The 134,061-nt window shown below is 50.9% G+C and overlaps 12 protein-coding genes across 23 annotated transcripts in view; 4 read left to right on the top strand and 8 right to left on the bottom strand.

The window, feature by feature from the left end:
* Positions 1-8,151, bottom strand: part of NEDD8 (NEDD8 ubiquitin like modifier) — a 9,954-nt gene extending 1,803 nt beyond the window's left edge. Inside the window, exon 1 of the mRNA XM_068547443.1 lies at positions 8,032-8,151. Within this exon, the coding sequence (XP_068403544.1) occupies positions 8,032-8,049 (18 nt within the window). The 5' untranslated portion in view covers positions 8,050-8,151. The remainder of the gene's footprint in view (positions 1-8,031) is intronic.
* Positions 8,152-8,486: 335 nt separating this feature from the next.
* Positions 8,487-16,612, top strand: GMPR2 (guanosine monophosphate reductase 2). Of its 4 annotated transcripts, XM_068547187.1 has the most exons (11): positions 8,487-8,658; positions 9,041-9,161; positions 9,303-9,422; positions 11,536-11,619; positions 11,768-11,941; positions 12,769-12,850; positions 12,942-13,048; positions 13,234-13,276; positions 13,959-14,118; positions 14,295-14,454; positions 16,268-16,612. In XM_068547187.1, the coding sequence occupies exons 2-11, from the start codon at positions 9,075-9,077 to the stop codon at positions 16,271-16,273; spliced, it is 1,023 nt and encodes a 340-aa protein (XP_068403288.1). In that variant the 5' UTR covers positions 8,487-8,658; positions 9,041-9,074; the 3' UTR covers positions 16,274-16,612. The 4 variants fall into 4 exon arrangements, with proteins under 4 accessions (XP_068403288.1, XP_068403260.1, XP_068403279.1 ...); XM_068547159.1 differs by having other exon boundaries at positions 14,295-16,612; XM_068547178.1 differs by lacking the exon at positions 8,487-8,658 and adding an exon at positions 8,683-8,774 and having other exon boundaries at positions 14,295-16,612.
* TINF2 (TERF1 interacting nuclear factor 2) lies at positions 12,272-18,134 on the bottom strand. 5 transcript variants are annotated; one of them, XM_068547137.1, is made up of 10 exons: positions 17,596-18,131; positions 17,349-17,453; positions 17,127-17,228; positions 16,940-17,047; positions 16,738-16,834; positions 16,108-16,570; positions 15,955-16,022; positions 15,756-15,847; positions 13,572-13,661; positions 13,218-13,301 (listed from the first exon to the last, which is right to left on the bottom strand). In XM_068547137.1, the coding sequence occupies exons 1-9, from the start codon at positions 17,785-17,787 to the stop codon at positions 13,605-13,607; spliced, it is 1,284 nt and encodes a 427-aa protein (XP_068403238.1). In that variant the 5' UTR covers positions 17,788-18,131; the 3' UTR covers positions 13,218-13,301; positions 13,572-13,604. The 5 variants fall into 5 exon arrangements, with proteins under 5 accessions (XP_068403218.1, XP_068403245.1, XP_068403238.1 ...); XM_068547117.1 differs by lacking the exon at positions 13,572-13,661 and having other exon boundaries at positions 12,272-13,301; positions 17,596-18,130; XM_068547144.1 differs by lacking the exon at positions 13,572-13,661 and having other exon boundaries at positions 12,272-13,301; positions 17,832-18,130.
* A 9,974-nt stretch (positions 18,135-28,108) lies between these two features.
* On the bottom strand, positions 28,109-41,930 carry TGM1 (transglutaminase 1). The gene is made up of 15 exons (XM_068547071.1): positions 41,912-41,930; positions 40,936-41,241; positions 40,599-40,787; positions 39,348-39,596; positions 38,834-38,952; positions 38,619-38,726; positions 38,013-38,187; positions 37,481-37,619; positions 37,250-37,353; positions 34,730-34,818; positions 34,065-34,218; positions 33,676-33,957; positions 33,375-33,535; positions 32,905-33,041; positions 28,109-28,455 (listed from the first exon to the last, which is right to left on the bottom strand). Exons 1-15 carry the CDS (start codon positions 41,928-41,930, stop codon positions 28,242-28,244), a joined length of 2,445 nt encoding a protein of 814 aa, XP_068403172.1. The 3' UTR covers positions 28,109-28,241.
* Positions 41,931-44,431: 2,501 nt separating this feature from the next.
* Positions 44,432-50,364, bottom strand: RABGGTA (Rab geranylgeranyltransferase subunit alpha). 2 transcript variants are annotated; one of them, XM_068547085.1, is made up of 17 exons: positions 50,277-50,364; positions 49,908-49,962; positions 49,599-49,709; positions 49,092-49,216; positions 48,712-48,899; positions 48,249-48,452; positions 47,853-47,936; positions 47,682-47,764; positions 47,491-47,592; positions 47,283-47,388; positions 47,138-47,189; positions 46,878-46,966; positions 46,641-46,729; positions 46,432-46,548; positions 45,679-45,792; positions 45,325-45,412; positions 44,432-44,657 (listed from the first exon to the last, which is right to left on the bottom strand). In XM_068547085.1, the coding sequence occupies exons 2-17, from the start codon at positions 49,908-49,910 to the stop codon at positions 44,509-44,511; spliced, it is 1,704 nt and encodes a 567-aa protein (XP_068403186.1). In that variant the 5' UTR covers positions 49,911-49,962; positions 50,277-50,364; the 3' UTR covers positions 44,432-44,508. The 2 variants fall into 2 exon arrangements, with proteins under 2 accessions (XP_068403186.1, XP_068403196.1); XM_068547095.1 differs by lacking the exon at positions 50,277-50,364 and adding an exon at positions 50,111-50,221.
* A 16,619-nt stretch (positions 50,365-66,983) lies between these two features.
* On the bottom strand, positions 66,984-74,975 carry DHRS1 (dehydrogenase/reductase 1). 2 transcript variants are annotated; one of them, XM_068547035.1, is made up of 9 exons: positions 74,665-74,975; positions 74,019-74,192; positions 72,301-72,444; positions 72,078-72,157; positions 69,046-69,178; positions 68,585-68,731; positions 67,976-68,040; positions 67,562-67,642; positions 66,984-67,373 (listed from the first exon to the last, which is right to left on the bottom strand). In XM_068547035.1, the coding sequence occupies exons 2-8, from the start codon at positions 74,166-74,168 to the stop codon at positions 67,597-67,599; spliced, it is 765 nt and encodes a 254-aa protein (XP_068403136.1). In that variant the 5' UTR covers positions 74,169-74,192; positions 74,665-74,975; the 3' UTR covers positions 66,984-67,373; positions 67,562-67,596. The 2 variants fall into 2 exon arrangements, with proteins under 2 accessions (XP_068403136.1, XP_068403129.1); XM_068547028.1 differs by having other exon boundaries at positions 67,976-68,045; positions 74,665-74,974.
* A 27-nt stretch (positions 74,976-75,002) lies between these two features.
* Positions 75,003-81,507, top strand: NOP9 (NOP9 nucleolar protein). The gene is made up of 10 exons (XM_068546990.1): positions 75,003-75,338; positions 75,548-75,997; positions 77,061-77,171; positions 77,756-77,897; positions 78,646-78,838; positions 79,477-79,617; positions 80,028-80,153; positions 80,319-80,555; positions 80,769-80,874; positions 81,224-81,507. The coding sequence occupies exons 1-10, from the start codon at positions 75,092-75,094 to the stop codon at positions 81,379-81,381; spliced, it is 1,911 nt and encodes a 636-aa protein (XP_068403091.1). The 5' UTR covers positions 75,003-75,091; the 3' UTR covers positions 81,382-81,507.
* Positions 81,498-84,325, bottom strand: CIDEB (cell death inducing DFFA like effector b). 2 transcript variants are annotated; one of them, XM_068547045.1, is made up of 5 exons: positions 84,157-84,325; positions 83,697-83,844; positions 82,632-82,781; positions 82,203-82,393; positions 81,498-82,054 (listed from the first exon to the last, which is right to left on the bottom strand). In XM_068547045.1, the coding sequence occupies exons 1-5, from the start codon at positions 84,195-84,197 to the stop codon at positions 81,922-81,924; spliced, it is 663 nt and encodes a 220-aa protein (XP_068403146.1). In that variant the 5' UTR covers positions 84,198-84,325; the 3' UTR covers positions 81,498-81,921. The 2 variants fall into 2 exon arrangements, with proteins under 2 accessions (XP_068403146.1, XP_068403156.1); XM_068547055.1 differs by having other exon boundaries at positions 83,697-83,841.
* Positions 83,808-87,834, top strand: LTB4R2 (leukotriene B4 receptor 2). Of its 2 annotated transcripts, none has more exons than XM_068547004.1 (2): positions 83,808-83,883; positions 86,747-87,834. In XM_068547004.1, the coding sequence occupies exon 2, from the start codon at positions 86,767-86,769 to the stop codon at positions 87,832-87,834; it is 1,068 nt and encodes a 355-aa protein (XP_068403105.1). In that variant the 5' UTR covers positions 83,808-83,883; positions 86,747-86,766. The 2 variants fall into 2 exon arrangements, with proteins under 2 accessions (XP_068403105.1, XP_068403114.1); XM_068547013.1 differs by lacking the exon at positions 83,808-83,883 and adding an exon at positions 84,476-84,505.
* Positions 87,835-91,990: 4,156 nt separating this feature from the next.
* On the top strand, positions 91,991-93,080 carry LTB4R (leukotriene B4 receptor). Its single transcript, XM_068534701.1, is given in 5 exon segments — positions 91,991-92,021; positions 92,024-92,353; positions 92,356-92,796; positions 92,799-92,860; positions 92,862-93,080. Coding segments are annotated over 5 exon segments (1,083 nt in total).
* A 2,165-nt stretch (positions 93,081-95,245) lies between these two features.
* On the bottom strand, positions 95,246-110,721 carry ADCY4 (adenylate cyclase 4). The gene is made up of 26 exons (XM_068534691.1): positions 110,704-110,721; positions 110,207-110,411; positions 108,325-108,522; positions 108,050-108,211; positions 107,273-107,422; positions 106,680-106,828; positions 106,492-106,603; positions 105,634-105,761; positions 105,340-105,498; positions 104,953-105,085; positions 104,582-104,755; positions 102,025-102,068; positions 101,803-101,889; positions 101,555-101,624; positions 101,133-101,230; positions 100,377-100,461; positions 100,131-100,268; positions 99,372-99,482; positions 98,908-99,092; positions 98,624-98,708; positions 97,992-98,150; positions 96,567-96,713; positions 96,169-96,276; positions 95,937-96,051; positions 95,492-95,616; positions 95,246-95,407 (listed from the first exon to the last, which is right to left on the bottom strand). Exons 2-26 carry the CDS (start codon positions 110,363-110,365, stop codon positions 95,255-95,257), a joined length of 3,234 nt encoding a protein of 1,077 aa, XP_068390792.1. The 5' UTR covers positions 110,366-110,411; positions 110,704-110,721; the 3' UTR covers positions 95,246-95,254.
* A 1,187-nt stretch (positions 110,722-111,908) lies between these two features.
* On the bottom strand, positions 111,909-115,736 carry RIPK3 (receptor interacting serine/threonine kinase 3). Its single transcript, XM_068536837.1, is given in 12 exon segments — positions 111,909-111,989; positions 111,992-112,134; positions 112,684-112,744; positions 112,888-113,247; positions 113,483-113,568; positions 113,679-113,756; positions 113,759-113,845; positions 114,048-114,094; positions 114,220-114,365; positions 114,866-115,173; positions 115,321-115,463; positions 115,717-115,736. Coding segments are annotated over 12 exon segments (1,560 nt in total).
* Between the last annotated feature and the right edge of the window lie 18,325 nt (positions 115,737-134,061).

Here is a 134,061-nt window from a genome sequence, read left to right as displayed (position 1 = left end):
ACCAGGGATTGAACCCAGGTCCCCTGCATTGTGAGTGCAGTCTTAACCACCGCACCACCAGGGAAGTCCCTGACCAACTTTTTAAGTAATACTAGAATTCAACATTCTATTCTCCCGTATCTTCTCCAGACTTCCACCTAAATCCTAAATTGCAGCTCTGGTCTTCTTGACTTCTTCTATAGGCAAAGGGCTGCTGATATCCAAACACAATAATTATACTCATTGTACACTTATTTATTTTTTTAAATTTTATTTATTTATTTATTTATTTATTTTTTGGCTGCCTTGGGTCTTCATTGCTGCGCACGGGCTTTCTCTAGTTGCGGCGAGTGGGGGCTACTCTTGGTTGCGGTGCGTGGGCTTCTCATTGCGGTGACTTCTCTTGTTGCAGAGCACGGGCTCTAGGTGTGCAGGCTTCAGTAGCTGTGGCACGTGGGCTCAGTAGTTGTGGCACACGGGCTTCATTGTTCCGCGGCATGTGGGATCTTCCCGGACCAGGGCTCGAACCCGTGTCCCCTGCACTGGCAGGCGGATTCTTAACCACTGCGCCACCAGGGAAGTCCCTCATTGTACACTTACAAATGTGCTTCAGCCAATCTAATCTCCTATCCATCCTTGCTCTTCAAACTCCATCTGCACCAGTCTACAGTAATCCATAATTTAGGGGCATTTTCCTTGCTTCTACTGTTTTTCTTGTTGCCATGCCCTCTTCTGCTCTTTTGCAAACCTTCAAGGGACACTTTAAGATTGATGACTTGTCCCCAATACACTTTAATAGCCATTGCAGCTAGTTGTTTAAGTGTCAAACTCTCCAATTTATACTCCAGCTCCCTCAAGGACAGAGACTGTTCAATCTTCCTAATTTAAGCACAAAGCACAGTGTTTGACATAGAAGCAGTCAATAAATATTTGTGGAATGGCTAAATACACCGATGATCATGTTATGATCACAGCTAACATTTACTGAACACTTTCCAAGAGTTAGAAACTATGCTGAGTGTCTTACATGCGTCAATACATTTAATCCTTGCAAGTACTTATGAGATATGTACTATTACTATCACCATTTATAGTTGAGGAAAATGGGGTTTGGACAGGTTAAAAAGCATGCCTATGAAGTCAAAAGGAGAATATGAATCCAAACACAAACTCTCTGGCCCCAGAACCTGAGCTTTCAGCTCTGTACTCAGTACTGCCCAAGTCTGGCTGATCTAGTATTGAGACCCAATGTACACTCCTGTGGGGGACTTACAAAATAGCATATGGTTCCTACTTATGGTATTCACAAAGACCAGCATGAAGAAAGTACTTAGGATCTAATTTCTCAACCATGAGAATGATTCACTACTAAGGATATTTCAAAAAATGCAAGAGTAACTCCTTTGGATTGACCTGTTTGGATGCAAAAGAATAAATTACAACAGTAATTTTCAAGTTTCCACCCCAACTCAAGCTGGTCTGTTTGAAAATTTTCAGTAGTCTATGGTAAAATGAGAAAAATAATGACAACAATGAGATTTTCATGAAACTAAATATTTTCAGGTGTTAAAATGTCCTTTTATGAAACGACAGTGACAATATATGGTATTTTTTTAGGCTCCTTCCTGACAAAATGAAAAGTATGCAATTCCATGTTGTCCACAAATTATCTCAATTTATGGATCATAATACTTTAAATGCAAAGACTCTTTAACCAGACACTTCTATTTCTAGATAACTAACCTAAAGGAAAAACTTGAAATTTGAGTACGTATTCAGCGGAACATGTGAGGTTTACTGCAACACCTTTCATTAAAGAAAAACACTAGAAACAGCCTAATGCCTATTAATAGGAAAGCTATTAAACTATGGTACACCCATAGAATGATACATTTATTATGCAACAGTTTATACACTAACATGGAAAGATCTAGAGAATGTATGATTATGTATCATTTTCTATATGTAAATATATACATACATACATGCATAGAAGAAAGGATTAAAAGTATACCTATCTCCTAAAATTATGATTATCCTTGAGAAGGGGAGTAGGACTGAGGAGACCAAAGCTAACTCTCCCTTTATCTGTACTATCTAATACAATATCTAATAAAAATATATTCCTTTATCACATGAATATTAATAAATATTCATTCTGATTTAATAATAACAATTTTTAAAGAGTACAAAAGACTCTAACAGAAAGCCTAGAACTGCTCTCCCAAGAGTCAGATGCTTGGGCTTTATGACATTTGAAAAAAATTATTGGTTTATAAAATCTAAAACTCTAGCACTGGTCCTTTGTTTCTGAGATCGACTATAGAAGCCTATGAATGTATCCAGAGAGCAATCTGGCATATGGTGTCCCAGCAATAACACTTCTGGGAAAATAATTCTCTGTCCAAAAACATACCTATGACAATGAATTGCAACTTTTTGAAACTGAAAAACTAGAAACACAATCCAAATATCACACAATTGAGGGTTAAATAAATTATGGTACAAACACAGGGGGAAAATCACACAGTTCTCAAACAATGTTTTGACTAACAGTATAATTCTTATTTTGTAACTAAATAAATAAACACACACATACATGTATTTATATGCTTTCAAAAAAGTTTGGAAGGATATAGACATCAGTGCTTTTATTTTGAGTTGTGAGATTATGGGTGATTTAAATTACTTTCTTTGTGCTTTTTTGTATTTTCCATTTTTTAATACCATAAATACATTGGGATGAGAAAAAAATTTAAAACAATGTCCTTGATGAGAGTATAAGGAAACCATTCTGTAAAGCAGCACTGTCCACTAGAGACAGAAACTTAGTGAAAGCCACATATACAATATTAAATATTCTAGTAGCCACATTTTTAAAAGGTGAAATTAATTTTAATAGTCTGAAACCCAATATATTCAAATTATTAATATATTTTACATTCTTTTTTTCTAACCAAATCTTCAAAATTCTGTGTGCATTTCATACTGACAGCACACCTCAATTCAGATGGTAAGTTATCATCTGAAATACTTGATCTGTATTTAAATTTCACAATTTACAGTTGAAAAAGTACATTTACATTCCCAACTTGTTCCAAACAAGTTAAAAGGTTTTCCAACTACTGAATAAAGTTTCAGTTCCTATATTAAATTAATTAAAATTAAATACAAATAAAATAATTAAATTCCTCAGTCTCACTAGCCACATTTCCAGTGGTCAATAGTGCACGTGGGCTAATGGCCACTGTACTGGACACTGCTCAAGCATCCCAGCTAATGTAGGAAGCAACAATAAAATCAGAATATCCCCATTTTGTAACCTCCAATGAAATAATGGATCTAGGCAATGACTAACATCGCAGAAAGCAAAACAACCTGACAGAAGTATGTGTCACAATACCACCTATGAATTATTCTCACACATGAACAGACAAAAAGGACTAATCAAGCCTCTAGATCTTATTACCAATTGACAGGAAATACAGAGGAAAGAGGAATATATTAAAAGACAGCATGGGAGGTAATCAGCAAAATCCAAACTATAGGAAACTCTATGGGACCAACCACCTAGATTATTCAACAAGAAAAAAATGGGGGAAATGGGGAATTACAGGTTTAAAGAGGCCTAAAATACTTATCAACCAACTACAATGTATGAATCTTAGTTGGATCCAGATTCAAACAAATTGTAAAAAACAAATGAGACAATGATAGTGTGAAATCACTGTTGATTTTTTAGGTGTAATAATTATGGTTATGTTAGTAAAAAAAAGTTCTTTTTTACAGATAAATACCGAAATATATACAAATAATATACGCTACGCTATCTGGGACTTGCTCCTTAAAACATAAGGTAAGGAAAGTTGGTGAGTATAAATAAAATAAGATTGGCCATGAGATGATTGTTTTTGAAGCTTTGTATGGGGTGCATTATTCCTTCTCTCTGCTGTTGTATATGTTTGAAATTGTCATAATTAAAATCATTTAAAACTGAACAATTTTAAAAGATATTCTTGATTTCAATTTTAAAAGATATTTTAAAAGACCACGTCATACTGGATTTCTTCCCTCAAATCTGGTCATTGTGACCTGGGAATACATTCAATGCTATTCAATTAGTCTATGATGAACCTAAGGCTGACATTCTGCTATAAGCACTGTAGGGGATATAAAAGAAATTAAGTGACCCAGCCCTTGCCAATAAATCTTTTTCAAGTGAAGATTTACAACCAAGAGACACTGAGACATACAATTAATAGAACAAACCAATATACAAGAAATGCCATACTGAATGTTATCGTCCAAAATACAAGGGGCAGTGACAAAGTGCTGTGGTGAGGGAAAATCAACAGTGATTAATTTAAACCTGACTGAGATACCATTTCACACCCACTAAAATAGCTATAATAAAGATGGGTGCAGAGCAGCTGGAATGCTCACTCACTGCAGGTAGGGATGTAAAATGGTGCCATATTTTGGAGAACTGTTTGGCAGCATCTGTTAAAGTTATACATGACCCAGTAATTCCATTCCTAGGTATTTATCCAAAGGAAATGAAAACATAAGTCCACAAAAAGACAATGTTCATATCATCATTTCTGGCTATTACAAGCCTTCTTCATAATAGCCAGAAACTGGAAATAACCCAAACGTCCATCAACAGGAGAACGGATAAACAAATTGTGATATACTCATCTAATGTAGTATTACTCAGTAATGAGACAGACCTACAGACACAACAACAGACATAATGCTGAGTGAAAGAAGCCAGACACAAAAATTATATATTCTATAATTCCATTATATGAAATTCTAAAACAAGCAAAACTAACCTATGGAACTTTCAGAGGGCAGGGGTGAAAATGTTCTAGATCTGTGGCTACATGGGGGTATACTGTTGTTAAAAACTCCTTGAACTTAACCCTTAAGAGCTTTGCGTTTTATTTTATGTTTAAAAAAGCATAAATGAGAAAACTGGGGCTTAGATAGTAAAGACAGGTGCCCAAAGTAATTTGCTAAGAGGAATCAATGCAGGATCTGAGGTTAGGGAATAATATGATGAAAAAGAAGGTTAAAGAAGACCTGTACACTATGATTTTGTACACCATATTTTGGTATAGACTCTAAACTTTATTATTATTTTTAAAAAATACATATACTTAATTTTTTTTAAAGAATTTTTTGATGTGGACCATTTTTTAAAGTCTTTATTGAATTTGTTACAATATTGTTTCTGTTTTATGTTTTGGGATCGAACCCACACCCCCTACACTGGAAGGTGAAGTCTTAACCATTGGACCACCAGGGAAGTCCCTAGACTCTAAACTTTAGAGGGGAATGGCAGTAGGAAAATCTTGCTGGAGGTATCCCAACAAGAGGTATTTCTCTGGAGGTATCACAGAGAAATAAAGATATAAGTTAATGAGACCCCAGACGAGAACAAGGGTAATGGGAATGGAAAGAAAATCAACAGAAAGATGTATCAAAAGAAAAATTAGGTTCTATAAGAGAACAATGATTTTAAAGAACTGGGTTCCAGGTTAACTGGTAGATTGATGGGATCAATATATGAGATGAGTATTGGGAAGATGGCTTAAGACAGAAGATGATGTATTTAATTTTAGAAACACAGAGATGAGGTATCAAGAGAAGTTTTAAATCACGAGTGTGCCAGCTAAAGGATGTCACTTGCCTCCTGGTTCTACAGGAATTAAGTCATTAGCCACCGCAGTCACTGACCTTCAACCCAGCCTGAAAGGAGTTCAAGGTGGAGACCGGGAATGAGGCACATCAGGAATGTGCTCTGGGAAAATTAATAGAACAGGCCTTTAGATAGTTAGATATTTTCAGGAGAAAATTTTATGAACCCAAATTCTTACATCTTCCCATACTTAGAAAAGCACTAAAACCATTAACTAGGATGTCTGTTCCTCTTGACTAGCAGCAACCTTCTACCGAGATGTGTGCTTGATTACCCTTTGCCAAAATCACATACATGCTGACCTCCCCCACTTACCTTTGGAGCAGTTCCTCAGCGCTATCTAAGAGGCTGTCTCCTGGGCTAAGGTCCTCAGTAAGTCCCCAAATAAAACTGAACTTACAGCTCTTATGTTGTGTGTTTTTCCTTCAGTCGACAAGGGATTTAGTTGTAAAAGATTGCAAAGAGAGATATGGAATAAGTTACCTACATGGAGAACGACAGTGGAAGAATGAATAATTCACAAAGGAACCCTGCTAAAAAACCTATCATTTGTATAGTAATTCACAGCTAACTAATTGCTTTATTTATTTAACATACAAAAATGTATTTAACATACAAAAAAGAAAGAGAAAGATGGACAGAGAAACCTATTTGAAGGTGCAAAGGAAAGTGTTTTGGGAAAGGAGCCTGACAATTTTAGAGAAGTACTAAATAAAAATGGATTCAAAGAAAGTAGAACCTTGCATACTCCCCAGACAAGCAGAAATGCAGAATGTTAGAAATGCAGAATCTCGGGTTCCATCCCAGACCACTGAATTAGAATCAGCATTTTAACAAGATCCCCAGGTGATTCTTACACATTTTTAAGTTGAGAAGCCCATCTAGAATACAGTATTTTCTTAAACTGCAGGTCTCAACCCATCAGTGGGTTATGAAATCAACTTGGAATATAATTCAAAATACCAGAGCATATCACACACAGTTATTTTGTGTTTGTATGGGACCATGAGATAAAATTTTTTTGTGTAGGTTGAGATTTAAAAAAAGGTTTACAAAACATTGAACAAAAGTATAGTAATAACCTCTTCTTTGGACTAAGGGAGGACTAAGAGAACCTGAGAATCCATATGTATTGAAATGACATAAGCATTCACTTGCTAATGTTTCTCAAGACTTTTTGGACAGTGACCCACACTAAGAAATACATATGAACGAATATCACATCCATGCATGTAATATACATACAAAATAAAAACCAAAATTTCACAAACAATCCTCTTACCCAGAAGTATACCCTGATATTTCTATTTTTTTCTTTTTCTTGTTGCTTGTGACCCACGGACTTATTAAACTGATTTTACCACTAGTGACTGTTTTATAGGTCATTACTCAAAATTTGAAAAACAATGACCTTTAACATGCTGCTTGGCCTCAATCCTCAGCTAAGATGGTGGTTCAGAAGGACTGAAGAGGTTAATGCCTATTATGCATGATAAATACACTAAGGAGCTGATGAAATAACGATAGACTTCCTTGGCAGTTTAAAAAAAAAAATGCTAAACTAACGTTGCACTGCATCAATTGTTAGTTTTTGTCCCTCCCTCTTAAGGCACAAAGGAGGAAATAGCAGATAGGACTAATGAGGGTTGGAAATTGGTGAAGAACCACGGGAGGCGGGATGGAGATGAAAGAAACACTGCTAGTACCAGGAACTAGGGCACTGATAACTAACCTGCCTCAGTCAAGGAAGTGAGGCTGGTCCAGGATGCTGGCTCAGAAAGGCAGGTGCTAACTGAACACGCACCCAGCTTTGTTTTCTGAAGGCCGGCTGAGATACTACACCTTGGCGACAACTAGCAAAAGCTGACAGTCTAGTTCCTGGGAGGCCCCGGTTCCCTAGGCTAACGTTTTTGTGCTGTACTCGGAGTAGCCTACGTTAGGCGCTGGGGGAAGCAGGTAACTTGGGCTTGGACGACGGAGAACAGAGCTTATTCCCAGAATCCGAGAGAGAGGGGAGCCAAGATGCTGCTAGGCCTTCTCTATGACCGCGGGGGTTCGAACACAGCGAGACCCCGGACAAAGGCGGCCTCCTTCTGGGTCAAGGAACGGTCCCGGAATGAAAGCAGGCACAGCACAGACCCCGGGGTCGTCTGGCTGGGCCAGCCCCTCCTCTCGAAGCCCTTTTGGGCACCCCCCCCCTACATCCCATCACCCCTCGCGCGCAGCCCCGAGGCTGTCAGCCCCCTCCACGCTCGGGAAAGGCGTGGTTTTCCTTCCCGGCTTCTCCCTTAAGGCACAGCGGCCAGCCCAGTACCACTGCGTCTTGGCAAGGCTGGAGGTGCTCCCACCTTCACTTTAATTAGCATCTTCTTCCCAGTTTGGGGCTGCACACAGATAAATTGCTGCTTCTACCGCTGCGATCGCCGATGCAGCTCCCCAGCACTCAGCCTGTGGGAGTCACTTCTGCTTCCGGGTCACTGCCTGGCTCCACCCCCCCCCCCTCCCCCCACCTCGCTCCCCCCCCCTTCTTTCCAAGGGGTTCCGGAAAGGCTCAGGAATGCCTTCGGGTTTCGTTTCTGTGGCGTCGTAAAAAAAAAAAAAAAGAAAAGGAGGCGGCCCGCCTAGTTACAGCAGAGATGATGCCTCTGCAATTCTGAGAGTCCCCAGCGAGCCGGGGCTAGTATAAAGCGGGGGCGGAACGAACTACTCCTCCCATCATGCCAGGGGGCAGCTCCGCGCGTCCCTCCCTGGGAGTTGTAGTCCCCTGCCCCTCAGCTCCAACGGCATCCTCAGTGTGTGAACTCTGTTACCCAGAAGGCCTCCAGCACCGAAGCTGGAATTCCTCAGTTACTCGTTCTCTCCGGCAATTAGCGGAACCTGTTAGCGCTGCCCACAAGGCTCAGCGGGGCTGCGCGAGGCTAGTCGCTAATCAAGAGGCGCTTCGGTAAACTGCCACCTGGCCACGGCGACAGGAAGTGAGTACCCCTATTCCGGAAGCTGGTTATGGGATCCCACCAATCCTTCTCACTCCCAAATCTGCCTCTTATCCCAAACTGCTCTTCGCAGGGGCGGGAGAAAGAAGAGTAGTGGGGTAAGGAACGCACCGTTTAGGGTCACTCACGACTCCATCCCAATTCTTCTCCCCAACAAATAGTACCTGGGTTGAAGACACCGAGAGTAAGTGGAACCACACGGGTCTGAGGTGACGGTCTTCAGGGACTATGCCTCGATCAATGCCCTGACCTTCCACAATTTAAGCGAGGAGAGAGATGAGCCCTGCCGCCAGCCCTAACAGAACATTAAGTTCTAAGGGAAAATTGGCTCAGCTACCGCCTCCTGACTTTTCCTACCTTCCAGCCCTCAGATTCGCTGCTACCCTGAGGTGCCTGCCATGCCTCACATCGACAACGACGTCAAACTGGACTTCAAGGATGTCCTGTTGAGGCCCAAACGCAGTACCCTTAAGTCTCGAAGTGAGGTGAGCCTGCTTCTCTAGTTGCTCTTTCTTGATCCCAAGCTCCTGGAGGGCCAGGACTGGGAAAGATTCCTGGCTTTTGCCCTCCTGCAATACTTGTTTTTTGGATAAATGAAATGCTCAGTTTCCTGTTCATATCTGCAGGTGGATCTCACAAGATCCTTTTCATTTCGGAACTCAAAGCAGATGTACACTGGGATCCCCATCATTGCAGCCAATATGGATACCGTAGGCACCTTTGAGATGGCCCAGGTTCTCTGTAAGGTAGGACTTCCCTCATACCCCTTCCTCATGGTGTCCAGTTCTGTGGGCTGACTGCAGAGGTATCTGCATCCCCACCCCCATCCCAGGTCAACTCTGGCAGTTACCGGTCAGGATGCTCAATTTCTGTTTTCTGCAGTAGTACTAAGGCCCCTTTATCTGATAACTTTAAAGGGCCATCTGAGTTAATGAGATTCAAAGCTAAATTTTGCCCCCATTTTAACAGAACTTTCCCTTTTCTCCTGCCCAGCAGTTTATACATCCTGCCAACTTTTCCCACCACCCAGATCACCCTCTCCAAATCACCTGCATCCCTCTTTACACTATTATGATAATCAGCATTCACTGTTTTAGTCCAGGAACTAGATATAGTTTGAGCATTCAAAAATTCCTAACTAGAAGATCCTAGAGAGAAGAAGTTTATTTTCTTTCATGCCTGTTTTTTTTTTTTTTTTTTTTTTAATCTTCCTCTTCTTTAAGTCCTAGGTTCCTGGGTGTTTCTGGGATGTGCCCAAAATGGAATGTGTTTTTCTTATATACAGGTTATTGCTCATTTTCAAAATGGAAGCTGCTGCTCCTTTCAGTAATATTACCTGCCTCTATATTTGTAGCTGAGAAGGTAGATAGTCTGGGCATCCTGAGGACATATGCACTCTTCTGGTTAATCCAGGTAGCCCTGGTTGATGGATTCTGCTGCTGCTTGTGGCTCTGTCAGCCTTAAGGACTTCATCTCCCTTTCTCTATTTTTGATTGCTGTAAGTCTTTGTGGAATGTCTGCTGTCATTTCTCTGAGGTTCATAGTTATGCAGCTTTAGTACTGTATTACTATTGCCGTTTACCAACTGCTTAGGAATCCCACTGTTGCCCGGTGTCCACCGGGCCTGTCCAGCAGAGTTAAGGAATGGTGAATCTGACTTCAGTGTTAACAAATGTCCTATAATGTATGGACCTTGCCGGGACTGTCTTGATGCTTTATGTTGAGACTGGCTTTTCATTACTGCTGAGTGCTGAAGAAATCAGGTTTTAGAGATACAACCAAGTCTCAGTAATAATTAAAAGGTTGGATGCAAGCAAGGATCTTTTTCTAGATCTCTAGCTTGCTATGTAATTGGATATGCTCATCATGCCACCCCATACCAGTATATCTCCAAGGTCTGCTGACCTCCTAGAGTGATTTTTGTCTATTAGCATGTTGATGGCAGAGTGTTGCTGAGAAAGCACAGTTCAGTACCAGCGTTAGCTAGGTAGTGTTGATGATGATCTCCGAGTATTATAGCGTTTGCACTTCCTTACTGCTGGCTGATGCTTGACTCCCTTGGGTCTCTCGTCTGTTGCAAGATTTGTGCTGTCTTGTCTATTTGCATGTCTGCACTTTTAAATCACAAACACCAGCATTCACAAGTGGCCTTTGAATGCCTTTCTCAAAGTATTGGGATGTTGTTTGCAATTTGTTGAGCTAGGAAATACAAGTCTGATGAGTCATTATATCCTTGAACTTGGTTGACTGAAATAGACTGAATGAGATAGACTTTTCAGGTTGGTCCATGTCTCAAGAAAATTCAGCCTTTACTTTAGCGGAGATGGAGAAAGGGTAGCGCTTTACTGACTGTTAACCTTAAGGCCTTACCTCTTGTGATTTTGTGAGCATTTAGGCTCACTGAATTACTGCTGGTAAATGGACCAGAAGATACCGAAAGTAGGTTAGCTCCATACTAGGTTATCATAGGAGGAGGGGCTGAGTCAGGGCAGGCAGACACTGGCTCCGTCCAGCCTCTTCATGGTTCCTTGTCTACTGCTTGTCCCACTGCACCAACAGCTTGTCCTTGTCACCTTTTAACTCAGAAGCACTGTACATGCTGGCAGGTGAAATCCAATCCAGGTGACTTAGTACTTTGGTGGGAGTGTTGGGCAAGTACTAGCTTATGGGGAAAAGCCCGACTGCATTTGTAGAGAGAATGGTGGAACTGAGGTTCGAGCTCAACCACTGACTTCTTCAAGTTGCTCTTTCCAGACTTCAGTCCTTTTGTCCCTCAGATAGGATAATATAAAGGTCTATTTTTAGAAAAAGAGGCTCTAACGCAGTTCCCTCCTTTTTGATGGCTCTTTCTTCTCCCAGTTCTCCCTCTTCACTGCTGTCCATAAACACTACAGCCTCGAGCAGTGGAAAGAGTTTGCTAGCCAGAATCCTGACTGTCTTGAGGTAACACTGGTCCTCCCCTGATCCATTCCTTAGCCCAGTCTTCCAGGAATCTTTGTTTGGCTTCCTGGGGACCAACCCTTACCTCCCCACCCCTGTTGGCTAACCAACCAGGTCGTTTCTTACATGCTCATGGCCCTGTTTCTCACAGCATCTGGCTGCCAGCTCAGGCACAGGCTCTGCTGACTTTGAGCAGCTGGAACAGATCCTGGACGCTATTCCCCAGGTGAACTATATATGCCTGGACGTGGCCAATGGCTACTCTGAACACTTTGTTGAATTTGTAAAGGATGTGCGGAAGCGCTTCCCTGAACACACCATCATGGTATGTCTCTATTACCCTGTAGTGGGTCCATTCCTCTCCTTCCTCCACTCTTTCCCGCCACACCATTTTGTTACACCAGTTCCTTTCTCCTCTGCTGCATTTCCTAGTCCGCTTAATCATGTCACTGGATGATTATCCATGGTTCCATGCTTTAAATGTTTGTGTACTGGCCAGTGCCGTCTTCTCCAAACCTTGATACCTAGTCTTTGTAAATCCAGTGCCCGACATCACTCACTAAACCACAGTGGAACATTTCTGCATCGTACATACCTCTGGTACATACACACCTGTCCAAAGGTATGGACAGATACTACAGTCATATTGAAGGGGTTGCATGAAATGATGTTTTATTTTATTTTTTTTTACAAGCTCAGGGGAGTGATGACAAGGCCTTACTTTCTTCGCAGCATTGAGGGGTCTCTCTGTTCTGTCCATCAAAAGCAAATACAATTGTGTAGATGGGTATTTAGCCGACAGTACCATGTCCTCCCCGTTTCCCGGAAGCCAGAGAGGTTTCATGACATAACAGCTTAAGCAAAGGATGTGTTTGAGTCTTTTGGAGGGGAGGGGGAGATAAATCTACTGTAAATCAGATGTGAGCTTGTTCCAGTTGGACCCCCGCTTTACCCCAGTACAACAGTGACACTGGCCACTCACCCCCTTACCTCAGCTTGGAAAGCAGGGTCCTTTGAAGTGACTGGTCTAAAAGCCCTCAGAGGGCCCAGATAGAGGGAACCGAGGTACTCTTCTTTGTAATAATGCTGGAAGCAAGCAATCGCCTCTTTTTCTGACCCTAAGAATGCTCTGTTTTGATGGTTCTGTCCCAGGCAGGGAATGTGGTAACAGGAGAGATGGTGGAAGAGCTGATTCTCTCTGGGGCTGACATCATCAAAGTGGGAATTGGACCAGGTAAGCTGGTTCACTGGGGGCCACTGGCCACTGCTTCAGTGGCAGACACCTGTGGAGAACTTTCCTCTCATCCTTGTCACGTTCTTCTCAGGCTCTGTGTGTACCACCCGGAAGAAGACCGGAGTGGGGTATCCACAGCTGAGCGCAGTGATGGAGTGCGCAGATGCTGCCCATGGCCTCAAAGGCCACATCATTTCCGTAAGGCCAAGGGCAGGGTAGGGTGTGAGGCTGCCAGACATCTGGGTTCTCTGGCAGGTCTGGAGGCTCTGGTAGAGGTGAATCAGGACTCCTGGGTTCCTGTCAGCTTTGAGGTGGGCCACTGGGACCTCCTAGAGGGCTTGGGGCATCCATGCTCTCTCTTCATAGTGCTCCTTACTTTGCAGGACGGAGGCTGCAACTGTCCCGGGGATGTGGCCAAGGCTTTCGGTAAGGAGGGCACAGGAGGAGGATCCTGTAGAAGAGGATGAGTCACCTCTGAGGGTCTAGGATCAGGCTAGGGAAGTCTAAGAAAGCTGTTCAGATTCTTTTATAATATGACTAGTGACCCAGAAGCCTGTGGTGTCATCTGGGGCAAACCAGCAGGGGAATTCCTGAGACTCTGATGTGGACTCCTAGTGTGGGCCAGGGCCATCTGCATCATCCCCTGGACTGCGGGACAGTGCAGATGCCGAGCCCCACCCTGGACCCATGGCATCTGGCTCTGGGGAGTGGGGCTACAGACCTGCACTTTCCCAGCTTCCTAGGTGATCCTTGTTCACACTGAAGTTGGAGAGCTTTGCTCTTGGGACACCTGAAGTTGAGTCTTGTTCAGCTGGGCAGAGTAAAAAGAGGTGACCAGAAAATGGCGAAAGCAGCAAAAAGGAGAGAGCAGAGGCCAGGCAGGGCATCTCCAGGGGCTCTATTTTAAATTCTTGGCAAGTCCACTGAGGAACAGAAGCCAGGGCAGAGTAGGCCTGTGCACTGGGTTGTGGGCCAGCTAGGGAAACAAAACCAGGACGATGCCGGAATCACTGGCAGGCCTGAGAATTTGGTGTGCGTTGCTTCTGAGGGTGACCATGTGGGCACCTGGGCCAGATCCATCTCTTTCCCCTCTCGTTGGTGCTGGCAGGGGCAGGGGCTGACTTCGTCATGCTGGGCGGCATGCTGGCTGGGCACAGCGAGTCAGGTGGTGAGCTCATCAAGAGGGATGGCAAGAAGTACAAGCTCTTCTATGGCATGAGTTCTGAAATGGCCATGAAGAAGTATGCCGGGGGCGTGGCTGAGTACAGGTAGGTATGGGAGGCCAGAAGCTGAGGGTTCTTGGAAAGCGTGACTTTCCAAGTAAGGTGGTGGCAGAACTTGGAAGAAAAGTGATGAGCAGGGACTAAATGCTAGAGACTGGGGGAGAGTCATTGGGCTTAAGGAATCCAGAGAGAAAAGGTAAGAAAGCTTTTCCTCTTCTAAGGGCCTCAGAGGGAAAGACAGTGGAGGTGCCCTTTAAAGGGGATGTGGAACATACCATCCGAGACATTCTTGGAGGCATCCGCTCCACCTGTACCTACGTGGGAGCAGCTAAGCTGAAGGAGCTGAGCCGGAGAACTACCTTCATCCGTGTCACCCAGCAGGTGAATCCGATCTTCAGTGACAAGAGCTAGACCTGAGCAGTTCTGCCCTCCCAGGGCGCCAGCACCCACCACAGGGCTCCACAGTGGGCCCCTCTCCCATCCCAGCTACTAGGGCTATTACTTGGTCATTTCCTATCCTCTCTCTCCTGAGGGCTCCTGCAGTATTCTGTACTTTATCTGCACATACAAAATGCCCAGGGCACTCACTGGGGAGGAAGCAAGGAAGGCAGGCTGAGAAAATAAAGTTAAGATAATCAAATGGGAACCTGGGGTCCCAGAATCCTGAAGATTATTAAAAGGAAAAGATGCTGATTCATACATAAGTGTTTTATATGGCCTTGGTCTGGGAGAGGTAGGCTTTTAGAATGATGTTTTGTTAATCAGATTCATTAAATAGATCTTTGAATATCTACAAAGCTCAGAAGTGTTTATGTATTTTAAATACCTCAATAAAGAGAGATCCCAGTGACTGAGATTCTGGGGATTTCTGCACAAGGCTGGCATCTGGGTGCTGCTGCAGGGCAAGTGGAGGAGTTGGCACTGACCCGGTGGAGTCAAGGACAGTGAGTGCCCTTCCCATGAAGCATCTCCATTCTAGTGCCACCACCCCCAGGTAACCTGGCAGCGTGAGAATTTACAAGTGTATTCTGGCATCAGACCACACACAGTATTTTCAGAATAGCAAAAGGAAATTTCTCTTCCAGGCTCTCAGCCCTGGTAACCCTTTTGGGCATGTCTGAACAACACTTTCCAAGGGAAGTAAAATGGCAAAGGGATCCCCTTCCAGCCCTGGAGAGACCGGTTCTGTTTCTAAGGAATGACCTACACTGACCTTATAGAGGCCTTAATTCCCCTCCCTCGAACGAAGACAGTGTTTTAACAAATCCAAATTTTAATTATTAAATATTACAAAGTAACTTTAGCAATGTAGTCAGGCAACCCAAGCCTGGACTTCCACTTTATTCCCCCTAAACTGCATGAGAGCTGAGGAGGAAGGAGACAGGCAGAGTGCCGTGGGCATTCCAGTCTAATCACAGCAGTGTAGAACTGTCTGTATGGTTAGGAACAGGGACAGACACACCACTGGGGCCAGAAGGGGGGAGGTATTCACAGAAGGTGGGGATCAGGGTGTCAAACTTTGTCTTCTGATAGTTTTCCAGAGAGTCCTGCAGAGAAGGGAGCAGGGAGATCCTATCATCATTGAAGCATGCCCTGAGCCCTCCATATCCTGCATCATATGGCTTTCTGTCTTGTTCTGCCCGCCCATCCCCTTCCCCAGCTTTCCATTCCTTCCTACTCACCCTTCCTTCCCTCTGGCCATTTTCTTCCTCGTCGGAGTCCAAAACCAGGTCCCCTATAGTAATGTCAGAGCTGCACAGAGATGGAGGACGCACTGCAGGGAGGAAACCAGAGTCCAAGTACTCTTCTCAGTGAACACAGGACCTCAAGAGTCCCCAAGAGAGGAGGCTGTCTGATGTGGTCCTGACTCAGGATACCTACCTGACTTCCTGGCCCTAGGAGGCGATAATGACAATCTCAGGGGTTCCATGGGGCAATCCAAGCAGTTCCTAGGGTGGGAGCAAGCAAGACAGGGTGAAAGGAAAGCAGGCGGGGCATGTGCTGCTAGTAGGGAGAAGCAACTGTTCTACTCACTCCTTTTGCTCTGAGGCAGACAAGTCGATTGGGTTCTCCTTCAGAGCCCTTCCTCCCAGGGTCTTGGACGGACTCCTAGACTTGCCAGTCGAGGCTGCTCTGGTGCCCACAGCACCTGCTGGATCTAATGTGTGTGTCCCATGTTCTTCCCTGTTCCCAGGCTTAGATACGACCTGCGTTGGTGAACCCAGATTCCTAAAGGGGAACAGCATGACTGTGGGGCGCTCCTTACGGCCTTTGCTAGTGGATGCCCACCGGGACTGGATTCTTCGCCGGCCTAGAGGGGCCAGATTGAAGTGGTGGCCAGTCAAAGGTTCCGGGTGCTTCCTTGAGGCTGGACCCTGAGGAAGGCGTGGGCCAGGCCGGGCTTTTGGCAGAGGGTCGTGGAGTGCTGGTCTTGGTTGCTGGGGAGGACTCTGCTCCATAGGCTCTGTCATGTTCATTGAATCAGTAGCAAAGCACTCTGAGAAAGAAAACAAATCTCCTTAAAAAGGCAATATAGTAACACATCGACTCAGTCTGGTTTCTGACGCCTCAGGCCCATGTAACCCTTCCGATAGGCTGCCTCAAAAGGTCGCGAGCTAAACACTCCACCCCCAAATTCTTAGTTCTCCTAGACGGTCCTGGTACCTGGAAGTGGCCACCCCATGTCCACACCATACTGGCTCAAGACAAAAGAAGAAGTGATAGAAACTCCAGGCTGCATCCAACTCAGCACATCCTGAAGCTGTGGGCAGGGAGAGAGGCATGAAGACCACAGGCCTTGATACAACTCCACCCCCTACCCCCCACCCCAGCATTCTGCCCTTAATGTGTTTTGCCCTAGCAAAACCTGCTGCGCCTGCAGTGTAGGCAGTGCTTTTTCCAGCTGACACAGGTATTCAAAAAACAGCTTTTCCATGGCAGCCAGAAAAAGTTCCCCATACTCTTGTTCAAGTTCCTGCAGGAGGAAAAGAAGCAGGTCAGAAGAGGACTAGAGAGAACAGCTACACCATAGCTTCCAAAGCAGCTAGTCCCACCTGTAGCTTCGAAGCCAAATCAACAGGGGCTTCTGCCAGCTGCTTCACCTGCTGGCAAAAGGTTTCCCGAGCCTCTGAGATCTTTCTCAGATCCTGCTTTGTCTGTTGAGGGTAAGGAAGGCAAATAAGTTAGGGGCACCAGAATCCAGTGACCGGGAGGAGGAGCAACTTTGTTGCACCAAGTGTTAACTGGGGATAGGGCTTGCTCTAGGGACGACTCACGGCTTTGGGGTCCCGCACTGCAGGTCCAGACTCTGGGAAGTGGCGATGCAGGGCATTCAGAACCTGGGCCCAAGGTCGGCCCTGCAGGATCATCTCCACCACCAGCTGTGAAGGGTACTGAGCTCAGAATCCCCACGTCCGGGCAAGCTGCCCTTTTCCAACCGGCTCCACCCCCAAGCAGTCGGCCCCGGACAGGTCCTCGCATCCCGTCCCTTTCCCCTCTACCGGGTCCTACTGACTCCAATACCTTGGCCTTTAGGCCCATACACAGGCGTTCATGGTGCCGGTAGCGAACCAAGCCGGGGGCAGCAGCGCGCAGGGATCGCAGAAACTCCAATACTCGCGGAAAATGCTCCACGCAGCGTCCGCGCACGACTTGCCAGCAGGCAGCGGCTGCGAAGCGAAGAGCGGCGGGACCGGCCCCGGGGGGCGTGGCCATGGCCGGCGGGACCCACCCCAGGAGCCGTCCCTTTGGGTTCCTACCTCTGGCAAGGCTTCCCGACTCCTCCTAGAGGCGGGGTTTCCGGTGGCCCTCACAGGCTCGGCTATTTCGGTCTGTGCCGGATAGTTCTCGATCCGAGACTGCGCCCTCCCATGGGCCACCGGAATTCTGGGGTTTTTCTCCAACTCGGGCTGGAGCCTGAACGGAGAAGCTGGCCAGCTCCACTGGCAACAGGTCGTTCTGCTTTAAACGCCGCCGCTGTCTCGAACCCAAAGGCTACTTCGCTTCCGGCTCCGCGACCAGTGTCCCTACCCGGGAGAAGGGTGGTAGTGGAGAACCAATGGGTCGCCAGACAGGGGAGACGAGACGTTGCGTCATAAGGCCGCGCCCCGGCGGATCCGGCGCCGCTGCCGGTCCCCGCCCCCCGCTGCCTTGCACTTCCGACGGCTGCTGGGCGGCGGGGGCCGAGGACCTGGGCTCCGCCTCCGGCTCTTGCATTTCTTCGCGGAGCCTACAGAGAAGGCCCCTCGTTCTTTGAGGTCTTGACTTTCTAGTCTGTAAAGCGAGGCTTATGCCACTTTCCCTCTCCATCGTCTTCACCCTCTCAAATACGATTCCTTAAATCCCAGCGCCCAAACCAGCGCCTGCAAAGCCTTCCCCGGGCGGCGCGCCGCTTGCAGTAAGAGTTCAATTCTTCTTTGTACAGAATGGGAGAGGACGCCCGCCTTTAAAAAATAAAATTCAAAGTTTGAAAAGATACATCAGATTGTTAATCTGGTTTTTTTCTAGATGGTGAGACTGCAGGAAATTTTTGTGCTTTTCTGTGTTTGATATCTTTTTTTTTTAATCGTGTAGTTCTAAAATAAATAAAATAGATTTCCTTTTTCGAATTTCTGTTGTGCGCTTACTCCAGTCAGCCGCCTAATACAGTTGACCGTTTTACTTGTCTTTCTCCTTGTCACCCTTCCTGGTGTCTCTCCTTATTTCCATTGCCAGGGACAGAACCTTGGCACACAGTGTATATTTTTTGTTGACTGAATTAATTACCTGCTCTGACTACCTTACAGGGATTTAGTGAAACTACCCTTTCCTTGGGCCATCTCCTTTCTTAGAGATAATGGCTCCCATATCCCTCCCTGTCTCCACTCAAGATCAGTCTTCAGAGGTGAGCCACACATTCGACTGCCCTTGGGACATCTAGCTGGAAGTTCCAAAGTACCCAAATCGGACATCTACGAAATTCTAGTTGTCTTCCTTTTTACTTTTACCTTAATTTATTCTTTCCGTAAAGTTCTGCCTTTATGTAGATCTGAGTTTCTGACCTATGTCACTTTCCTTCTTTCTGAAGAATTTCTTTTAGCATATCTTGCAAGTCAGGTCTCCTGGCTACAAACTCCCTCAATTTTTGTTTGAGACAGTATTACTCCTTCACTTTTGAGAGATAATTTTGCTGGATACAAAAGCCTAGGTTGGTAGGCTTTTTTTCCTTCAACACTTTAAACATTTCACTGCACTCTCATCTTGCATCGTTTCTAAAGAGAAGTCCGATGTAATTCTTTTTTAAAATATTTATTTATATATTTATTTGGTTGCTCCAGGTCTTAGTTGCGGCAGGCGGGCTCCTTAGTTGTGGCATGCGAACTCCTAGTTGCAGCATGCATGTGGGATCTAGTTCCCTGACCAGGGATCAAACCTGGGGCCCCTGCACTGGGAGTGTGGAGTCTTAGCCACTGCGCCACTAGGGAAGTTCCCCTTCTGCCTCGAAGTAATTCTTATCCCTGCTCCTCTATAGGTAAGATGTCCCCCCTTCTACCCCTCGAGTTTTGTTCAAGGTTTTCCCTTGGTCTTTGATTCTCTGTTCATCCTTCTTCTTGTAAGGACAGGAGTGAGAACTTCTAAGCTCCTTACATGCCAGCCTGAAAACTGGAAGTTATCTTCTATTTTAAATTCTGCTCTTTCTCCTGGCCTCTGTATTTCTGTGCATGGCACCTTTCTTTACCCATGAGTCAGAAAACAAGACCATCACCCTTAACTCTGTCCTCTCTCTTCTCCAAATCTAATCCCTCACCAAGTCTAATCAATTCTACTTCCTACAGAACTTTTAAACCCACCCCCCTTTTTTTTCGTTCTCACTGACTGTATCTTATTTCAGGTTCCCTGTCTCTCACATTGAGAAGACTCTAGTCTCCCTACCTCCAGCCCAACTCCTAATTTCTTTTCCATGTTGCTTTCATCATAAACCTGGTGAAATGCAAAACTGATCATATCATCCCTAACTGAAAGCTCTCTCTTACTTTCAAAAGAAAGTCCAAATTCCAAAATATGGCAAAAGGATTTTTAATGATCTGGCTAAGTTTACCTCTTCATCAACATTCCTTGCCACTTTGCACTTATCATGCCTCCTCTTCAAACTGATTGCATTTTCCAAATATACTGTGTTGTCTCATATTTTGTGCCTTGCACATACTGGATGATTCCTCTGTCCTTCTTGCCTCTTGGACTTGACTTTTTTTCATCTTTTGTGGCTCATCTGATAACTACCTCCATGAAACCCCTCATAGCTCTCTTCCCAGCCTCCTCAGCATCATCCTGTACATCTTTTTTTTTTTTTTTTTTTCCAAACTGCGTGGCGTGTGGGATCTTCATTTCCTGACCAGGGATTGAACCCGTGCCCCCTGCAGTGGAAGTGCAGATTCTTAACCACTGGACTGCCAGGGAAGTCCCCCGTACATCTTTTTATCACCACCATTGTCATGCAGAATCTATTTTGCAATGTTGTTGTAAGGATTAAATGAATTAGTAAATATAAAGCACTTAGAACAGTGCCTGGCTCCTAGTAAATACTACATATGCATTTACTGTATTTTGAATGTTTTCTTGTCTGTCATCCCCACTGTTGGGAGCCCCTTGAGAGAAGGACTTGCTTCTTTCTCATACATGTTATGTCACTAGTGCCTCATGCAGTTTCCGGTTCATGTGTTCATGGCTAACATGAGCAGCTCCTTTGTTAGTCCTCTGTGTCCTGCCCCAGGAGCCCCTTGTCTTGCAAACCTTCTCAAACTCAAAGGATCAAGAAGACTAGAGGTCGGCTCTTAGAACATTGGGAACTCGTGGCTACTCCTGGCCCAAGAAGGGTGGAGGCAAGGAGAGCATGGAAAAAGTACAGAAAGAAGAAAAATGGAAGGTCATTGTCCTCAATAATTAGCGTGCATAGGAGTCAAACCCCTTAGTGAGATTATTAAAATACAGACTTCTTGGCCTCTGCTCCAGGGATTCTGATTCATGAGGTTTATTCTGGGGCCCAGAAATCTGAATTCTTAATAAACATCTCAGATGATTTTAATGCAAGTGGTCTGGAGATTATGCTTGAAGAATCCTGGGGTAAGAGAACAGTTTCATTCAAACCAAAGCCCAGATCCTCCAAAGGTCACCCAAAGGAAAATTTCCAGGTAGAAGAGAGCTATACAAAGGGTGTCTCTGAGCCTCACCTTCCCTCACAGTTTCCTTTCTCTGGTGAAGGACACTAGTCCCTGTATCAGTGGATGGGACCACCTATCTGTCCTGTTCCATGAGCCAGAAACCTGGTGTTTAGCTTTACTGCTCCTTTCCACCCTCCACCCAGCCACATCCCATCCTTCCCCAAGCCCTGTGAATTTTCCCTCCTAGATATTTCTCCAAGTTTTCCACCTCTGTCTCCAGCACCACTACTCTGGCCCAAATCACCATCTCTAGCATAAAATATCACAACTGTCTTCCAATCTGTGTCTCTGCATCCACTCCAGCCCCGCTCCAATCCATTACTTGACACCACAGGCAGAATAATCTGTTCAAAACACACAATGTGATCATGTCACCTCCAATTCCTTAAACCTTCCAAAGGCTTAAAGTGGCCTATGGGGCCCCACAAGGCTCTGTCCCTGCATCTCTCAGCTTCACCTTCTCCACTCTGTCCCTTGCTCTCCTTGCTTTAGCCACACCATCCTCCCCCTCCTCCTCTACCCTCCTCCTCCCCCCCTTCTCCTTCTTCTCCCCCTCCCTCTCCCTCTCCTTCTTCTCCCTCTCCCTCTCCCTCTTCTCCCTCTCCCTCTCCCTTTTCCTCTCCCTCTCCCTCTCCTTCTTCTTGTTTTGTTTTGGCTGCGCTGCGCGGCATGCCAGATCTTAGTTCCCCAACTAGGGATTGAACCTGTGCCTCCTGCAGTGGAAGCACAGAGCCCTAACCACTGGATCACCAGGGAATTCCCCACACTGTCCTTTTAGTCTTGTTTACTCTTCTAGATGCCCTTCCACCACAGGATCTTTGCACAGGCTATTCCTTTTGCCTGGAGTGATTTCCCTTCCATCTCTACCTACCTATCCTCCAGGGTCACCTATCTAGGTAAAGCTTTCCTAACCACCACCACCAGTCCAGGTCACACACCTTCACCATAAACTTCAGAGCTCTGTACGTACTCTCCTTTGTCTTGTGCAGTTATTCAATTAATCTGTTTCTTTCTCAGACTGTAAGCTCCGTAAGGCAGGAACTAGGTTTTCCCTGTGTTCTTGCACTTAGCGCATTGCTTGGCACATGTCATTGAATATTTGTTAAATGGGTGGAGGAATGGGTTCATTATCTGCTACTGTGGCTGGACCCTGCCAGTCAGAGTCTCCTGTAAAATTCTGCTCCAGCTGTAGACAAAAATCCCTCTCCAGGGTGGACCTTATAATAGCGGAATCTAGCCATTATTTTAAAAATTAACTTTATTTAAAATGAATTACAATCACTGTAGCCTGATCCATAAATCTGAGAAACATTTATAAGTAACATCTTATAAAATTTTTCTTTTAAATTTGTAATTAACTCCACCTGGTTTATTGTCAGGAAGATAAAATCTTCCTTTTGATGTTTTTACCTTTCCCAGAATTTCCTAAGAATTGTGACCAAAAGGGCAGACCTTCCAGCTTCCATGCCTGTTTGGGGAGAGCTCTGCTGCCTACGGGGTCTGCCACGCTTCTTCCACCCACTCAAAGTCACCTTAGAAAACCAACGACAGGGATTCGTACTTGAGCTCTCAGGATTCTACATCCAGGTCCAGACTTTGCTCCCTGGCCTAAGGGGCTGCAGGAGCTTCCAGCATTAGCCCCAGACTTTGCCAAGTCAAACCCACCTACATGGGATTCATGCACCCTGGTATCCAGCCTAGTTCTCCAAGGCTGGGATGGTTCCCTTCCCTGCTATTGGGCTGCAGTTGAAGCTACCATAGTCCACACTAATGTTCCCAACTTTAAATCTTGGGGCAGAAGGAACTGATAATACTGGGTCTTTACACTCAGGAAAACCTGGGCTACTGATGCAAAGAATCCATCTCCTCCCTAGTGATCAACTTTGTATACCAGGTGTCCCAGGAGAACCAAAACTGGTGACCAAGACTCAGAGATAATGAGTGCCTTATCACTGTCCAGAAGGCATCAACTAAGGTGGCAACTCTAGTGGATTTCTTAAAACCAAGACTAAGAACACTTCTTTTTGTAAAAAAAAAAAAAAAAAAAAAAAGCACTCTGTTGTATAAAGGATGATGTAAAGGAAATAATCATATAAATAAATGAAAATGGCATTAAATAGGTTTCCCTAGTACAGTTTTCTGAGGTACAGTCCAAGTAAGAGCTCTGCCCTGCTGGTCACTACTCAGCTCCTCGAGTGCCCATTTATCTCTCTCTTTCCCAACTACTGAGCCCCCGCACCACAACTACCGCTCTAGGGCCTGCGTTGCCGCAACTACTGAGCCCACGTGCCTAGAGCCCCTGCTCCGCAACAAGAGAAGCCACCGCAATGAGAAGCCCGCGCACCACCATGAAGACCCAAAACACACAGCCAAAAATAAATTAAAAAAATTAAAACAAAACAAAACAAAACAAAAACGTAGTACAACTACTGCGGCTTGCTCAGTAAATTCAAGGAACAATTATAAGTTATATGTTGCAAATTGTTTCTTTTAACTTTGTAAGTAGCAAACATTTCTTGTGCAGCTCTGTGCTGGACCCTGTTCTAGGTCCTGGGTCACTGGTGTGAATAACACAGATAAGCTCTTAAGGAGCTTACATTTTAGAGAAAAGAGACAGAATTTAATAAATAAACAAACACGCTGATATTAAACGATAAGTACTAGGCAGGATACAAAATAAAATAGGGTGATATACTTGAGACTGGAGGCGGCAAACTAATCGGATTGATGGACAGGGAAGAGCTCTATGGGGAGGTGACATGTGAGCTGAGACCTGAATGAGGGGGGCAGCCATGCCACATGGAGGAAGGGTGTTCCTCCAGAAGGAAGGGCAGATGCCAAGTCTTAGGTAGAAGGCTGGTGAGTTTGAGAAGCAGAAGGACGGTGGGGCTGAGGCAGCAGGGCCAGGGGCATGTGGTGGAGTTGAGGTTGGAGAGGGTTGCAGGGCCAGATAGATGAGGGTAGGACTTTGCATTGATCCAAGGGTGATGGGAAAGCACTGGAAGTGTAGCCATAACATAAGCTGCTCCATTCTGAGCAGCAGAGATTTAAAAATTTGCATGCATCTTCCCTTCCTACTGACCCTGGTGTGTCTTAGAGCTGTTTGGAGAATGACTAGCTGACTAGGGGACAATTAATCTTGCTTGCTTAAGAATTCCAGGGACTGGCCTTAAAGCTATGGGAGCAGACCAACCCTAGAGTAGAAGATCAAGATGGTGCTGACCAGAACACCACACAACCAGTTTATTATTTATTATTATTATTGGAGCTGACTGTGCTCTTCTGCACATAGCCCCCCCTCCTGTACACCCCTGAAACTCCCCTTTAAAACCTTTGACCCCTAACCAGCAATTTGGAGGTTGGTTTTGGGACATTAGTCCACCATCTTCCCAGGTTGCTGGCCTCCTGAATAAAGCAGCCGTACCCTTCCCAACGACGCTTGTCTCTTGTATATTGGCTTTCCAAGCAGCAAACAGCTGAACTTGGGTTCAGTACCAGCCTTGTCCGGTTTTAAGCAGGAGAGTACCAGGATTTAATTTACAGCTTAGAAAGCTCACTGGCTGTGTAGAAACTGGATTATTCAGGAACAAGAGTGGAAACACACCGGGAGGCTACGGCAGTTCCATAGCGAGAGAGCACAGTGACAGTGCAAGTGGAGAGAATGACAGATTCAGATATATTTTGGACATAGAACTGATAAGAAATACTGGTGGAGTGAATCTTGGAGGAGAGAAGAGGGAGGAATCAAGGGTGACTTGTAAGTTTTTGGCTGGAACAACTGGGTGGTTATAGTAACAATGAGATGGGAAAAACTAGGGGAAGAAGGGTTTGGGGATGGAATTAAGAGCTCTGTGGGGTCACTTTCAGTCTGAGATAAAATACAGGCTGTGGAGCCAGACTGCGCAGGTTCTAATCCTATTCTAGAGTGCTAAATGATTTTGATGGGTTCCCTAGCCCCTTGCCTCAGATTCTTCATCTGTAGAGGGGAAATTATAATACAGTGACCTTATGAGGTCGTTGTGAAGATGACAGGTGTTATTATATATAAATAGATTAGTGCCAAATTCTTCTTCACTCAGCAAGTATTTAGTGAGCATTTCTATGCACTAAATTCTGGGCATACAACAGAGACCAAATAAGACAAAAACCACTGCTCTTGTGGAGTTTATATTCCACTTGGGGGAGGGGGGACACAATGAATAAATGCATTGTTAAAATATTGAATATGTTGGATGTGGATAAGTGTTATGCAGAAAAATAAAGCAGGGAAAAGTGGTCATGAGGAGAGGAGTGGGTTGCAATTTAAAATAGGGTGGCCAGAAAAGGCCCCATTAAGACAGTGATATTCGAGGATAGACTTCAAAGGAGGGGAGAGTGCCTGCCACATGGATATCAGAAGAAGAGTGTGCCAGGCAGGGGAAACTGTTAGTCCAAAGGCCAGGAGGTCAAGGCTTTGAGAAACACCAAGAAAGTGAAGCAGCCACGGCTGTTATTCTGCGAGAAGTGAGGAGCCACTGGGGAGTGTGAGCAGATCGGTGACATGATCTGACTGACATATAAAAGCATCCCTCTGGGGCTTCCCTGGTGGTGCAGTGGTTAAGAATCCGCCTGCCAGTGCAGGGGACAGGGGTTCGAGCCCTGGTCCGGGAAGATCCCACATGCCGCAGAGCAACTAAGCCCGTGCGCCACAACTACTGAGCCTGCGCTCTAGAGCCTGCGAGCCACAACTACTGAGCCTCCGAGCCAGAACTACTGGAGCCCACGGGCCTAGAGCCCGTGCTCCGCAACAAGAGAAGCCACCGCAATGAAAAGCCCACGCACCGCAAGGAGGAGTAGCCCCCGCCCACCGCAACTAGAGAAAGCCCGCGCGCAGCAACGAAGACCCAACACGGCCAAATAAATAAATAAATAAATAAATAAATAAATAAATAAATAGAATCTATTAAAAAATTTTTTTTAAAAAAATAAAAAATAAATAAATAAATAAAAGCATCCCTCTGGCTGCCAAGTTGAGAATAGACAGGGCAGGGCAAAGGCTAGTGAGAGGACTGGGGCTTCAATCCAAGTGAGAGAGGATGGTGGCTTGGACTAGGATGGAGCAGTACTGGTAGAGATAATGAGATAATAAATGATACAAAAAATTTAATGTATAGAACACCACATGGTAACATGTACTATGGAGAAAAAGAAAGAACAAGGGGAGATAGGAAACATGGAAGGTGCTGCAATTTTAAAGTGGGATGGAAGAGAAGACCTTAAGATGGTGGCACTTAAGCAAGTCTTGAAGGAGAAGAGGGAGTGAGCCATGGGGCCATGTGGGGAAGAAGTCCTCAGGCAGAGCGCAGCCCTGCAGAGCCCCTGGAGCAGGAGTGTGCCTGGCGCTGTCCAGGTAGGAAGGGGCCAGCGAGCTGGATGGACTGAGCCGGGGGAGGGGAAAGGGAGGGAGGGCGGCGTCACAGAGCACTGCAAGGACTTTGACTTTGGGGGAAGCCAGTGGGAGGTTTTGAACAGAGGATTGACACGATCTTGTTCACCTGCTCGTTCCAGCTGCTGTGTGAAGAACAGGGTACCAAAGGGCAAGAGTGGAAATGGGGAAATGATTAGGAAGGGGGTGCAACAGTCCAGCTGAGAGATGAAGGCAGCTCGGGCAGGATGGTAGTTGTAGAGGAGATAAGGAGTGGTCAGATTCTAGACACCTATGAATGGGAGGTAGAACCAGCAAGATTTGCTGACAGATTGAATGTGGGATGTGAGAGAAAGAAAGGAGTCAAGGATGACTCCAAGAGTTTGGGCCCAAGAAACTGGAAAGATGGAGGTGCCATTTACTGATGTAGGGGAAGATGTAGGAGGATATATGCTGGAGGGAGGTCAGGAGTTTGACCTTGGATGTGTTATACTTGGGGTGTCTTTGAGACATCCACATTGTAGAGATATTGAGAAGGCAGTAAATATACAAATTTGAGGTTCAAGGAAAATATACAATTTTGGGAGCCAGCGGTCCTTAAAACCTCGAGTCTGGCAGAGCTCACCTTGACAGAGTGGAGCTGGATGAGAGAGAGCCTGGGGCGGAGGCCTGAGTCACCCCAACACTGGAGTCTGAGCCGAGGCGGAGGCACCAACTGAGGAAACTGAAGCCAGCCAGAGATCCAGGAGGACCAGGAGGGCGGCCTGGAAGCCTAGCCTACCATCCAGTCTCTGAACACGATGCTTTCAAAGACTATTTAATGCTGTAGGAAAATGCTCACCATAGGTCATCTGGCCGGGGCGGGGAAGCAGCATATGAAACACAATGTTAACAGTTACTTTCTGTACATGGCGGGGCTTGAGGATTATTGTTATTTTCTGCTTTATAATTTTCTGTATCTTCTTAATGCTCAACCCTGAACACGTATTACTTTTGTAAAAATTCTTAGACAAGGATATTTGAAGATCAATATTGGAAAGTGGCTTCTGCTGCTCAGAGAGAACTCCAGCCTATTTCTACCTCAAACATGTGCCTACAGAAGGGACTTTAGGTTCTTCTTTCCCACAGGGGGTGCTGTGGAGGGGGCAGTGCCACTGAGCCCAGGGAGCTTCCGAGGGCTTTGGTCAGCGGGTGAAGACTGGGCAGGTAAGCGCTGGAGGCTGTCCTGACGCCAAGCGGCCCCATCTCAAGAACTCCTGAGTGGTACCACTGCTGACCTGCCAGCCATGCTTCTCAGACCTAGGGGTGTCAGAAATGCCAAGGGCATCCCCAGGATAGGCCATGGGGCTCCTTGGCTCGGCATAGACTGACAGATGGACAGAACGGCAGCTTCATTAAAAAACAGTTTATTAGCATCTGTGCAAATGAGATCGGTTCTTCCCCAGATGCCCCGGTCTCCCCACCTGAGGCCCTGGGGAACAGCTCTGCAGCGGGCCCCTATCTTGAGGCAGTGCCCTTGCTCATCTGACTCCACTCCCACTGCTCCTGGCCCAGGGCTAAGCCCCATCTCAAGATGCCATAGGGATGGTCTCCCCTGAGCAACCGTTGCCTCTAGTATCTGAGGAGTCCCTGCCACCAGCGGCCGGGGCCACATCCACCTGGATGACCCCATGCACCTGGGAGAGCTGTGGGCTGTCCAAGCTGGCGATGAGCTGGCGGGATCCTGGTCTCACAGGCACGAACGTCTGGCGCAGTGTCACTCTCTTGTCGCCCCCAATGTCCCTGTGGGAAGAGACAGGATCATAGACCTGGGGTGACCGAGGGTGGAGTGGGGAGTAAGGGCTGATGGGGCAGGCAGGAAGGAAGAGCAGCAGGTGGAGCCCTTCAGGCATTTCTGGGCTCAGCTGGAATCTCCACACCCAAGACCTAACCTACTGACTGGAACAAAGCCTGAACCCCAAGGCCACCTCTGCAAGGCTAGATCAGTGGCCGTCCACCCAGCTGCTGGAGCTGGAAATCTCCTCAGCATCCAGGACTCCTCCCTCCCTGCTCTCACAAACATCTGGACAAAGACCGAGGCACTGCCTCCCCTCCTCTCCATGGCCAATGCTCCTGCCCCAACCAGGTCAGCCCCAATCCCCGCAGGGTTTCCAAGAACAAGGAAACTTCAAAGGGAGACTTTGGGGCTCAACACAGTATTGCCAAATACTTTCAGGTTTGCCAAGGAAGAAGGTGGAAGAAAATTAATCATCCTCTGCTACGATCATATTTCAGGATGTTATTTAAAAAAAAAAAAAAAGAACAGACAATTGGCATCTTTAAATTAAATTGACACACATTCGTGTGTGTGAGTGAGAGAGAGAGAAACACACATGCTGGTGTGCACACACACACTACAGTGTCTTTATTTTCTTCCTTCCCATGGACCTCTGGTCCCAGACCACCCCTCTGGGAATCACAATTTCACCAGCCTTCTAACTGGCCTTCTTGCCTCCCATCTCATTTTCCATTCTATTCTCCAAGCATTCAGAGGTGAACTGAGCCCTTCACGGGCTTGGCTTCCTCGGTGCTTATGAGATAGATGAAACTGTAGCTCCCTAACCTGACACACAGGCTCACTCTGAGTCACCCTGCCTGCCTGTGCCACCTCATCATCCCCCCATTCCTCCTGCCCACCAGCCCCACTGAGCTCCTCCCCTTCCCTGAACTCACCTTTGTCTCATGCTTTGCCCCCAGGCTGCCTCCAGACCCAGCTCACACCTCCTCCTCAGTGAGGGCTCCCTGGAGCACCTCCTGCCCTCAGGAAAATGAATCTCACCCTTCTCTGAGCTCCCCCAGCAATCTGCACGTGTGCTTACGCACTGACTGTGACTGCATTTATATCGCACCTTCTCACGCCTGTTAGCATCTGTCCTTTCCTGCCTCTGCCTTAAACCTTTACCTCTGGCCCCTGCTCAACCTGAGCCTGCCTTGAGGACCGTCTCTGGAGCCAGACTCTGTGCAAACACCACAGTCCTCCAAGGGAATGAGCCAACACCCCAACATTGAGGATGAGCTCTCCTTGGGGCAAAACAGCTTGGAGCCTGCTTCCAAGGGGCGTTCCTGGACCACTCTGTACTCCTTCTTCTACCATTGTTAACTGTGTGGTTTAGAACAAGGTACCAGTCATCCTCACTTTCTGGTGTAAAATGGAAGCGAATGTAAAATGAGGGGGTGGGATCAGATGGTCTTGAAGGTGCCTCCAAGCTCTATGAAGGTGGGAAGCAGGGGAGACAGGGAGATAGATATCTATAGCCTACCTGTTAGGTTATAGACTTAATTTCTAGACTTCCTATCATAATATACAACTTGAAAATAAGTCTAGAGACTTCCCTGGTGGCGCAGTGGTTAAGAATCCGCCTGCCAATGCAGGGGACATGGGTTCGAGCCCTGGTCTGGGAAGATCCCACAGGCCGCCGAGCAACTAAGCCCGTGCACCACAACTACTGAGCCTGCGCTCTAGAGCCTGCGAACCACAACTACTGAGTCTGTGTGCCACAACTACTGAGGCCCGTGCGCCTAGAGCCTGTGCTCTGCAACAAGAGAAGCCACCGCAATGAGAAGCCCACGCACCGCAACGAAGAGTGGCCCCTGCTCGCCGCAACTAGAGAAAGCCCGCATGCAGCAACGAAGACCCAACGCAGCCAAAAATAAATATATAAATAAACAAATTTATTAAAAAGAAAAAGAAGGAAAGAAATTAAGTCTATAACTTAGCAGGTAGGCTATACTCTGCCTGGTTACGAATCTGCGCTTTTAATTTGTGCTCACTTTTCCATCGATGCAGGTTAAATGTTGTTTAGGTTCAGATCAGCCTTTAAAAGTCTATTTAACCCATACTGTAATTGAACTGTACTATTTCAGAGCCTAGCCTTTATTTGTAACATTATTTCCAAGAGAAATTGCTCCCCAGATTCCAGCTAGGGATGTCAAGATCTCTTCCTACCCTGGTCTTAAGAGTCAGGCGAGACCTTGGCTGCACCCCAGTTTGCGAGTTTAAGCTGAGCACGTCAGCTGCTAAAGTTGGAATGTGCCCATAAATGAGCGCAGGTAATAAAACCAACTCCCTGGCAGGACATCAGAACTTAGACATCCAAATTAGCATTGTCCTTCAATTATGTACTGGTTCAACCCTGTTGAACATTTGAAAAAACTCCTCTCAGATTTTCCTTCACAGCCATTTAAAACCACACACACATCACACACACCCACTTGGGCACGCACGCACACCCAGACAAGTCACTGCCCCTCCCTTACAGCCAAGCTTCAGTCCTGATTGAAAAGGGCGTTATGACCCACCTTGTTCACTTACCTTATTAATTAATCTTAATTCTAAATGACTTGAGGCTGTTTCCCCAAAGTCAAATCCACTCCCTTAGAAGACCACCCTAAGGACATTCTAGAGAATATGATTCAGGCTCTGGGGGAAATTCCTGAGAAGGATTTGGAGCAGACTTCCAGCTTCCCCTGGTGACTGCTTTGGTGGTGACAATAGCCATCTGAAGGAGTAAGTTCTGGAATGTTTATTAAGGGGCCGCTCAGCAGGCCGGGTGGCACAACTTATGCCATAATGGGGCTCCATACCACAGCCTTGGATGCGCAGATGAGAGTGAAGTGATGCCCGTTTTGGAATCTAATATATCCGAGCCAGGAGCTCAGGGCTCTCAGCTGTCCTGGTGGCCCTGGCCTGGGCTCACAGCAGCTGAGGAGCCACAGGATGTCCAAGGAGGACCTGCCTTGAGAAACTACCATCTAACCCGCTCACATACTGGTGGGAAGACTGGGACCTTTAAGTCGGGGGGAGACTCACACAAGCCCCACAGCTGAAGAGAGGACCTGGGTCTCCATCACTCAGTGCAGCGGTCCTTCCCTTATTCCCAGGCAGGGGCAAGAATCAAAGATCTGGTGGGGCTGCTGAGGGAAGCCCCGCTCTGGGGGATCCCTCAGAACAGGCGAACCTCCCTCTGTCAGCTGCAGGTGAGAGACACCAGCAGGTGAGCTGTCTGGGAGTTCCAAGCTCCACTCTCTAAGCTGCCAGAGACCCTTTTAGGGCGACAGAAGGAGAGCACTCGTTTGTGATGTGTCCCATCATCCAGGGGGCCGGGCTGGGGCAGAGATCAGAACAGCAACATTTTCAGCTTTGGCCTGTTGGCGAAAGTGGCAGCCACCACCGGGCAGAGCCTGCTGTGTGTGGGGAGAGGGACGGGCAGGGCGGGCAGGGACCCTCTGCTTCCTCACCCAGCACCCCCGAGCGCATGCTGTCCCTTTCCCTTGGGTGCTCTCTGTCGAATGAGGAAAATTCCTGCCCCTGTCCCCAGAAGGCTGAGCTTAAAGGTCAGCCTCTGGCCTTCTCTGCTTTTCCTCTGTGCTGTTCCTGCGTGCGTGGGTCTGCGTCAGAGACGGCAGCACAGGCCCAGGAACACGACTGTGGGTACCGGCCTGGCCCAGAGCCTCACGTGGCTCGGGATCAGGCCCCGGCAGGCTGGGTGAGGGCCCCGAGGCACAGGGCTCTCGCCTTCGGAACTGCTGCTCGGCCCTCATGCCACCACGCCAGCAACAAGCTTGAGAGCCTGTGCTCTCACCAAAGCGGGAGGGGCAGAGCCTGCCCCTTAGGAGCTGTGAGGCCCTGTGAGATGCGGCCACCAGCTGCCCCGTCTGTAAAGCGGGGACAGCTACCAACAGAACACTAATGTCGTGCCGAGCACCATGCTGAGTGCTTTACAGGCAGCGTCGCCTCTGATCCTCAGAGCCAGGCTTATCGTTATCCCTACTTTACAGGTGAGAAAACTGAGGCGCAGAGGAGATCAGTCACTTGCCCTGGGGCACACGCCCAGGTGATGATCTCTAATATACTTTAAGGGGTTTTTGTGGTCTCCAGATGAACTTATATTCCTGAAAGTGCCTGCTCAACTCCTGAGTGCTGGGCGACAGGAGTGACGAGTTGCTAGTGATTCCTATGTGAGTTTTCAGCTCCCTAACGAGCCGGTGAGGCAGGGTGGGGACACCACGGAGCACTGCCCACAGCAGGCCTTTTAAGTGCTGGGTGGGCTGAACTGAGTCAGGAGGTGCTGCTGGCTGGCCCCAAGCGATAGACCTTACCGTCCTGACCGAGAGAGGAAGCAAAGCTGGGACCCACGCCGCCAGGAGGCAGGCAAGGGCAGCGGCAGGGGAAGGAGGAGGGGCCGGACTCACCCAGCATTGAGGGCCTTGGGTCTCTGCAGCCCGGAACCCTCGAGCCGGAAGACAACGTTGGTGAGGGTGACAGGCAGGGGGTTCTGGAAGACAATCTGGACCTCGCACTCCTGGCCAACCACGGCTGCTCGCAGTAACTGAGAGAAAAAGAGGCCCCCATCAGAGCCCTTGGCCAAACTCACGGGACCAGACGCTCCCCCAGAGAGGGAGAGCTCCTTAGAATCAAGACCTCCCTCAACCCACGTTTCTGCCCCCAAGAGAGGGCTCTCCCAAAGCCAGACAGGAAACTCCAACCCACTCTCCAGCTGCAGCCACCACAGAATCAGGGAAATGAGATCTGATTTTCCAGAGGAGGAAACCGAAGCCCAAGAGCCCAGAGCTGGTCCCTGACCTCCTCCTGCCACAGCTCCTGGCCCAGTGCCCCCTCCCCTCGCCCTCCGATTTCCCCCTGCCCCAGCCAGCTGCTCTACCGTGAGGGAGAGGTCCGGGGTGCGCAGACGGAAGGTGTGCTGCTTGGCCAGCACCTGCGTGTTCTCCTTGACGTGGCCCGAGACGTTGAGCAGCATGGTCCCCTGGTCCACAAGGTGGACCCGGTACTCCTTGTAGGCCACGGGCATGGCCGTGCGCTCCGCTGTGGGGAGGAGGCATGGTGTCACTGAGGCCAGCTTCCCCAGACTCGGCATCCGGAGGTCTCCATGTCCCCAGCCCCGGGGTGCCCAGCCGTGGGGCGGGGGGGGGGGGAGGGGGCAGGGCTGGGGAAGGAGCACTTACAGGCCCCTGGCGCCAGCACCACTTCCTTCTTGCACTCCTTGAAGACAGACCCAGAGACGCCGGTATAGAAGGTAACAGAGAGGTAGAGGTGCAGCTTCACAGTCCGGGGGCTGCTGCTGCTGTTGGTCAGCACCACACAGACGGTCAGGTCCTGCCCCATCACTGCGTCCTGCGCCTCCACCTGCAGGGCCACATCCTCAGCCGAGTCCCGCATGGCGTACACGTTGGGTTTGCTGCCGTGGGAGGCTGCGGTCTCCACTGCCTTCCGCTCTTCTTCTGAGCCTGGGGGTTGAGGGTCAACGGTGAGCTTACCACTGCCGCTGGTGTTGGCGAGTGCTTGGTGGGAACCCCTGGCGTGGACGGAGCTGGCCAGGTTTGGGGGCTGGTACCTTCCGGGTGCTTATAGATGTGGGAGACCTCTTCCCGCATGTTGGAGCCAACGGCCTTCGTGACGACGAGCGAGCCGATGGCTTTCTCCTCCACGTACACGACCTTGAAGCTGCCGTCACCTTGCCGCTGCCAGTAGATCTTGTCACTGTTCACCTGTATGGGGCGTGTGTGGGGTGTGAGCCGGGAGTGAGTGAGCCAGAAGGTCTGAGGGTGGGCCTGACCCCCAGCTGCCTTCCCTGGATCCTAGGAGCTGCATGGAGGGCTAGATCCAAAGGTTGGGAGCTTCCTGGAAGAGCCAAACTGGGAGACTTTCCAAGCTGAGCCAGACAAGGCCAGAGATGGGGGAAGAAACTGGTCTGGGAGGCTCCTTACAGTGTATTCAACATTAATAACAGTAATTCCTTACGCTCGTTCGCTGACTCTGTGACTTACAGAGCAGCTTCATACCCATTATTTCTTTTGATCCTGAGCACGGGAAGCATGGCAGCCATTATTATCCCCCTTTTAACAGTTGGGGAAACTAAGACTCATAGAATGAGTAACTTGCTCAAGGTCACACAGCTAGTCGGTCGGTGGTGAGGTCAGGACCAGAGAACCCAGGGCCAACGCCAGTGCCCTGGTCTCCCCAGGCTGCCCACAAAGGCACCGGGCACACAGGCCTCACCTCAGCAAAAATGAAGGGCGTGTCATACTTCATGTAGACCAGGCCGTTCTTGATGGACTGCACAGAGCAGGGGCCACAGCAGAAGATGCCTAGGGGAGTGAGGGTAGCATGGGGGTGAGAGATCCAAGGAGGCCGAGGGGGCCCCCCCCAGACCCTGGGCCCACCCATCCAGGCCCAGCGCCCACTGCCTTGGGTCAGCTCCCACCGGTCCAACTCAGGGAGGTTAAACAAAGGAGCACACACGTTCTATTTGGCCTCAGTCATTGGTGGGGCATAGGGGGACACGGACAGCCGTGGAGACAGGCCTGCCTTGCTAACCAAATTGCTGGCATATTTCCTCTACCGGCTGAAGCTTCATGTCAGCTGTCTGTAACCCCCTGAGGTCAAGAGCCATCCTACATCAAGACAAACCCAGAGCCCACCGTGGCTCTGCTTGCCGGCTGGGAGAGCAATGACATCACAGTCACCATTCCAGAAAGATCCAGAACAACTCTTCAGCTCTGCAGCCTACTGTGTCCTCTCTGTGGGGAGGTGAGAGGGGAGCTGGTGGGAAACAGAGTCTGTCCTCAGTGTGCTCGGGAGGGTTTTCTGGAAGAGATGGGTTGATAGGGAGGAGGCTTGGCAGGAGAGGACACAGAACAGGAAGTGAGGGCCATCCAACAGGAGAGAATCTTAGAAAACATCTCACATGATGGTCTCCTTTTACACATGGGGAGACAGGCTCAGTGAGGCAAAGTAGATGCCAGGATCTCCCAAGCCAGTTGGATACAGAGAGAAGGAAGGAGTTAATACTTAACTGAGTAGCTACTAAGCTCCAGCCATGCTGCTAGTCTACTATGACTTCTCATTAGATCCTCCCAACCACCCTGTATGGCATATATCATCCACACATTACAAACAAGAACACCAAAGCCCGAAGGTGAAAGGAACTTGCCCAAGATGACGTATCTAAGAAGTGATCAAGCTAGAATCAAGCCCAGGTCTGGCTGGCCTCAGAGCCCCTGGCTGCCGCCCAGCCCACCACTTCCCAGAGTGGGGACCAGAACTCAGATCTCCCGGTGTCCTGCAGGCTGTTCCAGCGTCGCAGGCATCACTGGGGTTGCACAACTCAGGGGGCACCGTTCACAGAGATGACTGAGGGGGAGGGGTCTGGCCAGAGACCAGAGGAGGAATGTAGGCTAGGGGAAGGCTATCTGACCCAGGGTGAGGAAGGGAGAGGTGGCAGGGGTTGGGGGGAGAGGCAACCGGAGGGGCAGGTGGGGCTGCCTGGGGCCAGAGTATTAAGGTGGGAAGGGTGTGCGGGCCCTGTCTGAGAACAGCACGGGAGGTCTAATTTTTGCAGAAACGTGCGTTGTGGAAAAGAGACTAGTAGGTTATGTCGTCAGTGATTACTTCTTAGGCTGGACTGGGTTACAGAAGCTGTTTTCTCCTTTGAACCTATCTGAACCCTGATTTTTTCATACTGTACGTATAACTCAGTGGAGCAGTGGAACAGATACGAGAGGAACTTGGTAAAAGCGAGAATATGCGTCGAAAGAGAGGAAGTCGGGGGCTGGGTCTGCTCTGCTGCTGACCTAATGCTCTGTGCCCTAGAGGAACTCCCAAACCCAGCTGATCTGCAACATCACCAGGAGAACTTTCAAAAACACAGATTCCAGGCTTCCCTGGTGGCGCAGTGGTTGAGAGTCTGCCTGCCAATGCAGGGGACACAGGTTCGAGCCCTGGTCTGGGAAGATCCCACATGCCGCGGAGCAACTAGGCCCGTGAGCCACAACTACTGAGCCTGTGCGTCTGGAGCCTGTGCTCCCAACAAGAGAGGCCGCGATAGTGAGAGGCCCGTGCACCGCGATGAAGAGTGGCCCCCACTTGCCGCAACTAGAGAAAGCCCTTGCACAGAAACGAAGACCCAACACAGCCATAAGTAAATAAGTAAATAAATAAATAAATAAAAATACAGATTCCTAGAGTCTATTCCCTGAAGGTCCAACGTATCAGGTTTGGAGTAGGATATAGAAATTTCCTTGAAACAAAACGAAACAAACCACCTGAGAGAGGATAGGGAATTGTATACTTTATGCTATACAATTCTATCCTTATTTTTTTCCTTCCAAGCATGTTTTACTTAAAATAATGACTTTTTAAACTTTAAAAGAATATATATAAATAAAAGGGTCCTTCAATTAATTACCTCCAGGATATGTAAATAAAAAAGCAAGTGGGAATAGTGGATTTGTCAGGGGAGGGAAACCTCTCACGGAATTCTCTCGAATCCTTGGACTTTTGAGCCATCTGAGTGTAATAATCATTACAAATAAATAAAATTTAGGCAAATAGTTACGCAGAAAGGTAAAAACAAATGAAGGGCCACATGGTGATTTGCCCTGATGAGTCTGAAGAACTGCGGGGTTACAGAACCCGGCTCGAAGGCCCCGTCCGGGACGCTGTAGTTTGGTACCCTGGCTGGGGAGAGAGGGAGGGGCCCCAAGTGGGGTTCAGGAGCTAGCCAGGGCCCTGCCTCACCACTGCTGGTCTCCTGGGGTGTGGAGTCCACAACCTGCCATCCATCGAAGCCTGAGGGCAGATCCGGCCTCTTCATCCAACAGTCGTTCCACACGTGGAAGTTCCTGGATGGACACGGCCGGAGGGCTCCGTGAGCTGCCCACCCCCCCAGGGCCTCCCCAGCATACCCCGGCGCCCAGGCCTCGGGTCACCAGTCCTCAGCAGGGAAGGGCAGGCCAGCCCCAGCCTCACCAGATGGAATCATTGTTCAGGTGCTCGAGTGGCTTCATGTTCTCGTCAAAGTAGATGTCCATGGTGAGGGACGTGTCTGTGTCATGCGCGGAATTGAAGTTGGTGATGGTACGGGTGGCCAGGCCCAGGCAGCGCAGCACTGTGCGGAAACCAGGGTTGGGGTTCAGGGCCCGCGGCCAGGGCAGGGGTGGGGGGGTGGCAGGTGAGGCACGAGGTCAGGAGTAGCAAGGGGACAAGGGCAACTGGGTCAGGGGTTGCTAGGGTCAGGAGGGCACTGAGCCAGGGAGTGTTGGGGGTTAGGGGAATCCAGGCCACCGGCCTCGCCTTGTCCCTAACTGTCCCTTCTCCCTCCTCTCCTCTAGGCCCCTCTCGGTTGTTAACACTAATTAATGATAATTAAGGCCAGCCTACCAGCCACCCCGCCTGCTCCTACACCGCAGCCACAGCTGGGCTGGGATCGTGAAGGCGGAGCCTGGCTTCCCTCCCTCCTTCGTGTAGGGCCCAGGCCACTCCTGTCCCGTCCCTCCACTACCTGTAGTGGTCACACCGGCGAAAACCCAGCACTGGCCGTAAGGGACAGGGCGGCCGTTGCGTAGGTAGCTGAGTAGAATCTCCACGCTGCCCACCCACGCTGATGGATTCGTGCCGCAGGAATAATTTCCAGACCAGTTCCCAATCAGGATGCCACTGTCATCCAAGGAATTCACCTGCCCAGGACAGGATGGGATGAGGCAGAGTTGGGGGAGAGGCTCAGGGCCTGCCGTGTGGCCCCCGGCCCAGCCTCTGACCCTGCAACCATCCCTCACCCCTAAAGGCTTCAGGGTCCAGTAGCAGCCTGAGCCCCTCTCAGCACTCCCAGAGCTCTCTGCCCACTCCACCCCCATCCTGGTCTGACACAGGAATGTGAAGGCTGGGTGTGCCAAGTTTGGGGTTTGGCCCTACATTACACAAGAGCTGGAATGGGAGCCAGGAAGGGGAGGGTTGGGGGGCAGGCGAGGGAGGGAAGAGGAGTGAGACCACTTCCCACAGTACCCTTTGCAAGAGCAGGGACAGAATCAGGAAGGGTAAGAGTGTGGGGTGGAGCAGGGGAGGCAGCAGGCAGACACACAGTAGGGCTCAGAGACGCGAGTGTGCTCACCATGGCAGAGACGACCCGGCAGACACTGATGGGGTCCCTGCGGCCTCCATGTGGCATGCCCCGCCGGTCCAGGATGTACAGGCAGGCGTCCAGCACCCCGTGGTCAAACTGGAGGGAGGAAGGGCAGAGGTGACCCCTAGGCCAGCACCTGCTCCCCTACCCCGCCCCACCTGCCTCTAGTGCCCCTGAGTGCACGAGGCCCCAGCCAGCCGTACCTGGCCATAGTTCCAGGTCCGCTCGCCAACCTGTGCTTCGGTCCCATAGTAAATTCTCCCAGACTCGTTAAGCACGTACTCCTGCCGCCAGTCCTCACGGTCCACATACACGATGTCCTCTGTGTTCCCAAAGCATATATGCCTGGTCCCCTCCAGCCCTCTCCCTGAGTCCCACCTGCCCCTGGGCTGATTCTGCAGGACTCATGACCGCAGAGGAAGAGCAGGAACGCCTCTAGCCTGACAGCACTGCTCCCAGGACGGATGCAGTGAGCATGACAGAGATAATGAGAGGTGGGTGGCTGTAACCCGGGCCCTTCCCCAGGAGAGGTGAGGCTGTGTGACCTTGGGCTGGTCACCTCTCTAGGTCCTGGATCTAGGTCCCCTCACCTGGACAATGGGAGGCTGGCTTCTCCTAGGGCTAGGTACCCAGGCACGTAGCCAGATCCTAGGAAAGGAAGCCCTGACCTGCCCTCCCCTCCTGTCCATGCCTTGCTTCTGACTCCAGCAGGCTCACCTGGGCACCAGGGATTGAAGAGGATGTAGATCTCATTGCAGGGGTCAAAGGGCAACTGGAACTCGCCAGCTTCTGAGTGTGTGCGGACCGTGAACTGAAACTTGCCGATGATGGCATTGGGGCAGGTGTGGACGCGTAGGTTCAGATTATTCCCGCTGGACTTGGTCACCTGGGCGTTCCAGCCTCCACTGCCCCCCTGGCCCACTGGGATGATCACGTGGGTGCCCTTGCCCACCTCAGGGTTGTTTCCTGGAGTGGGGGAAGCATTGATTAGCTGCTGCAGCCTATCTGAAGTGGGGGGGGGGGGGATGGTGCCTTGGACTTCTCCCAGCCCCACCCAGAAAGTGTATGAGCCAGTGAGTGTGTCCCTGAGTTGGACCATCGCCTGGGTCAATCTGAGAGCAGCTCTGTCCCCACCCAGTGTTTGCCCACACGTCAGGGCAGAGATCCAGTCCAACATCCCAAACCTGTTCCCTCGACACTTAACTCAGAGGTGACTAGAAGAGACCAGGTCACCGTCACGCTCTCCCTGCCTGACTGTTCCAGCACCTGGGCTGGAGGAGCAGAGCCACCCTGTCTGGGTCCAGTTGCCCCTGCCCCGTGTGAAAGGGCAGTTCATATCCTGAAGGTCAACCCTGCCTGCTCCCTGGGGCTGCAGCTTCCAGAGCCCAGGGCATCCTTGCTGGAGGTGGTGGGGGTACCTGGGAAATTACAGGCTGGGGTGGGCAAGGCTAGGCCCTAATCAAAGGGTACAAGGGGTCGCCGGCCCCCTGCGGCAGCATAAGCACCAGCCTAGGCAGTCAGTAGCCACCAAGCAATGCAATGCGGGAGGCACCTGCCCTGGGCCATGGGGACAGAGAGACCGAGAGACACAGTGGGACAGAGCATAGAGCCACACCCTGAGGAAGGAGGGCAGACCCAGAAAGAAAGACACACAGAGGCAGCAACACTGAAGGGGATGCGGTACCAAGCACCTGAAGAAAAAGAATTTTGAGACAGATACCCCTGGATGCTTGAAGAGGGTGAGCTTAGGAAAACAGGGACACCAAGACCCTCCCTGAGGTACCCCTGGGGACATACTTACATGCTTGCACCTGCCTTATCTGGCAGGGGCGAGGAGTGGGGTGAGTGAGGAGCCTAAAGATGCCCCTTTGACCCTAATACGAGGGCGGGGAGCCCTGCTAGGCAGCCCCCTACCCCCACTCCACCCTGCCCAGGACCTTCACCCCTCCCACTGCGCGCTCCACTGACCGATGAACAGCTCCAGGGTGACATGATCGGACGACTCATAGGGACGAGACAGGAAGAGGACCATGTCGAAAGGCTGCCCACGGCGGATAATCAGCTCATTGTACTCGAACTCATTCGTGTGGTGCTCTTGGCGATTCCGGTCCGAGGGTGAACTCAGCAGATCCACACCAGTCACCACCAGCATTCCCTCTGCAAGGCCAGAGCTCAGGTTCAGTGAAGCCCCGCGGGGAGTCCGGCCCTGCATCATTAGCCTCCCAGGCCCCCAGAGACGCCAGAATGAGTCTCAGGCCCATTAAAGCATTTTGGCTCTCAGATAACGAGGACAGGTGGGCCTCACCTTGGATGGTGCCATCTCTAGCTGTGGTCGCAGTGCTGGGCTGGGGGTCGGGTCTTCGACCCCCGGAGCTGGGCCCTCGATCCCTGAAGTTAGACCCTAGGTCTCTGCGGGACTCAGGCCTCCGGTCGTCATCTATCGCATTCTGGCACGAGCAACAGCCACAGAAGCGAGTCCAGAAGGAGCTGCCCCCTTGGCCAGCATGTCTGTCTGGCTCTGGCTCCGCCTCTGGAGAAGGTGTCACGGGGGGCTGCCAGGTGTTCGCGCCCCAGCGGCCCACATCCGAACGAGGACTGCCCGTCGTCATGCCTGTGTGGACGACGCAGGGAGGCTCTGATCACTCACACAGACCTCCTGTACCCCTACAGGACGCCCCAGTCAGCTCACCCAGAAACCCTCCATCCAGAGAGCTGACTCAGTCCCAGCCAGATGACTGAGGTGATCTGATCTCGACCCTGAGATTCCCTCAGACCCACCCAGAGACCTTCCCCAAAGACTCCTTTCAGACTCACCTAGAGAAACTTCCCACATTACAGAGACGAGTCTTTCCCCTCTCACCCGCACACGGACATCCACCAAGCCAGGTGCCCGATCCAGAAAGCTGCTCACGGACGCCTCCCAGGAAATGACACTTGTCACACCCTCAAGGTGCAGCAGCACAGACCATCCCGGGCCTGCTCCCTCCACCCGCCAGCTCCTCAGTCTGGAGGTCCAGAGCTGCCTGCCTCAAGGACCCATTTCTTAGGCGGAATCCCCCACCCAAGCCTCCTTGCATTACACAGGCAAGTGACATTCACGACTTGGGCTCCTGACATTCCCCACCGCGGGTCAAACACCCACGCGGAGCTGCCCGGAGGGGCGGGGCGGGGGCAGAGGTGCCCCGAGCCGGGCTTCCCAGGTGCAGAGTCTCGGTGTGTGGGGAGCTGCCTCACTGGAACAGGCTCGGGCCGGCTCGCACCCCACCTGGCCGGGGCCTCACCTGATGAAGGTGCTGCCATCTCTGGGTGGAACAGGTCGGGACTGATGGGGCTGGACTGACAGCCGCCGCATGAATGGAAAGCTTGGGGAGGGCGGGTAAGTGGTTTATGAGGGGGGAGGGTGGGGCCAGGCTTCGGGGAAGAAGGGGGAGGGTGGTTGCTCCATCCTCGAGGGAGGAAGCCCAGCCTCTGGGGGCTGTTTCCGAGGTAGGGGTGGGAAATGAGGCTAGGCCGCACCCTCTTTCCCCTTCAAGGAACCAGGAACCGACTGGAGGCAGGGTTGGGCCCGGGCTGGGGAGGGGGCGGGGGCGGGGTCTGTCAGGGCTGAAGTTGGAAGGCTTTGATGAGATCACCCTGTCCGAGGGACGCTGACTCCTGCCAGACTGGGTGCATCAGAAGCACCTTCTCCTCGGTGGAGGAGGTTGCGACAAGTGTCATTTCCTGGGAGGGGTCCTCGAGCAGCTTTCTGGATGGGGAACCTGGCTTGGTGGATGTCCATGTGTGGGTGAGGGGGAAAGAATCGTCCCTGTAATGTGGGAAGTTTCTCTAGCGCGATGGGGGCAGGGAGGGTCCACCCACACCTCTATCCAGCAGACTCGCTCTTCCCAAGCTCAGGCTGCCCGCCTCTGACCCTGTGAAACTGCCCACCGGCCTGGCTCTGGGACTCGTCCTGCCCAGGGAGGTCCCAACATCCCAAGCTGGTACACACTGGTGACATCAGCAGCCAGGCCCTCCGACTGGCTCCACCAGCCAGCCCCCACCATCCATCTGTCTGTCCCTCCTTCTTCCTCTAGCTAGGCCACAGCCCCCAGCATGAGTGAGCTGCCCCCTGATTCCTGTGTCCCTCCAGGTTGAGGATTAGGGGGGTCAGAGTAGAAGCAATCTCTTTGTTTTCTAACTGCCACCCCCCACCCCCCAAACCTAGGGGTCTGGAGGAGGCTGAGGTCTTTGCTCTGAGGCTCAGGTGGGAATGAAGGCCCCCTTCCCCAGGCTGCAGAGTACCCCCTTCTCTCACTGAGATGAAAGTCTGGTGAGCTGGAGGCCAGGGCTCTCCAACCTGGAATTCTTCCTGGGAATCCTGACCAACCGGCTCCAGGCACCTGCCCCAACTTCACCCTGACACTGGGAGAAATGCCAGGGAGGCCACCAAGAGAACCCCAAGGCAAAGAAGAGGTCAGACATCTTCTGGAAGGCTGGGACCCTGTTCCTGGGGTCTCTTCCCTCCATCCCGCTGTTGTCCCAGCTCTGTCCATGGGACCCTGAACAGAAGACAGTGAAAACAGGGTGGGCAAGGGGACACAAGGAAGCTGACTGGAGGAGATGCTGAGTTTGGTGATGCATCAGGCAGGGAGGTGGCTTGGGGAGTTGGGACACAGGCTCCCGGACCGGGCACAGAGCCCTCCACATCCTCGTGACCTTTTCCTGTGCAGGTCTAAGTCCCCAAATCCTCCAGCACACTCAAGAGGATGCACTGGCGGAAATCAAAATTCCAGGCAGGTGTGAGCCAGGTCAGCCAAAGGGCTTCATGGAGGGGCTGCCTGTGTATCACTATGGATATGGGAGGGGCAGGGCCCTGAGAGTCCGGTTGTGTGTGAGCACATGTGGGTCCAGGTAGATTCTCAGGGAACCAGGAAAATGCCTTGTCACATTCTCTCCCTCTTGTTTCAATCTTTCTCTTTCCCCACCCAGCCAGGTTTAACTCAGTGCCCTCACCCCTGAGTCGCTCCCCTTTCCTCCCTCCGGGGAGGCTCAAGTGCCTCAGGGCTTTCAGTCAGGACAAGGTATGTGTATGTGTGTTGGAGGGGGGACCATGGGAAAAGACACCGTCTCGGTACCTCGGGAGCTGGGGCCAGGCTCTGCCCAATCCAGAAGCAAGAACATGAATCTGGAATCCCAGACCAAGTTGCAGAGACAGCTCTGGCTCCAGCACTTGAGCTCAGCAACCTTGGGTGCATCTTAACAGCAGTTTCCTCATCAGTACTATGGGCCTAATCGTCTCAGCCCTGAGAGCTTGTGAGGACCAAATGGGATCAAGGACTTCCAAGGGCTCTTTATCCAGAGCATGCTACTCATGGGGACTGACAGTGTTGCTGTAAGAGAGGGGAGCCAGGGTGCCCTGGCCTACTCCTCCTGGGAAGAGCTTTCTCAGCTGTGTTGAAGGAGAGCCAGGGCAGACAGGGCATCTAGAAGGGGCACAGGTCACGGGAGAAACTTCCATGAGCCCTTTCAGTTAGAGAGACTTCCAGCTGCTTTGTGGTCCAGCCCCAACCGGAACCTGAACTCAAATCTGATTGCAGCCTGGAACTTAGACCCAGCCCAGCCCCAAACCAGAATGTAGATTCAAATCCAGCCGTTGCCCTGATTCTGCCCCAGATACTGAGGCTTTGGTTCTCCATGACAGGGAACAGCAGGACTGAGCATAAAATGAAAGTAGAGGGGGTGAACTGACATACCCTCACTCTCTCCCTTTCCTTTCCAGGATAGGTAGCGGTAGTAATGATGGTGGCGGCGGCGGCGGCGGCTTAGCAGCCTTTGGGGGCCTCTTCATTGTTTATTCAGTTCCAATAAGTTAAAGGGCAGGGGGCGGGGGCAGAGTCTCTTAGGTGAGGCTGCTGCGAACCGAAGGCAGCAGCTCGGCCAGATGCTCCGAGATGCCCACTGCTTGGCACAGGGGGTTGCCCTGCAGGTTGAGGAGGACCAGCCTGGGGCAGGAGGCAAGAGGCTGGAGCACTGCAGGCTGATGGAGGCCTTGGGCAGGAGTCAAGGAAAGCTCGGCAGGTTCCTCCAGATCCACCTGCTCCTGTGCACCCATCACTGCTTTCCCTCAAGAACAGGGACTGCTGCCTAGCAGCCTGCTTGGTGGGCACCTTGTCCGCTTCCCCGGAGGGCATAAGGCTCTAGACTGCAAACACCAGCCCCCGGGGGCCAGGCAGGAAGCACAGGAGGCTGACTGGATACAGTCCCAGAAGGAGTGGTGGAGACTATGGCCAAGGTGAAAGCTAGCCCCGGATGCAGAGGCACCCATGATCCACCAATGGCCAAGGGCTGCCAAGTGGAAATGCAGGCTAAAGGTTGCTTTAACTTCCATTTTTTAAAGAAAAATCAGGATTCTAGATTTTTTTAAAATATGAAACTTCTTGATTTTAAAAACATGATGCGCTACCCAAGAATATCTGTAGGCTGCTGGTTTGTGAACTCTGGCTTGAGGAAGTCACTTACTTCCATCCTGCAAAACTCTACCAGTACAAGTCAATGATAGCCTCATACAGCGCCAGGCTACCCTCTCTCCTCAGCTTAGACAGCCACAGCCCCCTCTCCATGTCCAGGGGCACACCACTCTGCTTGCTGTCTGTCCCTTCCTGGTGTGGCACCTCGCACTACCTGCTGTCTGAAAGGTACCCAGAAGGAAGGATACGGTTGTTGCACAGAAAGAGCTCCTGCAGCCGGGGCAGGTTAGTGACACCGTCCAGGGACTCGATAGTGTTGTCATTGGCCTGCAGCACCTGGGGAGCAGGGAGGGCAGGGAAGACAAGGCAGGGAAGGCAGCTGTCAGCCTGGGATTGGTACAAGCAACTGGAGAGCCCAGGGTGATCAGCTTACAGTGCATGGAAGGGCTCCTGGGGTCAGGCTGGGTGACAGAGGAGAAGGCAGGGGTCATCTGTGGGGTCTGGGAGGACCTGGGCATCTCTTTGTAGGGTGGGCAGACTTCTGAGGTGGAGGAAGGGGAAAAGGACCAGCCAGGACAGTGACAGAGGAGTGAGTGCTTTACCTCGAGGCAGCGCAGGGCAGCCAGGGCAGGGGGCAGGGCTCGGAGACGATTGTGCGACAGGTCGAGGTGAGTGATCAAGAGCAGCTGCTCCAGGTGGCAGAGCACCGTCAGATCCTGAGAAGGGGGGATGAGATACCCAGCGAGACCTGGGGGAAGGTCCTCAGCCATCGTTTGTCAGGCACTTGCCCTGTGTGCCCCACACAGGCCCTTGGGGACCCCAGCTGAGGAGAAGAGGGAGCAGGTGGGACGCTCACCTCACCACCCCTGGCAGTACATGCTCCATGTCAAGGACATGGGAGAGACCTGAGCCCTGGGGCTGGGGTGGCCAGTGGAGTGGTGGGAGTGGGGCAGGTACGGGGGATGGAGCAGGGCGCTGGGATAAACACAGACACCGGTGGGAGCGGGCCTGGTGAGTCTGGGATCGGCTGGTGGGAGCGAAGGTGGGCAGCGGTGACGTGTTGGGGAGACTGACTGGGAAGGACTAGAGAGGAAAAAGAGAGTCTGGAGGGTTTGTCAGAAAGCTCTGGAAACTATTCAGGTTTTAGGTGTCGGGGCCTGCTCCAGGGAGAGAAGCATGGGAATGAGCTGAGGAAGAAATGTCCAGAAAGGCACGTGCGACTGAAGGAAAGCCGGGGGCATGGTGAGTGTCTCGGCTGAGGCCCGGGGAGCGGATACAAAAGCCGGCCAGGTCATGAGGAAGAGGGAGGCCAGCTGGCGGGGCGAAGGCCGGGAAGGCGCGTGTGCAGTCCCTACCTTGTGACCAAGATGCAGAACGCGCACCTCCGCGTACTCCATCTTGAGCACGCTGTTCTCCAGCAGGAACTTGCTTCGCAGGTCGTCCAGGTACGCGGCCCGCATAGGGTCCACGGCCTGGCAGGGAGAAGGCACAGAGAATGCATGTCAGCGGCCCTCCTCCTGCCCGCTGGGCCTCCCCCTCGCCGGTTCCCGTGGACCCGACTTGCCTTGAGGGTCTGGAAGTATTGCAGCGTCTCCTTCTCATACTGCAGGGGGTCCAGCGCCCGCATCAGCAAGATGATGGTGAGCAGGCACCCTGGGGAGAGGGCGGGGAAGAGGATGGTCTCTCCTGGATCCTCCTCTGCTCCCATCCTCTGGAGACCCTTCCCGCTCTCCCCAAGGGGCCCCCCCCCCCAGAAAGGGGCCTCCTCAGGGGAGCGGGAGCTCAGGGAATCGGGCCTCACATTTATTCTCAGGCTCCAGCTCCTGCAGCTCCTTACAGGATTCAAGCTCGGACTGTAGCACCGTGGACTTCTCCACCGACAGCTCACACCTGAGGGTGGGCAGGGTGGGGGAGGGGATGATACCCCAGCCCTGGGGTACTAGTCAGCCCCAGTATCCAGTCTGAGATCATCTGCTTAAGCCCCCAGCCTCCTGCCCAGCTGCCTGCTGCCCAGAGTCCAGAGCCCCGATCCTCGTCTGCGTGCTTCCCTGTCATCATCACCTAAAGAGCTGTTCATCCGTGGCGGAGTCCCGGCACCAGCCCTCTTGGCGGCCTGTGAGAAAGAGCAGGTGGTCGGAGGGGACACCCATGACGGGAAGAGAGGGATGAGGGCTGCTGCCAAGGGGGGAGGTGCGGGCTGTGTCACCTTTCAAGAGCACACACTCCTTCTGGGCATCGCCTGCTGTCCAAATGACACGAAATGTATGTTGGGGCAACTGGTCGTTGAGAGAGGTGGCGGGCAGGTCACAGAGCTGGGAGCATGGGGTTAAGAAAAAGCCCGGCTGCACCACTTTCCTGACAGTCCCAGCCCAGCCCTACCCCAGCCTCCACTCTGCCCACCAATCCTGGGATACCCAGACGTGGCTAGGCCGGTTCCTGCCATCTGGGGTCCTCCACGCCACGGCCAGGGGTGACTCGTCCACCACGAGCAGCAAGGTCTCCGTCCTGGAGCCCACCTGGCACGGGGGACAAAGAGAGACCCGTCACTCCAACAGCACCAGGCCCACGATCCACGATGCTCTCCGGCAAAAGCTGCAGGACTCACTAGCAGGGGCCGGGAGAAGGAGACAGTCAGACAGGCCTCATCCCGGCTCACGTGCAGGCAGCGCAGGGCATCCTGGGGATCCGCTGGGGGAAGACACAGCCTCAGGTCTCCTTAAATATTCTTCCATTTCTTCTAAGCCCTAACCACCCAGCTTCTTCCCCCACTGCTCACCTCGTCCCAGGAGCCAACGATGGTAGAACCAGGCACTCTGATCATTGGGGTCAGTGAAGAAGGCGTTCTGCACCAGCTCCAGCTCTGCAGGAGCCAAGGAGGCATGGGGTTGTGGTTAGGACCCTGCTTGGCTCCTGGCCGCCTCAACATCCCACCCTCACCTTGGAGTTCCTCCAGCCTGCAGTTTCACCTATAGGCTGGCCTTGCCCAGGGGCTGCACATTTCAGTTTTATCTCCCCCATTGGACACTTCGGCTCCCTGCAGCCAGGGACTGGATCTTATGCACCACCAGAGCCAGGCAAGTTCCCGAGCGGCAGGTTCAGGAACAGGCCTAGGCATGAGGGTTGGAAGGGTGGCACTGCAGAGTCCTCCCCAGCACCCCCTGACTCTGCTTACCTTTGAGCAGCACATCCTCAGGGAGGCGCCCCTGGGGTCCAGAGTCTGGCTGCGGATGCAGCTGGGGCAAGAGGCAGGAGCGGTAATGCCAGGAGGAATAGTTGGAGAAGTTTCGGGTGATGAGGCTGTCAGTGAAGGCTAACTCCTCTGCAGGGGGCACAGCTGCCTGTGCAGCCACAAACCGCCGGTAGTCCCAGCAGTGAACTGGGGGGAAGGGCATACAGCACATCTCAGAAGCAGGGCAAGAAAATCTCCCCGGCTGGTACCCCTGGAGTTCCCTCGGAGATTCTGAGAAACACCTCTCTGCACTCCATGGAGGATACATTTGGCTCCATCATCCCTTCTGCCATCAGCTCAGTGGGCCCATCCTGGTCATCCCTCCCCACTCTGGGCCTTACTGAGGCCCTAGTACCAGAACGTGGGGCAGGTGAGGGCTGTAGGGACAGAACCTGCAGGCACGTACAGTTCCGCTCATCAACCTCGAGGAAGCGAGCACACAACTCCAGCTCCCGGGCCCAGTTGGGCTCTGGCAGGCGGCCCAGCAGCCAGCAGCGGTGGTGCCAGGTACCGTAAGACTTGGGGTTCACCCTCAGACAGCTCTCCAGGAAGCCCAGTTCTGCCTTCACCAGAGTGGCCAACTCCTCGGGGGACCTGCACCCAGAGGGGAATGGGGGTCAGGGCCCTCCAACACCCAATCTCAGCTCACCCCTGTCTTTCTGCACCCAGCCCTCCACTGCCCTCTGCCTATGCCCCTGGCTGCCCCACTCTTCCTCCAGCCCTGGACCCAGGCAGGGCAGGGGCAGAGCCAGGGCCATCTTCCCGGGGCTCTGAACCCCTACGCACTTCTGGACCTCCAGCCGCTGGAGCACCTCTCGGCGACAATTCCAGAGGGTGGCAAAGTCAGGGTTGGCTCCCAGAATCTGGCTTGTCAGTTCCAGCACTGATTCATCCAGCTCTCCAGCCTGGCGCTGAGAAGGTAGATAGCAGGGTCAGAGAGATCATATCTTTCTCCTGCTACACGGCTAATAACATAAATACAACTACCGACTGTTCTGTGAATGCCATTCTATACTACAGGTACTATACAAAGCACTTTATGGGTTTACATGTATTCTCTCATTTAATTTTCACAACAGCCTTATGCAGTAAGTGCAATTGTTAGGCCCATTTTACAGATGGGCAAACTGAGGTCCAAAGAGATTCAGTAACTTGCCAAAGGACACACAGCTAGTACCTGATAGAACGCAGATATTGATCCAAGCAGCCTGACTCTAAGGCGCAGTTCTTGGCCTCAGTGCTATACATACTAAGGGAGCCACTGTGGGAGGGGACTACCTCTGAGGGCCCCACCTTCTGGAAGACAGTCTGGGTGGCTGACTGGTATAGCTTCAGCTTCTGTTCCCGCTCTAGCCTTTTGGCTTCCTCTTGCTCTTCCGATGTCTTCACCTTCAGGCGCCCGTGCTACAGGGATGGGCGGGTTGCAAGAGTGCAGGCTGCCTTGCAAGAGTGCAGGCTGCCTTGCAGGGGCATACCCACCGGAACCCCCACTGCGGAGCCCCAGGTTTATATCGGGCAACGGAGGCAAGGCCCCACGCGGGGCAGGGGCAAGGGCAAGGGCGTGGGCATGCGGAGGTGAGGGGCTGGGCTCAGGGTTCTCACCATGGTGCTGGCTCAGATTCAGGGCAGGGGAGGGGTCAAGTGGTGCCCGTGAAACCTGGGGAAAGACGTGTCAATCATGGGAGCCCCGCCCCTGGTAGCCCCACCCCTAGATGTCCCCAGGAAGCCGCGGGCGAGCCGGGGCGGAGACCCCTGGGGTGTTAAGGGGTTCTGGGACAGGCACTGCACGTCCAGAAGGCACCCACCCGGAATGGGACTTGCACACGTGCAGCCCTGTCCACAGCCCGATCCGCCGGAGCCGGGCCCGAGCTGGGGCACTTAGGTGATGGGGACTACTCCGCGCCCAGAGGCTGTCGCTACCCGCCCGCCCCACGGCTCCCAAGCACTGCTGGCCCCCGCCGGCGGACCCACCTGTGCTGGGAGGAGGCGTGCGCGGCGCGGAACTGCGGCGCCCACCACCGAGCCCGAGCGCTAGCGCTAGCTAGAGCGGCGTCACGCCCCGGCTCTCCGAGACGCAGCGCCCTCTGCAGGCCTGGGGAGGGGCTCGCGGCAGAGCGGGCGGGCTCCGGAGGCGCCTGCGCAGGATCTCTGCGAGCCCTGTCCGGGAACGCCAAGTCCCTGTCAGCCCTCTGGTGTGTAAGAGTGTGCAGGCGTGACTGTGGCGCGCGGGGGAAAGCAGCGCGGGGTGCAATTCCAGCCACCTACTCAAACCGCGTTTCATTTGAAAAGGTTTCCCCAACAGCCGGAAGCCCACCCTCTCAGCGCTCCACTAACCTCTCTCTGGCCGCACTCGCCGCCTCTTAGTTGCTAAATCTAACTGACGGAGTTTCCTCTCCTTACCTCCACTGACCTCTGCAGCATTTGACGCTGCTGACTTCCCTAGGCTTGACACCCTGTCCTGGCTTCTCCTGCACTTTTGCCCCCCTCTTCTCATCTGTTCACCGTCTCTTCCCCTAAATGTTGGTGATATCCAGGGCCCTTTCCTCACTCCTTTCCACTTCACACACTGCTTCCTTGGGAGAATGTTCACAAATCCAAGCCTTCAACTGCTTGGAGTTGGAGCTCTCCAGAGCTCTGTCCTGGGCCCACAGATCTTCTGGCCCACACTTTGTCTGGGTGACTTCATCCACACTCATGGTTTTAATTGCCATCTGTAAGCTGATGACGCTTAAATTTATATCTCCAGCCCAGATGTCTTGCAAGCTTTTATAATGGAAAAAAATGTACACACACACAGGAGACACAGACATTTTTTAATAGAATATTTATTTAGTTAGGCTGCAGAGGGTCTTAGTTGTGGCACGCTGGATCTTTGTTGCAGCATGTGGGATTTTTTGTTGGGGCATGAGGACTGTTAGTTGTGGCATGTGGGATCTAGCTCCCCCACCAGGGATTGAACCCCTGGCCCCCTGCATTGGGGGCACAGAGTCTTACCCACTGGACCACCAGGGAAGTCGCAGACACACACATATTCATAAGCCTATTAGGTATCACCTGGGTATCCCAGAGACACCTCGAACTCCAAAAGTCAAAAGGTATCATTGTCTCCCCTCCTTCCAGCATAAACTTTGGCCTTTATGTTTCCTATTTTAGTGGATGGCCTCCCCACTTTTCCTTGATATCTCTTAAATACCCTCTCCATTCCCACTGCACTAAGAATTTAAGTTCATTTATTCCTGGGATTGTTGGAAGTCTTTTCAATGTCCCCTCATCTCCACCCTGTCCCCTCTTTTATCAGTTCACCTCTGTGCTGCTGAATCAATCTTTCTGAAATGCAGATTTGATCATGTTGTTTCTCTGCCCAAAACCCTTCCATGGCTCCTGACATCTTTTCAGGAAAGACTTTGAATCTCTCAGGTCAGCACATCAGACCTTTTGGCATTTGGACCCTGCTTACCCCTATGGCCTCATGTCCTGCCTGTCCCTGTTAAAAACTCTTCATCACAGCTGGTAGGATGACTTGCAGTTTCCCAAGCACATTAACCTGTTCCCGCTGCCTTACTCTCCTTCCTCCACACCTCTTCCTTTGCCAGAATAACTCCTGTTCATCTTTAAAACTTAACTCGTGTCACCTCCAGGAAGCTCTCTAAAACGCCCCAGTCTGTCAGTGATAGCACTTACCCTGCTGTGCCTGCGGTGAGTCTTGGTTTGTATGCTAACATCGCCTAGGAGATTCAGAGTTCCTGGAGGACAGGAACAATATATATTTTTTAAATTTTGTTTATTTATGTATATATGTATGTATGTATGTATGCATTGGCTGCGTCGGGTCTTCCTTGCTGCGCGCGGGCTTTCTCTAGTTGTGGCGAGCGGGGGCTACTCTTCGTTGTGGTGCGCAGGCTTCTCATTGCGGTGGCTTCTTTTGTTGCGGAGCACGCGCTCTAGGCGCGCAGGCTTCAGTAGTTGTGGCGCGCGGGCTCAGTAGTTGTGGCTCGCGGGCTCTAGAGCACAGGCTCAGTAGTTGTGGCGCACGGGCTTAGTTGCTCCACGGCATGTGGGATCTTCCCGGACCAGGGCTCGAACCCGTGTCTCCTGCATTGGCAGGCGGATTCTTAACCACTGCGCCATCAGGGAAGCCCAGGAACAATATTTTTTTTTTTTGGTCTTGCTTCTCCAATACTCGGCCCTGGTTCTCAGTAGTTATTGTGTAGTTATTAGAATGAATACAACACCACATAGTGAGGGCTGGCTTGGCTGGGCCTAACGGTGAGGGCTGTTGGCATTCAGGGATGGGAGAGATTGTGAGGCCTGGACCAGCCTAGGAAGGTTTCCTGATGGAACCTTCATGGGTTCAAAGTGGTCACTGAGTGTGTATGTGTGAGTGTGCTGTATTTGTGAGAAGTGTGTGTCCATGTAGCATGTGTATGTTTATAACACACATCTGGGTAAGAAAATATGGCTTTAAATTTTTTACATTTCTTCCACACCTTTTTCAGGCCCTGGAAATGTGTGTAAAGTGCCCACTCTATATTCTGTCCTTTCTGAGGCCCTGTAACAAGTTACAGGGGAAAAGAGACACTTGTCCTGGCCTCCTGTACTTCCTCACTGTCCCAGTGAGGAAAGAGTTACACCATTTGACGGCTGTCTTTGTGCCAGTCACTGTGTCAAGAGCTTTGCACACGCACAGGATCACACGTGGGAAGCAGTGTGCAGAGTGGTTAAGAACGTGGACTCTGGGACTTCCCTGGTGGCGCAGTGGTTGAGAATCTGCCTGCCAATGCAGGGGACATGGGTTCGAGCCCTGGTCCGCGAAGATCCCACATGCCGTGGAGCAACTAAGCCCGTGCGCCACAACTACTGAGCCTGCATGCTGCAACTACTGAAGCCCATGTGCCTAGAGCCTGTGCTCCGCAACAAGAGAAGCCACCACAATTAGAAGCCCGCGCACCGCAACGAAGAGTAGCCCTCGCTCGCTGCAACTAGAGAAAGCCCATGCACAGCAACAAAGACCCAACAGGTCCAAAAATAAACAAATTAAATACATAAATTTTTAAAAAAAGAACGTGGACTCTGGGGTCTGACTGCCTGGGTGCAAATCCTGGCTTTGCCACTTATTAGATATGTGACCTGGGCAAGGCACTTAACCTCTGTGTTGACTTTCTTCTGTGTCTCAACTCCTTCAGCAGTAGCATAGGAAAAATAATGTTACCTACCTGCTAGGGTTGAAGTAAAGATAAAATGTAAAAGTCTATGTAAATTGCTTAGGACAGTGCCTGCTCCGAGTAAGGGCTCAGTGGATAGTTATAGTAGTAATTTTCTAATTTTCATGACAAATATGCCAGGAAATAGAGGCTCAGAAAGAAAGGCTGAGTAACTTGCTAAGTGCTACCCATGTAGTAAGTGGTCAAGTGGGCATGGGTTTGATCTAGCCCAGACCTCTCTCTACCTCACCAACTGCTTTTTTTGTTTGTTTAGTTGGGTTTTTTTGGTCACCACCTGTTCTTGCTTCCTGCTCTATAACCACTCACATGTACAGCCAGATACCTGGGAACACAGGTGCCCACAGATGCAGATCTGCCAGGTACAGTCTTACATCATAGTCACTAAGGGCGGAGGAAGGCTGAAGTAGGCACGAAATACTTTTTAGTGATTAGTAATCCTGAAACTGGGAAGTCTGAGTCAAGCAGGTTTAAGGGATGAAGCGAGTCTCAAAATCTGCCTCCAAGAAGGTGGGGCCTGGGTTTGGAAAGAGGACAGGAAGGGCATTTCAGGCATGTGTTATGACAGACTTAGCTGGCAGGCAGTCAGGCAGGCAGAAGCTGAACCAGGCGCCTTTGGAGATACGAGCAATGGAAACAAGACAAGCCTCTTGCTTTAAGGCAAAAGGAGGTGTCAGGAGTTATATTTGGCCTCCTGTGTGGGATAAGTGGGAACCATGCTGGTGTCTGAGGACCACAATCTGAATGACATTTGAGGAAGGGATTTTACTGCCTTCTATGTAGAGAAAAGAACAAGTAATAACTGAGTACCGACTGAGCCTCAGACATCCTATTTGATGTTCTCACTACCTATGTGAAGTAGGTATTATGATTTTACAGTGAGGACCAATGCATACAGTGGGTTCACAGAGGTTAAGCCGCTTGCCCAAGGTCACACAGCTGGGAGGAAACCAAGTCCCCCTAAAACCGAGTTCCCTTACCAAGTTTATGATTAATCTATCGAAAATTTTATTCCCTTTTTGGTCCCCTCTGACCTCGATCCTGTGCTAATTGAACACTAATCAACCAGAGTCAGATGACTAAAGTTGCTGTTGTCTGTCGATAACAGAAGATGTCAGCGTGGGCACGGGTAGTAATTCTACCCAGCAGAAAATGGGGATCCCAGGAGGCAGAGATGAGGGACCCACAAACAAGCTCTGGTAGAGGCATGGTGAGGGCAGGACTGGGGATGTGGGGTGAAGAATCCTCAGTGGGGGAGTGAAGGAAAAAACAGACTATGAAGAGAGGTTCTGTGACCTTGAAGCCAATATTAATAATGACTAAATTCTTTACAGCCATGATAAGAAGAAACTGAAATTCTGCCCAAGGTCACACAGCTTGTAAGTGGTAAGAGCCTGGTCTCACACTGGGAGGCAGGGTGCCCTTCAGAGGACAACTAAATCACCCTTTATATACACACAATAAAGTTTTCTACTTCTCTAAATTGAACAAACAAACCAACTGACCCTGGCTGTCTGATTCCAGAAGACACTCTTACTCACTTTCCCTCCGCCTGACTTGCCCACCGTGCTCTGCTGCAACCGGCAAAGGCCCAGAGTGTGTGGGAGAGTGAGGGGGTGTGGAAGTGTCACAAGACTTCTGGAAAGCTGGGGTGGGTGTGCTGGAGGCCCGGGTGGGGAGGGAGTTCCACTCAGAGGAACTCAGACCTGATGGTCTGGATCTTCCTGGGGCCATAGTTCCGCAGGGTATCAAGTGAGCAGTGGTTAGATGTTTGGATGGGGGCACCCCGGGCATTTGAGAGGAAATCAAATGCTGGGAAGGCTGAGGGTCAGCTTAAGTTGAAGTAAAGGAGTTGCAAGGGCAAGAGCAGAGCCTGGCACTTGCCGCCCAGCAGGAAGGGTGGGGTTGAAGCTTCCCCATGCATGAGCGGAAGTGCCCATTTCTTACCTCTTGCAACATGGACCCTCCTCTCCCCCAGCTTCCTGACCTTCTCTCTAACCTTGACCACCACAGAACAGGACATCAGAGCTGGAGAGGGCTCGACAGGTCATCTGGCTCCCGTTCATTTCCCAGCGGCCCAGAGATACTTGGTGACATGAAACCACATACACGTTGGCGGCAGAGCCAGGGCTGGAAACCAGGTTTCCCAGTGATTATCATAGAGCTTTTACACCCATCAGCTCCATCTCAGGATATGTTGAGGGATAAAACGGTTAACTGTGGGTAGGATGATAGGATAGCAGATATAACTGGTAGGATATTCATCTCCAAATAATAGTGGTTAATGTGTGTTTGTCAACTTGGAGAGAAGTCCCTAGTGGTGGCACTTTTCAGTGATATGTTGGATGAGCACACAGTGCCATTCTCATAATTGAAGGTAGCTAACATGTAGTTGGGAGGAATGCTGGATGATGGAATCTGGATCTAAACATAATTTGAGGGCCCATATTTGACCAGATGGCACTGAATAGTGACAGAGGTACAATTGGGTTCTTTGGTCCTCAAGTCATCCTCTGCACAAGAGCATGATGTGTGGGCGATGGAATAACACCAATGTGTGCGGACAGGGAGATTCTGGTTGGCATAGGGCTGGTAAGAGTCGACTCCTTGCCAGAAGCACTGACCTGACTTTGAGCTGCACGAAGAGAGCTTTAGGACCCAGAATGATGGGGTGCAGAGGCCCCAAATCTGTGATGGTCAGACCCTGTTGGGAGTGTCTGGTGCATTTTAAGAGGGACAGGGACAAACGGCAAGGTCCAGAGAGAGCAATCAAGATGGTGAGGAGAGTCCACAACCAGAGAGAGGACAAAGGAATGTCGAACTGGGGGAGAGGACTCAAGGGGCAGATGATAGTGGTCTTCAAACTCTTGAAGGGCTGCTAGTTGGAACAGAAGCCACATTGATTCTGTTAATCTTGAGTGCAAAGAACAAAGACCAGTGAACACATATAGCCTTGTTATGGGGGAAGACTTTCTTATAATTAAAGCTGTCCAAAGGTGGAATGGGCCTAAATGAGTGGTGGTGAGCTCACCATCATGGAAGGTAATCAAGCATGTGTTGGTCAACAACTTTGTGAGAATGGGGTAGAGAACATTCAAGGACTAGAATGTTCCCCAAAGTTATGAAGGAATCTGACACCTGGGATGGCCCAGGGAACCAGAATGACTCAAAGCCCAAGAAGATCCTCTATATTCACCACCTCCCCAGGGTCCTGGGGTCCTCTGTACTTGGTCCTCGTGCTTGGATTTTTTTTTCTCTCCTTCCTGCTCCCCAGTGCCTTGTGCCGGGTTGGGGAAATTCCACGATAGACAACAGTGCCACCAGGTACCCATAACTGGAGAAGAGGAAGGAACAGACTGGCCAGTCAGAGGGAACGGCAGGGCCCCAAGTCTGGGCCCAAAAGACAGAAGGGCCCCAGAGGGAAAGTCCCCACGCTAGAGCATCCTGTCTCTCCCAGGGTGTGGCAGGTGTTGACTCAGGTTGGCATCTCTAGGGGAAGAGATGTAGGGAAAGCAACCAGGAAGTGGGGCTGAAAATCTGGAAAAACTTCTTGAGCCAGAACTAGAGTCTCTGCACTGCACGGTGGTTGGTGAAGTTGACAGCATTGCCCAGAGCACTGGTGGGACTGGGAATGTGGCCAAGAAGCTCGCTGTGTGGCAGGGCCTGGGTGGCAGCCTCCTCTGTACAACTCCATGGTATGCCTTGGGCTTGGGGCGTATACACTGTGAGTGGTGCCAGGAAGTAGCAGTCCTGAGGTTCTAGGCCTGCATGAGAAACAGAAGCCTTGGAACAAGGTGAGACTGTGGGGGCCTAGGGAAGGAAGGGATGCTCTGGCTGGGAGATGAGAGCAGCGGACAGAGGACAGTCCCAGGAAGGAGGAGCTGCTTGCTTTGGGGAGGACCCTGCCCTTACCCCTTCCCTGTTCCATTCATTCATTCAACAGTGACTGAGTGCCCCTGTGCTGGACACCACGCTGGGCACGGAGGCCAAACACGGACACATGGAGCTTATGGTCCTGAGAGGGGCTGTCGCACAGAACCCTCTGAGTGTTGGGAACAGTGTAGAGAGGCAGTCAAGTAATCCTATAAGCAAATGTAAAATTACAGCTCTGCCCTTAGGGAGGTGTGTGTGGTGCTGGGTGAGCTCCTATGGGGGTGGGTGAGGTTTCCCAGGGAAGTGAGCTTGGAGCTGGGGCTGCAGGTATGGGGGAGGAGCCCTGGCTTGGGGCTCAGACACACATCTCCTCTGTGCTTCCCCGGAAGCAGGGCCTGTGTTGCCCTCTTTCAGCCCATCCTGTGGGCGTACAGCACCTCTGCTTCTGCTCCTGCCATGACCTACCGAGAAGGCTGGTTTGATCGCATGTCTCCTCACCTGCCTGCCCCATGGTGGTTGCTCAACAAACATTCACATAATTCAGCCGGTCAATCCTTGAGCAGTAATCACTGAGCACCAATACAGCTCACCCCACGGCACTGACCAAGACTGCCAAGGTCCCTGCTCTCGTAGAGCTAACACTCAAGCTGGGGAGACTGACCCTGTAGAAGCAAATACACACAAAAGACGATTTCATCAAGTCGTAAGTGCCCCGAGGAAAATTAAAGAGGGTATTGAGATAGAGCTGGTGGTGGTTGTAGGGGGTCCTGGGAAAGAATGAATGAGTGAATGAATGAATGGTAAGCCATGGTGGTCAGAGCAACACATGCTGCACCCTGCTGGATGGGGCTTAGGAGGGCGAGCTGGGACTCTTAGAACCCAGGGCAGGGAGCTTGGGGCGAGGTGGGGAGGAGGCGGACGGGGAGTGGTGTGGAGCCTCAGAACTCAGTGTAAAGAAGGAGAATGCCTGGAACTGATGACAGAAGCAACACTATGTCTCCATGTCCCCTTTGCACCCAGCAGCATGACTCAGGCTTGAGTTCTGAAGGGTGTGGGCAGGGAGGACCTGGAGTTGAGGTTCAGGGAGCTTTCAGGGTTGGCCAGTTTCCCCAGGCCTGCTCCCACAGAGGTCCCTAGTGCTCCCACAGCTGGCAGCCGTGCTACGCAGTCCTCTTCCCGAACCCAGGCCCCTGAGCAGGGGGCAGGGAGCTAAGGTTGAGGCAGGAGATAGATGGGCTCCAGGTGAGACATTTACAACCAGCCTCCTGTTTACACTGCTGAAACCGTGTAACTCTGATTGGGACTTGAATGCATGTGCCGGGACTCAAACCCAGCCTAAACCCAGATTGGGACTTGAACCCACAGTCTTTTTTTTTTTAAATTTATTTATTTATTTTATTTTTGGCTGCGCTGGGTCTGTTGCTGCACACAGGCTTTCTCTAGCTGAGGTGCATGGGCTTCTCACTGCGGCGGCTTCTCTTGTTGCGGAGCACGGGCTCTAGGCACACGGGCTTCAGTAGCTGTGGGACATGGGCTCAGTAGTTGTGGCTCACGGGCTTAGGTGCTCCGCGGCATGTGGGATCTTCCCGGACCAGGGCACGAACTCATGTCCCCTGCATTGGCAGGCGGATTCTTAACCACTGTGCCACCAGGGAAGCCCCTGAACCCACAGTCTTTTAATTGAGATCACACGCCTGGTTTCAGGACTTAATGAAGCTCAGGTTCTTGATGTCTCCTTGCAGAAAGAAGTCAGTGAGAGGCAAAGTGATAGGTAAGAAGTGGATTTATTTAGAGAGAAGCACACTCCACAGACAGAGTGTGGGCCATCTCAGAAGGTGAGAGGTCCCGAAATATGGGGTGGTTAGTTTTTATGGGCTGGGTAGTTTCATAGGCTAATGAGCAGGAGGATTATTCCAATTATTTTGGGGAAGGCGCAGAGATTCCCAGGAATTGGGCCACCGCCCACTTTTTGATCTTTGATGGTCAGCCTTGGAACTGTCACAGGCGCTGGTGGGTGTGTCATTTAGCATATGCTAATGTAGTACAATGAGCATATAATGAGGCTCAAGGTCTACTGGAAGTCAAATCTTCTGCCATCTTGGACCTAGTTGGTTCTAACCAGTTTTTGTCATGTCCTATGGCTATGTCATTCTTTTAAAGGTTGTGCCCTGTCCCCTTCCCTCCTGTTTCACTTCCAGATAAAAACGACAACAGGAGCGGGGTAAAGAGCTGGACTTTGCCTCTGGCAGACACTTTAACAGTAATGGCAGGGGTAGAGAAGAACTGAGCCTTGCCCAGATGGGAGATGAAGAGACCACATATTTCTCATTCTCGAGGTCAAGGAGACCTTTCCAACTACACATGTGCAGAAAGGCTCCTTGGGGGCCAAAAAGGGAGGGGGCATCACCCCACAGTAGGTGATGTCAGTCTACCCATAGGCCTCTTCACTAGAATCCATCTTAGCTGAGATGCGCGTGCACACATGGGAGGACCCTGAGATAAACCAAATATGGACTCAGAGCCAGACAAAGCAAGATGATTGGCCAAAGGAAACCCGGAAGAAATGCCCCATAGAAGTGATTCAAACTACCACGAGGGTGCGACTCTCTCTCTGAGTCTACCCATGTGAGTCTTATTCACATGCACCCTTTTTTCCTCCTAATAAACACTTTACTTGTTTCACTACTTTCCATATCTTTGTGGGAATTCATTTCTACACAGCCAGCAGGCCAGGGGCCCTGTCACTGGCCACCATCCCTGGTGGTCTCGTGGCTAGGATTCAGTGTTCTCACTGCCGCGGCCTGATTCTAGTCTCTGGCCGGGGAACCGAAATCCTGCTCCAAGCCGCTTCAGGCCGAAGCTACCCGAGATCAAGGTGTAGCCTGTGGGGCTAAGCCCAAGGACTGAGGAATACGTGGGGCTGCAGTTCTGGGAGTGTGAGACCTGGGGCACAGACACTGCCGTTAGCTGGCTCAGCCCACCCGCCTCAGGGAGGGAGGGAGGGGTCCTCACCATTGGGTCCCACTGGGCCTGTGAGCTCAGCTGCACCCTGGGTGGCTTGGACACTCTAAGCACTATTCTGTTCTGAGTGCAGGGTTCAAAGGTTCTGTGAAGCTGTGTAGGGGGAGGAGGAGAAGGGGCCAAAACGCAGCTCCTGTCCTGGGGTTGTGGTGGGGTAGGGGGTTTTCAACCTTATCTAGGGGACCTGATGAGGACATCCACGGCTCTAATACCAGTCAAGAGCCAAGTGAATGTCATAGGTTCCCGAAAAGGGGCAAGAGAAATTGCAGAAGAAACCAGAAGTTTCTAGGAGGTTGAAATGAGTTTTTTTTTTTCTTTTTAAATGTATTTATTTATTTATTTTTGGCTGCATTGGGTCTTCGTTACTGTGTGTGGGCTTCTCGTTGCGGTGGCTTCTCTTGTTGCAGAGCATGGGCTCTAGGGCGCGAAGGCTTCAGCAGTTGTGGCTCGAGGGCTCTAGAGCGCAGGCTCAGTAGTTGTGGCTCACGGGCTTAGGTGCTCCGTGGCATGTGGGATCTTCCCGGACCAGGGCACGAACCCATGTCCCCTGCATTGGCAGGCGGATTCTTAACCGCTGCGTCACCAGGGAAGCCCGAGATGAGTCTTGTGGGAAGAATTCTGGCAGGTGGAAATGGGGCTGGGGCTGTTGAAGGGAGCGGGTGGCAAGCCAGGGACCAGAACAACTCGAGCAAACGTGCAGAGGAAAGGAAATGTCACAATGAGAGAAGGGCAACTCTGTATTTGGCCAGAGGGGTCCTTGGGCTGAGTGAACTTGGGAATGCTTTCACCATTCCGCCCAATCCCCAACCCTTTGCGCAAAAAAGAAAAGCTCCTCCAAAACCAAATAACAATAACAACAACAACAACAAAATAAACCAAAAAAACAAGCAGCAGAGGCGGCATGGTGCAGGGGAAGGAGCTCGCACTCTGGAGTCATGTATTTAGTCGAATCCAGACTCTCTCACCGTAAAGACCTGCAACTCTGGACAAGTACCTCAACTTTCCTAAGCCTCAGTCTCCTCAGCTGTAAGAGAGTACGTACCTCATATGGCAGATGAAAAAGATGAAGTCTGACCTAGGCAGAGTGTTTAGGTCATTGCTGCACTCATTAAACACGAATTCTCTCGGCCCCTACAGCGCCTCGAGTCTCTGGCTGGCTCAGCTGTGTTAGAGTGACAGCGAAAGCCCGGAGCCCAGTTGCCTTTCCTTCTCTTGCACCAGCCCCTCCAGGGCTGCTGGAGCAGTATGTGTTCGTGGAGTTCCAGCTTTGACTGTTTCTTCTGGAACCACCTCTCCAAGGAAGGGGGAGCCAAGACCTGCCTGTCGAGGATGGGAGCATATATGTTCATACTTGTAACAGAAATGGCACAAAGCTGACCCCACTTCATCCCTCTGCCTCTTTCCCAGCATTCCTCGCAGGCTCCTCCATTTCAAGGGCTTAAGGAAGGGTCCTTTTCTTTCCCAGATTCCCCCATTATCAAGTTAAGCACAGCCGGATTCCAGGTCCTCTCCTCTTCTGGCACACAAGTTGCCAGGCAGGCCCTGTGACCCCTTGACCTTGTTCCCAGCGAGCCTGCACTGGGCCCTGGCGGGAGCTGGCCCACTTCTGAGCTCTGCAGATGCCTCTGTGCAGAGGGCAGTGGCATCCATCCATCCAGAGAAGGTCCCACCTGTGCCCATCCTTAGCCCCTGTTCAGACCTGCCCCTGCAGCTCAACATGAGCCAGGCCAGCCTGGTTAAACAGGCGGTAATAAAGCTCTGTGGATGATCCCTGGGCGGGGGCACCCAAGAAAGGTGTGTGTGTAGGGGAGCTGGCCAAGGTGACTGTCCCAGAGGGAATCAGGACAGATCGAGATGGGCAAGGATGCCTTTGGTTGCTGGAGGCAGGAACTGAGGCAGAGGTGAGGTTTTGCAGAGAAAGGCAGGGTTAAGCATGCTCTAATACCCCCAGGAAGGTGAAACCTGAAAGAAACAAGAGTTGTCTGTGGCCCAGGGAGCAGCCTGGCTGCCCACCCCTCCTGCTCCTTTGAGTCCCCACCCTGGGTCTCATCATGGCTGTCTAATTGTTTCACGGTGATAACTGAAAGCACTTTGAGAACCAGACCTTTGTCTTATAAAGCTTGCCTGTGCCCATCTGCCCCTCCCTGCCCAGGGCTGGGCAAGGAGGAGGCTCCAACAAAAGCCAGCTGACTGGGAGATGGAAGGCGAGGGAGAAGATTGTGTGGAGGGCCCAGGGGGAAGGGCGGGTGAGGGGGCCCCGAGGGGCTAGGAGGAGCAGCGGCAGGATGGGAGGCCGGAGAGGACACAGGCCGAAGGTCCGGGGAGGAGGGGTTTTGTGGAGGTGTGGACCAACCTAGGGGGTGAGGACCAGGGACCAGATGGGACGGGGGACAGGCTGCGGCGAAGCAACTTCTGAGGTCATGGCGGGGGCCCTCCCCAGTGACAGGGAGACCAGGAGCTGAAGGGACCTCATGCAACATGCAAGACAGTGGGGGCCATGGGTGGGTAGGAGCCAGGATGAGGAGGGAAAAAGGGTGGGTCTGGGCCCGACCATCTCACCTTGATTTGTCTATTGGGCTGGGCTCCTCTGGGGCCTTGTGTGTGCTCTTCATTCCCCATGCCTGCATCCTCACCCCATTGTCACTCACATCACCCACAGGGACCTTCAGGAGCCGATGGGAAGTCCTCCTCCGTGACTCGTCCCGGAAGCTGGCATCTGAGATGCCATGGTTCAGGCCTGCTTCCATCACCTTATTTTGTGTCAGCCAATTGGTCAGAGCTACATCCCTGGGGACTCCTTGGGAACAGAAGCTCCATGGTTGGCCTCACTTTGGCACGCCTAACCCTTGGGCAGTTGCCCTAGAAAGAGGAATCCACTTCAGGTGTGACGTGCATCTCACAGGTGCAGTGTGGGTCCACTTCTGAGGAGGCCAGGGCTGGTCAGGCTGATGAGGCTGGGCTCCTCGGCACCGCCACTGCTTCTCTGCAGCCATTTTTCTCCATTCTTTAGGCCCTCAGTTGCTCTTTCTCTTACCCTCCCTGCTAGTGGGGTAGGGAAGTTTTGGGTAAGGGGAGCACCTGCATAACAACGTGAGAAGGGGTGGGGCCTCTGGGCCAGGGTTGCTCCTTGCTTAGAAGTGTAGAACACAAGGGCCAGAATAGGCCTCAGAGACTGGAAAATACAACCCCTTAGCTGGAGAAAGAGAGGCCCAGATTTGCACGCAGTCAAATCTCTTCTCTGAAATATGCTTAGCTATTTGCTTGCACAGGCGTGGGCTCTCTCTATGGCCATCGAAGAATATGGTAGTGCTGGCTGCCTCTGGGTTGGGACTGGGCACTAGTGAGCAGGGATAGGAGGGGGGACTTCTCACTGTACACCTTTATATACCTTTTGGATTATGACCCATGTGAATGTCACCTTTTAGAAATGTAAATTTAAAAATGCTAATCAAAAATCTCTTCTCCATCCTTCCCTGGGCTCCCTTAGGGGATTAAGCATCTTCTGGGGACCGGCCAAGTCCCTAGATTTGCTCTGGTAGGGGTAGGGGCTGCATCTCAGCCAGCCCCTGTGTCTCACCACGGCTGATTTCCCTCACAACTCCGGCACATTCTTTCTTTCTCTGTGCCTGCTGCTGCTTTCACGGCCCCCACGCCAGCGGTAACAGCACGGCAGTCCTGCACCAGCCCCACCTCCCTTCCTACAGGTCCTGTCTGTTCACTCTGCCTCCTACAACCTCTCCTCAGCCCACACGTCCGCTGCCATCACATCCGGGATATTGGCCAGCCTCCGGGCAGCTCTTCTGATGCCTGCCTGTCCTCCCTCTGGCCCATCCTCCCCACACCTCAGCCCCAGTGAGCTCCCTCAAATACAAATCCGTGCACACTCCTCTCTTGCTTAGACCCTCCTGTAGCTTACAGTGTTAGCGCTCTGCCCAGATCCCCTCGGATGCCCTTTTCCATTTTTGTGCATGACACCCCCTTCAATGTGTTTTCAAGGTCGACACCTGCAGCTCTTCTTGGAAGGCTGCCCTTGACCTCCTGGAGCTGCTTTGCCCTGCCTGGCCCCGACCTGGGCCAAAGTGTGACTGGTGACTGCTCAGTGGTGGTGGTGGGGAATGACAGCCTGGCTCCCTTGTCCCAGGCAGGGCTACCCTGAAGCCTTACACTCCAGTGCTCTCCCCTGGGTTCTGAGGGAAGCCACCCTCCACGGCTGAACTGGAGCTCTTGCTTGGCTTCTCCCCCTCCACCCAGCTCCCCTGGGAGCACTTCCTTAACAGTCACTCAGCGTCTAAGATGACTCCCTCGGGTGGAAACCTACTGCCCAGTTTAAATCTTAATCACTGATCTTTACTCATCTCCTTTCTCCCTGGAAACTTATCCCATACCACATCTACACTTAGTCATACCAACTTCTAGCTGTCCTGCACCATTTTGTGTCTCAGTACCTGCCTTTCTTTTTAGTTAGAAAAAATGACCCCCCCTCCCACCTTCTCTCTTCCCATTCTTTAAGTCTCTGGTCAGCATTACTTCCTTCACTCTCCTAATGGAGCCAGTTGCTCCCTCCTGTACTGTCTGGGTACTGTGTAAACTTACTATAGCACCCATCTCCCCAAACTGAACTAGTCTTCCCTGGTGCCTAGTATGGTGCTGGGCAGAATGCAGGTGTCAAGTAAATGTTTTCTGAATGAATACTGATCCCCCAAATAGGACGTCCTAAGACTCTGCTGTTGGGCTTCTCAGATCTTGAATCTCTTCTACCTCCCATCAACACTCCCTGTCCATGTTTCACTCTCTCAGAGCTCTACTCCATTGCTTCTGCTTCTAAGATTAACTAAGTCTTGCTGGAGGGAGGCAGTGTGGTGTCTTTTAAAGAACACTGCTCCCTCCGGCTTCCTGAGATAACCAGGGCTGAGGCTGAACTCTGCGTTGGTGTAGACTCTTGGGGACCCCGTTCACTCACTTCCTAAGGTAAGTCGAAGGTCTAGCTGACTTCTAAGGTCTTCCAGGGCTGAATGAAAGTCCTCTGTGGGCTGGAGCCTGGTCTGTCTTGTTCTCTGCTCTCCCAAAGCCAAGAAGGGTGCCTGGTGCAGAGCACACTCTTAAATGTTTGTCAAGAGAAAGAACTGACAACTTTAGTGGCTACATATTGCTTGGTGCATATATGTTATTTCACTTACTTTCCAAAGTGGTGAGGTTAGGATTTGTGCACAGATTTGTATGACTTTGAAGCCCATGTTCTTCCCATGATACCTTGTGGCGTTTAGGGAACAAGGCCCTCACAAAAGGATTTGTTCCAATGATGGTTTTTAAAGATGGTTGTGGAAGGCTGGAGGAGATCCTGAGGTGCTTGTCCTTCTTCTTAAAGCATACAGGCAACTGCTGCTGCCCCTCACCAATCTTAGGCTTAGGCTTAGGGGAATTTAGGGTGGTGAGTGGAAGGCAGTGAGTGGGTGGTGAGGAAATCTGATCACTGCGATCTAAATGGGGTGCCTGGGCAAATGGTGGAATTTGAGTATGCAGTTCCAGTCACACGCTGAGAAGCTGGGCAAATGGGCAAATGGTGGAATTTAAGTATGCAGTTCCAGTCACACGCTGAGAAGCTGGCTCTCTCTTAAAAAATGCCCTGATTGGCAGCAGTTGTGGACTCCTGTGCCATATATACTCGCACCATAGCTGAATTCAAGCAACCATTGTCAAGTCACTGATTGCAGGATTGGAAGAGATGCACATAATCAGCTCTTACCAGCCAGTGAGCCACCCCAGCACCCACTGGAATAGTAACCGGGGGCGGTCCCCAAAAAGCCACAGGAAGATCACAGCTTCTGCAGACTCTATGGGGAGCGTTGGGAAGCCTCAGCTCTCACCCTGCCTGTTTTGAAGATTAGAAATTATCTATGCCACTCTGATTTACAGCAGCCATCCAATTACCTTGATGGCCATCGAGGCTGCTGGTGGGAAGGTGCCCTCAGAGTGGCCCTCAGCTCCTCTTTGGAATACACACCCTGTTGCCTTGCCTCGGGCTGGGACAGATCCCCCCCCAAGCAGGAAAGGCAGCCCTAAAGGGTTCTTGCAGTCAGTTCTTCAGAAAGCAGTTCAGGTGGTGCCATCCCAAGAGGGAGAATGTGAGTGTGTCGGTGCCATCAACTACTCTTCTGCCTCTCACTTGGATCTGGATAGTACTTTCCTCCCAAATTCCAGGAAATTGTAAACACCAAGGAGTTTGCCCTTCCTGGATTGGGCCTCACCCAGGGACCAGGCCCAGCTAGAAGGCAGCAGGCATCCCTGAAGAGATGGCGGAATGAGGGGGTGGGAAAGCAGTGAGGGACTGGGACGTGCCTGCTTCTGGCTGTGGAGGGACCCTGCTCCCCAGCTGCGGCATGGGAGCCAAAGGGCAGGTGCTCCTGAGATGGGCAGCTCTACAGGGAAGAGGAGGAACAGATGTGGAGGAAAGGGGCCTGTCCTGGGGATAGAGATCCTTGAGAACCTACACATTTTGCATACCATTAGGTCTTTCTCTCAAGTACTTAATACCTTCCTGAGCATAGAATCAGCACTTGAAAATAAGTTGAAGGAGAAACGAGACCTTTATTAGCCCCCAGAACATTTTTCAACATTAAGGCAAAAAGTAAAACGCAGGGGCAAGGAAGACCTGAAGAAGGACCTACAAAGGCCCCTAGGGCTCAACCAGGGCACATGGCAGAGGCCTTCTCTTCAGATCAAGGGTATGCAGCAGGTAGGCGGGAAAGGAGGCCTTGTTCCACTGAGATAGGCCAACCACTCAGCCCAGAGGGAAGCAGAACTGTGTCAGGCCAGGAGGGTTAGAACTTGCTAGCATAGAGGGTCATAACCCACTTGGGCACTCGGAGGAAGCCAGGCAAGTAGGAGGCCAGCCAGCTCAGGCTGGAGACATGGGAGAGAGCGGAGCTCAAAGACAAATAGTCCTGGACGGGGCGGCCTGCGGACCACAGGAAAAGAAGGATTAGACCCTTGCTTCCCACTCCTCAGACACCCCCACCCCGGCTGAGGAGACTGAATAGAATAGAAGGTGAGGGAGGAAGGAACAGGGAGAGAGAGAGGGAGAACGGGTGAGCCGGGAACAGAAGGAAGAGAGGTCCAGGCTGGCTGCTGGGCCAGAGCTCTTACCATCAACGTCCTGCAGGCCGTAGCGCCGCGCCAGGTCACAGGATGGCAGCACCTTCCCGCTTAGGCTCAGGATATTGGGGTCTGTGGGCACACAGACAGCTGAGACGGCCCGGGTGCGGCCCAGGGTGACAAGGCTTGGGCCCAATGGCACAGGGCACTACCGAGACAGGCTTAGGGACCCAGACTTGCTTCTCTCTGTTTCTAGGAAGGTTCCCGGGCCTCTGGCTCTTGGCCACATCTCCCAGGATCCAGTTCCTGAGGCTCCCATATCTCAAACTGGGCATCGGACCCTTTGGGTCTCCAGAAGCCAGAGAAAAGAAGGGCGTATTCCTGCTCGGGACCCTGAACTGGCTGCCACCACCCTGCAGATCCTCCATGCCCTTTCCTGTTACCAGCTGCCCCCAACCTCTTCACCTGTTGCCAAGGCCACCACACATTTTCCACTCATTTCTGTGGTCTCCGCAGATGAGAAACGAAATCTGAACTGAAACACAGGGGCAGAGAAGTGAAGGGTTAAATTCCAAGAGCACTGCCCAAGTCCCTTCCCTGCTTTCAGCTTCTGTCCAGGAGACAGAGGCCCTCATCACTGCACCTGCAGGACTCAGCATCTCAGAAGGTACGGGAATCATTCCTCCCCACATCCAGTGAGCCCTGTACCCCAGCACCAGGACCCACTGCCTTTCCTAAGTGGAAGGATGTGGGGTTGCCAATTATGTCTGGGCCTTCTAGATTAGTTCAGAGCAGAGGTCAAGGGCATGGGCTTTGGAGCTGGATAATCTTTCCACTTACGGCACATGTGACCTTGAGCAAGTTTCTTAGCCTCCCTGAGTTTCAGTTTCCCCATCTGTGAAATGGAGACACCGTCTCCCTTATAGGAGAAAAGGACCTAACGTGTGTCAGTGCTCAGCCCTGCGCCTGCCGCGACAAGCACCTGGGTATTTACTCTGTTGTTACTGTCTTGCCGTTGGGGATGGAGCGGCTGATCCCCCCATTTTCTGCCACCCTCGCCCTCCCCTTGCCGACCTGCTCAACCAGGGGATCAGCAGTGTTCTCCTCCTTCATCATGTGCTCCTTCAGCAGTTCTGTCTGCACCAACCCTGGCCAAAGCGACACGTAGCTGACCCCGTGGCGCCGCAGCTCCCGGGCACAGTCAGCAGCCAGCCTGTCGCACTGCAGAGGGACAGAAGGCCAGGTGGGAGCCAGGGCACCTGGTCACGTCACCTCCCTCCCCTGCCTTCCCCGCTTCCACCGAGGATGCCCCAACCCCCTGGCCTTCCCAGGAGCCCTGTCTCAGCTGTCCACCTTCCCCAGTGCACTGCCTAGCCTGGCCAGCTGAGAGGAGCCCCGGCAAAGGAACCATCCATGCAGGGGCAGAGGAAGAGGTGAGGGCCAGTCAGCCTCACCACTCTTGACTACCGGGGACTGTCTCTCCTGAGCTATGGGTACCACGACTGTCCCCAACCCCCGTGCCAGTGGGTCCTCACCGCAGCTTTGCCCACTCCATAGGGGACGTTGAAGAAATACTGCAGCCCACCAGCGGAGGAGATGACCACGATGAGCCCCCGGCCAGCTGGTACCATCAGCCGTGCCCCATACACAGAGCACAAGTAGTGGCCTCTAGAAGGTGGGGCAAAGAAGAAGGAATGAACCACGTTCAGGGCTGTCTCGGGAAGTTTCTTCTGCCCCCTAATGGCTTCTGATCCAGGAGAAGGCTGCAAACCTGGTGAATCAAGGGCTTGAGGCCACATTCTGAGAGGGACACGGGTAAAATTAACCACCGAAGGTTAAGAAACGGCAATCTTTAGAAGACTGTAATGGAAGAAAAGCACTCTGTCATGACAGCAATAACAAAGCTAAAATAGCTCAGGGGATAAAACATAATAAATGTATAGGATCTACAAAGAAAAACTATGAAGTTCTGCTTAATACAAAAGAACAAGTACAGACAAAATTTGTTTACAAGAATCAACATGTAAAACATCAGTTCTACTTAAACTAATCCACAGATTCAGTCAATTTGAGTTATATCTCAGTAAGACTTCTGGAGAAATCAACAAAACAATCTAAAGCTCAGTGAGAATAAATGTGTAAGAATAGCCAGGAAAATTCTGAAAAAGGAAGAGTAATATCATGTGGGTGAGGGGGATATGCTCCCCTCACCCCGCCAACCTGCGTTAAAATGTACAGTGACATAATAGTTTAAAAAATGCAGGACTGGCATAACAATACATAAGTAAGTCAATGAAACAAAATACTCAATAATTAATCCAAGTGTAAAGGAGAATTCAGCGAATTACAAACGGAACATTTCAAACCAACAGGGCGAGATGGACCACACAATAAATGGATTTGGAACAACTGGTCAGTTATTTAGTGGGTGGGATTGGTTCTCTACCTCATTTGTTTTAAAATGCATTCCCAAAATATTTGAATATAAAAAAATGAGTGCACAAAAGCACTAAAAGAAAGCATGACAATGTGTTCATAAACTTGAGGTAGGGAAAACTTGTTTCAGTATCACACCTAGATAGAAGCATGACTTCTTAACAGTAAGACATATATACATATAGAGATGTACAAATACATACATGTGTACACAATTAAGTATATATAGATAGCTGAGGAAAGCATACATGCAAACGATGAGTAGTAAGTTGAGAAAGATATTTGTAAAACACACATCAAAGGAATCTATTGTACAAAGATCTCTTATAAATTGATGTGAAAAGAATAACTTAGTAACACAACTCACTAAAGAATCAAGAACCAATAAAAAATGAAAAAAAAAGCTCAACTTCACAAATAATAGAGAAGTGTAAATTAAAAAACACCTTCAGATATCTTTGGCCTATTAGAATGGCAAAACTTGCCTGACCTCGTGGTCTGATATTGTCTAGTATTATTGAGGACATGGGGAAACAGATACCTCCTTCACTGTTGTGAGATTATAAATTGGTGGGGTCTTTTTAGAGGACAGTTTGATAATGCTTATTAAAATCTTTAAGAAGTCATATTTTTTGACCTAATTTTTTTCCACTGTTGCAACAGATAAGGGGTTAGGTAAATAAATTATGGTATCTCTTCCCAGTAGAATATTTAAATGAATGGTAGAATATATACTAGGCTATTAACAGTAGCTATATCTCAGGCAAAAGAGGAAGCGGTGGTGACTAGGGGAATAAGATTATACTGGTCTTCACAGTATGTTTTTAAAAAAATAACACACACATACCTGGTAACCAGAAAGAAATTTCTTTTGCATGGGAAACAGGACCCTCCAAATGAAAACAAGTAGAGTATGGTATCAAAAGGAAGCCCAGCCTCAGGCAATGCAGAGGAAAGGCACAGTAAGTGTGAACGTGTGTGTGGGAGGTGAAAGGAGGTGTTGGTGCACTTCCAGGAGGCTCACAGAGTGACCTTCACCTTGGAGAATTCATCAGGGCTCCAGGGCTGGGGTCCAGGCCTTTGCTTCACAGGCTCAAAACCCTGACCAGCAGGAGATGAGAGCGTGGAAGGCCCCTCTCTCTGGAGGGCTAAGGATATGGGTGTTGCCAATTTCTAGCCCTTTGGGTTTTCTTTTCTTTTTTTGGCCACGCCATGCAGCATGCAGGATCTCAGTTCCCCAACCAGGGATTGAACCCGCGCCCCCTGCAGTGGAAGTGTGGAGTCTTAACCACTGGACTGCCAGGGAAGTCCGGGTTTTCTTTTCTTGATTCTTGGCTGACCATCCCCCTCTGTCCTCACAACCTTTATTCCACTTTGGAAATGACAAGTGGATTCTAATCCTGCTTCCCTGGGATTGCCACTAGAAGCCGTGAGTGTCCTTAGACGCTTCAGAAGTAGATTTGCATATAATCTCTTGGTGACTCCCACAGGTGGCTCATCACAGCCATGCAGTGTAGTTTCTGAGAGGGTACCCTCTTTCCAACAATAAACACAGACCTAACTGATGTATGTCATGCTGGGTGAACTCTGAATGCTGTGTTTCATCTCACTCCTTTGCCAGATGTATGTGTAACCCCATGACACCCCTGCCCTCCCAACTTGGACTTGGGAGTACCCTTGCCTGTGGGTCTGAAGTGAGGAGGGAAAGGCTAAGATAGCTGGCACTCATTCTTCCTTACTGACCTTCTTCTGATCTAAAACAAAACAATTTCTTCCTCTAGCCATCTTCAGAAATACTGACTGCAGGTGGCATGCTTTACTGAGGGAAAGAGGCTCCCTTCTGGGTCATGCATTTGGATGGGCTGAAAATGAGGCAGGAGGGAGGGCAAGGGCAAATTCAGATGAAAATTACTGACAGAAACAAGGCAAAAGTTGACATTCTTAGGTACAGATTCACCTGGATTAAACTTCTTTAGAAGTTAGTGGACAAATGGGACAGAAGGGAGCAGAAAGAGACAAGATCAGAGGGAAAAGGAGAGGGCACATGGGGAAACGTCTGGGCCCTCAGCTTGGATGAGTGAGTGAGGGGAGCCCAGGCCCTTAGCGGGGTGGCAGGGGAGGCACCTACTACCTGAGTCCGACGTTGTTGATATCATCCCAGATGGAGGCGGGGCTTTCCCAGAATGCCTTTTTAGTGTTGTTCAGGATCGCCTGGAAGACAGGGAGAGTCGTGAATAGGACGCTTTGAAGGCAGGAAGGGGCTGGGTAATGGAAGGGATAATGAGTGGGGATGAGGACTCAGGTCAGAGGGAAAGGTCAGGAGTGTGGAGCTGGGGTCAAAGTTCAAAGAGCACCTGGACCCCAGCATAGGCGTTGTTGACCAGCACATCCAGACGCCCCTGCTGTTCTCGATCCACCTGCTCAAACAGGCTTCGCACTTCACTCTCCTGGCTTGAATCACACACCACCGGCACACACCAGCCCCCTCGGGATTGTGCCTGGAGGGGGTCAGAGAGGATATGAGCTTCCCGTCGAACATAGTATGAGACATAACACAGCTCCCCTCAACTCCCAGCGTGGGAGCTGAGAAGGCAATCATAGGACTCACAGCCAGCAGCTGAAGGAACATGGTGGGCAATACTGCCCTCTGGTGCCTGTTTGAGGAGTTTCAGAAATGCTAGGTCCTATCATTGTAGAGTAAGGTGGATGGGGATCCCAGGTTTAAAATCTACAGACATTTACGGAGGCCTACCATGTGCAAGGCCCTGTACTCTGCATGTGGAGGGTGAGGGACAAACAAGGCTTGGAGGCTGCTCTTTTTTTTTTTTTTTTTATTTAATTTATTTTATTTTTGGCTGTGTTGGGTCTTCGTTGCTGCACGCAGGCTTTCTCTAGTTGTGGCGAGCGGGGGCTACTCTTCCTTGCGGTGCGCGGGCTTCTCATTGCGGTGGCCTCTCCTGTTGCGGAGCATGGGCTCTAGGTGTGCGGGCTTCAGTAGTTGTGGCTCGCGGGCTCTAGAGCACAGGCTCAGTAGTTGTGGCACACGGGCTTAGTTGCTCTGCAGCATGTGGGATCTTCCCGGACCAGGGCTCGAACCCATGTCCCCTGCATTGGCAGGCGGATTCTTAACCACTGCACCACCAGGGAAGCCCTTGGAGGCTGCTCTTGAGAAATGAGTATCTATCTTTTTCCTCATTCTTGGTCATTTCCATTTCACGCGCCCTTAGCTCCCACTCTTCACCACTCATGTGGAATCCCGACTTAAAATCACAGCCCTCTTACCCTCACTCCACCAACACTTCTGCCTAGTAAATGAGAAATCAAAGCTCTCAGACATGAACTATCTCTACTTCCTGTTCTGCCTCACCCTCTACAAATGTGCCCCCATCCTCTAACTTCAGATAAAGAATACCTTATTCAAGAACAATCATCATATTCTCCAGACCCATGCTCTGGGTCCCACCCTCTGACCTCCCTGCCTAACTGCTCACCCATATTCCCAGTGCATTCTGGGCACACTTATCACTTACCATATTTATATTAATTACTTTTATCACTTACCATATTCATATTAATTACTTTTATCACTTACTGTATTCACATTACATTGAAATGATCCGTTTTTGCCTTAGACTTCCTGCTGGACTCTCTTTTAAAAGCAGAAATTATGTCTTACTAATCTAGGTAACCCCAGTGCTTCACCCAATGCCTAGCATATCAAACACACCCCAGTATTTATTTAACTGAAATTCAGTAGAAAAGTCAAGTGAAAATGTACAAGTCAATAAAGTCTTAACAAAAACAAAGAAAAAGCACAGGTCCACAACTCTTAAGATGCAACTCCAAAATCCCTGAAGCTCTCAAACAGAAAGTTTTTTCATAAAATTCACTCAGTGGCAAAGTATGACCTGATCTGAAGTTACTTATGGGGTTTACTTATCCCACTTTGAGTAAAAATGTTCATGTTTACTGAGGAATATTTTGGTTTCAGGTAAGAGGTTAAGAGGACTGGTTAATGGGAAGGGCTCCCTGAGGTGGTTTCTGCCCCTGGGATCCCAGAAGAAGCACTCACCTCCTGAGCAGTGGCCTGCAGCGTGTCCAGATGGCGGCCAGTGATGTAAACTGTGGCACCTGCTTGGCAGAGCTGCAAAGCGATGCCCCGGCCAATACCCCTGGAAGCACCAGTAACCACGCACACTTGGCCCTTCATGGGAGCTGGCATGACTCACAAGCGAAAGGATTAAATCTGTGGAAGCAAGGACTTGCTCTGAGGGAAGCCTGCAGACTGTATATGCAGAGAGGGGACCTTGACAGTGATAGGAAGGGGAGCCAAGGTTGAGATCCTTTGATGGGAGAGAAATTTCAGAAGGGGATAACCAGTGCAGGGCCCAGGACAAGGCTGGTTGTCCCTTTCGGGAGGCCAAGGAGTGAAGAAGGGGAGTAACTAGTGCAGGCCCCAGGACATGGCTGGTTGTAACTTTTGGGAGGCCAAGGAGTGAAGAAGTGGGGCTGTCCAGGAGGGCCACCTACTGAGACTTTCTGAGTGGGGCTGACTGGGTGGGGGACTGTAGCGGGGCGGTCCCTCTCAGCGCGTCCACGGGGAGTCCTGAGCTCTCTGGAGCTCTGGCCGCTGGTCCGGAGGCGAGACTTCCGAGTCGGGGGTGGGCGCGAGGTCAAGGGACCCCGAGCCCGAAGTGGAGGGAGCTCGCGCCCCTTACCTGCCACCTGTGCTGCCGCTGGAGTTCTCGCGCCGCCTCGCTCGCAAAGTTCTCGAAATCGAGGACTTTAATTCTGGCCGCGGGAGCGGGACGAGGTGACAACAACGGGGTCAGAGTACGAGGCTGGGGTGGAAGTCAGCGTTCTGACCCAGTTTCCGCTGGCGACGCGGAGGGGAGGGTCAAAGAGTACCCCGCGGGTCCGGGGCGGTTACCGGTGGGGGCCAGGACTGGCAAGCGAGAGCAGGGCGATCCCGAGACTCAGCCACGTCCGCCCCGGAGCGGTAGTCGCGGGGCTATGACGTGTAACGCGGCGCCCCGAGCGCGCGGGCGTGGCTAAACTCTGCCCGGCCCCGGCCAGCACCCGACTGCGTGAGGTTCACCCTGCGGCTAAGGAAGCTTTCGCTGGCGGAGAGGCGCCGAAGCACTCATGGGGCTGGGTCCGCGCTTCCCCCACCAGGCGGGGCGCCGGTTCCCAGCTGGCGGCAAAAGAGGGCGCGGAGCCAAGGGCTCGGGGCGCCCCCCACGAGGCCGCCAGCGACAACCCTGCCCGCCTCCGGATGGGCGCTCAGAGCCGCCTCCGGATGCGCACCCTCACCTGAGCCCAGAAGCTCTGGGGTATTTCCGCCGGGCGCTCTCCGCGCTGAAAGAGGTCCCCGAGACGGGAGAAGAACGAGGTAGGGAGCAACTTTGGGGTGGGATCAAGGGAGGCACTTATTTGGGCATAAAATCCAGGACCGGTAAGGACACTTTCGTGGGTCCCCAGGGTGTGAGGACTTAGTTTCATCTCCTATATCCCCTTCCTCCCTCCCCACCCCTTGGTTAAGTGATGGAACATAACCGTAGCCTCCTCTCATTCTCTTTATTTCTTTTCTTGTTTTTCCAGAGCTGATGGTGCACAATGTTTTGAAAGAAGTGGAGGCTCAGGCCCTAGCCTTGGCCACAAACAGGGCTGGTAGTGAGATGCTGCAGGAACTGTTGGGGTTCAGTCCCCTGAAACCGCTGTGTCGAGTATGGGCTGCTCTGCGGCCCAACTTGCGCTTTGTGGCCTGTCATCGGTGTGGGGTCCATGTATTGCAAAGTGCTTTGCTGCAGCTGCCTCGATTGCTAGGGAGCCCTGCAGAGGAGGAGGAGGAGGAGGAGGAGGATGGGAAGGATGGTCCTTTGGAGACCCTGGAGGAGCTGGGCCTGGGACTAGCCGCTGAGGTGTGTGATGATTTTCTTTTCTACTGTGGAGACACACATGGCAGCTTCGTGGTCAGAACTTTGCTGCAGGTATTGGGAGGGACTCTTCTGGAGTCTGAGAGAGGCAGGCACCGTGGCTCCCAGTTACCTGGTAAGTATTACAGGAAAGGGATATGGACCCAGAGGGAAGGAGAGTTTAGGAAGTTCAGAAGGAGAGAATAAGCAGAAGATTTCTTCATGACCTTGAAGAATTAGCAGAGAAATTAGGTCAGGGATAGCAGGCCAAAGATTAGTGTGTGTAGAGGCCCAGAAGTGAGGATGCATAGGTGTGTTTAGGGAACAGCTGTTAGAAGAATGGGGGCAAGTGGAAGAGATGATTCACTTGAGCATTGCGTTTCAAACTTTTTTTTAACCAGAACTCACAGTATGGAAAAGTTTTTTAAACATGACTCGACATACATATGTGTATATATACACATACTGGATTCAAGCAAAAGGTCAGGAAACAATACCCTTACTACATGCAACCCACTCTGATATTTTCTTTCCCCCTTTTTTTTTTTGCTGTGCCACACGCGGCTTGTGGGATCTTAGTTCCTCGACCAGGCATCAAACCTGTGCCCCGTGCAGTGGAAGCTTGGAGCCCTAACCACTGGACCGCCAGGGAATTCCCTCCATTTTCATTTTATTTTGTGTGTTACATTAAAAAAATGCTTGGACTTCCCTGGAGGTCCAGTGATTAAGAATCCGCGCTTTCACTGCAGGGGGCGCAGGTTCGATCCCCGGCTGGGGAAATAAGATCCCGCAGGCCATGCAGTGCGGCCAAAAAAAAAAAAAAAAAAGCTTGTTGAGACCCACTAGATTGATTTCGTAATACACTCACAGGCAGCAGACCTACAGTTTGAAAAACATTGGGAAATAAGATAGTGAGTTTAGGTGAGGCCTGATTTTGGAACACCTTGAATTCCTGACTGAGGAGTTTGGACTGTCTCCTATGGACCATGGGGGAGCTGGTTGAAGTTTCTTAGAAAAATTAAAACGGAAATGTAGTCTCAGTTCAGTCATCCAGATGAGACGAGACATTGAGTTGTACCAATTGAGTTGTATGTGTTCTGCATCTCCAAGCCGAATCCTTGTTCAACTAGGGAATTATTCTTCCTCCTGGATGGCAGTTTGTGATCTCACCACTGCATACGTTCTTGATCTTCCTTCAGAAGCACAAAGGACCCCATCTCGGGAATGTAAGGCAACCGATTTCGAGGTCCCTGAAACCTTCTTGAATTGTCTTCAGAACCTGAGCTCCTGCTTTCTGAAGGACATTGCTGGTAAGGAGGGAAATAGGAGGAAATCTAGGATCTTCTTTTTTGGAGGTGATTATCATCAAACAAGGCTCTTCTTTTTTTTTTTTTAATAATATCCAGATTTTAATTAATTAATTAATTAATTAATTAATTAATTTTTGGGTGTGTTGGGTCTTCGTTTCTGTGCGAGGGCTTTCTCCAGCTGCGGCAAGCGGGGGCCACTCTTCATCACGGTGCGCGGGCCTCTCACTATCGTGGCCTCTCTTGTTGCGGAGCACAGGCTCCAGACGCGCAGGCTCAGTAGTTGTGGCTCATGGGCCTAGTCACTCCGCGGCCTGTGGGATCTTCCCAGACCAGGGCTCGAACCCGTGTCCCCTGCATTAGCAGGCAGATTCTCAACCACTGTGCCACCAGGGAAGCCCAAGGCTCTTATTTTGATCAGTCTTATCCCTCTTTTTTTCAAATCTTACCTGGTTTGATGTTGTAAAGGCCCTATGTAGACCATTTGTGTCCATAGTCCCTTGAACCTTGTTGCCTGAGGTCTGAGGTTTTACAGGTTGTCTGGATTTTGGGAAAGCCACTTTTATTATTTCTGCCCTCCCCCACAGTGTTTATCACTGACAAGATCTCCAGCTTCTGCCTTCAAGTGGCCTTACAGATCTTACATCGCAAGCTACCCCAGTTTTGTGCCCACCTCTGCAATGCTGTGATGGGCTACCTGAGTAGCCGCAATTCCTCAGCAGATGGCAGGTATGGACAGGGCCTCAGGATTGACCAAGGTGGTGGGCTGTGTGAAATGAATGACATGATGTAGGTATTTTGTTTGTTTGTTTTAAAAGACAAAGGTTTTCATTCTGTGTATGTATGTGTGTACATATGTATATATATGAAATATATATATCAGATATATACATGAGATATATATATGAGATATATATGTATATAGCCGTGTTATTTTTTTGTCCAGTTTCACTGAGATATAATTGACATACAGCACTGTGTAAGTTTAAGGTGTGCAGCATGATTTGACTGACTTACCTCACAAAACAATGACCACAGTAAGTTTAGTGAACATCCATCATCTCATTTACATACAAAATTAAAGAAGTAGGAAAAAATTTTTTTTTCCTTGTGATGGGAACTCTTAACAACTTGCATGTAAAACATACGATAGTGTTAGTTATATTTATCTTGTTATACATTACATCCTTAGTATTTATCTTATAACTGGAAGTTTGTACCTTTGACCGCCTTGCGCCAATTCCCCCTCCCGCCAGGGCCCCTGCCTCTGGTAAACACAAATCTGATCTCTTTTCCTGTAAGTTTGTTTGTTTTTGAAGTATAATTGACCTACAACACTGTATTAGTTCCTGTCACACAACGTGATGATTTGCTATTTCAGTACACTTCAAAATGATCACCATGGTAAGTCCAGTGATGTGGTTATCTTGGATGAAGTGAAGTGAAGACTATCTGATCACCCTCTCCTCGTCCCCAGTCCCCTACTGCTATTTCTGCGCGATCAGACGAGCTCCAGACTCCTGGAGCAGGTGCTGCTGGTGTCGGAGCCCCCAGAGCTCCAGAGCCTCTTTGAGGATCACTTCCAAGGACAGCTGCAGACCCTGGCTGCACATCCTATTGCTAACTTCCCTTTGCAGCGTTTCCTGGATGCTGTCACCACTCCTGAGCTGGTGAGTCAGGAACTTGGCTGAGTCTCTGTCTGTTAGTTCTTGTTCATTGGGACTTGCTTTATTGTATGCCTGCTTCTGTATTTTCAACAGTGTGCTGGCCGTTCCCCTTGAGAAGTTATTCCTGGAGGCTTCCCAGAGCTTAGGGTGAAGGTGCCTTCTTCCCAGAAAGGATTTGCTTTGGCTTCTCTCAGGTGCCAGTGCCTGCAGGGGACTGGCGTAATTCAAGTTCTCAGCCTGCGCTTCCGTGGCTCGCTCAGTCTCTGGGTACTTGGCTACAAATCCATATGAGCACTGGAGCTGCTGTCGTAGCTTCTCATTTCCTTTGCTGCTTAGTGCCAAGGCATGCTTCCCTGGGATCTCATGGGTTGAGATCTAGGGTAGAAGGGGAGGTTTAATTCTAGTCCTTCCTTATCCTGAGAGTATGGCCATTTACAATCCCCTCCCCATGGGAGGCCGCACCTCTAAGACTGCCCCTTTGTTCTGGACCTTCCTTATCCGTCCAAACCAAAGTCCTGTTATTGGCAATGCTTTTATGTTTTATCTAGCATGTTCAGTTGTTTTTGGCAGGAAGATTTCTCTGAATAACTCAGCCCACTGTTACCAGAATGCCAGATTCTTTAACCCATGTTTCCCCTCAGCTGTCCCCCGTGTTTGAGGAGCTAAGCCCTGCCCTGGAAGCTGTGCTGGCTCAGGGTCACCCAGGGGTAGTCATTGCCCTGGTCGGGGCCTGCCACAGAGTTGGGATCCACCAAGCCCAGGTCCTACAGCTGTTGTTGGAGGTGAGTGGTGGTTACCCGCAACCCATTTATGCCCTCAGTTCAAATTCCACGTGCTAGGACTTAGCTAATCTTCAGTCGTTGTATCTGTGGACCCAAGAGGTCTAGTGCCCAGGGAGTTCACAGATACAGGGGGAAATGAAGCCAAAACCATCTCATGGCCCTGGAATGAGAATTGTCTCCCAGGACAGAGAGAGAAGTTTTAAGGAATAAATATTTATTCAGTCCCTGCTACATATATGGAGGCTGTGGATACAGCAAGGCAGATGAGATCCTGTCCGCATGCAGCTTATGTTCTTGTGGAGTTAGGCATTCTCATCTGTCCTGAATGCTTTCCCCTGTCTGGGAAGTCGAGGTTAGGGATGAATTAGTTGAGGTTAGTTCTCAGTTTCATGTTTTGTCTTCCCTTCTAGGCGTTCCACTGTGCAGAGCCCTCTTCCCGGCAAGTGGCCTGTGTGCCTCTCTTTGCCACTTTGATGACTTATGAGGTGTACTATGGACTGGCGGAGGAGGAGGGGGCAGTGCCCGCGGAGCACCAGGTGAGGTAGGGGAGAGGCCAAACCTGTGACTAACTGGGGACCAGGCCTCCCAGGGCTTAGGAAGCCCCTCACCACTGAGGTGAGGGTGGTGAGATCTCTGGCTTCATCCAAGTGAAGGTGGCAGTTTGGTGGCTGCCTCCTAATTCCCTGTCTCTGTCCTTCCAGGTAGAAATGGCCACCGCCAGGGACCTGGGGGAAGTGACAGTCCTTGGGTCTCTACTGCTCCAGCATCTGCTGCACTTCTCCAGTCCTGGTCTTATACTTCGAAGTTTGGGCGCCTTGACAGGACCACAGCTTCTGACTCTGGCCCAAAGCCCTGCTGGTTCCCATGTGCTTGATGCTGTCCTGACCAGCCCCTCTGTGACACGCAAGCAGCGCCGCCGGGTGCTGAAGACCCTAAAGGTTAGATTTCTGGCTTCTGCTTTGATTCCTCTGCCATCCTCCATTTAGAGAATGTGAGCTTCCCCCAGGACTGTCCTTTGGAGTCCCAGAGAGGATATGTAGTTCCTAGACTGCTTCACCTCAGCCTCTTAACTTCAGCCCTCACGCCCACCCCCACCCAACACACTTCTGTGGATTGCCCTAGAGGGCCCTACCTTGCTTGTCTCAATGCAGGGACAATATGTGGCTCTGGCCTGTAGTCGCCACGGCAGCCGTGTGCTTGATGCCATCTGGAGTGGGGCAGCCTTGGGGGCCCGGAAGGAAATTGCTGCTGAGCTGGGTGAGTACCAGCACCGATCTTGGACCTTTCCAAATGTTCCCTTTCCTCACTCTAAAGAGCTGGGTGGCTGGGAATGGACCTAAATTAAGCAGAGACTTCAGTTCCAAAGGGTGGTCTTGGCCATGGGTTCTTGGCAGTCTGCTCTCCCCGGCCACTCTGTGGACGGTGCAGCCCTGTGCTCCCACCCCTCCTCCTGACTTCTCTTCTTTGGACAGTGGGGTGTTAACTCTATCCTGAGGCAGACCCAGGGTTCCAAAAAAATGGAGGGACCTTCACCCCAAGTAGAGTCTCTTCAAGGATGGGTGGGTGACTGCATGGTGATACTGAACATGAATGGTTCCCTTTGCAGGGGCGCGGAACCAGGAGCTGATAAGGGACCCTTTTGGCCACCATGTAGCTCGAAACGTGGCCCTGACTACCTTCCTGAAGCGGCGAGAGGCTTGGGAACAGCAGCAGGGGGCGGTGGCCAAGCGGAGGCGGGCCTTGAACTCAATACTTGAAGACTAAGGCCTTTGGATCTGGGACTGGGTGTTGATGGGGCAGGGGGAAACGGAGTATCTATCCTGTCCTGTTCCTAGTTTAAATTGGAGTCAAAAGTCTTATTGATAAACATTTTTATATTTTTACTGGAAACACCTTTGTTATTTTGGGGGGGAAGGGTACAAAGAAATAGAGATCTCAAGGTGAAGTTAGAGAGGGCTCTCTTCAGGGCACTGGGGAGCTTAGGGACAGGAGGGGAGTGGTAAGGACCTCTAGATGTAGCAGCAATCAGGGTGGGATCCAGATGCCTGTGGACAGGCTGTGGCCTTTCAGGGTAAGTGGGAGGCTGGAAAGATGGCTAGGAATGGATAGTGTTCTTCAGCAATGGGTATAGGCTGGGGTGGAAGGCGTTAGGCTGATGGGCCTGTCACTATGGGATCAGAAGACTGGGGAAAACAAGCGAGTTAGTGAGCCTGCACTGTGTGTAGGCCCCAAACTTGACGCTGTCACAGTCCTTACAGTCTGTCTCTTGGAATGAGTCTAGGGGCAGAAGCTCAGAGCCCCTTCTCAGTAGGGTTGGAGGCGACCCTGCCGCTGCCACCGCTCAGTCCCTTCCACTGCATGACGAAGGGTGGAGGAAATTCCCAGCAGCATGTGGCCCAGGCCTTGCAGCAGTGCGGAGGCCCATCGGAGGAGCTCCCTGAAGGGCAGAGACAAGAGGAAGTCACGGGGTGGGGGAACCTGGGAGGAGGCCACAGGCTGGGGTCTGGGGGTTTTCCACAGGGGAGCTAACAGGGTAGGGGAGTGCAGCTGTAGGGATGGGGAACTGTGACATGTTGGTCTCTGACCTGAGTATTTTCTTTGGGCCGAGTCCTTGAATGTCACAGCTCATGGAGTAGAGCCCGTAGAACGTGGCTTTGATGTTCAGGCTGCCAAAGAGGTCTCGAGGGTTTTGCTTGTACACATCGAAGGTGATGCGGGCGATGTCCTTGCTGTGCTTGGGCTTCTCCCGGCCCAGGCCATACGGCAGCACCCCACCCTGTAGGGCCCCCCCATCGGTGCAATGGACCCTCACATACTGACACCCACCACTAATCCCCGTCAGCACTGGGACAGACCCACCCTTGCCTGGACTGTTGGTCCGCTATAAGGAGTCATCGACAGCTCCTCACCTCTCCCATCGCCTCTGCCCCCAAGATCAGGGTTAGGCAGCAGAAGAGGCTCGGGAGAGACAGAAAGGGTCAGTGGCCTAAGCAGCCCCAGTGTGGGCCTCTCACCCTGCTGGGGCTCCAGCTCTGTCCCAACTCCAGCACCATCAGGCATGTGTCATCCTCCAACAGCTGGAAGAAGTCCTCGCTGTCCACTGTGGTCCCATCCTCCTCCAGCACCAGTGTCAGCACTCCACTCAGCATCAGAGTCTCCAGTGCCTGCCCAGTGGCAAGAAGTAGGAGGGAAGGGGCAGAGCTTATCCCGTGCCCCTTCCCCGTTCAGCTGCCCGGCACCCAACGGTTGACCCTAGATGCTGATTGATATCCCAACTCTCCTTCCCGGTGCTTTGCCATCCCTTCTAATGGCTCTAGCTCACGGTGTTCCTTAGTTGTTGGGGGACCCTCACTAGGGGCTGTCCTTTTCCTATTTGTTCCTGCTTTGCTCCTACCATGTCACTGTCATCTCTCTCAGCTTCCCTCCAAGCCATGCCTACTGGTTAGGAATTGAAAAGCTAGCCAGTTTCTCTTGAATGGGTATAGGCATTATGCTGACGGGGCCTGTCACGATGGGGTCTTATCTCCAGTGTCCCACCTCACTCTCCCCGACCCTCACAGAGTTCTTCAGAACTATTTTCAGTAATAATAACTTTTAACCTTTTTGAGTCTTCACTAGTGTCAAGTATCTATGTAGCACTTTACATACATTATTCGCTTTTACTCCTTTCAGCAGCCCTAGGAGGTAGTTGTATTACTGTTCCCTTTTTACAGATGAAGAAACTGAGGTTTTGATAGGCTGAATAACTTCCCAAGTTTTGACACTAGGAAGCGGCAGAATCAGGATTTGAATTTGATCTGTCATACAAATTGCCGTTCCATACTGAGTTCTGAAATCTATCCCTCCAACCCTGTCTACTCCTTTCCCGCCCCCAAAGAAAAGCCCACTCCTTGGGGAAAAAAAAAGTGCATTGACTCAAATCCAGCCGAAGCCACTGGGCTCACCCCACTGCTTTCAGCTCTCAGAGGGAGGGGCAGCCATGTAGCCGCAGCCCTTCCTGCTCGTTATTCCAAGCTCACACTCTTCCCTAGCCCCTTGGCTGCCCCTGCTCTTGGAACCCAGGGACTTGGCCCACTCACCTTGTTTAGCAGTTCCCGGCGGGTGGCAGCTGTCAGGCCTTTCCGGGTGGCGCGCTTGTGATCACAGACACGGAAAGGTCGCCGGGGTGGTGGAGCCGAGGTCCAGACCTTACGGCCCAAATCGGAGCTCATACTGGATACTGACCTGCTAGGTGGGAAGAAAGGTCAAGAAGGAGTGAGGGGTTTGGTGAGTGCAGCGGGGGTGATGGGTGTGGGATAGCTGGAGCGTTAGGGAAGTTGGGAGGGAGGGATCTAGGTGTGCAGATTAAAGTAGCTCGGGAGAGAGGGAGAGACCACGGACTGGGGGTGGGGGCAGTTCAGGAGCTGGACAAGCCCACTGTAAAAAGGGGCAGGGAGGGGAAGGGGTACAAATTCGAAAGTTTTCTAGGGTCTGAAAGCAGCTTTGTCACCCTGCCTATATCCCCAGAGCTGGAGAGTGGAGAGAAGGGTTAGAAATCACCTGAGCAGGCCGCTGGGGTCCAGGGCAGAGAGGTACTCCATGGTGGAGGGAAGGAGCAGGAGAGTTGCCTCTCCCGGGAGTTCTGGGCTGGGTGGTTCTCCACGGGGTTGGAGCTGAAGTGGTGGTGTTTTCTGTTACGGAGCTGGGATCTCAGCCCCAGCGAGGTGGGGTATGAGTCAAGCCCGGACTCTGGCCCCCCTGCCTGGCCAGCGAGAAGGGCAAAGTCCAAGGGGAGGGAGGAGGGGAAGGGCCAAGTGGGGTCGTGGAGGAAGGATCGAGGCCCAGATATGTCCAGCAAAAGCCATGGAAGTTTGTGTGTGTGTCTCTGGTGGCAGCGTGTGATGTGAAGGTAAATGGGAACTAGGTAATTGGATGGAATGTGATCTCCGGTGTGTTTCTTTATATCGAGGTAATTTCTAGGGCCAATTTCTTCTGGCTCCCAATCTGTGTGAAGCTGGTCATGTGATTTGCTCTGTATGTGCTGCCACCTACTGAAAAAGCCATGAACTGCAGCTTTAGGAACAGGGAGGCCGTGCTGAGGATGGGCAGGGCTTGGAGAAAATAGGACACCTCCAGGCAGTGTGCCTGGGTGGGGTGCGAGGGGAGGATGGGTCCTGATCCATGGATCCAGAATCACCAGGATCCTGTCTGGGACCCTGGCCTTCCTGCTTTCATGCTCTTCCCTCTGTGGGCTAGGGGAGGGGCTGGCTCAACACTTCTCTTCAGAAGAACTGCCTGCTTCAGCTGCACTGGATTAGTCATTCTCTCACCTTTCTCCATTGGCCACTTTATAGGCATGAAGGAGATGTGGATAGCGGAAGAGGGGATGGGTCCTTTGATGGCATCAGGACTTTAGCATTCGGTGCCCCGTGTCCCATCTCTGATTTCAGCTGCAGTTGTGATGAACAGTTGTGAGGAAGCTCAGACTCTCACTGTCAGTGAATCCCTCACATGAGCATAAGTCTCTCTGATTTCCTGCCCAGGAGTCTTATCTGAAGCTGTAGCAGCCCACTCAGCCCCCTGACAAGTACAGGCTGCAAGTGTGTATAAGGGCATTAATGCCTCTAGGACAACCCTTAAACAATGGGGAATGTGAGCTGGCCATAAACGCCCATCTTCTGTCTTTCTGGAAGTTATTTTGTGCACTCAGAGGTTCCTGATGCCCACTGAATATTGGAACTCAATAACACACTCTTACTGGCTTTCCTCTTCCCTCTCTTCCCCTGCTCCCTCACTCCTGCTTCCCGACCTGACCCCCCAAATACAAGATTACCTGTACCCATGCCCTCGACTCAGGCTCTGCTTTGGAGGGAACCCAAACTGAGACAAGACTGGTGTCCTGGCTCCCAAGAAACCCCCTTCTGGCTGTTGACTGGGCAGAAGCCTTTTTTCCCTTTCCCTAAATTGCATCAATCTACCAAATTTCTTCCTTTCCAAGCTTTGCCCAACCTCACGACCTAGAGAAATAAGTCTCTACACTGTGCCCTTTCCTTTTTCCTTGCGTTGTATCCTGGTGCAGCCTGGCAGTGTGGTCTCTTCATGGCTGTGAGTTAGGACTCCTCAACCAGGCTATAAGCCCCTCACCCTTCCATGCATCTCCCATTCCGCCCGGAACTTAGCCCATGCTTTACACTGAAAGCTGTCATTGACAGCCCACTGAGAGCCGTGAGGGCGGAATGACTGGGGCAGGGTCCCAGGCAAGAGGTGAGAGGGGTAGGTAGGAAGCTGAGGAACAACGGGGCTCAGCAGGGTCAGGAGTCTGAAAACAGGCAAAGGTAGAGCAGCTGGGGGAACGAGGAGTTGGGACGCCTTCTCTGCTGAGTGCAGGCAAGAGCGGCCAGACAGCATAAGAGCTGCAGGGTGGGAGGATTGGGACCAGAGGGTGGGGGGCAGGGGGTGGGGAGGGATGAGCGCAGAAGCAGGACCCAGGGGCAGGATCCGGCAGTGTCCCTACTCACCCACACGACCAGGGGACCTTATCTGCACCCCTTCAGCTTATCCTGTTTCCTGGGGAGGCGGGCTCTCACACGCCTGGACATGTTAGTGATGGGAAGCAGCAGGGTGAGGGAGGGGCCCCAGGAAAGGCCCGAGAGGAGCCCCACCTTGTCCCTCCCTGTTTTCGCCTCACCCTCTGCCACCCCGACAGGCACAGGACAGGATTAGGCACCTGGCCCACTGCTCCTTTGCCTTTGGGCTTCCCCAGGCCCCTGGAGGGCCCCCAACCCTGCTCGCTCCCAGCTGGGTAAGTAGATCTGCCCATGAGACCATACTCCCTTCCACTCACTTTTGCCCTGAGGTATAGGCAACAGGGCTGGACGAAGAAGGAGAGGCCAGGTTAGGAGGGTGGAAGGTGGAGGCAGTGACAGCCTGGGAGTCAGGACTGGGGAGGTCAGCTGACCCAGAGCAGAGGATTTGGGTTCCAGGAAGCAGTGTTTGAGCTGAGGCTGGGGTCCTGGAGGAAGAGACAGAAGCTCCCAGACAGAAGAGAGGCAGGCTGCAGAGGAGTGAGGGAGGCACAGTCCCTTCTCACTGGCATCAGGCGTAACGTGGGCCTTTGCCCCACCTGAAAGCGCTCCATGGCTCCTTCCAGCCTCCCGTAGGCGCCTAAGGATGTCGGTCTGCTACGGTCCCCCGGGGAACGAGACGCTGCTGAGCTGGAAGACCTCGCGGGTCACAGGCACGGCCTTCCTGCTGCTGGCGGCGCTACTGGGGCTGCCTGGCAATGGCTTCGTGGTGTGGAGCTTGGCGGGCTGGCGGCCCGCACGGGGGCGACCGCTGGCGGCCACGCTCGTGCTGCACCTGGCGCTGGCCGACAGCTCGGTGCTGCTGCTCACGCCGCTCTTCGTGACCTTCCTGACCCGGCAGGCCTGGCCGCTGGGCCAGGCGGGCTGCAAGGCCGTGTACTACGTGTGCGCGCTCAGCATGTACGCCAGCGTGCTGCTCACCAGCCTGCTCAGCCTGCAGCGCTGCCTCGCCGTCACCCGCCCCTTCCTGGCGCCCCGGCTGCGCAGCCCGGCCTTGGCCCGCCGCCTGCTGCTGGCCGTCTGGCTGGCCGCCCTGGTGCTCGCCATCCCGGCCGCCGTCTACCGCCACCTCTGGGCGGACCGCTTGTGCCAGCTGTGCCACCCGTCGCCCGCCCACGCCGCCGCCCACCTGAGCCTGGAGACCCTGACCGCCTTCGTGCTGCCCTTCGGGCTGGTGCTCGGCTGCTACGGCGTGACGCTGGCGCGGCTGCGGGGCACCCGCTGGGGCGGCAGGCGGCAAGGGGCGCGGGTGGGCCGGCTGGTGGGCGCCATCGTGCTGGCCTTCGGCTTGCTCTGGGCCCCCTACCACGCTGTCAACGTGCTGCAGGCGCTCGCCGCGCTGGCTCCGCCCGAAGGAGCCTTGGCGAGGCTGGGCGGCGCGAGCCAGGCGGCGCGAGCCGGAACCACGGCTCTGGCCTTCTTCAGCTCCAGCGTCAACCCGCTGCTCTACCTCTTCACCTCCGGGGATCTACTGACCCGGGCGGGTCCCCGCTTCCTCACGCGGCTCTTTGAGGGCTCCGGAGAGGCCCGAGGGGTCGACCACTCTAGGGAGGGGACCGTGGAGCTCCGAGCTACCCCTCGGCTCAAAGTGCTGGGGCAGGGCCGTGGCAATGGAGACCCTGGGGGCGGGGCGGAGAAGGACAGTCAGGGATGAGACCCTTGACGTCAAACCCTACAACCGGGCCTGCTCTTCCCTATCCCTTTCCATCGCCTTCCAGAACTCAGGGAACCACTCTGGACGGTTTGGGGATCCTTCTCTGACCATAGTTTGGATCTGTCTGGGCAGAATTATCATACATCTGGGGCAGGCCCAGGTTCCTCAAACTGAGGGACTATGAGTGGTGGTGGTCCGTGTTAAAAGAGTATCATGTACTTGCAGGTTGGCATGTGCCCAGGTGCCAGAGCTGCTTACTTGTTGCCAGAAGCTATTGTGAAATACACTGGGTGGCCGTTATGTTGCAGCAAAAATAGAAATGAGACTTTTCTGATAAGCAAGGAAAATAAGCGAACAATGAACAGGCTGGGGAAACAGCATAAACAGGCCTGAAAGAGTTAAGCAATCTTGGTTACTCTTTAGCTGTTACTACTAACAAACACTTGTAGCTAGACTTGTCCTTCACAAAGCTAAACAAAGCTAATTACTCTGATTCCATAGGAATTATACTCTGCACCTGGCATTCTTCTCCCCCCTACACTCTCTCACAGCATTAAAAGAAGGTCACGGGCCGATAACTTCAAGGACACCAGACCCGGTTGCCTGTTGCTAGCTGTGGCCGTTTTAAAATATTGCAAGAAGAAGAAGAATGCAAAACCTTCACCACTTTGATCCTTATCACTTACCCTGGACTTCGAGTTCCACCTATAAGACCCTCTGTAATCCCCCAGGAGAGGGGGAGCACAGTTCTTGAGGCGCTAGCCTACTGTGTTTCCCTCTTGCCTGGCCAAAGGAATAAAGCTACTCTTTTCTATTTCCTCCAGACTTTGTCTCCGTATTTCTATTCGGCATTGGTGGACAGGGAGCCAAGCTTTTGGCAACAATTACACGATGGCTTAAGCATGCTCCCTCCAGCGGTTCATCATACCTGAGTGACACCGAAGTCACCTAGTTCCCTGCTGGGTCAGGCCAAGGCTGGGCAATGCCAGCCTTCGGTGGCATCATGACCTGTCCTCCCCAGCCCAGGTGGCCTGGTTCCCCCAAGCCAACCCATAGAACCGCTTTGGAAATAAAGAGAGAAAGAGGAAGGAAAGGTATGAGTGCTTGGATGAGGGGTGGTGATGGGATCCATTCTTTGGGGTCTGTTAGAGCTGAGTGGAGAGGAAACTGGCTCTGGAAGGGGAAAGTCAATCTGTGGGGTTTGAAAGGAAAGTTTTCTTGTCTGTCTTGTGGTTGGTACAGTGGGGGAGGGGCCGTGGGAGTCTGAGACTTACCTTCTTTGAATCTAAGTCTCCCTGCAAAGGTCACCTGACTCAAAAAGGAGCCCAGGAACAGGCATTCACTCACCCAGGGGCCCTCTGGGGGCTGGGGATGATGAGTATGGGGAGTGGTGTGGATATCTGGAAGACAGGAGGAATTTTTCAGGGAGGTGCCACCTCTCCTTTCTCTCTTTCTCCTCTTTGCCAAGTCTTGACTCCTCCCAAGACTGCTAGCTGTTCCTCATCTCCCCCAGTACTGCTCAGCCCCCATCTTTTGGAATCTTTCTATCTCTAGACCTCAAAATTGTTCTGGATCCTGACACTTTTGAGTTTGGGGATGTAGGATGGGGTCCTTTTTAGGGGATGTCTGTGTGCACACACGTGTGGTCACCATGGTGACCAACCCATCCCCGTTTGCCCAGGACTTTCTCAGTTTTAGCACTGAAAGTCTCTTGTCCCAGCCCCCTCAGTCTGTGGCAAACTTAGATGGTTGTTTACCTGAGAGGTCACCCTGGCCATCACCCTGGTTCTGCTTTAGTGACTGTTCACACCACCCAGGCAGAGCCCAAGAGAGAGAGCAAAGGAAATCCAGTTCTCAGGGTCACGTCAGGGCCCCCAAAACTGGGGTTGGGATGGAGCTCCGGACCTGGGGGACAGAGAGTATGCCTAGAATGTCTAGTCTAGGGCAGAGGAAGACAGGCCATTGAGAGAAATGGAGGTGGGGAGCAGTTTGGGAGAGGAGGCAAAGACAACCCAGTTCCTGTCAGAAGGGACTTCTGGTTGACCCTGGAGCTCTGAGCTGGAAGCTTCTATCCCCAAACACCAACTTCATGGGCTTCTTCCTGTCCTCGCGCACTGGGGCAGAGGCTCCCCAACTTCTGTTACACACTCCCCTTCTCACACACCCTCTGTGGTCAGAAAGCCCTTCCTCAACTCTGTCTTCAGTTCTTGCTGCGGTTTCAGCCCATTTCTTTTCGCCATATCCTCTGCCTGATAACTGCTGGGTCAACTCTGCTCTGGCTTTTCTCAAAGCAGGAAAGGTAGGGGCACTACAGAGGATAAGGGACCTCAATGACCACCATTACACTGTGCATCTTTCCTGAGAAGAGGCAGACTTGGAAGGGAAGCAGGAAGGCTCATGGTCAGATGGAAGATAAGACTTTTTGGTTCTTAGCTTCACAGGAGAGTTCAAGAGGAGACTGTCCTCATTCCAGGGGGCCGGAAGAGTGACCCTTCTGGGGGCTGTTTCCCTTTCCACATTCCTGGTTTCCCCTCTTGGCAGGGCAGGCATAAGGCATCACCGCCCTCACTCCCTCATGTCTGCTCCCTGTGTTCACCTCTGCTTTCTCTGTGTGTCTAAGGTGGGACAGAACAGTCAGCTGTGGGAAGGTAGGAAAGAGGTGGTGCTGACTTCCTTGCCCAGTGCCCAGATCTTGGGTCCAAATTCATGTGGCAGGGTAGCCACATGGGCAAACACAAGGCAGGTGGTTCGGGAAGGGGAAGAAATTGTCATTCTGTGTGATACTAGAGAGACCATTTGGACTTTGGCTTCTACCAAAGAGAATGGAGATTGACCTAGAATGGAACTAGTTCTTTTAAGTGAGGAGAGGGATAGGGGTGCTGGAAGAGGGTCCTCTCCCCCAAATCCCGGTCATGGCTTGAATCCAAGCCAAACACAGAATGCTGTCCTCTTTGACGTCACCTGACCCAAACCCAGAACCTAGCCACAGTGTCAACCTACACTTCCTATTAATCTAAAAATCGACATCGTTCACAGAAAATATAAAGATACCCAACATTCTGACCTCTCAATCTGAGTCCATTTCCCCTCTCTGGCTTCCTTCCCTCCTTCTCCTGTATGACGCAATTTATTATTTTGTTCAATTCTTCAGTCTAGACCTGCATGTGAGGCCACACCCCAGCCTACTCACCCCCTCACCCCTCTTTCCTCTCTCACTGCCCCTTCCGGGGCTCTTCTTTTCTGGCCCCACCCCTGAGGAGTCTTCCTCCCAGCTGGGCTCTTCTGGAACATGAAGAATATTCCACCTCATCTAGTGAAGGGAGGGGGTAGGAGTTTCCACCCCACCCTCAGGAAGATGTGTCCTCTCCCTCCCCTGCTCTGTGGTACTTCCTCTCCGGCTGACTTAGCTGATAGAACCTGGACCCCAGGCCAGGCCCCTGGCACTGGGACAGATCTGGGGATAGGCTACACCACTCTGTTCTCACCCTGGGATTGACACCAGCTTCCAACCAGTGCTCGGCAAAGCCTTAAGTAAGTTTCCTGGGAGTAGGGGAGGCGGGGCGGGGGGCAGTGTGAAGCCATAAGAGAAGGTCCAAAGGAATTTCCAAAGAAAGCCTGACCAGTGGTAAAATGACTTGGGAGGACTTAGTCTTGTCTCCTATCTACGAAATCCTCCCCATCCCTGTTATTCTTGGTGGGCCCTGGGCATCTCTTGGGCGAGTGGGTAGGTGGTTGGAAGAAGTCAGTGGGACTGAAGGGCTGAGGGCCTGGTGGGGGGAAAAGGAGCTAGCCTTTTGAGGGGTGCAGCACTGGTAAGGAAAGTCCCCACTTTGGTTCTGGGTTTCAGGGTCTCCTGAGGGAAGGAGGCTGAAGGGTCTGGAAATACTGCTTCTGCTGTTGCTATATATTTTGCAATTGGGTCTGTGGGCAGGAAGGGGCCCTGTGGCCCAGTGAGGAAATCAGTCTTTCTACTCAGCCAGATCCCCTTAAGGCAGGTCAGTTGGCAGTGATGAGGGCAGTATACTGCGGAGGTGTATCTGATGCTGCTGGTCTTGGAGACAGAGTAGAATACCCAGGCTAGGTGTGTCCAGGGTGTCAGGAAACCCTTGTCCCTTCCCTCATGTGCGTGTCCGCCCTCGCTCTCCAGGTCCTTGCAATGGCCACGAGCACTACATCTCCTGAAGCACCTCCTCACCAGGTGTCATGTTCACGTCTCTGCTGGTTATCATCGTACCGTCAGTGGCACTGGCTGTGGGGCTGCCTGGCAACAGCTTTGTGGTGTGGAGCATCCTGGTAAAGATGCGGAAGCGCTCTGTCACTGCCCTGCTGGTGCTACACTTGGCCCTGGCCGACTTGGCCGTATTGCTCACTGCCCCCTTTTTCCTCTACTACACGGCCCAAGGCACCTGGACTTTTGGACTGGCTGGCTGCCGCCTGTTCCACTATGTCTGCGGGGTCAGCATGTATGCCAGCGTCCTGCTTATCATGGCCATGAGCCTGGACCGCTCGCTGGCGGTGGCCCTCCTCTCTGCGTCCCGGAAACTCGCACCAAGACAGTTGCCTGGCGGGCGCTAGGAGGCATCTGGGTGGTGTCTGTCCTGCTGGCCACGCCCGTCATCTTGTACCGCAAGGTGACGCTGCGACCGGACAACAGGAGCCTGATCTGCTTCCCGAAGTACCCCAGCGAAGCACATAGGGCTTTCCATCTGTTCTTCGAGGTGGTCACCGGCTTCCTGCTGCCCTTCCTGGCCGTGGTGGCCAGCTACTCCGACATCTGGCGCCGGCTGCGGGTCCGGCGCTTCCGCCGCAGCCGCTGCACCGGCCGCCTGCTGGCCTTTATCATCCTGGCCTTCACTGCCTTCTGGCTGCCCTACCACGTGGTGAACCTGGCCGAGGCGGTCCGCGCGCTGGCGGGCAAGACAATGGGGTCCGGGCCCGAGAGTCAGCGGCTGCACCTGGCCCGCAAGCCCTCATAACGCTGGCCTTCCTGAGCAGCAGCGTGAACCCCGTGCTGTACGCATGCGCCGCCCGTGCTGTACGCATGCGCCGCCGGCGGCCTGCTGCGCTCGGCCGGCATCGCCCGCGTCGCCAAGCTGTTGGAGGGCACTGGCTCCGAGGCGTCCACCAGCCGCCGCGGGGGCACCCTGGCCCAGACGGTGAGGGGCGCCCCCGCCTCTCCCGAACCCGGCCCCGCCGAGAGCCTCACTGCCTCCACCAACCCTCTGGAGCGAAGCGAAGTCAACTAGGCCTGCGGGGTGGCGGCAGCGGAAGGACGCTCGCTTGAAGGACGCTCGCTTTCCTCCTGGGGGAATACGCCCACGCTGGCCTGACCCAATTCTTCAACCTCCTCTTACCCAGATGGCGGGTGGAGCGGAAGAGAGGGAGGGGAAGGGCAAGTCAGGGCAGAGTGGGAGCCTGGCCCCCACGGGCAGCTTTGCAATTAAAACTGAAGTCTGAAATTGGGTCAACCCTGTGTGTGGGGCATGTGTATTATGGCGGACTCGGGTGCTCCTGGTTGCCCTTATGGGTGTCCTTCTCAGTAGCTGAGAGGCACGTCCTTTAGTTTCCCATGATTTTCAGTTTTGGAAGAGACACAGACATAGAAATCAGACCTCCTTCCCTCCCTGCTTCTGAGGCAGGTGGTCTGCAGATCATACTGAGAACAACACAGGGCTGCAGAGCCCTGAAGGAGCTGGCCAAGGAAGACCACCCATGTGGCTCATCACTCCAGACTCTCCGACTCAGGGACCTTCACTCCCTGACTTAGCTAACCTTCTGAGAACACTTGGCACTGCTGTGAGGTGTCTGCCCTGAAGGCTGTGATGGGTATCTTTATTAGCAGGACTCCAACTTCCTACCAGTAATCTTTGTCCTCTCAGTGGGAGATGTCCTAGGGGGTGGCTTGCCTTCCCTCTGTCTCCCAAGAAGGCCTCACTTGAGAACCAAGTCATCAGATCTTATCCCCTAGAGTTCTGCACATCAGCATTCTGCCAGCCCCTAAAACGCTCTGGTGCAGGCTGGAGCTGAGGGCCCTCTGTGATGTGGTCACCCTTAGGAAATGAAGATTTGCAGAAGTGAGAAGTTTGAGTCATTCTTTCCTAGGGATGACTGTTGTCTTCGAGAGTCTTGGACTGGCTCTGTTCTGACAGCATTTTAAGAAGATTGTAGGGGCTTCGCTGGTGGTGCAGTGGTTAAGAATCTGCCTGCCAATGCAGGGGACACGGGTTCGAGCCCTGGTCCAGGAAGATCCCACATGCCACGGAGCAACTAAGCCCGTGCGCTACAACTACTGAGCCTGCACTCTAGAGCCCGCGAGCCACAACTACCGAGCCCATGTGCCACAACTACTGAAGCCCGTGTGCCTAGAGCCTGTGCTGCACAACAAGAGAAGCCACCGCGATGAGAAGCCCGCCCACTGCAACAGAGAGTAGCCCCCACTCGCCACAACTAGAGAAAGCCCGCGTGCAGCAGTGAAGACCCAATGCAGCCAAAAATTAAAAATAAATAAATAAAATAAAAATATACGATATTCGTTTAAAAAAAAATAGAAGATGGTAGCGGTAGTGTACTTTTTGAATGTCTCCCATAAAAAAAGAAAGACAACTAGGAGAAAACCCCCAAATCCACGTGCAACATCTGCGACAAACTTAGGGTGTCAATATATCTTCCATGGACCCCAAAATATGAGCAAGTGGGAAGGAACCCTGGATGCTTCAAGACCCACGTAATATCAGCAACTGTGCAGAAGGATGCAAAAGGAAGCAGGGGGGAATCTGAGTGACCTGAGAACAGCAGACCCTCAAACTGTCTACAGGTCCTTGCTAGAAAGCATGGTGGGTCCGTTTGAGAACAGCAGCCAAAACAGGGAGGGACCTAATAGATTATTTCCCAGGCCTCCCGCCCATGCTACACAGTAAGCACATAACAGGTGCTTATTTAGTGTTTGTGGAATGAATAAAGATCAAATGATATTTTACTGGAGATTCTTTCCGGTATTTGTGGATGGGGAGCAGGAAAGGACAAGTCTTTGTTTTGAGTCATGTGGATAAAATCCTTTCTGCTTCCAAGGGTACAAAACACTGGAATCACGTTGGCAGGCAGGCAGGGAGGCTGAGGCAGTCGTCTTGCTGAGCTTGTGAGAAAGAATCACTCCTTTTTAACACACTCATGCTCACACTTGCACGCACACACTCAGTCTGGCCTGAGAAGAAGCCATACTACTGAGAGGCGAGGAGAAGATGCTCCCCAGATATACTAGTAGCTTCTTTTTTTTTTATGTCTGAAACATTTATATTAACATATTTCCATACATATTTCCATACAAATACAAATACTAGTAGCTTCTGACATCAATTCTAACCCAGACATACCAGAGTATCTTTATTGAGGATCTTATAGGTGGGAGGAGGGGGTGGGGTTCTCAGCCTAGGGTGGCCGAGGGAGGTCCAGTTCGTGTCAAATCTGTGTTCAGGAAGTAGGTGCAGAGCTGCCCTTTGCCTTTGACCTTGATGATGCCCCGGCTGTAGCAGGTGTAGCCTAAGGACTGCAGGGCGCAGGCTGTCTCTTCGGTCACCTGCAATTGGAGGGGAGTGAGGGAATGTGGGAGTGGCCCTATCCCTATCCCCCTGCCCCCATGCCTCCAACGTGGCTCCCTCACTTGGATCTTGCCCAGGACGCCTGTACTCTCCATTCGGCTGGCCACGTTCACCGTGTTGCCCCAGATGTCATATTGTGGTTTCTGGGCCCCAATCACTCCGGCCACTACAGGTCCGTGGTTTAACCCTGACAAGAGGTATGGTAAAGAGGGGCCCTGAGGGGGAGATTTCGAGCAAGGGAGGGGAAGATGAAGCTCAGGGAACTAGGGTGAAGGGCCTAGGGGCCTTGGAGGAAAGGAGGAGGGGCTGGAGGAGTGCGGCTTAGGGAAAGAATTGGATGGATCTCATAGCTTCTGGCCCAGCGGCTTCATGCTCCATCCCAAGGGGTGAGTCTGGAGGGGGCTCCCAGGGTGAGCTGGGGAGCAGCTAACAAAGGACTCGGGAGAGGGAGAGCTTGGGAAAGTGAGGAGGAGGTCCCAGACTGTCCCAGCAAGGGAGGGTCCTCACCCACACGCAAGCGGAAGTTGTTGAATGAGTGCTTGTTGATGACGTCCAGCTTAGACCCAAGGGCCACGGCAAACTCTACCATGGTGCCAAGGTGGCTGCAGCTTTGCTCAGCATCCTGGCAAAGGGCCGGCCCACCAGGATGGATCAATGAGGTCACAGGGATAAGGCCCACTTATGGGCCCACCAATGAGAGCCCAGACGAGGGTTAGTAGGTAATGAAGGGACGCTGTACCTGCTGTGCGTCCTGTCCGGAGGTGGCGTTCAAGCCTGTAGCTGCCATGTAGGTGCTGCAGATAGTTTTGATTTTCTCCACCCCACTGAACTTGGGCTTGGAGAGCAGCTGTATGGAAAGGAGGCTGTGTCCCCAGTCTCTCTTGCTCTCTCCCAGAAGCCCAGCCCCAGGATTTTGGAAGCTAAAGGACCAGTTGTGGGGTCAGGGATGGTGGCAGGAGGAGAGTTGGTAGTGGGCAGAGTTGCCTGGGAGCGCAGAGCTGGGGGTTCAGAGGAGGAGCAGGAGGACTGGGGAGGGAGGATGGGCCTCATGGCCAGGAAAGCAAAGTGGAAGGAGGGACTGGTGGGAAATTCTAGAATCCAGGTCATAGGGTCTGGGGGGACCTTTCAAGTTGTCACCTCATCAAAATCAGCAATTATCTCATTGAGCAGCCGCAGACACTCTAGCCCCTCGTGGTTGATGCTGGATTCAGAGTAAAACTCCTTAAAGTCTGGGACTGAGGCGAAGAGGACACAAACACACTCGTAGGACTGGTGGTAGAGGTCCTGGGAGGGCAGGAGGTTGGGGTAAGGGGCTGTGCCATGTTCTTCCCCCTTCTGGGTCTACATGGGTCCTCCTCCCTGTGTCCACACTCCTCCGCCTTGCTTTAAGAAGGATCGGGAAGGAAGGAGAGGGGTAGGGCCAGGTTACCCCAGGGATGTGACTCAAGAGTTAAAGATTGGGTCTCACTGCGATTCCAGGAGAGACAGAGGTTCAGAGTCAAGATCACCTGACAGCAACATGAAGGGAGTCTCTTTTGGAACTGGGATCATGTCCATGGGAATTATCCATATACCCTATCTTATTGCTGAGAAGTGTTAAGTCAGTTAAGTCAGCTTACAAAGATAGCTACAGTTTGGAAGATAAAATGAAGCAATAGTAGCCTCCAGAACTTTGAGAAAAGGATTTTGCTGTTCAAACTCAAAAAAAAAAAAAAAAAAAAAAGCAATAATAGGGGAAGGGGGAGTCCTCATTAGTCCTAGATTCTGGCTCTGAGCTTTCTAGTAGCCAATGAGAAGACAGAAACAGGATCAGTTACCAGATTTCCAGTGTCTATAAGAGAAGAAACCAGGAGAAGCAGAGCTACTACCGATCTTGAGAGCAGAGAGCATGTGGTGAGGCACAAGGCCGCGACATAGCCCCTGAGCCATTTCTTTTAACACCCTCTTGATACAGGCCAAGAGCGTTTCCACAGCAGACAGTGTGAGGTGGTGGTGGTACAGAGAAGATGGTGCGGATATGTGAGTGACCTTCTGATCCTCTGACCGTAGCAAGATATTTGAGGATCTAGAGCAGCATCATTCAACCGAAGTTTCTGCGGTGATGGAAATGGCTATTATATGTGCCGCCCAATATGGCGGCCACTAGCCATGAGCAGCTGTCGAACACTTGAAACGTGGCCAGTGTGACCGAGGAAGTGAATTTTCTATTTTCATTAATTTAAATTTAAATGGCCACACAAGGCTAACGGCTACCATACTGGATAACGCAGGGCTAGAGAGATGGGTGTACTGTGTCCTTCACACAATTCCCATTGACACGCGATGAGGCTTCTGAAGTGTAGAGAGTGGCCATTAGAGAGGACACTCCTTCCAAGTAAGAACTTGGGATGTGGAGATTCTGTGCTCACCAAAGACAGAGGCTAAGATCTTGTGAAAATGGGGGCACCTGACAGGCAGAGGGGCTCGGGCAGCCACCCAACCCATGGTACAGGAGTCCAGAGAGGATGGCCCAAGCCAAGACTTTCATCGTCTGGGGCTCAGGAGCTGGGGGTGGGGAGTCACCTCGTTGCGCCGATTCTGGCCGATGAACTGGGGGGCTACGTGCGCGGGGAGCACGTTCTCCAAGAGTAGCCGAGTCAGGTTTTCCATCGTCTCTGTCTCCTCCTGCTCCTGCCTCAGCTTCTTCTTCCACAGGAAGTCCAGGCGGCAGTAATACTCATTCTGGGGTGGGTCACCAGGGGGCCATGGGAAGACACACAGTACAGGGGGAGCCCCAGCTCCTGAGTGTTCACCCCTCACTCCATGACGCTGACAACCATACCACACCCCCAGTTTAGAGAAAAGGCTTAAGGTGCAACTATCCCTGGGGAGACTGCCTTGAATCTAGATTCAAACTAGCGAGGACAGTAGTGGCAGCAGATTTTTTCTTAAGCATGATTGTCCTAGATTGGGGTGGGAGGGAGGAGGGGAGGGGAGAATTTGAGGGCGCTCCCCTCAGGGAGTGAAGGAGAAAGAAAGGGAGCAGGAAGGTTCACTTAGAAGCTTCTAATGGACACACCCTTTGGGCTCAACCCTGGAGAGGTGAGAATAAGGGAAAGGGAATAAGAGAATAAGGGAAAGACTAAGCCACATATGTGGGGACTCCGCCTCACCCTTCCTAGGGAGGCCCCAGAGGGCTGAGCTGGGAGACTTACCTGCCGAGCCAGGACCAGGAGGGTGAAGAAGAAGATGAAGAAGGAGATCGCTCCCATCAGTTTAGGCTCCTTCAGCACCCCTGGCCTGAGGAGGCTACAGATCAGGGCTTCCCTTTGCCCTGCCCCTTCTCGATGGCCTCTCCCCCGCACCTCCCGCGCCAGTGCCCACGCAGCCCTCGGCCTCCCTCTCCTTTTGCCCTGTGGGTGGTTCAGACAAAGAGATGAAAACAGTTCTGCTCTGTCCCATCGCAGCCTGTGCCCCCCTGTGCAGCGGCCGTGCGCACCTGGAGTCCAAGGTGCCCAGACAGAGGCGGGCGATGAGACAGTCGGACAGCCAGGCGTGGGAGTGCAGGAAGAGGGAGCAGGAGGCTGCCAGCCACAGCAGGAGCAGCAGCAGCTTCAGCTCGAAGCTCATGTGCAGGAAGAGGGAGCAGGAGAGGAACCCCAGCACGCAGCAGTGCATGGAGTACTGCGGGCCCGGGCAGGGCGGTCAGGAGGTGGGGCATGCCCCTCGGGCAGGGGCAGGGGCAGGGGCGGGGGACACCCCAGGGCTCCTGTCCTGCCCCTCCCAGGGTCCAGTCCTATCAGGAAGGCAGAGGGTGTCGGCCATACACACACACACACACACCCCAAGTGTGACTTATATCTGTCCCGGTCCACAGGATGAAGTGTTCTTCAACTAAGGGGGTGGGGGAGGGGCGGAGGAAGGCTCTGGAGGTGGAGATTCAGGGCTGTGAAGGATACTCACTGGGACGCTGATGAGAGGCAGGGACCCAGGGAGCTCCCAGGAGAGGTTGGAAGCCGTGGAGGATACATTGGGAGCCCGGAAAGGGCAGTTTGATGCTGCCGGTAAGAAGACCTGCAGAAGGAGACGAGGAGCTGAGGCGGGCAGGCAGTTCCTTGGGCACAGTGGTGGCTTGTGCCGGGTTGCAGCTGACCCAGGGATGAGTTGTGGCCAAGACTCCTCCAAAGGGGCGGAGCCTGCTATCTCTGGTTGGTGAGGGAGCCTCAGCGCTGGGGTCCTCGCTGGCGGGGGCGGGGCGGGGGCAGGGACTGGGGGAGTGGGTGTCCTGAGCACTAGTCTGTCATGGATCCACTGTGTGATCTTTTGCCAGCCACTTAACCTCTCTGGGCCCCAGCTTCTGCTTCTGTAACTTGGATGGGGGATGATTCCTAAGGTGCTTTTCAGGGATAGAATTCTAGGAACGATTCTAAGTTCTGAAAAATCAGCCAAACTCAGCTTACAAAATCATTGTGAGTAAGGTAAGTAAGGAAGGTCTGCATACATAGAAAAAAGATAGGAAGGATATCCACCAAAGTGTTATTAACAATGATTATGCCCAGGTGGTAGGTTGTGGGCGACCATAATTTTCTTTTATACTTGTCCAACATTTCCAGCATCCCCTGGCCTTAGTCCAGCAGTCCTCCCAAATCCAGGGGTCCTCTTTCAGCCTCTGGCAGGTCCAGCATGCCCTAATGGGGGTGCATAGGGCCCCCTCTCTCTCACCAGGCTGGTAATGGCCATGGAGAAGATGAGCAGGATGGTAGCGGTGCCCAGGGCAACTCGCAGTCCGGGCCGTGTGGCCACCAGGACAGACAGTGTGGGCAGCCAGTGCAGCATCTTGGGGCCTTTCAAGACACACTTCTGTGGAAGGAGCATGGGAGTCTTAGCCGTGGGGCTGGGGCACCCACTGTAGGCCAAGTTGTGTGGTCAAGGCCCCAGCTCGCCACTCTGCCCCCGAGCCCACCTCACCGTCAGGTGCTCTGAGAAGCAGACGAAGAGGAGGAGGAAGAAGAGGAGGAAGGTGACGCTATAGGTGATGGTCAGAGCTGGGGGCCTAAAGAGAGACAAGAGCGAGGCCTTTAAGAGCCAGAAGAGGCTTTCTGTGCGCTAGGAGGGTGCTGTTCATTCTGGTTGGGAGACATGGGGAAAAGTGGTCCTGGGGATCTGAACCGGCTGCCGATGAGGTCTAGGCTGATGAAAGGCATTACATGCTGATGATCTGGGAAAGCTGAGGGGTCTAGGACAGTATTGGGATAATGTAGGGACAATATTGGAAGGGGACAGGGTGCTCACAAGAGTGGCCGAGGCTGCATCAGACTGGTCTCTGCGCTTTCAGGCCAAAGCTCTTTCATCTGGCTGAGTTTTGGATGAGTCCTCACCCCTCCTAGCAGTGAACTGGGAGTGAGGACCTACTCTCTAAGCTCATTTGCTGTGAGATTTGGACTTCTCAATGGGAACAAAACCTCCTTCATGGGACTGTTGTTAGAATTGAAAGACAGGTATGTGAAAATGCTTGGGGTACATAGAAAGTCCACAGGATGTAAGATAGTAAGATGAGGGCTACGATTACTAGTTCCCCAGAACACAAATTTCCATTTCCTCTGTGGCTCAGTGCCCTGAGCCGAGGGGAAGTGGGCAAGGGAAGAAAGTGTGGGTCAGGGGTCTGGAAGAGCCAGGGGGTCTGTTTTTGAGAATCAGAGCTTCCCTTGCCTAGGGGTCTCTCACCTGTTTGTCACCAGCATCTGGATGACGAAGTTGGAGAAAAAAACCAGGAAGGCGCAGGCTGCATAGTATTTGAAGGCGGGGAGTGCAGAGAGCCGATACTGGAAGGGAGGGGGTCGGTGGAGACGGGGCACCAGTGCTGCCCATCACCTTGAAGGTGTCAGTCCCAGGCAAGGAGTGGGTCCCCAGCCTCGCTGTCCCCCCTCCAGTTCCGCCCCAGGTAGCCTCTACCTGTTCCCCAAGGAGCTGCCCTCCTCCCTCCCATCACCACCCAGTAATTCAATAGATGGGTATGAGCCCTTCACCCGCCAGGGTCACAAACTGGGCAGACCTGGGGAGGGGAGGTGGGACCACAGGGCCTGCTCCCTCCCCAGGGTGGAAGAACTGAGGTTGGGAAATCCTATGGTGACATCCCCCCAGTCTACCTCTTTCTCCATCTCCTTCTCTCTGAAGTACAGTGTCAATGGGTTGAAGTCCTCTGACTGTTTCCACTGTCTGGCGGAGGGTGGGGGCAGTAAGCCCGGAAGAGGAAGGGGCAGGGAGGAGGGCGTGGTCAGGTAAGCCAAAGGGCTAGAGCTGGGAAGGTTCTCCCTTCCTTCCAGGTCCTACCACCCCTCCTCTACCACATGAGCCCAGGCCTCCAGCCCTCCCAGCCCTCTCCTGTTCTCCGTACTTCTGAGAGTTGAGCTGTTCGATGACTTGGAAGAACTTGGCATCCCCGGTGTCTAGTTCATCATCTAGTCCCCGGGGGGTACGGCTCCTGCACAGTGAGAGCCCAGCCTGTCACCAGGGGGATCCTCAAAAGCACCTGGGCAAAGCAGGAGCAGCCCCCCAGGGAGGATGGAGGTAGGTCACTGGGACAGCCCCACTGTCAAAGTTGTTCGGGCCTCCTCACCGGTCCAGGCTCCACTGGGGGCTGAAGGAAGACAGGGCCTTCTCCTGCAGGGAGAACACAGGGATGGGGGAAGACGAAAGACGGTGAGCGTCCTCCACCGTGGCGGAGCCTCTCTGCAGTGAGGCATTCCATCATCTACACCCGGCCTTGACTTGAGCATTTGACCTGGCTGCTTCCCTTGCCTCTAATGAACTCTCTCTCTCTCTGTCTCTCTCTGTATATCTCCATTTCTACCTCCATCTCCATCTCTACCTCTACCAAATCCCACCTGCCCTCAAGGGAAGGTTCGAACCACATTTACTTCTTCAAGCTTCCTCCTGACTCTTCGGACTCCCGGAGTGTCTATACTCTCTGATTTCCTCATAGTTTCTATCACTTAGGAGGCAACCCTGGATCCTCTGCAGGCATGAGTGGCTGTTGATTCCTTGTCTCATCTTCCCTAAAGACTGCAAGAGATTCCAAGGGCAGTGACTTGCCCATCACCCCATGCCAAAAAAATCCCTGTTGGTTGAAACTGGAATGGCGATGCAGAACACTCTGAATCTCCTCTGCCCTTTCGTGATGGTCAGGCTGAGCTGGGAGGTGGTGAGGGAGGGAAACGAAAATGGAGAAGAAAGGGAAAGAGGAAGAGAAACAAACCTGGTTACAGTCACTGTCTTCTGCACCGAAAGGAATACGCAATGTGTGCAGAGATGTGAGAAGGAGCACGCAAGCAGGTGAAGACAAGCGCCAAGGAAAGGGGCGAAGATGTATGGTGACCATCCTTCCCCACTCGCCTGGCTCATGTGAAGGAAGCAGGGTCACAGGGGGCCACGTCATCCCCCAAACCAAAACCTTGTGTATGTGAGAGGAGCAGAGAGGGAGAGACAGAGGGCGACTGAGAGGTATGTTCTAGGCATGGGACCATCTATGCATCTATGCCTGATCCTCACCTTTATCAGACTACCTACCTGCGCCCCCCATCCCGGGCCCCATGCCTATAAGTTATCTGAAGGCAGGGAAAACATCTTATTCATTTCTGTCTTCTCAAGAACTAACCTAGTGCTTGCAACATAGTAGGTGCTCAAAGATGGTGGAAGGAAGGAATGGATGGATGGATGGTAGCCACCATACAAACACCATCCCACCACCCCAAAGTTCCGCATTGTTTAATAGTAGGCTAAGTGTGATTCTCAGGATTCCTAACATTTGAATAAGACCCTGGGATATCAGGGGCTGAGAAGGGAGTCTCCGGGCTGGTGAGGTCCTGCCTCAGGAGATACCTTAGCGCAAGGGATTCCCACTCTGCCCTGAACTTCTTAGCCTGCATGCCAGTGGGGGGTTGGGGAGTTCTGGCATGGGTTCTGGGGGGCATCCCCACCACGGGGATTGCACCCAATATTGTCTTACAGCCCCTGGGCTCCCGGCAAACCCCTTTCTACCCCACCCCCACTGGGATGTCTCATCCTGCAATAGTCAGCTGGGTCTTGGGCTCTTTCTTCCTCTCCATCCTGCCAGCTTAGCCCTCTGACTGCTCCCCTTCCCCATGCTGAGCCTTGAAATTAAGCACTCAGCCACTGAGCCACTGCTGCCAAGGTCCCCCCCACCTCCCCGCTCCCCGCTGTTCACTGATCTCTGGCCTGCTTTCCTGCTGGATGGGAGAGGAGTGGGGATGGGACACAGAAAGGGTACTCTGTAGTCACCCCATAGATTCAAGCAGGTCTACCTAGTAGAGAAGATTCTGGGAAGATCTGTGCATAGGTGGTTGGGAATGCTAAACAGGTTTTGGGCAGATCGGGTAAAATGGAGGAGAACGGGCTGAGGAATCTAATCCCAGGGCAAGCTTTTAGGGACATGGCCTGGGTCCCTGCACGAGAGGGTTCTGGCCGCTTGTCATCAAGTACCAACCTCAAGAGCTGGCCGGTGGAGGACATCCAGGCTCCTCCAGCAGCTGGTGAATCACTGACTACCTTGAAGTGCTATGCATAGATCAGCCAGTAACTGGCCCTGCCCTAACTTCCCCAGACGAGGGGTAGGCCGGCTCCCCTCTCTCCCTCCCCCATTCCGCCCACTCATGGTGATTTCCTTCTTCAAGGCCATGAGAGATTTTCACTGTCACCTCATTTTATCTGCGTACAAGTGTTGGAGAGTTGGGGCAACAAGCGATTGGCCCCGCCTTCTCGGTCCCAGCGGGGACTGAAGAAGAGAGCGTGCAGTCGCAGGACTGAGCTAAACAGAGACACTACCTGGTGGGAGTAGGTGTGCAGCACTGGCCTCAGAGTGAGGAGGAAGTATGGTACCAGGGGAAGGGGCTTTCCTGAGTAGAGGCTGGGGAGCAAGGGACATGGTGTCTGTGGGATCTTGGGTCTTCTCTGAGCTGAGCTCAGAGGGCAGTCATTTTTGCCCTTTCTCTGGAAAGAAGGGCAAGGAAGGTCCTGAACCAGTAACTAGGGTGACCAGAAAGTTCGGGACCTTGTGATGTCAAGTGACTCACTGGTGGTGGGGGCGGGAGGGGCTGGAAGTGGGCAATGGGGGTGGGTTTACGTAAGTGCTGGGCTCATGAAGGAGGTGCACGTACCGGGAGAGGGGTGGAGGTGGACACAGGGCTCTCCACATGGCTCAGGTGGGCGAAAGGCTTGGCTGCACCCCAGGACTCCAGGTAGCGGGTCATCAGCAGTGATGGACGCATCTTGGGGCCCTCAAGAGAGGACAGCATCCCGCCTGCAGTGCCCTTCTCGTCCTCCTCCTCAGCCTGGGGCACATGAGGGCTGAGAGTCAAGATCACAGACCCTTCCCCATTCTCCCCACACCCTTTAAAGGCTTGTGTTCCCTCCCCCACGATAAACACTTCAGGACCCAGGATCTCCATCTCTGGCACGGAAGAGATCAGGCCCATTGGCTGTGGATGGTTAGGGTGGGCAGCCCATGGGGTCCAGGCTGGGCTCTTACCCGGGGATCGATGACAAGGTAGGTCGGCTCCCCTAGCTCCCGAAGGTATGGGTCCCCGTGTTCCATGGCTGCATCCTCCACAGCATAAGCCCCTGCCAGCAGTGCCAGCGTAGCCCCTGTGATATGTACTCGTCTGGAAGGAGGGGGCAGTGGGAAGCAGGAGGGAGGGCTTCCAAATCTCTCATTTCTTTCGAGGATCATTCCTGGAGGTCTGACTTCAAGCAAGGCCCTGTGCTACAGGAGGTGTCTCCCAGCTCCCCTCCCTGTACCCCAGGATCTCCCTGAGCCCCACTTGGGAACGTGCCCATTTTAAAGAACTATGAAAACCAGGCATGTGGGAGACCTGACTGGGCTCTTGCTATAGCCTGCTAGAGCCCCAGCTCTCACCCTGGCACTCCACTCGCCTCCATGTGGTTGGCCAGAGTGACGTCATGGGACCAGACATCATACTGCCATTTCTGCAGCCCGATGACCCCGCAGAGCACGCTGCCTGAGTGCACACCCACACGCATGTTGATATCCACGCCGGTGGCTGCCCGAAGTTTCCTGAGCAGAGTGTGTGGAGAACAGTCTGAGTGCTGCCTTCAGCCCTACCCATGCAGCACCCCTCCCTCTCTCCAGGATGACTTCCACTACCCTACCTGCCTCCACCCCACATCCATCCTGCCCACCCCAGCTGACCTGATGGCCCGGCACATGTCCAGCCCCATGCGCACGCAGTTGATGGCGTGGTCCGGCAGCGAGAGCGGCAGCCCGGAGACACAGTAGTAACAGTCTCCCAGGATCTTGATCCGCATGCATTCATGCTCCTGGGGGAAGGGTGTACAGGGGGAGGGGGGCACCTGGTTAGTGGCCAAAGTAGGCAGGAGGGAGTTGGGAAAAGTGGGAGCAAATGTGGTATTCCTGAAGAACTTCTGAGGTTGGGATTGTCTATGTCAGGTCTAGGGACTCTCTTAACTTGATACAGAGCTGGCTGAGGTCTCCTATGTGGGTGTCTTTCTCAGAAGGGCTTCTGAAAGGTTGGGATGTCTGTGGCTCTCTCCAGCTTTGGCATGTGTAGCGTGTATCCAGATTTGAGCGTATGAAAGTCACCTCAGGATTGAGGGGTTGTTTTGGGGGGGGGGACACCCAAGATTAAGTTGCTTAGGGGCATCCCTGGGGACTGAGAAGGTAGCTGGGCTGAGGATGCAGAGGGCAGAGATTTCCCTTGGAAGGGCCTCCTAATGTTAGTGCATCAGAAAAATCTATCTAGATTTGGTTGCAGTGTCCAGAGACACCTATGCTGGGGCTCAGAGCCTGTTTGGGGGTGTTGTGTTTGGGGCATCTGTGAGGATGTTGAAAGGTCCCTCCAGGTTTGAGATGTGCAGTGAGCAGTTCCATACCTGGGGATATTTGAGAGGGTCTCCTACCTGCAGTGGAGTATCTGGGAGCCCACAAGGACTTGGAAGTGGGACTGGGATCTTATAAGGCAGGACTTTCCCTCGGAAGGGGCTCTCCAGGGTGGGGAGTTTGAAGGTGGGGAAGGAAGCCCCCTCTGACCTTGGCGATCTGGTCGAACTTGCCAAAGAGCTCGTTGAGCATGAGCACCAACTCCTTAGGGGAGCACTCACTGGCCAGCCGCGTGAAGCCCACGATGTCAGCATACAGCACGCTGGGCGGGGCAGACCGCATCAGTGGGGCTGGCGTCTCAGCCCACGTTCCCTCCCGTCTGCCATCCTTCCTTATACCTCACTCCCTGGTGCCTCTTGACATAGAGGCTGTGGAAGTTGTTGGTGCTCTCTGGCCGTGACCCCTGTCCAGCCTGCAGCCGTGCCATGATCTCCGCCTTCATCTCTCGGGCCAGGTAGGCAGGAAGGATGGACAAGAGAAGGTGTTCCTGGGGGAGGTGACTATGAGCACCGACACTCCTACCCCCCAAAACCAGGAGCCTCAGCCCCCCCAAACCCTTAGGAGCCCACAGACTTCCCCAGCCCCAGAGGTGTTCCCCAGGGCGCTTGGCCCAGGTCCTCCCCACCACCTACAGCCAGGCTCCACCCCTGCCCTGCACTGATCACCTTTAGGGACTGAACTTCCAGCACCAATACCGGAATTAGAGCCCTTCGTTTAGTATCACAACGTTCTAAAATGCTTTCACAAGCTTCAGTTTGCTTGAGCCTCACAGCGGCCTTCCAAGGTGGGTGATAGCCACATTTTATAAAGGAGGAAACAGAAGGTCAAGCGACCCGCCCAAAGTCATTCAGCTTCCAGAGCCCGGTTGTGTGATCTAAACAACTCCTCTCCCCGAGCCCCGGTCTCTCCCGGCCTCCCGGGCCCGGCGGACCTGGTGCTTCTTCTCGGTGTCGAGTCTCCGGCGGGAGTGCAGGGAACTAAGCGCCTCCCGGAACGTGGCGCGCAGGGCGCGCTCCATCAGCGCCTTGTGGTATGCTCCGGCCACGTTCCCGCACAGGAACAACACCGCGTTTGCCGCCAGCTGTGCGGAAGGGTCAGCCTCAGAGGGCGCTGGACCCCGGGGTCGGGGAGCTATTGTGTGTAGCTGGATTGGTCTCTGAGAGGGCTGAGGAGGACTCTGCAGCTAAGAGACCGAAGTATTTTGAGGCAACGGGTGCCACACTGTGGGACCCATAGGGGGCACTTCTCCTCCCTCTCCGCCCCCCCCCCTTCCCCCCGCCCCAAGCAGACTCTTGGCTGCTGCACCAACACGGCCTCTTAGGTCTAGAAACCTTTGCACGTACGTTTCCTCTGCTGGGAATACCACTCCACCATCCCCACCCGCGCCGCAGCACAACACTACTCAAGCTCCAATTTTTACATTCTCTGTGATGGTTCCGTCATCCCCATCTGTCCCCACCACCCCGGTCCCCTGGCGAACTCCCTTCCCGGTGGGCCCAGAGCCCTCTTCTGGCGTTTGCAGGCATCGCGCTGCGCTGTGTACCAGCTCCACGAGGGCACGGTCGGGGCCTGTGTTTGTGCCCTGCGCCCAGCATTGCGCCCTGCCTTGGAGTCACAGATCATCAAACGGTTGGTGAATGCCCAGAGGTAGCAAGTAGCGCCCAGCGGAGCCAGCCGCGGACGCAGCCTGTGCTCCGTGCGTGCTCACCTGCGGCAGCAGCGCGGGCTGTGAGTCCGGCTGAGGCCCAAGATACAGCCCGAGGACCAGCAGGTGTGAGAGTGAAGAGGCGAGACCCGCGGCGGCGGCGTCCCGCATGCCCAAGGGCAACATGGCGTACACGGTGAAGATGACAAAAAGGAAAAAGGACACCTGGGGGAGACGGGCGCGGTAAGTTGCACGCTTACACTGCTGCGCTGCTCCTCGGGGCCTGGGTGCGCGTTGGAGGCCCGGGAGTCCCCTCCCCACTGCTCGGCCTGCCTCACCTGGTCCCAGGCGCTCACCACGCCCCCGGTGAAGAGGAAGCCGTGGCCTAGCGCGAGCAGCGCTGCCCACACGAGGCCCGACAGGGGACGCGTCCAGCGCTGCAGTCGCTGCTCTCGGGAAGCCAGGCCCAGCAGCAGCGAGAAGCCGCCCAGCCCACACAGCATAGTGGTCAGGAAGCCCGGGTCTGAGGCCAGCTCCTGGGGGGGAGGGGGTACATGAGGCAAGATTGGGGTGTGGAGTTTCGGGAGCTTGTCCAAGGAGAGGAGGAGTGGGCAGTCCCTCAGACCCATTCTGAAAACTGTTTCAAACCCAAGTAAGAAAAGCAGGTAGGGCACCTTCACTTGCCATTCATATTAGGTTGAACCACATGAAATTGCTGATAATCTGTTGTTTTTTGTTTTTTTTTGAGTTTAAGATGCTGCCTTCTCCCACTCTCTCTTTTTTCTTTTTTAACATCTTTATTGGAGTATAACTGCTTTACAATGTTGTGTTAGTTTCTGCTGTATAACAAAGTGAGTCAGCTATATGCATACGTATATCCCCATATCCCCTCCCTCTTGCATCTCCCTCCCACCTTCCCTATCCCACCCCTCTAGGTGGTCACAAAGCACCGAGCTGATCTCCCTGTGCTATGAGAGCCAGCAGTCTCCTGTGATTCAACCTACTATCTCACTGGCATGCTGCAGGGGGACTGAACCTTGGGCCATCTACCCAGAAGACCTGGCTCCAACCTCATATTGGCCATTTGTGAATCCAGGAGCTTTCTGAGCCTCAGTTTTCTCACCTGTCAAATCGGAACTAAAGCACCCCTCCCACCCCCACCTGGGATCCCAAAGCAAGTGAGAAATTCCAGCTCACAGAAGGCACTTAGGCATGAGTGTATCCAAATCTGGCTAATTTGCTGGGGAGATTCCCTGCCCGGGGCCAAGGCTCGGAGTTTCAGGCCCTGCCCGCCGCCCCCCCCCAACCAACAGCAGAGCTTGGGCAGGGGGGCGTCCGAACTTCCCTCGCCTGCCTGGGAGCTGGATCTCGCCATCGCCTCAAGGCGTAGAAGCCCCCCACTCCCAGCCCGGTCTCCACCGTTTGTCCCCACCTCTTCCTGGACTTGGAGGAGGACGGGCAAGGATTGGTCACATCCAGTGGTTTTCCCACCTTGCCTCCGAAATGTGAAAAGAAAACTTGGAGCAGGATACTTCCAGAAGTGGAATTGAAGGTCCCCTTTCCCCCCACAAAAGAAACTGGAAACGGGTTCATTTTGGAACTAAATGAGAGTGGGATGTAAAGTGTCTTCTGGGACTCTGTGGGTACAACTGCCCCACGGCCCCTAAGAGGGAAAGAAAACCAGGAAGCAGATTCCCACGGGGCCCAGTGTAATTCCCCCACCCCGCGCCGGAAAACTGGAAATTCCGGTGTTGGATTTATTCTAGGACCAGTAGATCACAGAAGCTTGTAAGGTCTGAGGTCTGTCAGTACCTGCAGAGAAATTAGAAGCATCGAGGGCTCAGCTATCTCCTTGTGTAGAACAGGAGACTGTGGCCCAGAGAGGCAGAGTGACTTGTGCAGGGTCACTGCAGTTCCTAGCAAGGTCTAGCACTTGTTTCCCGGGTCCCAGCCAAGAAAGCACATTGAAAAGAAGATCCACGTGGGACTACCCTGGTGGTGTCCAGTGGTTAAGACTCCGTGCTTCCAATGCAGGGACCGTGGGTTTGATCCCTGGTCGGGAACTAAGATCCCACACGCTGCAAGGCGCGGCAGGAAAAAAAAGAAAAGAAGACCCACAAGTCCCAACCCTGAAAATGCCCCTGAGGCAGTGACCCTCCCGCTGTCCCCGAGGAGGCACCCTGCACCAGAGCCCCACTCCCTCCCCTCACCCCGACTCACCCTGCCGCTGGCCCAGGCAACAGGGAGCAGCGCCAAGAGCCCGAAGAGCACGATCACCAGCAGCAGTAGCAGCAGTGGGTACTGCTGGCTCAGGCTGTAGTAGGTCTCGTAGAAGAGGTCTTCGCTGGGAGGCGGCCGCGGACTGAAGAGGCGGGCCATGGTCTCCCCTGCCCAGAGCTACACCGCCTTGGGGTGACCCCTGGGGCTGAGGAGGGCCAGGGTGGGTTACTGTCTGAGGCCCCAGCCAGCCCCAGCTGTGCCGTTCTCGCCGGGTCCAAGCCACTTGCGCCCGGACCTCCCAACCTCCCTATCCCACCTCCTCCTAGGCACTCCCTGTGGCCTCCCTGCCTTCTCCCAGTTGGCAGTGAAGGGACTGCTCAATCCTTTGCTCCTCCTTCCTCAAACCCAGACTGCAGAGGTGCTCTAGCAAAAGCCAGGGGCACAGGATTTAGGGTTGAAGCAAAGGAGCCCCGGCTACCCCCTTTCCCCCAACTCACTGCCGCAGCTGAACGGGCTAACCCCAGGGCAGGTTTTGGAGTCACACGGGCTGCTAGGCTATTAGCTCTGAGCCCCGGGCAACAGGCACTTCCCTCCCGGCGCCTCGGCGTCCTCCCACTTCCCCGGTGGGACAGCCCGGCCCTTCCTGTGCCCTAGCCGGACTCCGCAGGCCTCCTCCCCCGCTCTGATTGTCTCTCCTGACTCCACAGCCTCCCCACATCTGCCCCCTCAAGGAAGAGGAATGCGGACCACGGGGGAGACGTAAGGGGTGGGATGGGCTGAGCCAAGCGTCAAATGTCAAAATGGGTTCAGAACCTTGGATGTGGGGAGACTGAGGGTGGGCTGGAGCGAAGGCTGGCAAAGATGCAGGCAAGAAGAACATGGTGCCATTTGGGGGCTAGGTTGTAGGTCAGGATGGGAGGCGATCATTCCCTGCCCCTCCAGCCTAGATGGCAGCGCTGTGGCCATATCTGAGTGGTCCATACTCCAGTGGTGTCCAGCTCCAGAAGAGGGGCACATCTGCGTGTAGCTTTGTGGAGCCGTCGCTGTCCACTCCCAGACACCAGCTGAGAATCAAAGGGTTCCAGTGCCTCCACGGAAGCAATGTGTGCATGGGTGTATGCAGCGGAGGGAAGTGGTAGTATGGGGGCTGACCTACGAGAGACTAGGGGCATCATGCAGGGCAAAGGTGTGCTGGGGTCTGTGAATTCCCATGGTGAGCCCCCTCCCCAGGACTCCACTGCCAAGTCTCCACAGACCAGAGAAAATGTGGTGGCAGGACCACAGCCTCTGTCCTCAGGGTTTGGTTTAGGGTGGGGTCTGGGCCTGCTCTACAGGAAGTGCTCTGCCCTGAGATTAGAGCTGCCCAGGAGCCAGACCTCCAGGATTCCTTCCTGCCGCGGCCAGCTGGGCCCTGACCTTGTGTGCCACAACTCTGCCCACCTACAGCCCTCAGCATCCCGCTTCCGGCCCTAGCCAGACACCGCAGTGCCTTCTACTCCCTTGATGTCAGCTCCCTCGCCTCTCATCTATGTCCCTTCCCGTCCCTGGCTGAAGCTTTAGCCTCATTCGTGGTGCTTTGGTTAAAATTCCACCCATTTATTGACTCCTGGGGCCACAAAGACAGTTCGGGTGCAGGCCTGATGGCCCTCAGAGAAAGTCTAGGCTAGCTGCCTCAAGTCCAGGAGGCAGTTTAGAAGCTGCTTCAATTCCTGCTATTATGATACCAGCCCTGTGGCCCACTCCAGGGTTCGGGTTCTTGCCGTCCTTCTTTCGAACCTATTCCTTGGGGGGGGTGTGCTGGGGGCCCCTATCCATGCCCCGAGGTGCCAGGCCCTGCACAGATGAGGCAGTTCTTCCTTGTGTAATCATATGGTTGTTGTTTCCAATCTGTACCCCTTGGCTATGAAGTATGGTAGGAAACCATGGCCCTTTAAGAGAAAGAGTGATGACGATGGGAGGGTTAAGCGCTCTCGAGACTCAAAGTGAGGAGGAGCAGCAGGGTGGAGAGGCAGTGGCACCTCGTGTTCACCCTGGGGAAATGCAAGTATGGGGTCTCTGGGCCTGCCAGTGACTGGGTCAAGGTGTGCCTTCAGCCTTCCTCTTCAGGCTGCACCTTCAGAATTGGGTTTGCAGAAGCTCAAGAGGAGTGGCAACTAACATCTGAGACTCTGATATTTGGGGTCTTTTCTGATGGGAAACCCTCTGGGCATACATGGCAACAATGGAATGGAATTCAGGGGTTCACAGAGCTGGTGTTGGGGAAAGTCAGAAGGCTCAGGGGCAAATCCAGGCTTTGCTGTGTGACCTCAGTGGATGTCAGTTTCTTCATTTATAAAATGAGAAAGTTGGGTTAGGTGGCCACTAGCCCTTTCTCATTCCCCTCCCAAGTACCCTGGATCTATATTCGGTCTTGAGGAAGAAGCTGGTGGAAGAATTGAGCAGGGGAAAGGAAGGAGGAAGGAGTGGGGAGTGGGTACCTGGTACTGGATTTGGCCCTGGCGCCCTGGGAGGCCAGTTGGTGTCACGTCTCTCAGCCCCCTGCAAACAACACAGGGCTCTCAGGCCCCCTGTCCTGGGCCTTGTTCCCCTACTGCAGACCCCCTCAGCCCCAAGTCTCCCCTAGCAAGGGGACAGGATTCACAGGAGTCTGAGTGCATTCCCTAGTCCTACCAGTGTCTCACCTGATACCCTTGGGGTCCAGGACCTGGGGTCCAAGCTGAGGTGGGGCTGGGCTTCTGGTTTTTGACAGGTAAGGTCTCTGGATTTTGAGGAGGTCGGGCTGTTGAATCTGAAGAGGTCTCTGCTGTCCAGGCAGGCTGAACCTGCCCTCTCTGGGCCCTGATGCTCTCAGGAAGGTTTGTACATTTTTCAGGAACAGACCTGGGGTACCCCTCCAGATTCAGGTTCATCATTTCAGAGACCATGGAATCATGGCTTCCTGTGGTTCCCCCAGGGCCATCCATTTCTGTACTTTCCGGGCCTGGCTTGAGGACAGACAACAACCTGTTGCTGCCCCTGTGCTCAGACAGGAACTACTTTACCTGCAAGGATGGGGAGCTGGCTGGGCATGGAGGTGGGAGAGCCAGAGCAAACCCAAGGGAGGAGTCTCTTGGTCCATATCTGTTGCCTGGGAACTCAGGGATGGGGCGGGGACACTGGGGACGAGAGTCAAGGCTTAGAGAACAGTGGTCAGTGGGGAGTCATTGGGTGGCCAAGGGAGCCACGTTGTGCCATCCTGCCCAGCTCCTAGGTGGGGTGAGGGCGTTGGGCACTCACTGTGGAGACTGCAGCATTCATCTTTTTACCGGATATATCTCCTTTCTTTACCAGATCGAGGACTTTCTGGGTGTTTGGTCGGCATTCTGGAGAGAAGGCAGAGTGGGTGGCAGGTGAGCAAAACTTCTTTTCCAGCGAAAAGCCCCTGCTGACAGATCCAGGCCTACCTCAACTGCCAGCTAAATGGCCAGCGCACCTTGGAAGGAGGGCCTCTTCTGGGGCTCGTGGCTCCAGCAGTGCTGCATTAAATCCTTCAGTACTTCCAAGCCAGGATCTCAGGGCCAGACTGGGGCAGCTCAGTCAATGCAGGCCGGATCTGCCTCTCACACACTGCTTCCCGCAGCAGTGATTTATGGTCCACTACTGGGGTGTGGGTGTGAGGAGAAGGCATTCAGAGTATGAAGGCCACCTGCACCATCACGGAAAGGGGCAGGGAGTGTAGGAGATGTGAGGAGGGAGTAGGGCCGTCTGAGCAGGTAAACAGGAAGAGGAGGGCTTGGGGATTGGGGGTTTGGGGGAGGGGGCACCTGAGGTGAAGGATCCCAGAGTCTGCCTAGAGTTTTACTCTCAGCTTCTCTTCCGGCTAGCACTGCCCACATTAGGATCCCGAAGCTGCAGGAGACATAAAGCTGAGGCCTGACCCAACTGCTGACAAGACTCCTTTCCATATTCCATCCCTTAGAAGGACCCAGAGAGGTGTAGAAACTGGGGATGTATGTTTGGAGTGGGTACCTTACCTGTAGACATCACTGGCCATGGAGGCCTTCCAGTTTATATCAGCCAACAGTTCTGGGGCCAAGTAAGCTGGGGTGCTCCCTGACTCCCCAGATCCTGCCCCTGACTGTGAGCCTTCCAGAAACGTGGACAGGCCCAAATCTGCCAGCTGCAAAAGGAGATAAGAAGGGGGAGATAGGGGATGGACAGGGCCTAGCAGCTTCCAGAATCCTTTCCTCTCCCCCACAGAAGGTGCAGGCCCTTCCGTGCCTGCACAGATATTATGGTCCCAGCCTTGTAAAGGGGGTGTGGAGGGTTAGCGGAATGGTAGGACCAGTGGGGCTCCTGGTTGGAGGTCTGGGTCCCCGCTCCATGGGGCTGGGTCAAGGTCTGAGTCTCCTGGACTAGGTCAGCCACGGGTCTTTGGAGGGCCCCGTGGGGTGGACCCATGGAACTGACCATGTTGGCCAAGGCCTCTATCACCTGGTATGGCAGGGGCTAAAGCTCCTGGATGAGCCTTGACACTTGGGCAGCCCTGTGTCCAGAGGGAGATGCTGAGGGTATTCAGAAGACAGGGCTGCAGCAGGTCCTCTGTCCAGTGGGTGGGGCTGGAGCAGCTCTGGGGCAGGACCTCGTCCAGGGGTTGGGCTGCGTAATGGATGCCCTGACCTTGGCATGCAGCTCTGAGTCCAATAGGACGTTGGGGGGCTTGAGGTCCCAGTGTAGAAGCATGGGGTTCTGGCTGTGCAGGTAGCACATCCCGAGCACAAGCTCCTGCAGCAGGCGGCAGAGGAGCGGCCCCGGCCTTGGGCACTGGGGCTGTAGCAGCACTGCCAGGGAACCGTTCTCCATGAATTGAGTCACCGGAGCCGGCCCAGACACGTACTCCCACTCCAGTTTCTTTGTGACCCCCAGCAGGGGCAGCACATGATTGTTACACAGGCTTGCCATGGCCTTCACCTCCCTGGATATTGCCGGCTGGCACTCAGGAGAGGGTTGGAGCCGAGCTCCCTCCTGGGAAGATCCTTCCCTTCCGCACTCAGGCCCTGCCACGCAGCGGCCCCTCCTCCTCCGCCCAGCCTCCCAGACCAGACACCCGCCCGCAAGCAGCTCGGGGCACTCACACGAGTTCACGATCTTCACCGCTACTTCCAAACTCCAAGTCCTGTGCTGTGCCCGGAAGACAGCGCCAAATCCACCTTTGCCCATGAACTCCGGGTTCTCCACTTCCTCGATGGGCACCAGCGGGGCTGAGGTACCGCTGTGCCTGAGGGAGGGGGCCTCATCACCCGCTGGCCAGGGCCCCAAGGCCACGCGGCTCCCTGCACCGCCCACCCCCCAGGCCCCGTGACTCAGTTCGTCTCGGTCAGTTCAATCCCCAGCCTCCCCCATGAGCCCCACTGTGCCCTGGCCTTGGCACGTTCTGTGAGCGAGTCCGTGGGTGCCGTGTGTGTGTGTGTGTGTGTGTGTGTGTGTGTGTGTGTGTGTGGCTGCGGAACCATATCTCACTCTCCACTCACCATAACTTAACACAAGACATCAGGTTGGAAGGTGCGAGAAGCTTCTGGAAGTTGCGAGCCCACACGGATGGAAGAGGGGTTGGGGGCCGGGAGAGGGGTCAGTCTCCAGGCCACTGCACGGATTCCGCTTCCCGGGTTGCTTTCTCTACACTGCCTGAACCACTTCCTTCTTTGACAGAAGCCTCTGCAGTCCCGCCCTCGGGGGCAGGGGGAAGGGGGTGCCGGTGGGGTGCAGAACGGAAGCTAGTGCTGTTCCTCAGGTGCCGAGACCGGGTTCATTGTCACTGGGTATGCGGGGCGCCATGGAAGGAGTCCTCACCTTCTAGAACCCACAACCAACCGCCTTCTAAGCTGGCGTCTCTCCCTTCTCCCACAGGATTCCCAGCTCCACTGCCAAGCCTGGGATGGTGAGGACTGGGGGGAGATGGTGCTGAGGAGGACATTATGGTCCTAAGCTTCTGCTTTCTCACAGCTGCCTTAAGATCATAGCTAACACGTGTCTAAAGCTCACCATGTAGGAGGTACATATTATAGATTAGCTTATGTAATTCTCACATCAACCCTAAGGAGATAGGTACTGCTTTTGTTACTTCCTTATAGGTGAGGAAATGGAAGCACGGATAGTGTAAGTACCTGGCCCAAGCGTGTGTGGAACTGACCTCCAAGCCTGGCTCTGAACCATCAAGCTTTGCTATTTTCACATAGGCTTCAGCTGCTGGGGGAGGTGCCTGGGGTAGGTGTGAAGCAGCCAACAGTCTGCATTCCTGCCCTTGGTAGTGATTTGTCTGCTGGCAAGACCAAGACCTACTCCCAGGGTGTTGTGGTCAGCTAGGTGAATTGGGCCAGCCAGAGGGTTGCTGATATTGTGGTGTATACTGCAGTGGAAACACCTCAGAGCCTCTCTGCCCTCTCCCCCCACGGCAAATCCTCCATGCAACTTCTCTGGTTAACAAATGTTCCTGACAAGCATATACTCTGGACAAGGGCCTTGGAGAACTCAGGAGCATGGGGAGCCTTAAGGATTCAGGGTAGACAGAAGGTGTCCATATTTTACCTGCCCAAGGCCTGACCATAGCTGGAGGTTGTGGAATTAGATACAGCCAGCCTTAGGCACTCAATTCTTTATGGGGAGACCCAACCCTGTGGGTCATGGGTCATGGGCCAGGACTCACTGGAGGGTGCTCACCTTGGTGTGAACTTTCCATTCTGTCCAGTGGTCCATGGGCCCTGCTAGTTGGAGCAAAAGTGGCCAGCAGTTAACTGTGGTTTCTCGAGCACCTGGAACTCCAGGATCCACATCATGAATTCTGGTGGAGTCAGTCCATGCTATTTTCAACCTATTTAGGGAATTCTTAGACTGTAGTCTCTTTAAAAGCTGGTACATGGTAGGTACCCAATAAATATTTGTTGAATTGAACTAATAAATGAACAGCCAAAACTTTTGGGTCTTCCTTAAGATGCTGATCACCCCAGCTGGCACTCCATACTCATTGGGAGGAGAAAGGAGGCTGGGCTGCTTCTTTACGGTTTGGGGTCTCTTGCCTGCACCTGCACAGCTGACAGAATCCATCTGAAGGCTTTATTATGGCGATATGGTGGTATCTCACAGAATATAAAGGCAAGTTTGGCAGGTCCTCAAAAAAGTCTAGTTCAGGAGCTAAGAGCCATCAGAGAGAATAGCCATTCCTTTCATGATTCGTTTTGAGCTTGTGGGCTCAACACCTGGGCTCCACTTGAGGAGGGTAGTTAGAAAGGAGTTAGAAGTGTGTTTAAAAACCTTTTACAGCTGGATTTCCTTAGAATGACATACGACCCTGAGAATCAGGGGAAGCTACTGTAAAGCATAGGTTTGCGGATGGTGTCAGAGCCTATAATACTTTTTAATTTTTATTTATTTATTTATTTATTTATTTATTTATTTATGTATTTATGGCTGTGTTGGGTCTTCGTTTCTGTGCGAGGGCTTTCTCTAGTTGCAGCAAGTGGGGGCCACTCTTCATCGCGGTGCGCGGGCCTCTCACTATCGCGGCCTCTCTTGTTGCGGAGCACAGGCTCCAGACGCGCAGGCTCAGTAATTGTGGCTCAGGGGCCTAGTTGCTCCGCGGCATGCGGGATCCTCCCAGACCAGGGCTCGAACCCGTGTCCCCTGCATTGGCAGGCAGATTCTCAACCACTGCGCCACCAGGGAAGCCCTATAATACTTTTTGACTCAAAATAAACCAAGCCCCTTTAAGAGAAGGAGGGGTAGGGAGAGGAGCCTAGAGTGAGTACCTGAGAGGACCGTCTGCTTCCTTCTCCTGGCAGGAGGGGACTGGCAACGGAGAGTTGAGTCCTGGATTTTGGAGCTCTGGCCTTTCTTGAGGCCTGGTACCCCTGACCCCAGTTGTCCCAGACTTTTGGAGTCTATTTGGGTGTCCCTCATCCCTTCAGTTCTCTACTGCTGATTGTCTTTGGTTACCTTCAGCCCAGCCTTTGTACCTGCTCTGATTCCCTATTCCTAGTTGCTGGGGTGCAAGTGGGGGTCAGAGGGTGTGGTCTCTCTTCTTGCATATTCTAGCCCTAACTAATTCTCATCTGTTGTTTGATTAAGAGATTAATCAATTATAGACCTAATGGTATTAATTGAGGTGACAGTAAAAAAGATTATGGAGAATTTTTATTTTTCTTAGTATTTGAATATTTTATATTAACATGTATTACTTTTATAAACAGTTAAAGAAGGAAAAAGATCATGATGTATACAAAGGTTTAGCTGTAAGGATATTCACTGAAGTGTTGTTTATAATAGTGAAAAAGTAGAAGCCTAAATATCCAATAATAGGAAAAAGATTGAATACTTTATGTAATAGAAGACTGTGTAGCCATTAAAATGATGCTCCAGACCTATATTTATTAGTACAACAGGTGTTTATCATATATCAAAAGGAAAAAGCAGGTTATAAAACAATATATACCATATAATCACATTTTTGTTTGTTTTAAAAATTCTCTTCCAGTAGTATCGCAGAGTTCGCAGAAGCCTCCCATGGCATAAATACCTAAATGCTATAAAAAGCACAACATATTTTAGAAGTAACTTAGAGACTTCCCTGGTGGCACAGTGGTTAAGAATCTGCCTGCCAATGCAAGGGGACACGGGTTTGAGCCCCGGTCCGGGAAGATCCCACATGCTGCGGAGCAACTAGCCCATGCGCCACAACTACTGAGCCTGCATTCTAGAGCCCACGAGCTACAACTACTGAGCCCATGTGCCACAACTACTGAAGCCCATGTGCCTAGAGCCCGTGCTCCGCAACAAGAGAAGCCACCGCGGTGAGAAGCCTGCGCACCGCAGCAAAGAGTAGCCCCCGCTCTCTGCAACTAGAGAAAGCCTGCACGCAGCAACGAAGACCCAACACAGCCAAAAATAAATAAATAAATAAATAAATTTATATTAAAAAAATTAAGTGGCCCCATATTATTAATGCCCCCTGAAATCCAACAGAAGCAAACGGAATTCTCCCTAGAGGAAAGCATTCTCAATCCAAGCTTCTGGATTAAATTTAGCCAAATATAAATCACCAAAAAGTTACTAAATATGTAAGGATTCAAGTCACCACAAAAGAGAATCAGCAGGAACAATAATCAACAGGTTTAAATCTTTAAGGGCTCCAGAGTTTGGAACAATCAGATGATGTATCTAAAGAAGCTATTGTGACATGTTTAAAGAAATAAAAGATGGAATAGAAAACATAAGCAAGGAATAAGAGATTATAAAAAATGCCCAGGTAGATTTTGGAAAAAAATAGAATATCAAGAAATAAAAAATTGTGTGTAAGCATTAAAATTAAAACTGCAATGCAGAAGATATAGCTGAAGAAAGTGTACTAAAAGATGGACCTGAAAAAATTCATCAGAATGCAGCAAAAGAGACAAGCTGATAAAAACATGAAGAGTCAAAGAATGAGACAGTCTTACAGTCACCAAACTGGCTTCTGCATGAGGAGAAGAGAAAGAAAATGGGGGCAAGGCAATATATGAGGAGCAAATGGCTGAAAAATTTCAAGAATTGATGAAAGACAAGAATTCACGAATATAGGAAGCACAATTTATGCCAAGAAGGATAAATATAAAGAAATCCACATCTAGATACAACTCAGTGAAACTGTAGAACAATTAAGACCAACAATCTAAAGACTAGAGAGAAAACATAGATCATCTACAAAGGAATACAACTAAACCTATAGCACACTTCTCGACAGCCACAGTGGAAACCAGAAGACATTGGAATGATTCAAAGTGCTAAAATAAAGGGGGGAAATCTATAAACATTGAATTGTATACCCAGTAAAATTATTTTTTGAGACAAAGTTTAAAAAAAAAAGACATTTTCAAATAAATGAAAACTGAGTTTAACACCTACAGACTCTTCCCTAAAGAAATTTCTAATGGATGTGTACCAAGAAGATGAAGAAAACTTACCCCAGATGGAACATATGAAATGCAAGAAGGAATACCAGTTTTCCCATAAGTTCAACCACAAAACCATTTAGCATCATATCAGACCCATAGAAATGAGAAGGTGTGGCTCACTGATTAAAAAAAGGATCTGCTGCTATTTACAATAGCCAGGTCATGGAAGCAACCTAAATGCCCATCGACAGATGAATGGATAAAGAAGATGTGGTACATATATACAATGGAATATTACTCAGCCATAAAAAGGAACGAAATAGAGACGTGGATGGACCTAGAGACTGTCATACGAGTGAAGTAAGTCAGAAAGAGAAAAACAAATATTGTATATTAACTCATGTATGTGGAATCTAGAAAAATGGCACAGATGAACCAGTTTGCAAGGCAGGAATAGAGACACAGATGTAGAGAACACACATATGGACACCCAGGGGGGAAAGCAGAGTGGTGGTGGCGGTGGTGGTGGGATGAATTGGGAGATTGGGATTGACATATATACACTAATATGTATAAAACAGATAACTAATAAGAACCTGCTGTATAAAAAAATAAAATTAAATTAAAAAAAAAAAAGGATCTGCTGGGACTTCCCTGGTGGTCCAGTGGTTAAAGACCACGATTCCACTGCAGGGAGCAAAAGGGTTCGATCCCTGGTTGGGGAACTAAGATCCTGAATGCCACATGGCACGGCCAAAAAGAAAAGAAAGAAAGAAAGAAAAAAAGGATCTGCTACCAGCAATTCCACTTCTGGGTATATACTCAAAGGAATTGAAAGCAGCGACTCAAACTGATATTTATACACCATTGTTTATGGTCGCATTATTTACAATAGCCAAAAGGTGGAAACAACCCAAATGTCCTTCAGTGAATGAATGGATATACAAAATGTGGTATATACCATACAATGGAATACTATTCAGCCTTAGGAAGGAATAAAATTCTGACACATGCTACAATGTGGATGAACCTGGAAGCTATTATGCTAAGTGAAATAAGCCAGTCACAAAAAGACAAATATTGTATGATTCTACTTATATGAGCTACCTAGAATAATCAATTCATAGGGACAGAAAGAAGAATGGTGGTTTCCAGGGGCTAAGAGGAGGAGGGCATGAGAAGTTACTGTTTAAGGGATACAGAGTTTTAGTTTGGGAAGATGAAAAGTTCTGGAGATGAATGGTTTTGGTGACGGTTACACAACACTGTGAATGTACTTAATGCCACCGAACTACACACTTAAAAATGATTAAAGTGGTAGATTTTATGTTAGGTATGTTTTACCACAAAAAGATCTGCTAAAAATATGATTCCATATATTAGATAGGGAGATATGAAGATTTATATTAATAGACATTTAGTTATTTGATTTGAACATTAAATTTTACTGGGAAAAAACATTAAATTTTAGATATATATAAATAAGTGGGCAAATAGAAAAACGTTTAAAGTAATGGATGGTGGGTTTACAGGTGATTTTATTTTCTTATATTTTACATTCATATTTTCATCTGAAATTTCTAACTTTCTTAAAATGAATTTATGAAAGTTATACAGTAGTTCTACATCTCAGCCTCCTCTTTTCCCCCAGGACATCGACTAGAGATGCAGCAGCTTCCCTCTCCCACCTGTCACTACCCTAACCTGGAAGTCTACTCTGCTGCTCCCTCTTGATTTCTTGCAGCTGTAAGTCTGCTGGCATCACATTTAATACCTGATTGAAGTTGGCCCTTGGTGTCCCAATGAGGAATAGGGTTTTGACAGACATAAACCTGGGAGAAGTGACTCCAGTCAGAGAGGATGTCATAAGCAAAATTGCAAACTTTACAGTGTGAACTTTGGAAAAAGCAAGGAGTCCAGACTGGCTAAGTCACCTTTTCCCGTCATAAGTCATTATTATCATCATTATCATCAACAAGGATAAAAAGCTAGTCTTTTTTTAGACTTGATGTTTCACAAAGTGCTTTCATAGAAGGTCATCATGACAAGCCTCTTAGATAGCCTCATCCACCAGAGGGCAGACAGCAGAAGCAAGGAGAACTACAATCCTGCAGCCTGTGGAACAAAAACCACATTCACAGAAAGATAGACAAGATGAAAAGGCAGAGGGCTATGTACCAGATGAAGGAACAAGATAAAACCTCAGAAAAACAATTAAATGAAGTGGAGATAGGCAACCTTCCAGAAAAAGAATTCAGAATAATGACAGTGAAGATGATCCAGGACCTCGGAAAAACAATGGAGGCAGAGATCGAGAAGATGCAACAAATATTTCACAAAGACCTAGAAAAATTAAAGAACAAACAAACAGAGATGAACAAAACAATAACTGAAATGAAAAATACACTAGAAGGAATCAATAGCAGAATAACTGAGGCAGAAGAACGGATAAGTGACCTGGAAGACAGAATGGTGGAATTCACTGCTGTGGAACAGAATCAAGAAAAAGAATGAAAAGAAATGAAAACAGCCTAAGAGACCTCTGGGACAACATTAAACACAACAACATTTGCATTATAGGGGTCCCAGAAGGAGAAGAGAGAGAGAAAGGACCCAAGAAAATGTTTGAAGAGATTATAGTTGAAAACTTCCCTAACATAGGAAAGGAAATAGCCACCCAAGTCCAGGAAGCACAGCAAGTCCCATACAGGATAAACCCAAGGAGAAACACACCGAGACACATAGTAATCAAATTGGCAGAAATTAAAGACAAAGAAAAATTATTGAAAGAAGCAAGGGAAAAACGACAAATAACATACAAGGGAACTCCCATAAAGGTTAACAGCGGATTTCTCAGCAGAAACTCTACAAGCCAGAAGGGAGTGGCATGACATATTGAAAGTGATGAAAGGGAAGAACCTACAACCAAGATTACTCTACCTAGCAAGGATCTCATTCAGATTCGATGGAGAAATCAAAAGCTTTACAGACAAGCAAAAGCTAAGAGAATTCAGCACCAGCAAACCAGCTCTATAACAAACGCTAAAGGAACTTCTCTAAGTGGGAAACACAAGAGAAGAAAAGGACCTACAAAAACAAACCCAAAACAATTAAGAAAATGGTCATAGGAACATACATATCGATAATTACCTTAAACGTGAATGGATTAAATGCTCCAACCGAAAGACACAGGCTTGCTGAATGGATACAAAAACAAGACCCATATATATGCTGTCTACAAGAGACCCACTTTAGACCTAGGGACACATACAGACTGAAAGTGAGGGGATGGAAAAAGATATTCCATGCAAATGGAAATCAAAAGAAAGCTGGAGTAGCTATATTCATATCAGATAAAAGAGACTTTAAAATAAAGAATGTTACAAGAGACAAGGAAGGACACTACATAATGATCAAGGGATCAATCCAAAAAGAGGATATAACAATTATAAATATATATGTACCCAACATAGGAGCACCTCAATACATAAGGCAACTGCTAACAGCTATAAAAGAGGAAATTGACAGTAACACAATAATAGTGGGGGACTTTAACACCTCACTTACACCAATGGACAGATCATCCAAAATGAAAATAAATAAAGAAACACAAGCTTTAAATGACACAATAGACCAGATAGATTTAATTGATATTTATAGGACATTCCATCCAAAAACAGCAGATTACACGTTCTTCTCAAGTGCGCACGGAACATTCTCCAGGATAGATCACATCTTGGGTCACAAATCAAGCCTCAGTAAATTTAAGAAAATTGAAATCATATCAAGCATCTTTTCTGACCACAACGCTATGAGATTAGAAATGAATTACAGGGAAAAAATGTAAAAAACACAAACACATGGAGGCTAAACAATATGTTACTAAATAACCAAGAGATCACTGAAGAAATCAAAGAGGAAATCAAAAAATACCTAGAGACAAATGACAATGAAAACACGAAGACCCAAAACCTATGGGATGCAGCAAAAGCACTTCTAAGAGGGAAGTTTATAGCTATACAAGCCTACCTAAGGAAACAAGAAAAATCTCCAGTAAACAATCTAACCTTACACGTAAAGAAACTAGAGAAAGAAGAACAAACAAAACCCAAAGTTAGCAGAAGGAAAGAAATCATAAAGATCACAGTGGAGATAAATGAAATAGAAACAAAGAAAACAATAGCAAAGATCAATAAAACTAAAAGCTGGTTCTTTGAGAAGATAAACAAAATTGATAAGCCATTAGCCAGACTCATCAAGAAAAAGAGGGAGAGGACTCAAATCAATAAAATCAGAAATGAAAAAGGAGAAGTTACAACAGACACCGCAGAAATACAAAGCATCCTAAGAGACTACTACAAGCAACTTTATGCCAATAAAATGGACAACCTGGAAGAAATGGATAAATTCTTAGAAAGGTATAACCTTCCAAGACTGAACCAGGAAGAAACAGAAAATATGAACAGACCAATCACAAGTCATGAAATTGAAACTGTGATTAAAAATCTTCCAACAAACAAAAGTCCAGGACCAGATGGCTTCACAGGTGAATTCTATCAAACATTTAGAGAAGAGCTAACACCCATCCTTCTCAAACTCTTCCGAAAAATTGCAGAGGAAGGAACACTCCCAAACTCATTCTATGAGGCCACCATCACCCTGATACCAAAACCAGACAAAGACACTACCAAAAAAGAAAATTACAGACCAATATCACTGATGAATATAGATGCAAAAATCCTGAACAAAATACTAGCAAACAGAATCCAACAACACATTAAAAGGATCATGCACCACGATCAAGTGGGATTTATCCCAGGGATGCAAGGATTCTTCAATATACACAAATCAATCAATGTCATACACCACGTTAACAAATTGAAGGATAAAAACCATATGATCATCTCAATAGATGCAGAAAAGCTTTTGACAAAATTCAACACCCATTTCTGATAAAAACTCTCCAGAAAGTGGGCATAGAGGGAACCTACCTCAACATAATAAAGGCCATATATGACAAACCCACAGCAAACATCATTCTCAATGGTGAAAAACTGAAAACATTTCCTCTAAGATCAGGAACGAGACAAGGATGTCCACTCTCACCACTATTATTCAACATAGTTCTGGAAGTCCTAGCCACGGCAATCAGAGAAGAAAAAGAAATAAAAGGAATCCAAATTGGAAAAGAAGAAGTACAACTGTCACTGTTTGTAGATGACATGATACTATACATAGAGAATCCTAAAACTGCCACCAGAAAACTGCTAGAGCTAATCAATGAATATGGTAAAGTTGCAGGATACAAAATTAATGCACAGAAATCTCTTGCATTCCTATACACTAATGATGAAAAATCTGAAAGAGAAATTATGGAAACACTCCCATTTACCATTGCAACAAAAAGAATAAAATACCTAGGAATAAACCTACCTAAGGAGACAAAAGACCTGTATGCAGAAAACTATAAGACACTGATGAAAGAAATTAAAGATGATACCAACAGATGGAGAGATATACCATGTTCTTGGATTGGAAGAATCAACATTGTGAAAGTGACTATACTACCCAAAGCAATCGACAGATTCAATGCAATCCCTATCAAATTACCAATGGCATTTTTTACGGAGCTAGAACAAATCATCTTAAAATTTGTATGGAGACACAAAAGACCCCGAATAGCCAAAGCAGTCTTGAGGGAAAAAAACAGAGCTGGAGGAATCAGACTCCCTGACTTCAGACTATACTACAAAGCTACAGTAATCAAGACAATATGGTACTGGCACAAAAACAGACACATAGATCAATGGAACAAGATAGAAAGCCCAGAGATAAACCCACGCACCTATGGTCAACTAATCTATGATAAAGGAGGCAAAGATATACAATGGAGAAAAGACAGTCTCTTCAATAAGTGGTGCTGGGAAAACTGGACAGCTACATGTAAAAGAATGAAATTAGAATACTCCCTAACACCATACACAAAAATAAACTCAAAATGGATTAGAGACCTAAATGTAAGACTGGACACTATAAAACTCTTAGAGGAAAACATAGGAAGAACACTCTTTGACATAAATCACAGCAAGATCTTTTTTGATCCACCTCCTAGAGTAATGGAAATAAAAACAAAAATAAACAAATGGGACTTAATGAAACTTTAAAGCTTTTGCACAGCAAAGGAAACCATAAACATGACGAAAAGACAACCCTCAGAATGGGAGAAAATATTTGCAAATGAATCAACGGACAAAGGATTAATCTCCAAAATATATAAACAGCTCATTCAGCTCACTATTAAAGAAACAAACACCCCAATCCAAAAATGGGCAGAAGACCTAAATAGACATTTCTCCAAAGACGACATACAGACGGCCACGAAGCACATGAAAAGATGCTCAACATCACTAATCATTAGAGAAAAGCAAATCAAAACTACAATGAGGTATCACCTCACACCAGTTAGAATGGGCATCATCAGAAAATCTACAAACAACAAATGCTGGAGAGGGTGTGGAGAAAAGGGAACCCTCTTGCACTGTTGGTGGGAATGTAAATTGATACAGCCACTATGGAGAACAATATGGAGGTTCCTTAAAAAACGAAAAATAGAATTACCATATGACCCAGCAACCCCACTACTGGGCATATACCCAGAGAAAACCGTAATTCAAAAAGACACATGCACCCGAATGTTCATTGCAGCACTATTTACAATAGCCGGGTCATGGAAGCAACCTAAATGCCCATCAACAGACGAATGGATAAAGAAGATGTGGTACATATATACAATGGAATATTACTCAGCCATAAAAAGGAATGAAGTTGAGTCATTTGTTGAGACATGGATGGATCTAGAGACTGTCATACAGAGTGAAGTTAAGTCAGAAAGAGAAAAACAAATATCGTATATTAACGCATGTATGTGGAACCTAGAAAAATGGTACAGATGAGCCGGTTTGCAGGGCAGAAGTTGAGACACAGATGTAGAGAACAGACATATGGACACCAAGGGGGGAAAACTGCAGTGGGGTGGGGATGGTGGTGTGCTGAATTGGGCGATTGGGATTGACATATATACACTAATATATATAAAATGGATAACTAATAAGAACCTGCTGTATAAAAATATAAATAAAATAAAATTCAAAAAAAAAAAAAAAGAAGGTCATCACAAGCCTGTGAGGTCAGACCTATTGTCAAATTTTGTAGATGAAGAAATAAGAAGGCCTCACTTTTTTTTTTTTGGTCTGAATGTGAAAAACAAACATAAATTAAGAACCTTTATTACTGTGGCAGTGCAAGTCCTTCCCACTGGCACAAGGTTGCTCTTGCTTATCAGGGGAACCATTATCTCTTCTCCCAGCTGCTGAAAACCAAACCCTCCTCAGAGAGGGAAAGGGTACAACTATGGGCAAATTAACTGTCACTTTTGGGGAGTGGGTTGCACTCAACTTAGAAAAGTCACAAAACAAACCCCAGGGTTTGAGCAGAGAAGAGTTATGGAGAAAATGTTCCACTTGGAAAGGAATCTGTGATACTGTGATTTATAACTAGAAATAGATAGGTGGTCTTTGACCCTGTTCTTGGCACAGAGCTCCTAAAACACTTGGAATTTCCAGTGTTGAGAGAGGAAAAGAGGTCTTTTGCTACATTAATGAAGTGTCTTTTGGAAAGCCCTTAGGTAACGTAGGGATGGGGGCTGGTGGCCAGAGGAACCAACTTTGTGATTAGAGGGTTGGAAGTTTCGGTACCCCCTCCATCCCCAAACTCTGAGGAGGAGAGAGGGGCTGGTGGTTGAATCAATCACCAGTGGCAATGAGTTAATCAATCATGCCTATGTAATGAAGCCTCCATAAATCCCCCAAAGGATGAGTTTGGAGAGCTTCCAGGTTGGTGAACACATGGTGGGGAGATTGGCACCTGGAGAGGGCGTAGAAGCTCTGTGCCCCTTCCCATACACCTTGCCCTGTGTATCTCTTCCATCTGGCTGTTCCTGAGTCATATAAATGCCTTTTCTAATAACTAGTAATCTAGTAAGCAAAATGTTTCTTTGAGGTCTGTGAGTTGCTCTAGCAAATTAATTGAATCCAAGGCAAGGTTTGTTGGAAACTCCAGTCTATTGCCTGTTGGCTAGAAACCCAGGTAATAACCTGGAGTTGAGACTACCGTCTGAAGTTGGTGGGGGGGCAGTCTTGTAGGACTGAGCCCTTAACCACCTGTGGGATCTGATGCGATCTCCAAGTAGATAGTGTCAGGATTGAGCTGAACTGTAGAACACCCTGCTGGTGTCCAAGAATTGCTTGGTGGTGTGGGACAACCCCCATAAAACACACATTGGAATTGGGTCCAGTACCTTTAGGAGCCCACCTGAAGTGGTCCCTGCTTCTCTCTGCTCTTGGATTCTTTTTTGCGGAGCCCTCTCCAGTGCCCAGGGCATGTTCTTCTCCTTTAGTGTTCCAAGCAGGTCAAAAGTCTCTTTTCACTTGTTTTTCCTTAGCAAAGTGAGAGACTGATGCTTTCCCAAAGAACCATACTGTCTAGGGCCACCTGCCCCAGCAAATGGAATCCCTGTTTATCATCTGTTTCTTCACACAGCGGGTTTCCCAGTGGTGTCCCACTGGCAGAACCTAAGTTGCCTGTCTGCACACTCAAGGCAAGGGAGACTGGAAAGGGTAACTTCTTTTTATTCTACCTTAGCATGAAGGGACTAAAAAGATTTTGAGCAGCCATCAATGACAAGTGTCCACACACATACAACAACCATAATGCACCTTCTACTATCAGTGTGGAGTCCTTCTCTCTTCACTTACTGTATCTAGTTAATGTTGATGATCTAATTTCTGTGCTCTCCTAGCCCCTCTCATCCCGGTAAGGCAGTTTTCCCAACTGGATGTTCTCCTCCCTCTCTTCCCCTTGTCTGTCTCTCTCTCTCGTAGGGAGTTGACTATAGCCTAATGGTCAAAGGTCCAGGCTCTCAGATCAGGCTACTTGGGATTCAATTGTGCCTCTGCAAGTTACTAGCTCTTTGACATTTACCAAGTTACTCAACTTCTCTGAGCTTCAGTTAATCATAGTACCTACTGGGCTGGGCTGCTGTGAGGATGAAATAAAATAGTACAGCACATTTCCAGGCACATGTTATGTGCTTAATAAGTGATAGACATTAATACAATCAACATTATTGCATTTCCAATCTGAAGAACATTTCTAATTCACTATTGGTAGAGCAGAGAAAAATGATTTCACTGCTGCTCAGTGACATAGCTAGCTTTTCCTTCTGGTAAATTCCCAGCCCCACCCTTTCCTCCCAGGGATCCTTTTATGACTCACCCATCAGGTATTCTCACTCCTCTCTCCCAGACAAGTGTCCTGAGGGAGCGATTGAGGAAGTCAGTTGTGTCCCTGCCTGTGGTCTAGAGGAGTGCGGGCTTTAATCCTGAGGCTCTAGCTTCTTGGCTGTAAGGTTGTCTAAGGTTGAGAAGGTCACATGGTTGACCCAAAGATGGGCTTTGGGCCTGAGGCAGCTGTTTTGGTGCTCCCTGCCACACATTCTCAGGCCGCCTTTGATTTGAGCTGCAGCTGAGGTGGATGGCCCTCGACCCTGCCAGTGCCCCATCCAAGAGGCCTGTCTCTGTTTTTCTCCCTCAGTTGACAGAATTGTGGTGAGAGGAGAGGAGAGTTAATGCCTTGGGGGTGACCCTCACAGTGGAGGACAGGGGTCAGTGCCCCAGCCTCCTTTCTTTCGAAGGGTCAATTCTGGGGTGTGTTCTACAGTTCTTCAGAGGGCCTCTGGCTAGACTGAGCTCCACAACAGTAGCTAGCTCAATAGGTACCTTTTGGGGGCATTTTCTCCTTCCCTGACTCACATTTTATGCTCTGTCCCTCCTGACCCTTGGGACCACCCTCCAGGAAGTCTCAAGTTCTGGTCTCAGGCGCTATTTTCAGGGGAACACAATCCAAGCCCTCTGCCCTGTTTCCTCCTCATTGTTTATCCTCTGAATGTCTTTGTGACTAGGATCCCTCCCTGTCTGGAAAGAAAGAGGAAAGGAGGGGAAAAGAAGGGAACAGAAATGAATCTAATTCTCTCAGAGATGGGGAATCATGTATTTGGGCACCTATGGCTCTCTCATCTCTTATCTCATTCAAATTTTAGCAACAAACCTGTGAGGCAGATAATTATTAGTCCCATTTTATGGATGGAGAAACCGAGAGGCTGTGAGAGGTTAAGTAACTAGCCTGAGGTTATACAAAAACTTTGTGGCACAGTGGGGTTTTAAACCCAGATCTATGCTCCTTCAGCTGCTTTCTTTTATGGGTGAGGGGCTTTGAAAGAATCTGGAAGCTGGACTTTGAATCAATCAAGTAAGACTATCAGCTTTTTTAAGCTAAATATTTGAACAGTGTTATTGAAGTAGAGCTGACATTCAGTAAACTGCACATATTTAAGGTGTACAATGTGATGAGTTTTGACATATGTATATGTCGGTGAAATTATCACTACAATTAAGGTAATGAACATATTTATCATACCAGAAACTTCCTTGTGCCCCTTTTCAATCTTTCACTCTGCCTTTCTATGCTATTTCCCCTTTCCTGGTAACCACTAATCTGCTTTCTGTCACTTTGTGATTGGTTGGCATTTTCTATTTTATATAAATGGAATCACATAGTATGTATTCTTTTTTGTCTGACCTCTTTCACTTAATGTGATTATTTTGAAATTCACCTATATTGTTGTGTGCATAAGTAGTTTATTGCTTTTTATTGCCAAGCAGTACTCCATTGTACCACAATTTCTTCATCAGTTCGCCTGTTCATGGACAATAATTTTTGGCTATTACAAATGTACATGTCATGTACATGTCTTTGCATGGACCTATGTTTTCAATTCTCTTGAAAAAATATCTAGGAGTGGAATGCTCAATCATATGATAGGTATATATTTAACTTTTGAAGAAACTGCCAAACATTTTGCCAGCATGGTTGTACCATTTTACATTCCCACCAGCAATGGGTGAGTCTGAGCTCACACGGAACTATCCACCACAGAGGGTCCTAAACAAGATGAACCCAAACAGACCTACACCAAGACATATTATAATAAAAATGGCAAAAATTAAAGATAAAGAGTGGATTCTAAAGGCAGCAAGAAAAAAACAAAGAGTTAATTACAAGGGAACCCCCATAAGGCTTTCAGCTGATTTCTCTACAGAAACACTGCAGGCCAGAAGGGAGTGGCAAAATATATTCAAAGTCTTGAAAAGGAAAAATCTGCAACCTAGAATACTCTACCCAGCATGATTATCATTTAGAATATGAGGAGAAATAAAGAATTTCTCAGACAAGCAAAAACTAAAAGAATACAGCAATACTAAACCTATCCTAAAAGAAATATTGAAAGGTCTTCTTTATATAGAAAAGAAGCAAGAAGATATAGGAAGGAGAAAATCATAATTGGAACGTAAACCACTTAAATTAGCCAGTGTACAGATCAAAAAGAAAAAAGAAACTATTTGTGCAACGAGGATCCCATGTGCTGCAACTAAGACCCGGCACAGCCAAATAAATAAATAAATATTTTTAAAAAAAGTAGAAGAAAAGAGAGAGAACCCAAATAAACAAAATAAGAAATGAAAAAGGAGAAATCTCAACTGATACCACAGAAATACAAAAAAAAAAAAAAAAAGAGAATACTATGAACAATTATATGCCAACAAATTTGACAACCTAGAAGAAATGGAAGACTTTCTAGAAACATACGGCCCACCAAAACTGAATCAAGAAGAAACAGATAATTTGAATGGACCAGCCACTAGAGGTGAAATAGAATCTGTAATTTAAAAATTCCCTATAAACAAAAGTCCAGGACCAGAATGCTTCACAGGCGAATTCTACCAAACATACAAAGAAGAACTTATACTGATTCTTCTCAAACTCTTCCAAAAGATTGAAGAGGGAACACTCCCAAAGACATTCTATGAAGCCACCATCACACTGATACCAAAACCAGACAAAGATACTACCAAAAAAGAAAATTACAGGTCACTATCTTTGATGAATATAGATGCAAAAATTGTCAACAAAATATTAGCAAATCGAACCCAACAACACATAAGAAAGATCATACACCACGACCAAGTGGGATTCATCCCAAGTTCACAAGGATGGTTCAACATATGCAAATCAATCAATGTAATCCACCACATAAACAAAAGAAAAGTCAAAAACCACATGATCATCTCGATAGATGCAGAAAAAGCATTTGACAAAATTCAGCATCCATTCATGATAAAAACTCTTACCAAAGTGGGTATAGAGGTAACATACCTCAACATAGTATAAGCCGTTTTCGACAAACCCACAGCCAATATAATAGCCAACAGTGAAAAGCTGAAAGTTTTCCCACTAAAATCTGGAACAAGACAAGGATGTCCACTCTCACCACTGCTATTCAACATAGTATTGGGGACTTCCCTGGTGGCACAGTGGTTAAGAATCTGCCTGCCAATGCAGGGGACACGGGTTCAATCTCTGGTCTGGGAAGATCCCACATGCCACAGAGCAACTAAGCCCGCAAGCCACAACAATTGAGCCCATGTGCCACAACTACTGGAGTCCACACGCCTAGAGCCCATGACCCGCAACAAGAGAAGCCACCGCAATGAGAAGCCCGTGGACCGCAATGAGGAGAAGCCCCCTCTTGCTGCAACTGGAGAAAGCCTGCATGCGTTGGGTCAAGTAAGCCACGAAGACCCAATGCAACCAAAAATAAAACAAAAAACCCCCCAAACTTCCCCCCCCAAAACCCCATAGTATTGGAAGTCCTAGCCACAGCAATCAGACACACACACACACAAAAGAAATAAAAGGCATCCAAATAGGAAGGGAAGAAGTAAAATTGTCATTATACACAGATGACATGATGCTATATTTAGAAAACCCTAAGGACTCCACACAAAAACTACTAGATCTAATAAATGAATTCAGCAAAGTAGCAGGATGCAAGACTAACATTCAGAAATCAGTTGCATTTCTTTACACTAACAATGAAATATCAGAAAGGGAATATATTTCCCACCTCTCATAGGACCTGATCCATGACCAAGTCTCATTTAATTTTTCCAACTCAGAAAATTGCTTTACTTAATATCTTTTGAGTGTCTATTATGTGCCAGGCACTGTAATTATGCATCATACACTTCTATCCACCCATTAACCTTAAGTAGATACTAGTTCCCCCATTTTATACATGAGGAAATTGACACAAAGATTAAGGAGTTTCCCCAAAGACAACTCTGAAATGGTGAAGCCTAAATTAGCCCAGGTCTATCAATCTGACTCCAAATCTGTGTTCTTCCCACTATACTATACTACCTCTCTCCTTCCTACTTGTCTGAGCAGACAGAAATTACTTTCCTTCCCATTTCTTCAACATTACTCCATATCTTCACCTATTTTTTTTAAAATTATAGTATTATTTACCATGTTGTGGCAATCTCTGCTTACGGCAAAGTGACTCAGTTATACACACAGAGACGTTCTTTTTTTAAATATTCTTTTCCATTACGGTTTATCCCAGGAGATTGGATATAATTCCCTGTGCTATATAGTAGGACCTTGTTGTTTATCCATTCTAAATATAATAGTTTGCATCTACCAACCCCAAACTCCCAGTCTATCCCTCTCCCTCTCCTCCTCCCGCTTGGCAACCACAATTCTGATCTCTATGTCTGTGAGTCTATTTCTGTTTTGTAGATAGGTTTGTTTGTGCCATATTTTAGATTCCACATAGAAGTGATATCATATGGTATTTGTCTTTCTCTTTCTGACTTACTTCACTTAGTATGATAATCTCTAGTTGCATCCATGTTGCTGCAAATGGCATTATTTCATTCTTTTTTTATAGCTGAGTAGTATTCTATTGTATATATGTACCACATCTTCTTATCC

Source organism: Eschrichtius robustus, chromosome 1, assembly GCF_028021215.1.
Source record: "Eschrichtius robustus isolate mEscRob2 chromosome 1, mEscRob2.pri, whole genome shotgun sequence".
Classification (NCBI taxonomy): Eukaryota; Metazoa; Chordata; class Mammalia; order Artiodactyla; family Eschrichtiidae; genus Eschrichtius; species Eschrichtius robustus.
Note: the sequence above shows the minus strand (reverse complement) of the source record. Positions and strands in the feature narration are given on the sequence as shown.

What these genes read in the sequence shown, in the direction of transcription:
- TINF2 (XM_068547107.1), bottom strand. Translation starts at nt 17,787, where the DNA reads ATGGCCACGCCCCCCGGGGCCGGTCCCGCCGCTCTTCGCTTCGCAGCC. An exon ending in CAGTGCGGGACCCCAAAGCC is followed by an intron (nt 17,229 to 17,348) that starts GTGAGTCGTCCC and finishes TACCCTCAACAG; the next exon opens with ACAAAGCAGGATCTGAGAAA. An exon ending in TCCTAGGGCCAGGAAGTCAG is followed by an intron (nt 15,848 to 15,954) that starts GTAGGTATCCTG and finishes TCCTCCCTGCAG; the next exon opens with TGCGTCCTCCATCTCTGTGC.
- DHRS1 (XM_068547028.1), bottom strand. Translation starts at nt 74,168, where the DNA reads ATGCCAGCTCCCATGAAGGGCCAAGTGTGCGTGGTTACTGGTGCTTCC. An exon ending in TGTGGTGGCCTTGGCAACAG is followed by an intron (nt 67,643 to 67,975) that starts GTGAAGAGGTTG and finishes GTGTGCCCACAG; the next exon opens with ACCCCAATATCCTGAGCCTA. An exon ending in CGGCCTGCAGGACGTTGATG is followed by an intron (nt 67,374 to 67,561) that starts GTAAGAGCTCTG and finishes TGTGGTCCGCAG; the next exon opens with GCCGCCCCGTCCAGGACTAT.
- GMPR2 (XM_068547159.1), top strand. Translation starts at nt 9,075, where the DNA reads ATGCCTCACATCGACAACGACGTCAAACTGGACTTCAAGGATGTCCTG. An exon ending in TCAAAGGCCACATCATTTCC is followed by an intron (nt 13,049 to 13,233) that starts GTAAGGCCAAGG and finishes CTTACTTTGCAG; the next exon opens with GACGGAGGCTGCAACTGTCC. An exon ending in GGATGTGGCCAAGGCTTTCG is followed by an intron (nt 13,277 to 13,958) that starts GTAAGGAGGGCA and finishes TGGTGCTGGCAG; the next exon opens with GGGCAGGGGCTGACTTCGTC.
- NOP9 (XM_068546990.1), top strand. Translation starts at nt 75,092, where the DNA reads ATGGGGCTGGGTCCGCGCTTCCCCCACCAGGCGGGGCGCCGGTTCCCA. An exon ending in CGAGACGGGAGAAGAACGAG is followed by an intron (nt 75,339 to 75,547) that starts GTAGGGAGCAAC and finishes TTGTTTTTCCAG; the next exon opens with AGCTGATGGTGCACAATGTT. An exon ending in GGGTGCTGAAGACCCTAAAG is followed by an intron (nt 80,556 to 80,768) that starts GTTAGATTTCTG and finishes GTCTCAATGCAG; the next exon opens with GGACAATATGTGGCTCTGGC.
- LTB4R2 (XM_068547004.1), top strand. Translation starts at nt 86,767, where the DNA reads ATGTCGGTCTGCTACGGTCCCCCGGGGAACGAGACGCTGCTGAGCTGG.
- CIDEB (XM_068547045.1), bottom strand. Translation starts at nt 84,197, where the DNA reads ATGGAGTACCTCTCTGCCCTGGACCCCAGCGGCCTGCTCAG. An exon ending in GACCCCAGCGGCCTGCTCAG is followed by an intron (nt 83,845 to 84,156) that starts GTGATTTCTAAC and finishes CTTCCCACCTAG; the next exon opens with CAGGTCAGTATCCAGTATGA. An exon ending in GGCCCAAAGAAAATACTCAG is followed by an intron (nt 82,055 to 82,202) that starts GTCAGAGACCAA and finishes TCTGCCCTTCAG; the next exon opens with GGAGCTCCTCCGATGGGCCT.
- TGM1 (XM_068547071.1), bottom strand. An exon ending in CGCCCTTCATTTTTGCTGAG is followed by an intron (nt 34,219 to 34,729) that starts GTGAGGCCTGTG and finishes CGCCCCATACAG; the next exon opens with GTGAACAGTGACAAGATCTA. An exon ending in GGTGCTGGCGCCAGGGGCCT is followed by an intron (nt 33,536 to 33,675) that starts GTAAGTGCTCCT and finishes TCCTCCCCACAG; the next exon opens with CGGAGCGCACGGCCATGCCC.
- ADCY4 (XM_068534691.1), bottom strand. Translation starts at nt 110,365, where the DNA reads ATGGCCCGCCTCTTCAGTCCGCGGCCGCCTCCCAGCGAAGACCTCTTC. An exon ending in ACACCGAGAAGAAGCACCAG is followed by an intron (nt 106,829 to 107,272) that starts GTCCGCCGGGCC and finishes CACCTCCCCCAG; the next exon opens with GAACACCTTCTCTTGTCCAT. An exon ending in CCATGGCCATTACCAGCCTG is followed by an intron (nt 99,483 to 100,130) that starts GTGAGAGAGAGG and finishes CTCCTTCTGCAG; the next exon opens with GTCTTCTTACCGGCAGCATC.
- RABGGTA (XM_068547085.1), bottom strand. An exon ending in CCCAGACTGTCTTCCAGAAG is followed by an intron (nt 49,217 to 49,598) that starts GTGGGGCCCTCA and finishes CTACCTTCTCAG; the next exon opens with CGCCAGGCTGGAGAGCTGGA. An exon ending in TTCTGCATCTTGGTCACAAG is followed by an intron (nt 45,793 to 46,431) that starts GTAGGGACTGCA and finishes CCCCCTTCTCAG; the next exon opens with GATCTGACGGTGCTCTGCCA.